The 143,702-nt window shown below is 41.8% G+C and overlaps 6 protein-coding genes across 8 annotated transcripts; 5 read left to right on the top strand and 1 right to left on the bottom strand.

Moving 5' to 3' along the window:
- Window positions 1-1,108: 1,108 nt before the first annotated feature.
- asb6 (ankyrin repeat and SOCS box containing 6) lies at window positions 1,109-7,224 on the top strand. Its single transcript, XM_051423184.1, has 7 exons — window positions 1,109-1,176; window positions 1,432-1,570; window positions 2,302-2,483; window positions 4,360-4,466; window positions 4,562-4,670; window positions 4,751-4,837; window positions 6,032-7,224. Exons 1-7 carry the CDS (start codon window positions 1,131-1,133, stop codon window positions 6,751-6,753), a joined length of 1,392 nt encoding a protein of 463 aa, XP_051279144.1. The 5' UTR covers window positions 1,109-1,130; the 3' UTR covers window positions 6,754-7,224.
- A 15,480-nt stretch (window positions 7,225-22,704) lies between these two features.
- On the top strand, window positions 22,705-23,811 carry LOC127376427 (immediate early response gene 5-like protein). The gene has a single exon (XM_051423336.1). It carries the CDS (start codon window positions 22,863-22,865, stop codon window positions 23,739-23,741), a length of 879 nt encoding a protein of 292 aa, XP_051279296.1. The 5' UTR covers window positions 22,705-22,862; the 3' UTR covers window positions 23,742-23,811.
- A 764-nt stretch (window positions 23,812-24,575) lies between these two features.
- LOC127376244 (carnitine O-acetyltransferase) lies at window positions 24,576-31,774 on the top strand. The gene is made up of 14 exons (XM_051422944.1): window positions 24,576-24,753; window positions 25,920-26,189; window positions 26,335-26,453; window positions 27,712-27,765; window positions 27,885-28,050; window positions 28,166-28,340; window positions 29,044-29,222; window positions 29,310-29,410; window positions 29,497-29,616; window positions 29,722-29,844; window positions 30,244-30,379; window positions 30,457-30,519; window positions 30,612-30,749; window positions 30,836-31,774. Exons 1-14 carry the CDS (start codon window positions 24,727-24,729, stop codon window positions 31,049-31,051), a joined length of 1,887 nt encoding a protein of 628 aa, XP_051278904.1. The 5' UTR covers window positions 24,576-24,726; the 3' UTR covers window positions 31,052-31,774.
- Window positions 31,423-44,659, bottom strand: adamts13 (ADAM metallopeptidase with thrombospondin type 1 motif, 13). Its single transcript, XM_051422943.1, has 29 exons — window positions 44,494-44,659; window positions 44,131-44,197; window positions 43,595-43,728; window positions 42,841-42,924; window positions 42,524-42,648; window positions 42,282-42,428; window positions 41,110-41,244; window positions 40,498-40,648; window positions 40,289-40,393; window positions 39,789-39,940; window positions 39,619-39,682; window positions 39,090-39,216; window positions 38,854-39,002; window positions 38,628-38,748; window positions 37,672-37,752; window positions 37,401-37,582; window positions 37,119-37,275; window positions 36,701-36,830; window positions 36,424-36,603; window positions 36,114-36,312; window positions 35,934-36,036; window positions 35,720-35,849; window positions 35,395-35,571; window positions 35,060-35,264; window positions 33,347-33,632; window positions 33,120-33,263; window positions 32,847-33,026; window positions 32,194-32,369; window positions 31,423-32,105 (listed from the first exon to the last, which is right to left on the bottom strand). Exons 1-29 carry the CDS (start codon window positions 44,569-44,571, stop codon window positions 31,950-31,952), a joined length of 4,125 nt encoding a protein of 1,374 aa, XP_051278903.1. The 5' UTR covers window positions 44,572-44,659; the 3' UTR covers window positions 31,423-31,949.
- Window positions 44,660-52,272: 7,613 nt separating this feature from the next.
- On the top strand, window positions 52,273-69,642 carry LOC127376255 (neuronal calcium sensor 1). 3 transcript variants are annotated; one of them, XM_051422970.1, is made up of 10 exons: window positions 52,273-52,554; window positions 53,201-53,314; window positions 54,329-54,471; window positions 58,470-58,494; window positions 63,177-63,315; window positions 65,729-65,807; window positions 66,296-66,384; window positions 66,461-66,538; window positions 67,776-67,883; window positions 68,316-69,642. In XM_051422970.1, the coding sequence occupies exons 3-9, from the start codon at window positions 54,408-54,410 to the stop codon at window positions 67,872-67,874; spliced, it is 573 nt and encodes a 190-aa protein (XP_051278930.1). In that variant the 5' UTR covers window positions 52,273-52,554; window positions 53,201-53,314; window positions 54,329-54,407; the 3' UTR covers window positions 67,875-67,883; window positions 68,316-69,642. The 3 variants fall into 3 exon arrangements, with proteins under 3 accessions (XP_051278930.1, XP_051278929.1, XP_051278931.1); XM_051422969.1 differs by having other exon boundaries at window positions 52,274-52,554; window positions 68,376-69,642; XM_051422971.1 differs by lacking the exons at window positions 52,273-52,554; window positions 53,201-53,314 and having other exon boundaries at window positions 53,915-54,471; window positions 68,376-69,642.
- A 1,206-nt stretch (window positions 69,643-70,848) lies between these two features.
- On the top strand, window positions 70,849-116,677 carry hmcn2 (hemicentin 2). Its single transcript, XM_051422013.1, has 81 exons — window positions 70,849-71,441; window positions 73,126-73,196; window positions 73,715-73,873; window positions 74,391-74,513; window positions 78,043-78,214; window positions 78,322-78,428; window positions 78,518-78,638; window positions 78,723-78,986; window positions 79,100-79,244; window positions 79,687-79,808; window positions 80,063-80,335; window positions 80,768-80,909; window positions 81,226-81,353; window positions 82,068-82,181; window positions 82,262-82,420; window positions 82,506-82,700; window positions 83,817-83,912; window positions 84,012-84,139; window positions 84,235-84,379; window positions 85,485-85,597; window positions 86,962-87,121; window positions 87,302-87,461; window positions 89,989-90,116; window positions 90,315-90,566; window positions 91,503-91,586; window positions 93,450-93,641; window positions 93,741-93,871; window positions 94,034-94,178; window positions 94,701-94,827; window positions 94,921-95,078; window positions 95,517-95,795; window positions 95,882-96,024; window positions 96,947-97,097; window positions 97,255-97,470; window positions 97,570-97,683; window positions 97,778-97,965; window positions 98,063-98,159; window positions 98,337-98,498; window positions 98,601-98,714; window positions 98,906-99,102; window positions 99,483-99,564; window positions 99,659-99,790; window positions 99,874-100,017; window positions 100,115-100,274; window positions 100,759-100,883; window positions 100,967-101,150; window positions 101,256-101,353; window positions 101,444-101,722; window positions 101,817-102,007; window positions 102,352-102,433; window positions 103,229-103,365; window positions 103,466-103,607; window positions 103,691-103,835; window positions 103,961-104,088; window positions 104,191-104,347; window positions 104,461-104,582; window positions 104,673-104,837; window positions 104,961-105,068; window positions 105,155-105,289; window positions 105,540-105,674; window positions 105,802-106,071; window positions 106,166-106,356; window positions 106,454-106,667; window positions 106,800-106,934; window positions 107,024-107,214; window positions 107,885-107,966; window positions 108,207-108,377; window positions 108,576-108,728; window positions 109,161-109,298; window positions 109,687-109,808; window positions 109,926-110,166; window positions 110,270-110,329; window positions 110,424-110,543; window positions 110,717-110,851; window positions 111,050-111,169; window positions 111,314-111,439; window positions 113,312-113,440; window positions 113,530-113,823; window positions 113,916-114,035; window positions 114,492-114,618; window positions 114,722-116,677. The coding sequence occupies exons 1-81, from the start codon at window positions 71,183-71,185 to the stop codon at window positions 115,098-115,100; spliced, it is 12,603 nt and encodes a 4,200-aa protein (XP_051277973.1). The 5' UTR covers window positions 70,849-71,182; the 3' UTR covers window positions 115,101-116,677.
- The last annotated feature ends 27,025 nt before the right edge of the window (window positions 116,678-143,702 follow it).

Below are 143,702 nucleotides of genomic sequence, written 5' to 3' on the forward strand. Positions count from 1 at the left end.
GGTTTCTTTGCTAAACAGGACAAAGGCGACTGTTAGCACAGATGCTGTCAGCATAATGGCATAGTTGTCAAAAAAAAAACATCTGAAAGCTGCTGTCTTAGACTGATGTGCCATATGGACAAAATATATTCTTTAGAACTGTGTGTTGGTGGTAAAACATTTAGCACATTTCTTCAGTAAGAACATCAAACTAAAAATTCCAAATGGTAATCATCAATGACTTCAGGAAGAAAGCCACATAATGAGAAATATTGTCAAAGGTTTGTCAAACACAAGGCTGAACATGTCAGATTTAAAAAAGAGAATTGTGAATTATGATCTGTGAAATTTGACATTTATAGCCATTTAACACATTATGTTGTACAAAAAAAAAAAACTGATAAAAACATGCTGATTGACTTGATTAATCGCTGACAGGGAACATTTATTTTGTCTAGCACATGTTCACAGTTGGGATGTCTAGAGGGGGATGTGTTTTAAAAGTCGGCTGTCTTCTGAGTAAACCTTTATCCAAGATGTATTACAGCACGAATAATAGCTGTAGCTGACAGTTTGCCTCAGGTCCAATATTTTCTGCTATCTGACAGATGCCGTTGAATTTTTCATGTCGCATATTGGTGTAAGCCACACAGGTGAACATCATCGTTTTACCCCACAGCCACTGAGTAAATATTCATATTATAATAAGTACAATTTAAAAGTAATTGTCACAATACTTTTCACTGTATATCAGAAAGTCGGTTTTCACATACAAGGAATTTGGTCAATTAGAATCAGAAAGAAACAAGAAACATAGAAACATTAATAACTGACCATTTCTACAATGTGACTGTTATTTAAATCAATGAATGAAGAGTTGTAGAGGAATGTGCAAAATACTATCTAGGGAAGTTAGCAGTGTAACACATAATGATATTTAATATTATAACATATGTTTACTTGGATACAACCAGTTTACACATTTTGAAAAATAAAAAAAAACTACAGACAAAGTTGAGCTTAAAGGTCAATATAAGAATATCAAAATAAGAACAATTATATACTGATTAGCCATTGTGGAAGGACAAAGCGTTAAGCGGAACCTTCGTTACGGTTGCGCGTTAAAGGGGAATGAAGACAGCGTCGGACGGATGTGGGCGTGGTGGACGCTTCCTGTGTTGAAGGCTAACGATCAGTGTGAGTGTCTGTCTGTCTGTCTGTCTGTCTGTCCTGTCCTGTCCTGATCATCTCCCTCAAACACTTACCAATATAACCATGTGTCTTTATAACGTGGATGCCTGACAGCTCACAGCTGGACAGATGTTGGTGAGGCGGCCGTCTGTCAGCTGGACGGAAGAGACACTCCCTCAGGCCATGACTTTTACTTTTTCTTCTTGTTGTCCTGTTGTCTTGTTGTCCTGTTGGTCTTGTTGTCCTGTGTGTGAGGTGCAGTGAGCAGCCGGGGGGAGCCGGGGGGAGCCATGCCTTTCCTCCACGGGTTCAGGAGGATCATTTATGAGTATCAGCCGCTGGTGGATGCTGTGATGTGTGTGGTTGGACTGGAGGAAGGAGACGGTGGTGACGAGGACAGGTAATACTAAAGCCAATGTATTGATTGATTGGTTGATTGTGTGCAGGATTTCATTTCCAGTATGTTCAACCTCAGTGTGCATAAAGCAGCTCAACAGTACACATATGTGAATATTCAGTATTGAGATGGAAAATGGATCAGTTTCACTCCAACAAAGGAGTTTTGTTCCCTACCTCAGAAATACATCTTTACACTTTGTTAAAAACAATTGTGAGAAATTGCGTTGAATCACCTGAATCAGAATCAGAATCAGAATCAGAATTTGTTTATTGCCAAGTAGGTTTTTATGCCTACGAGGAATGTGACCTGGTGCAGTTGGTGCATACAAATATATACATATACAAATACAAATATACAAATATACAATTATTCAAATTCAAATCACACAGAAATCCCACAGAAAGTTGTTATGTTACCGTAGAGTGAGCTGTCTTTATCTCCAGAGAGTCCAGAAACCAAACGCTGACTCCAGATAGGGCCTTTGGTCCAGTTTCGTAACCACTGCAGTTTTTCTCACACACAGTTTCAATCTGCAGCTTCTCTGCTATATGCATGTAAATCCTCCACTGGTCCTTTTTAAAGTTCACTGATCTGTAGCAGTTTGTTGTGTCCAAGTTATGGTATAATAACCGCTGGCAGCACAGAATGCATGTGACATTTGACAGAAACACTGGTGCTGTTTCATGCAGTTTAAATAAAACAGTGCGGCTCTCCTTTACTCTTGTGTCCAGAGTCCGAAGCCCTGAGGATAAGTCTGGTCTCTGTAGCTCTCTGGTGCAGCTTCTGGAGCGGGAGTCCCAGTCAGAAGTGTTTGTGGAGGGCATCAGCTATGCTCTGTTTAAGGTGGCAGAGCGGGGACTCGTGTACGCAGCTGAAATCCTTCTACGCTACGGAGCCGATCTCAACTTTGAAGGTGAGAAATAATCGTCAGTGAGTCGGTACAAACTTTGAGTTTTAAAGCACTTATAATAGGAGTAAACCAGTACTGGATGCTGCACTCAGTCCCACTTGTCCTATGCACACTGTCCATCATGCATAATGCAGCATTTCTGTTACTCAGAGTCTACATGGAATTGTTTGTTAATTCAGTTTTATGCTCATTTGAGTGATCAGTTTAGATTATTTTAAGTTCATTTTGTTCCCATGGCAAATGAAGTGCAGTACAATCACTAGAAATGTGTTCAGTGCCTCAGTTTGAATAAATGAATTAGTGGTTTTATTTGGTCACAGTTCCCCAGTGTGTAGGACTGGTTTCAGGAGGTTGTATTCACTCTCAAGATGATACAGAGAGAAATATATTTTTGCTGTGTTGACACGTAACTATCCCCCTAGCTTCCATCTTGCTCCATTTTTAATGTGTGATCGTGGGTTATATAAATTCATAAAGACAATTTAATGACAGAACGTACTTGGAAACATGAGTGGACCTGCCATTTTCACACTTCATGCCAGGAACTACATACATAAATTGAGCAAAGTGTCCACATAGACTTGAGAGAATGAGTCTCCCTTTAGCAAATTGCAGTGCAGCACGTCTGGCTGCTGTGATGAAACCTGCCAGGGCTCATCCTTACTCTGCTGTGGTGACCTCTGGCGGCAGCAGGAATGTTCTTCCCCAGGGACATAATTAGGGGATCCTGGCAGAGGCTGCTTCATTCATCTTTTTACATTCCTTGAATGCCTCTTTCCAAAAAGTTAACACTGACAAATGCTCCCATAGAGCACGCAAAAATGTCCAAGTTCCTCTAAATATTTGCAATCCTTTGCCTTTCCTCATCCTTCGCCTGTCTAAGAATATGCTAGCTCGTGCCAGCTATCAGACAGGCACTGTGCTGAAGCAGGAGCATATGTAGTTATGATAGTTATTAGTCCCATACATGCTGCTTACTAATCTGGACACTGATCATAAAATATACATCAAAGAGACTTTGGTCAGTAATGTATAGACACAGATAGGCAGTGAATAACGGCTCGGCTTAGGAACAACCTGCCTGAGGAGATCAGGCTTTCAGAATCAGTGACTTCTTTGAAATCACTCCTTAAAACCCATTTTTATAGACTCGGCTTCATGAGTTGTCGTCATTGTATTTATTTGTTTATTTTTGGTTTTATGGGTTTAATTTCTCTCTTAATCTTGTACATATTTATATTAATTACATTATAATGGCTTTCACCGTCCTAATCTTTCCTCATCGTCTTCCCTCCATCATGTTGTTTTCTTCTTTAATTCTGTCTTACTTTTGTTTGGCCTCATTGCTTGGATCTTTTTTTAAAAGGTGTTATGTTAAATAAAGTTATTTAAGTATGTGACTATTTTCTGTTTACTGGATTGCTGCCAGCCACAGAGAGACACCCAGCAGTTTGAGAAAACACCATCAAACATTCATTCAATTTATATTATTATGTGTTATTCCAATAATGAAATGATAGCCAATGAATGATCAGTGGAGAATAATAACAATTTATTTTGAATTCTTGCAGAAGGTTTGATAGGCTTTATGTTTTATGGAAGCCAAAGTATGTTTGTGAAGTAGTTTGCTAGAAAAAAAAGAATATTTGAAGAGTCCGAAGTATTAAATCATTCATCTTTGCTCACTAAGCCTTACCCTTTCATACCCTCAGGTGTGCACAAACTGCTGGTTTTCTCTCTTTAACTCTTTAAAATACAAAAATGTGAAATCATCGGTATTAGCCATTATAAGCAGGTATCATATTGGATCCATATTGCATCCCTAGAAAATGTAATGTTGTCATTTAGATTAACATAAATATATGTTTCTCCTCTTCAGACCCAGTGTCTTACTACAATCCTCTGCATATAGCAGTTCTGAGGAACAGGCCAGACATGGTGACGCTGCTGGTCGGGCATGGAGCAGACATTGAAAAGAGAGACAGGGTGAGGCAGCTTTCTAATATTCATGTCCTCTCTCATTCTTATCGTATCCCTCTTTCTTAGCCTTTTATGTCAATAATCTAAACGTTACTTGGTAGATCCATGAGAGCAGTCCTTTGGATCTGGCCAGCGAGGAGTCGGAGAGGCTCCCCTGCCTGCTGACCCTGCTGGATATGGGTGCCGATGTGAACGCAAGGGACAAACACGGTAAATTCACATTGCCCAGCCTAATTCTTACACTCATCCTCTGATTCTGAAAACTGATTGCTTTGGTCTCGCCTCCAAAGGAAAAACGCCTATGCTCCATGCCTTGGCAAGCAGCGACGGACTCACCGTGCACAACACAGAGAACATCCGGCTTCTGCTGCAGAGAGGTACTGACCGTAAAACTCCCTTCATCTTCACGTTGCCTGCTTGTCCACGTTGGGTCATTCAAATACTCTCTCTAACAGGATCAAGGTTAAACCAGTACATTCAGAAACTTGTGTTAGTATGCATACCTGTCCACTTGTATGCATTTTGAGATCAAAGTAAACTGTCAGTGCTTGTCAGGCTAAAATATGCACACACAGTTTTTAAATGCAACTGAAAATGGAGCAGAACCAATCCAGTGATCCAGGCATGAAGAAAGTGACTGACAAGATTTTTAACTGCTGGGTGTTGAAGAGTGTGTCTTCAGTCTCCTTCGTCTCCTTCATATACTTGTGGTTATGACTGCGGGGGGGCCTTATGCAGACTTTGCTTCATGGTATTGTCCACACAGAAACCTGAATATTTACTATTTCTATCTTTAGACATATTGCATATTTACTCATATTATTTAAAGGAAAAATTAAAAATGGAGAAAAAAATTACAAAAGAGAAAGAAAATCATCTTCTGTGCAATATGAAAACCATTGTGAAGACGTTTTTTTTTTTTGAGTTTGCCAGTTTTGATTAGTCAGTAGTGAGTGTGGAACTGAGAAGACAAGTTGGGATCTTACACAACTCAATGTGTTAATATTTACTTCTGTTGTCATGTAAACAAACCACGTACCTATCAGCTGTGTGCTGGAGATCAGACTGGAGACCAGTGTCACTCAGGTAATAGCTGGGTGACTGCTTGCTACGTTTGTACCTATTTAAACAGAAAACACACATTTGATATTGTAATATTCTTGGAAATGACAAAAAATCTAGTCAACAGCAGGCAGGTTTTACCAGCCAGGGAGGACATAATGAAATATGCTATTGAGTTGCATTATGGGAAATGTAGCATCCAGTGTTTTTAGAGCTTAAGGATATTTCATCTCTTTTTTTGATTTTTACTATTTTTTCTATTATTATTATTATTATTATTATTATTGTTTTAATCTGTCTCACAAGTCCCCCAACCTTAAGGATGTTCAATACTCAATTGCTGGAGCAACCCTTTAATGTAAGCAGCAAAGGTTCCTTTTAAAAGCTGTAACCAGTAAATGCTCAGTAGTTAAGTAGTAGTAGTAGTTAGTTTCATAAATGACCTCAATGATTACCCAGTAATAATTACTACCAGGAGTTAACTGTTCACTATGCTTTCTTCTCTGCAGGTGCCGACGTTAATGCTGCTACTGTAGACGGCGAGACGGTTGAGTCCTCGTTGGTGTTTCTGGTTAAGGAGGCCCTGGAGGCCAGCGCGGAGGACGCCGCTGAGATGGGTAACTTCTGCCTGAAAACCACACGGCTGCTGCTGGCTCACGGTGTGGACCCCAGCTGCTGTCTGAACGAGGATGGCGAGCCGTCCCTCACACAGACCAGCCTGGAGCACTTCGACCTGCTCTTCCCTCTGGCGGTGCTCTTAATCCAGAGCAGAGCCTCTTTGGTTTGCTCCTACCACGGCGGCTCCTGTTGGTCAGGTTACAGCCTCCTCTTCCAGCGGCTGCAGACGGCCCTGCAGCAGTGCTCCGATCAAAGTCACGCCTCCGAGCTCCTGGAGCAGGCCGAGGTGCTTCTCGACTTAGCCAGGGTAGACAGCCCCACGCTGCATCTTCTTCCCAGGCTGGAGCTCCCTGTGCCCGGTCAGGAACCTCACCCCTATGCCAAGGCTCTGGTAGACCTGCACAACCACGTAGTAGAGCACGAAGCAAGCCCCCCTGCTCTCCGATTCCTTTGTAGGGCATTCATAAGGAGCCACCTACAGCCTTTGCCCCTGGAAGACGGAGTCAAAGCCTTACCATTACCAGACAGACTGAAAGACTTTCTTCTTCCTGAGCAAACATATACCCCGAAGCCTGGTTGGGACTGCTTCAAGCCCCAACATAGCCAGCACTGATGATATAAGCTACTTTACTATATGAAAAAGCCCATAAATGAACATAAACCTAACAAACCACTGAGGTCTTTGTCGAATTCTTATTTTGTGACGTCTGTGCCAAATTTACAGACCAATGTGTGTATGTTTACTTTAAGGTGATGTCTGTACAAATTAGCCTTTGAGTTGTAACTAAGCTTTCACTGTTATGGTTACAGCTGCTGTACAGTTCAGTGAACCATATTAATGTGTAAAGGAAGTTGCAGTACAAATTAAAAGCCACCAGATGGCAGTGTTGCTCCTGTATATCAAATGCAGCTCAGATGTCAGGGTCAACGATTTAGTTATTCACAGTGCAGCCTATTACAGCTGTTCCAGCGCAGTAGGCTCCATCTATATTTTATCTCCTCAACGTGGTGATGGTGTATTGTGGAAGTTGTGTATCTTCTCGCTTAACATGAAGCTGGACCAATAAAACAGACGTGTACCTCATCAACAGCGTCCTCCGAGCCTGTTAATAGCTTAGTAACAGCAGTTTGGTATTATTTTCTGTTTGAGAGCATATTACTGCTTGCGACTGACCAGGCAGTGGCAGTGCAGCGCTGAATATGGTTGGTAAACTCACTGGCTACCTGTTATAGGGGAATAATTGCTGCTATATATATATATTTACCTCGTGGTTGTGTTACATACAGCAAACATCAGTGAGTGAATGCTAAAATAAAGACGCAGGAATAAAATGCTTCAGCGCGACAGGCTGAGTGTGCCTGTAGATGTTTGGATACGGTTTTATTGTGACATAGCTGCATTGGCTGCTGGCGTGGAAAGTTTTACCAAGCATTCTTAATGCTTATGTTTAAATTCAGATGAATTTAGGGCCCCTTTCCTCTTCATTCGCTCCCTCGCGTGCACAAAACCCATTCAGTGCACATCCCCGTCTTTGGTAATAAACAAACAGTGCCTTAAAGAAATGTGCTGTGATGGTACGGGAACACCATAGGGTACATACTGTATGTGTTTTGCGTCCATGTGTGTGTGACGAGCTAACTAAATAGGACATTGTGTTACACAACTAACCCCTTCCTGACATTGCTGAAGCTGGAGTGGCTCCAAGGCTTGCAAGCGCTCCAGCTCCTCTTGGTTATCTAGGTCACAGCCTCTGAGGAGAAGAGCCTCAGCAGCAGCAGCAGCAGCAGCAGCAGCAGCAGCCCTGCATGACACACGCTTCACTCTCCTGTCTGTCTGAATCTCTTGACAAACCTCAACGCTGGCCTTTGTCGAGGAGGGAGGGAGGGAGGGAGGGGGTTGCAGGAGGCAGAGCAGTGAGAGGAAAAAAAAAGTTACAGGGACTGTATAGGTGGAATGGTTGTGGGAGCACTCATGGAGGACACATGGAAATGGAAATGGCAACGTTGGATTAGATTTATACAAAGCAATAGCTGTAGGAACATAATCCACCCAACCAACAATCACAACGCTGGGAGAAAAAAAACAGCCTTCTTCCATAGAGTCCAATCGGTGCTTGTGGAAAGCGATAGAATAGAGATAGTGGGGGGAGGGCTAAGCCAGTACTCTCCATCCAGCCTTTATTGGAAAACTGTGCGAGTGAAGCTCGGTACTGAAATTAGTTATTGATCTATTCTCTCCCTGAAGCCCATGGGTCTTTCCCACCACACCTGCTCATTCTCTCACAGCCTTTTCTTTCACCGCTCACCCATTGTATCTCAACCGTTGCTTCGAGCTTCTGCTTGTTTTGGAGTTCTTTTATTTCCTTCAAATTGGCTTTTCCATGCGGAGAAGTTATTCCAAAATAAGACCCTGATAGAAATACGTGATTTCAAGCAGGAAGTTTGATATTTTAAAAAGTTAAAGGCAGCAAACAGCTCAAGACTTGACAAAACACTTTTAGATTATTTATAGTCCACAAAGTAAATACAATAATTAAAAAATGGGGCTTTTGCATTTTAAAATGAAAATCTTAAATGACATGCTTCATATGCTGCCCTCTTTCTTTAAAATTCTTTCTTTCAGTTTGTGGTTATTTCTTTAAATAATCATTTTCCATACCAAACAACCAGTGTTTGTCATTTCTGAATCATCAGTCTCTGATCTTTTCAGTTTTCAACTGCTCATCTTCAGTACTACAGACTAAAAGATATGAAAGCTTAATTCATGTCATACTTGAAAAGAGCAAAATGCAGTACAAGGACATTTAATAACACTCATTGAGTGGATGTTTTGAAGGATAAACCCACAGAAATTGGATTTCATTCTATAGACTCAAACTAGAACTCAATTTACTGATATGGATTCATGAAAGTAAGAGGTACTAGACTCTTGAGCAAGATAAAAAAGGAACTACTGCAGTGTCCATACATATGTTGCCTGCCTGTGAGCCATGTGCATAAAACCTGGAGAAGACATCTGATTTTTAGGGCTCGAGTAGCGACTGCTCTGAGGACCCTATTGAAATGCAAAGAATTATTGCGCCTTTCTGGTGGCTGCAGCATCAAAAGCTCAGAAACTTGAAAGAAAATTCAATGGTCACAAAATGGCTTAACCATGCCCCCCAAAATCAGCCCCCAAGACACACATTACCGACAAGTATGAAAATTAGTACACACATGTATCATGACTAGACAAGCAAAGAAGCCTCTTGGACCCATACCCCAACAGGAGGCCGGCCATGTTGAATTTTTCTCGTTGTATTTAAACAAACTCCTCCTAGAGAATTGATCTGATTCACTTTAAATTTGGTCTGTGCACTGTAAAGACCATCATGATTAAAAGTTATGCTCTTTGTGAGTGCACGTCGAACAGGGTGTGCGTGGTGTGGCCTCGAATTACAACACCGGATAGAAATACCATGAAACAGGAAGTTGTTGTACCTTAAGTGTACATTATCCCATCTGCACCAAACTTCACATGTTTGATAAGAGTCCTGCCCCGTACACATCTACATACCAAAATTCAGTCATACTCATAGCGCCACCTAATGGTAACAGGAAGTAAGCCTTGTAGGTCAAATTATTATTTCAAAATAATAGGGCTGTGTATTGGCAATAATCTGGCGATGCAATACATATCACAATACAGGGGTTACGATTACAGAGGATACAGGGGATTCAATATATGTGATATATTGCCACACTGTATTATATTGCAGCATAATAAAAAAAATCTAATTTTAGGAAAAGTGTCATAGAATCTGAGTTAAGAAAAGTTTCTTATTTTATGCAACCAATCAATACAATATCCCAAAATGAAATATCACAATACGATATTCTTTTTCTTTTTCATTCCCCCCTTCAAAATAATGCTGTTTTTTTCCCCTTCATGTTGGTGCTTGTTGGCTGAGTTCCTAGTCTGGCTCTAACCTTTTCATTTACCACCACATCACCAACTGAAAGACATTGTGGTCTATTCCAGGCCTTTTCTTCTATAGAGCGCAGCCTGAGCAGAATGTGCATCTCCTTGTCTTTCACTAGACATTGTCTAGACACGGGATAATTGCAGACATCACTGAACACTCAGCTGCTGCCTGAACCCTCATGGGAGTTGAGGTGGACTTGTCCAGCAGTCAGTGAGGGGCTCACACTCACACCCCTTTTTTTTGCGTGTCTTTGCCTATACGTCCGTGTTACTGTATGCGTTTGCTTTGCTGCTGTGAAGGCAAGCGTGGATTTGAATGTGTGTGGGGGGGTGGGGTGGGGTGGGGGGAGAGAAAGAAAGCACGAAAGAGTACACAGACATTGAAACACACAGTGTTCATAACCGCAGATGTGGTGACTTCATCAGAAAAAAATGTACCCCGTCCCACTGCTCTGCTCGTGTTGATGGAGCTCTCCAAAATTAATGGCTGTTAATGCTAAGACGAATAAAGCAAATTCTCTCCGGATATCAGCATGTTCTGCTCTCCTGCTGGATTCCATACGGCATATTTTATCTCTATAAGGTTATTGTTGTTTGGCTCAGACACTTTCAATGTGGAGCTTTGGCTGGGTGTGGGGATTGTTGGTTGTGTTTTTTTTTTGTGTGTGTGTGTGTGTGTGTGTGTGTGTGTGCAGTGCTGTGGGGGGTTTTGGTTGGTCTCTGAGAGATGGCCGCAGGTCGCAGGGTTCACCCAGGGCACAGGACTAATCTCAGTGGGAGTGGATTGGATGCAGGATAACTGAATCCTGTTGGGGCAGGCCACCTTCTCAGTCTGCTCCAGGTGTTGGTTCCTCCTTTTGGATTGACACATACTGACTGCTCACCAGGCTTTACAGTTTCATTTAACTTAATGCTGTAGGATTATACTGAAGAGTTTTTGTATGTTTTCTGCTTGCTAGATGTCCAGTGAGGGACAAATGTGTCAAGATTTAAATTCAGTACTTGTTGTAAAATGGAGAAAGATTGTGTTTTCCACATTTCCCCTACTTTTTCGCCCACTTTTATACTATTTTATACATTTCTTGGATGCTATTTTGCTTCGATGCTACTCCATAAAGTGTATAATACTACAAATAGGTGTCACTATTTTTCAGATCTCTTTGGTAAGGAAATAGCTCAGACAAGTAAGGTAACCATACTGCTGCATACTCGTGTTAACACAAATCTGCTCTTGTTCTTTGAGGGGGAATCATTTAAAAGTGCAGCACACCAGAAAGTTCCAGTTCTGAACTCCAACTCCTATTTTAGAAGCACACAAATCCACCACCCTCTACATTTCTACAACTGACGCCATTTCACAGAAATTCCAGACAACTGGCGCCTGAGCTCTGCCTCCAAGAAGGACATGATGAATAGGACACACCCTTGGTATGCTAGTGAATGGTAGAATATATGGCACACTGCAGTGTTACAGCCTAGATTCATTACAGCCTCTCGTCCTAGCTCTTTAGAGTGTCGTTTTCTCTGCTTTTCTCCCCCTGCGTTTCATGCCGCTCGCCTATTTTTAAAAGCTTGAATTTGAGTGAAATGCACTGAGGCACCAGTAAGGCGAGCTACAGCTCTTTCCAGCGCTGGTTCCTGATCCACCTCTTTGTTGTGGTCTATGCATGCCTGCTCTAGTCACATGACTGCGTTTCTATGGCAACTCGGGTTTGAGTAATCATTTGCGTTACGACCTTTATTCCCTTGAGGAAAGGGGAGGGGGAGGTTAGACTGAGCCTGTAGAAAGAGGGAGCAAGAGGAAAGAGAAAAGACAGGCAGAAGGGGAGCGGCGGAGAAGCACAGGGAAAGAAAATAGGCGAAAAACAACGGCAGTAGAAGGGAAATTTTGCCCTTTTTTGCCTTTATAGTTTGTGTTTTCTCTTTTTTCTCTTCATATTGCATGCTAACCTGTACCTCTTTTGTCTTCAATAGCTGGAAAAAGCAGACAAAAGCCTGCCACTAAACACTGGGTTGTGTGCTTGAGTTTCACCATAATGTCTTTTGTGCTGTGACTCACTCTGAATAGGACAGGCGAGTGAGTTGGTTGGAGAGGCAGCAGGCATGTATGTTTCATAAGGGCCTCACACACACACAGACACACACACACACACACACACACACACACACACACACACACACCTCCCCTTCATTTCTTCTTGGAGGAAAAGCAGTACTGTGCCACATGTGCAAGTCTCAGCAGAAACAGATTCTGTATGTTCCTGTTTCTTGCTCTCCCGGCTGCGTTGTCATGGTTACCGAGCTAGTCCACCAAGGCACGCAGCTCCTCTCTCTCTCTTTCTCCCTCCCTCTCCCTCTCTCTCTCTCTCTCTCTCTCGCCACCGTTGGGTGATTCAACCCATCAGTTGGGTTGTGTCATCTCCTAGATGGAGTTTCTAGCTCCTACATCTCCTAAATGGAGTTTTTCAGTCCGGGCTTGTATTCCAATTGGCTTCTAGTTTGAGAAAACTGAATAATTCTGTGTGTGTTTGTGGGTGGGATAAATGGGTGTGTTTGTGGGTATCTTTTACCAGCAGTGGGGGGATCCAGCATCGACAGGAGGTGGGTTCGACTGGGGGGCTGGTGATAGACACTATGGGGGTTGTGTGGTGGTGGTGGTGGTGGAGGTGGTGCTGGCTGCTTCCAGGTGCCTGCATGCGACTGGGGCTGAATATGAATGAGGGGCCCTGGTTCTCCAGAGATGGCGGCTGGGGAGAGAGCTGCTAAAACCAGAGACCAGTGGAGCCTGGCTGGTTGAGAGGCCCCCACAAGCTGCTGACAGGAGCTGGAGCTAGCCATCACGTTAATTAGCGTTTTTACTCTTGCAGCGGCGAATAGGGGGAGTGGGTTAGAGAGGGATGTGGGGGTGGTATATGACTCATAGACACAGTATGGTTTATTCATGATGGAGGAAGGGGATGTGTGTGAGTGTGTGTGTGTGTGTGTGTGTGTGTGTGTGTGTGTGTGAGAGAGAGAGAGAGAGAGAGAGGAAACAGACATTTGATTTGCACACAGTTCTGTGTGCGCGTGTGTGTGTGTGTGTGTGTGCGTACGTGTGTTGCCTTAGTAGATCACTGATTGGCACCAAGCCAAGATATTATTATGTCTTGAATATAATACCAGGCATTCATTGTTGCTGTCATTGAGTTTTTTTCTATAATTTTACAATGCACATCTGAAATGAATTCATTTTATTTGAAACCAGATCTTACCGGTGATTTTGTGATACATACATGTAGCAGGAAATCTTTACACATCACATGCGAAGATAAAGATATTACCAAGCGACCGACTACATTGTTCATTCATTTTGTTTCTACTGTTACAGAGACGTTATTGATCACAGGCTTTTGAGGCCTGTCTGGGACTGATGAAATGGGTTGAGGGTGCCTCTCTCATAGATGACCTGACCTTGTCTCCTCTGACTCCGCCCCTGACAGTGATCCCCACCCCTTGAGGGATGCATGGGATCAATAGATCAGTCTTTTACCCGCACCAATCAGCCGGGACTCCCCATCCTGGTCGAGCAGAGCTGAGGAGCAGAGCTGCTGCAACATACAGAACATTCCAGAAGAAGCATCTCCTCCTCAGTCTGTTTGCTTCATGCCAGAGCGAGGATACAAGGGCTTGTGCGTTTGTTTGTGTGCGTATAAGAGGGTGTATGGGGGGGTTACATTACAGCTATGCTATTGTCTAATTGTCTCCTCTTATCATTAGTGACAACCATGACCTCTGTTATTGGCATATCTGCATTCTGCCTGCACTGCAGAGCCTCCACCACACTACTCGCAGCGTTTTCTCTCCCAAGAGCGGCAGGGCCCATGCCTCATAAATACAAACACAATCTCTCCTACACCTCCTGACTGCAGGACAGGACTCCACACATATCTGCCCGTGGAGCGCAGCCCATTTGCATACATATTAAAGTGACGCCTCAGAAAAAAGGAAGAGAGAGAAAGAGGGGGAAGAGGGAAGGAGGGGAGGGGGAGAGAGAGAGAGCGGGTATATGCAAACAAGGCTTTCATCTAATATGCAAGAACCGGCATTGCTCTGGCATAAATCTGCATCTGAGCTCAGGCAAAGAGAGCGGAGCCCATTTGACAGTAAATGGGCTAGGGATGGCTGTCAGCTGCACAGGGGAACACTGTGTTACCCCACAGAGAACTGGGCCGATTGATCAGTACGGCATGTCACATATAGTAAGAACTACAAGCCACAATAGTGCATATTAAGTAAAAGCTATGGATGGTATTAGAGGAATAAATGAGGGATATATGATGGAGTATGTCAGGAAAATATTGAATGCTTAAAGGGAAAGTTCACCATTTTGCGCAATAGGATATGATTGTTATTTGGCTTTTGTACAAAATAATGAATAAAAATGTTATACTAGCATCCAGCATGTTAAACTAAAATGGCGAATATTTAAACATAATCACGTTAGTATTGTCACTGTGAGCATTTTAGCATGCTGACATTAGCATTTAGCTACTTAAAGGACCAGTCTGTAGGATTTAGTGGCATCTAGCTGTGAAGATACAGATTGCAACCAACTGTATACTGCTCGCCCTCCAAGCATGTAGAGGAAACTACGCAAAACTTGCAAAAGGTCTTCCAACGCGAGTGCTGCATACGGACAAAATAGAAACAGGGCGTCCAACAAAAGTTTAGTTCAAAACGGCAACAATGCAATTAGACAGATTTTGTCACTCAGTCGCGTTGCATGCACACAGTTACACACTGGATCACACAGAACCACGAGAACCACACAGAGCTGTAGACTCTGTAGCCTGTTTTTATATGTGGACACAGTAGCTCCTGTTTCAAGTCTTTATGCTAAGCTAAGCTAATCATCTGCTGGGTATAGCAATATATATAAATATATATATCACCCAGACATTAGAATTGTATAGAGCTTTACGTCTATTTTGACAAGAAAGCAAAAACAAAAACGTTTAAAAAGTTGAACTATTCCTTTAAAAGGACAACAGTATACTGTACTGTATCCCATGATCCCATTAACTTGTGTTAATCCTGAACAGCAACACTTCTAGAACATTTTTGCACAAGCAAAACTAGAGCGCATGATGGCAGTGCTAAAGCAAAACAAAAAGTGCACTAGTGAAACTTTACTTACGGTCTTCAGAAACTGGAGTGCTGCCATGAGCTCTGGGTTTCCCCTAACTGTGAGTATTTCATGTTGGACACCCTTGAACTCCCTTTCCTGTTTTCCTGCCTGAGCATGTCGCATTGAAGCACGCCATTCTGTCTGTACAGGTGATCTTACGCACAGGAAATGGAAACTCTGAATGTGCATGTGTCGTACACGCATGTATGTGTGTTTGTGCTGCGTTTGTGCGTGCGTGTGAGTGTTGGAGTAGGGGGTTGGAGGGGTGGGGGGGGGGTTGAAACAGGATATGTTGGGAATAACACAAAGCACAAAAAGTGTCACATGATCTGAAACACAGGGTTGATTTATTTGGCTTCAGAAAGAATCTGTTGCATGTGGTTTGGAGGAGAGAATGTTTTCCTTCTTTGCTCTCAGTGTGCTCAGACACAACACATGGAAACATTTTCTGAGAGGCCATGGGTCTGTGAAAAAAAAGCTCCAGACATTTTATTTCTTCTCCCTCTTTTCATAGCTTTTTCGGTTCTTTTTTTTTTTCTTTTTTCAAACTGATTGAATTACATACATCTGCTTGCCACATGTAGAAATATCTCCCTAATGAATATTGCGATGCACTCGGGGGTTGTGCCGTGCAATTAGTAGACATGTTAATAGTTTATTTTGGTAAGAATCGACTGTTGGTGGTGTACCAAGCAGTGGGCTTTTCACTGATTCCATGCAAGAGTGGAGGGGATATATCAATGAACATCCTATTTACAGCCTCTATTTCAGTCTGTAATAAATACACTTCCACTCACATGAGACAGTTGCAGGTCTGCTCTATTGTCTGCCATAAATATGCTGGAAGGGTTGGTTAAATATTGATAACACCAATTTTCTGCCCCCCCTTCTACCCCACACACCCTCTCTCTCCATCACCACCGCGCACACAAACACGTACACACACACACACACACACACACACACTGTCACACTCATACCAAACCCCTCCTTCTTTCCCTCCTTCTATCTCGCGGTTATTTCACCCTCACAGTAACCTTGCTTATGCATATTGCATATGTAAATAAAGCACCCCTCCTCTGAAGTAATTGTGTGCATCTTCTACAGAGCTGCATATCTCAGCTCTGTGTTTAAGAGGACGCACTATGGAAAAACTCAATTCTCTTTGTTTGGCGGTCTTTCCGTCCCGTTTGGACTCCGCCAAATTCAGGAACTATAGGTTTTTTGATAAGAAAAGTAATGAGAGTAAAATTTTACCTCTCTTTCTCTAATTTTTTTTAGAGTTAAGGAGTAGGTTATGGGCGGGGCTGAGTCCCTTGTCCTGGATTTCTGGCTGATACAATTGCACTTGAGAACCTTTATTAACACAAGCAGTGTGAAGTAACTATTTACCATGGATTATTGTTTTTGGATTGAATACTAATGTAGAAACACAGCTTAAGTGTAAAAAATATCATTCATCATTTAAGCTCATAACACATAGTTAAATTATTTACAATGTGTTATCAGTATTTATTTTCATGTGTTAATACATCTAACGAAAATTGGAAGGTCTTGTTTGTCTCAACTGAGAGAAATGAAAAATCTTCTGTGGCCAAAGCTGCCACACTGTTTCAGTGGAGCGGTTCAGTTTGTTGCCTAAAAACCGGAAATATTCCACTTTTGCACACGGGGTTTTCCATTTATGTCACAAAGCAAGGTTCACATCAGCCTAAAAGTGCTCCAGAACTATGAGAGGTTTTCTCTTCTCAACTGTATGTGTGGTTCATATGTGGTAAAAAAAAAAAAAAAAAAACTAATTTAAGTTGAGTTTTCTTAACATTTATTAAGTCTTCTTTCACAAAGCTTACTTTATTTTCATGATTTCAGGGTCGTCTACAAGATAAAGTTTACACATTCAGATAGTGATGATCTAGACAATATAATAAAACTATATACTATATATACTACAGCTTACTATAAAATACCCATATGATGTGATTCCGATGTACAGTAATGTCTACCATACGTTTTGTTGATATTTATACTTTAGTATAATTAGTTGTAACTCTGGGCTGTGTTTTGAGGCTGTAACTCATGATGCTGCTGCATGATATGGTAAAAATATCATATTGCAATTATTTTGACAGATATTGCGATTCATGATTATGTGGGATTTATCATTTTCTCACCAAAAAGAGCATCATGTTGTGAAGTGAGTACAGCTCTTGTGATTTGCATATTGCACTTGGCTATATTGCGATTTCAATAATATTTCAATTAATTGTGCAGCCCTTTTACTTTGTTCACATCATTCAGAAATCTATAATTTAAAACCCTCCCAAAAAACTAAAGCCTGAAAAATAACCATAAAGTAAAGTCAGTTGTACTGTATCTACACTTAATATAAAGAGAGAAGTGCTATCTGTGTATGTTCACAGGCTGTGAAAACAAATCCCCCTCTGGGGCAACAAAGTCTATCTACCTAGAAGTGGAAATCATCATCTTAGTTTCAGTTTCATTTGGCGTCATTGCTAACGGGATTGGAACGCAACAGTATGGAGAGCAAACAAATAAATAAGAACAAACCTGATAAATAAAAGAACACCATATTGTTTCATCGCCCTCAGTTTTTATGTGCAAACATCAGATTATATTCAGGACATTCAGTTTAACACTCATTTAACAACGATACTATAGATATACTGCACTATACTACCTGTACTATACTATACTATACAATACTACACTATATGAATAACATTAGTTAATATATTGTTTCATTGAAGATATCATACAGTTACTATGCCCCTGTTTGTTTTAGAGATTAAGAATCATACATTAGGTATTACTCAAATCAAATATTCAAGAACATTTAATGTTTAAAGATCAACACTGATTTAGTTCTGGAAATGTAGTTTGTCATTTATATGTTTATGCATTCTCAATTGAAGAGCTAACGGCATACATATTATGAAATACACAGTTGCAGTACTTTAAAAATGTCCACAAAGTAAACATGTATATTATTTTAATTGTGTTTATGATTTAACACTTAATTCAGTAACATTTTAACAATTTTCAACATTATTTAACCTTCAAATAAGAAGTTTATTCCTCTACAGTTCTTATTTATGCACACTGAGTCACTATCAATAACAATAAGACTGCTCATACGAATATCCTGTTGATTAATACTATATGTCTTTTATCATTTAACCAACAAAGCCTCCAGCGTCACACGAGCCAGGTAAGATTACTCAAGCTAATACGAGTGTGTCCACGTATAGCAGTGTCTTTAAAACTGATCCTCCAGTCGGTCCATTTGACATTTGGTCTGACCTTTGGGTTTGTCTCACAGATTGCAGGTTGTGGTTTCTCTCCAGTGATGCTCAATAAAATGTTCGTTACAGTTTGGTTTTTTTTCCAGTGTGACATTTTGGCACCTATACCCCCTCTTTTTTCACACCCACATCTCCCTAGTATTGCCATTTAGCCACCCATTATGATACACAAACCTCTATTAAGTGCACTTCCATACTTTTAACACACTAGCTCCCTCCTGTATTTAGGCTATTCTTATATTTAGGTTGCTCTAATAATCATAAGCTTGCTTTGTGATCATTAAAAACAATATATTTTATGTACTAAATGTGACTTTCACCCTATTACACTATACTATATACTGTACTCTACTCTCACTATATCCTCTACTGAACATATTACCAATACACATTGAATTGAGGCAGCATGACAGGTCATTAGAACTTCATTACATTAAGTTTCCATCAGCTTGAACTTTTCTTCCTTAACTATGAAATACACTTGAAATGAAACTAATTTGTTCAGTACTACTATATTAATACCACAAATTACTGAGCCTCACCATAAAATACAGCGCTGTGCCATACTGTATCACACTGTACCATAAAACACGATATCCATCTGCTGTCTGCCGCTGAAACTAAATTCCAGAGAGAGCACACATGTCAGACTCCAATTTACACTATTATCAGAGCATGATAACCATAATAGTGGCTGTCCTCCTGATTCACGTATTTGGCAGGAAATCAAAGTCACATCCAGGTGTTCAGTATGATGTCAGCCATCTGTGTGTGTACACACAAACAGATGTGGGGCACGGATGACAGATAATCTCTCTACAAAGAGCTTTTACCTCACACATCTGAGCGCAGTGGCAATATTTCTATTATCAGAGGCGGTCCTAATGACATCACTGTCAGGTTCAGACAGTACATTCATAATTTACTGTGTGCGCTGTATATGTGCATTAAACCTATGTAGCTCACTGTGTGTCTACATAGTATGGGAACTGTTTATTTAATTTGGCTTTTGAGGAAAGGTCTGTGTTGCATGTATATGTTGTAGTATAGTAGAGGCTCTTATAGTACATTTTAAAGCATTTTATGGAGGTGGATATCATTCTCCTTTCTCTGCTCTCTCTTTGCTGGTTAGTGTTAATGCTTCTGGGTGAGGCTGCACTCAGAAGCTGTGGCTCTGCTTCATGGAACAGTCCTCCAGAGGATCTGAGGAAAGTGGAAAATGTTGACTTTTTCAAATGTCGATGCCCAACACACATTTTTAGTTTTCTCGACTCTCCGTCGTTTGTACTCCAGTATCCGTCTAGTTTTCAGACTGTGTTGCTGACATGTTTTACGTCGTCTTTCTGTCGTTTATGGGAGCTTTTTATTAATAAGTTTGATGTCATATTCTATTCTATTACTCTGTTATATTACTCTCTATTCTATTCTACTTTATTCTATAACCAGATACTACATTATATTTGATTCTATTCCATTACTCTCTACTATATTCTGTTGCTCTCTATTACACTCTACAGCCTACTCTAATCTATTCTTCTGCTCTCTGTGTTCTGTTTTGTTCAATTACTCTCTCTATTGGGATATTCTATTCTCATCTATACTCTGTTGTGTTCTATTGTAACTACTAGCTTCTATTCTATTATATTCTGGTCTGTTCTATTCTATTCTATTCTATTCTATTCTCCATCTCTATTCTGTTTTATTCTGCACTATTCTGTTAAACTCTATTGTTCTCTACTATATAGTCAGTTTCTCTCTATTCTATTCTGTTTTATTCTACTATTCTTTATTCAGTTCTACTCTATTACCTTTTACTACTGTTTATTCTCTTCTTTATGTATTACTCTATGTTCAATTCTACTCTATAACTGTCTATTCCATTACTCTCTACTATATTCTGCCATCTTGCTCTCTACTACACTCTATAGTCTACTCTAATCTGTTCTATCACTCTATTATGTTCTATTCTCTTCTATTTGGTTACTTTTTACTATATCCTGTATATCGACTTGTTTATTGATTACTCTCCGGAATGTTCTATTCTATTTCTCTATTCAATTTTAACATTCTTTATTGGCATCAATGTCAGAAACAATATTGCCAAAGCATTAATCAAAACGTAAAAATACAATTCACAAAACACCTATTCTATTCTGTTCTGTTCTATTCTATCCCATTCTATTCTACTGCTCTCTAGGGTAGAGTGCTAATCTATTCTATTACTCTCTATGTTCTATTCTGTTCTATTCTATCCCATTCTATTCTACTGCTCTCTAGGGTAGAGTGCTAATCTATTCTATTACTCTCTATGTTCTATTCTGTTCTATTCAGTCCCTCTTTAGTGTACTCTATTAGTCTAGTACTCTCTGGAATGTTCTATTCTATTTATCTCTAGGATATTCTATTCTCATCTATTCTGTCACTCTCTACTCTATTGTGTTCTATTGTAACTACTAGCCTCTATTCTATTCTACTGCTCTGTAGGGTAGTCTGCTCTATTCTATTCTATTAATCTCTACGTATATATTCTATTCTGTTTTAATTCTAGTCTGTCTGTTACTCTTTACTGTACTCTATTCTTTTTCAATACTCTCTCAAATGTTCTGTTCTCTCTAGGATAGTACATTACTCTCTTTTCTATGCTATCCTATTCTATTCTATTACTCTCTAGGATATTCTATTCTAACCTATCCTGTCACTCTCTACTCTATTGTGTTCGAGTGTAACTACGAGCCTCTATTCTATTCTACCTCTCCCACTCTGTTTTATTCCACTGTTCTTCTCTATTGCTCTCTACTACACACAGGATGTTATATTCTGTTACTCTCTGTTCTGTTTAATTCGAGTTCTCTGTCTTCAGTTCTATTCTATTACTTTTTACTACTGTTTATTCTCTTCTTAATGTATTACTCTGTTACTTGCCTCTATTACTCTCTACTGTATTCTATTACTCTATATTCTGTTGATCTCCAGGGTTGGGAGCATTACTTTACAAATGTAATCCGATACAGTTACTAATTACCTGTTAAAAAGTGTAGTCGGTAACCTAATCCAAGTATCACAATATTAAAGTAACATAACCTGATTACTTTTCCTTACTTTTGGATTACCTCAACACTAAATATGTAAATACAGACAACAGAAAGGAAGTGTCAGTGGGAAGTATTGATGCGTATTCTTTAAGACAACAGAACAATGCCGCCGTAGAAAGAAAACGGAAAATGGAAAGATTTTGCTCTGATTATTTCTAAAGAAAAACTTTAATTGTACTCTTGCTAAATAATCCCCATTTTTACTAAATGTAACTGTAATCTGATCTTTTTTGTCTGTATACTCTATTTGGTTGCTCTTTACTATATTCTGTTTAATTGCTCTCTGAAATGTTCTATTCTATTTCTCTATTCAATTTCAGTTTCTCAGTTGAATATTCCTTATTGATTCAATGTCAGAAACAATATTACCAAAGCGTTAATTCTATTCCACTACTCTCTCAGATAGTCTAATCTATTCTATTACTCTCTGTGTTCTATTCATTTCTATTTGGTTTACTATACTCTGCTCTATTTCCATACTCTCTAGAATGTTCTATTTCTCTCTTTCTGTTTTGTTTTATTCCACACTATTCTGTTCTCTCTACTGCACTCTTTAGTCAGTTTAAATTTCTCTCTAGGATATTATATCCTATTACTCGCTATTCTATTCTATTCTGTTCTACTCTACTGCTCTCTTTCTGTCCTGTTTTATTCTACTATTCTGTTACTCTACTATTCTTTATTCAGTTCTGTGCTGTTACTTTCTACCACTGTATATTCTCTTCTCTTTTTAATGAATTACTCTATGTTCTATTCTATCCTATTACTCTCACTATATTATGTATTCCACTCCTCTCTCTCTGTTCTCTTCTCTTCTACTTTGGTACATGGGCAATGATTTTGATGATTTTTGTCCGCACTGAGATTTAAAAAGCTCAGAACACATTTAGTGAGATGCAGCATGCCAGCTCCTACGTGCATTCTGAATGAGGCTCGTAGTGATATTTGCGTATAACAGAAGCACCGCCTCCCTCCCATTGGACAATGTCTACGTGAGGGCGTGGCAAGGAAAGATGAGAGTTGCAAATCCATGCCCTTACTGGGAAGACATGGAGCGCTATGGACACAGTCTACACGAATCGAGAAGGAATCTCAACTAAAGGCATAAATATTTCTTCAGTGAGGAAACAAACGTTTTGAGAGGCTGAGAGGAAAGAAAGGGTGGCCCGGTTGAGGATGGAGTGTGCATTTGACGCACAGAATCTGATTTCCATTTCTTTGAGGAAAATCCAAAGCTCCAGGACGCAGAGAGGAGGCATCAAGCTCCACAAGAACTTACTGGTAACGTACGTACTGAGAAACGCCAGGCAGTTTTATATGAGCAAAAACTTGTCTCAAACGCAGAGGACGCATCACTATGAGGATGTAGCCGCAGTCCGTGAGAGGCATGAATACCTTGAATTGACTGGGAGCTTAACGGAGTTGGCCGATGACTTCTACTGCAACTTTGCTGGGGTTGAGTCGGACACTTGGCACTGCGGAGCGCACCAGCCCATCGGCCAGCCTGCAGAGGTGGCGCACCAAGACGCATCTGCCTGCGCAATGGTTTCTCCAAATGACTCTGATCTCATGGTTTCGGAAGCCTGTTGGAGTTGTGCAGACAAATCCACCTGGGACTTACCTATCCCGAACGCACAAGCCAACCAAAAGACTGTCCTGGACTTGGACACGCATGTGGTGACTACTGTCACGAATGGATACTTCCACTCAGACTGTTGCGCGCAGTCAAAACAGCCGCAGGGCGCGCAGTGCTACAGCAAGAAGCGAAAGATGGACACAAGTTATCATATTGTTGATCCAGAGTTTTATTTGCCAGACTTTGGGCCGGTGCCGTGTAAACGGATGAGGACTGATGATGATTCACATTCAGACTCGGACCAGTTGGACAGCACAAACATCTCCAACCTGATCTCAGTGTTGGGCTCAGGTGGACTATCTGAGTTTGTGAGTTGGCAGCAGACGGACCTTGAGCAAATATTCGCCACTCAAACAATTTGTTTAAAACATACACTGTTAACAGGCAGCGGTTGGACCAGAGCAATCGAAGCATTTTGATTTGTATGATTGTTTTTCTTTGTATCGTTTTTATTTTATTGCTTTCAAATAAACCATGACACGACTGCAATTCTCCCTCTCCTCTGTTATTGAAAAATGTTGATAAAATGTGGGTATAAAGAGCAACCATATCCATCTCTGATTACTTTTGAACATTAACATATCTCGTGCCAATTCATACTATCTCTTCACAAAGTATAAAATAAGTGTACCTTTCATTTAAAGCTTATTTTACTGGAGTGCTGGAGTCTGTTTCTGGTTCCTGAAGACATGAGTTAACGCTGTTTCTCTGGAAAGATGTTGGAAGAGCGCCATCATGTGGCAAGTAAAGATCTGTACAGCCTCATGCGCCACTTTAAAGCAGAGTATCAGTCTGTAAATGTATTATTAATACCAGAATCTGCTTTTATTAATCAATAAAACCAACATAATTTAAAAAAAAACACTGATGTATTGGCTTTAAATCACAACTTCTACTCATTATAAATGACATTAGAGGTTATAAACTTGTTTAGTGTGCGCTAGAGTAGTGTTATGATACATCTATGGGGTTTCATTGTGACCTTGTGTTTTTCTCCATTGCTATCATTTTACCAGTCTTTTGGGATATCATATCTATTATTTATGACTCTGCCAGGACTCAAACTAGAAAAACAACAGCTCATTAATGGCTCTTACGGATCACTGGAATCTATTATTTCTTCCAATAAAATAAATAAACAGGCTAAAGAAACGAGGCGCAGCTTATTGCTGCTGAAAGATGCCGCAGTGAGTATTTAGTAACACGCAGGCACGCATGTACCAAACTCCACTTGGAAAATCAGGACTTTTAGCGGAGAGCTCACAGTTGTCTTTCCCCGGTGGGTCCGAGGGGGGCGGACGGCTGAGAATAGACAGTGTGCATGTCCTTGAGACATGACTGCCCGAGGGTTTCCCATCCATATTCCCGGGACACTCAAATACTTTAGCGCGTCAGTCGGACAAGATGTTGGGTGTTTTTGTCAGAGCCGCGGTGAGTCCATTGTGTGCTGTATGCCAGACTGCATGTATTTTAAGTGCGTAATAACAAACGCAGTAAGGTTAGGGCGTCGGGCTGGGTGAAGGGGGTGGGGCGCTTTGTACAGGACTGCAACGATGTCGTACTATTAGCTTCATATAGGAACTCATGTTGCACCATTGTAAAGCTGTCAAAACGTCTGATAGGCCGTTCATTATGGTTATTATGTTCTTTTAGTGAGTTTTTTTATTAGCTGCCCTCCGTTGTGACATTTAGCATGGCGTTAGCTTAGCGATAGCATAACTTTAGCGTTAGCTTACTGCGCATGCTGCAAAGAGGACATCGGGGAATAAAAGCACTATAGTAGTAGTTTTATTCGCTACAGAGTCGTCCTTCAGTATTATTGTTGTGTTCATGTTCTGCATTTATTGCTTAAAATCACAACAACAACGCTGTGTTTTTATTTTGAAAACCCGTACCGGAAGTTGTTTTTTTATATTCCCATAGGCTTGGTTTATATTCCTAAATGTGAATGATTTATATCACTGCTTTTGAATACATTGGTTAATGAATTAGGTCTGAGGGGATTCTTTCCCAATATATTTATAAAAAAATATATATTATCATATATATACAATATATTCTCATGATTATATGAGAGTGAATATTGATAACCTCCACTGAGCATGAGGGCACAGATACATTTATTTCTTGTTTTCATGTGTGTTTGTTTTAGCTACCATTTCAACTGTGCTGACCTTCTATTTATAAGCTGGCAGAGCCTTCGCCAGCGGGTCCAAACAAATAGTATGACTGCTTTGCTCAGTTGTTTTGGTGTCAGTTTGCACAGACCAAGTCACTTTACTGTAAAGTATATGACTTTGTAAATAATTAGAAATGTTGTTCGCAGCACTCAATCCTAAACCATTTGCACTGAGTCATTTACTTTTCGAGGCTTCGATTGCAAACACTTCATCTTTGACAACATGTTGACACTTGGATTTGTGGATCTTCAATCCAGTTAATCCTCCGGGTTAACGAGTGAGATTATCAGTCAAATTAAATGTTACCCTTTAATATCTGAGCCTGCAGTATTGCTATATAGTCACTTAAAATATTCGCTCAAAGAGCTGTTGTGAGGGTAGAGGAGAGTTTGTGCTTATTAAGACTGTATCTTCCAGCTGCGGCCTGGTATGGTGAAGCCGTGTCGCCTGGTCAGACCAGTAACACAGATCCCAGAGAGGTCCCTGGTGCACCAGGAGGGTTTACCTAAGCTGCCTGTGCCACCCTTAAAGCAGACATGTGAGCAATATCTGGCTGCTCTGGAGCCCATTGTCAGCGAAGAAGAGCTGGAACACACCCGGCAGCTGGTGGAGGAGTTCCTCAAGGGCGGCGTGGGGGAGAGGCTGCAAAAAGGCCTGGAGCGACGGGCACGCAAGACAGACAACTGGGTAAATATGAGGGTGTATTTAGCTGATTACTTAGGCTTCATTAGACATCTATATGTTTGTAATCCTGCTTTGAACACTGTAATGAAAAACAGCATTGAGAAATAGACATATTTTGTGCTTTCTGACTACTGCTGCGTTCATGTAGCTGTCAGAATGGTGGATGCAGTCGGCCTACCTAGACTGCCGTATGCCAGTGGCGGTCTACACCAGCCCCGGGGTTGTCCTGCCTCGCATGCACTTCCAGGATCGACAAGGACAGATAAGGTGAGAAACCAGCCTCCACTGTAAAAGCAGCCACAGTGACTGTTTTATCTTAGCAAACAAATCTGTACGATCACAGAAAAGTAGAAGCAGTACTGCTAATGTTTGCTGTGAATATATTTCAGTTATAAACCTTAATTGTCTGACCACAAGCTCTCTTATAAAGTTGATTGAGTTTCATGATTTACACTGTGTTGAAGTGCAGTGTAAACAAGCTCATATGAGGCTGAGCCGACCTTTGTGCAGGCTTCCCTCCACATGCCGGCTATTTAAAGCCCTCTGGCTGCTCATAGCATTGCTCAGCTGTTTCTGACTGCTATGACCCATGGGATATGCAGTGAACACGGTGGCCCAATAGAGAAATACTCTAGTGAAGCCAGCTGGATTTTAAGGTGTGGGCTCACAACCAGTCAGTTAGTAGCAGTAATAGATAATATGGAATGACATTTGCTTGTATGTGTCTCAATTCAGAGTTGATTACTGATAACTGAATTTTGTGTTTCCCCATCATATGCACAGTGGCTTTAGAGCAGGGTACTCAAACTGAAATTGGCTGTTTGCTGCTGGCATTGTCATCTCTTATAAGGGCCACTTGAACGTTCATAAGGAATACTCTTAAATAAAATATTTCCATTACTAACATCATATTTAAAGGTCCAGTGTGTAACATTTGGGAGGATCTAATGGCAAAAATGGAGTATAATATTCAAAGGTACGTTTTCATTAGTGTTTAATTACCTGAAAATAATAATCATTGTGTTTTCGTTACCTTAAATTGAGCCTTTTATATCTACAGACACCGCAGGTTTCCTTTCCATGGTGTTCGCTATGTTGACCCGCCTTGCTTCTACAGTAGCCCAGAGCGGACAAACCAAATACTGGCTGTAAATAGGGTCTTTCGCGCTTTGTGAAAGTTTCACCATCCTACACACTTTACAGCACATTCTCATTCCCAGGTCATCAATTACACACAAGCAGTAGTTGCAATCTGCAACGTCACCGCTAGATGGCACTAAATCCTACACACGGGTCCTTTAAAGAATAATGCAACAGCAGTTTCTATACGTTTTTATATCATCATTTTATATAATCTTTGTTATTTCTCAGCCAGATAACAAATGAAGGCCTGTAAACTGCTCTCCTCTTTATCAACCGTTTGACCTCTGCCATTCATTTTCATAATTGCTTCAGAACATTAACACCAAACAAACCATAGACTCGTCATATGTCTCTTAATAACACAATGCTGTCTTCTGCACAGGTTTGCTGCCAAATTGATCGCAGGAGTTTTGGACTTTAAAAAATTGATTGACACGTGAGTTTGTCTGAAACTTATACAGATATCATGACAGAAAGTTCATTATCATCATGACTTGCATTTGCTTTACAAAACTGTAAAACTGCAAATGGATAATGTGAGATGCTGTGTCACAGTGACACCCTGCCTATAGAGTACCTGAGTGGGAAGCCGCTATGTATGGACCAGTATTACCAGATCCTGTCCTCCTGTCGCATCCCTGGGCCAAAGAGAGATACTGTTGTAAATCACGCCATCGGGATAACAGCTCCCACTCATATCACTGTGGTCCACAACTTCCAGGTACTCTACTGTAGATGGCACTGCAGTTCTTCTCCTTTCTGTAATTATCATTGGTGCAGTGGCTTAAGAAAGTGGATCTGTGGCTAAATCATCTTGTTTTGGCTTCTCCCCCCAGTTTTTTGTCTTGGATGTGTACAACAGCGATGGCACCCCGCTGACAGTAGACCAGCTGTACATGCAGTTGGAGAAGATCTGGAACTCCTCTTTGCAGACTAACAAGGAGCCTATTGGCATCCTTACATCGCAGCACCGCAACACATGGGGGAAAGCCTATAACAACCTGATTAAGGGTGAGCAGAGACTCTTTTTAAGTCTTTCCAACGATTACTAATGATGGATTGGTTAAAAGAAACTCTTAATTCACTGAGTTAGATGTGAAAATATTCATGAAAAGGCCTGCAATTGCCTCAGTGCAATGCAATGTAAGCTAACGTTAATCCTTGGGGACAAATGAGCCTGTCAAAGTGCGTCTACTAAAAGTGCTTGTTTTTGCCACTGACAGACTCACTAGTGTCTGACAACATTATGGGAAGGATCCCTACAGAGATAGGCCTTTTGTTTAACCAGAAACAGCCATAATATGGCTCACCACCAGACTCCATAGACAAAAAGAGTCATTTTACATATTATAACATCGTATCTTCGTTCAAAGTGGACAGAAAGACAATAATTGTTATGGACATATTGTAAGGCTTCTTCGTCAAAATAAATAATTTATTAATTTAGTTGCTCTACTCAGCTGCACACAGAGCAGACCAGCTGTGTAAACAAACCACAGACAAGCTCCGATAATAACACTGCAGAGAGAGTGTGAGTGTGATATATATATTATATATATATTATATATATTTATATATATATATATATATAAATAAAAGATCCTGTGCAGAAACGCTCTGTATCAACTAGATTTAATCTAATCTAACAGAAGAATCTAGAAGAGTATTTGAGAAAAAATGTGTTACAGATTTTTTTGGTGTTATTCTTCCTCAGATAAGACAAATAAGGAGTCAGTCCGTGCCATCCAGAAAAGCATCTTTACAGTTTGTTTGGACGCCCCGATGCCACGAGTGTCAGATGAGATGTATCCGAGCCGTGTGGCTGCCCAGATGCTGCACGGAGGAGGAGCTCGCTGGAACAGCGGCAACCGCTGGTTTGATAAGACATTACAGGTCAGCTTGACACATACGACTTTACATTCAAAAAACAGTTCTGTTGTAACGGTTGATAACTTGAATGTACTTTTAAATCGTCCTCAGTTCATTGTTGGAGAAGACGGTACGTGTGGACTGGTGTACGAACATGCACCCGCAGAGGGTCCGCCCATTGTATTTCTCATCGATTACGTCGTTAAATACATGTACGTGTCTTTCCATTATTAGATGAGTGCTTTCCCCATTTTCAAATGAACTCAAATTGATGAAGTGTTTTGTATTTTCTCGACAGACGGAGAACTGAAATGGTCCGTTCTCCCATGGTTCCCCTGGCTATGCCTCAGAAACTGCGTTTTAACATTTTACCTGAGGTCAAGAGAGACATAGAGAATGCCAAGCAGAATATGAACATGTATGTAACGTGTAGTGCTGTCATTATTGTTATTCTTGTTGTCTCAGTTTTGATGTCAGAGTCATCAGTTGTCAGTTTAACTCACTCTTTGCTGTGTTTCATCAGAATGGTGCACGACTTAGATGTGAAGGTGCTTATGTTCTCTCATTTTGGAAAAAACGTACCGAAGCAACATAAGCTGAGTCCAGACGCCTTTGTGCAAATGGCTTTGCAACTTGCCTACTTCAGGTAAGAACATGCATCTCAGACCAAAACAATGCTAACATTAATTCTTAATTCTTCCTGTCAAAATATGTCCACTAAAAAAGCTTGTTTTGGCCACACAGAGATAGACCTTTTGTTTAACCCGACAAAAATGACAAAATGTTAATTTTACCTCACATATCATTGTAGAATAGTAACTTAATTCAAACAAAATAAAATAAATAAAACTCACCAAAACAGTCTTTGTAGTCTTTCCACTGTTCCAACAATACCAGCTGTGGTTTGGTGGAAGTATATTCTTAATTTACAGACATAGATGAGTCATTCTCTGCTCTGGACACCATGACTCCACTATATCTTTACATAGCTATATTAATGTTTTAATTCATAGAACCTCCTCTGTGCTGTTTTTTTTAATTCCAGGATGTATAATATTTGCTGTGCTACTTATGAGAGTGCATCGTTACGAATGTTCAAATACGGGCGGACAGATGCAGTCCGTTCAACTACTCTAGACTCACTTACATTCGTCAAGGCGATGCAAGACCCAGCTAAACAGGTACTGTTACACCACCAGAGTTTCAAAATAAATGTAGAGTTTAAGCTGTCTGACCGAGCAGTACATACTGTTTACAGAACACAGAGAGGCTGGCACTGCTGCAGAAAGCCGTTCAGACGCATAAGGAAAAAACGTACAATGTGAGTGTGGCTGGTCTTCATCCATACAAGAAGTCGTACTTTTTACTGACACTATCTGATTGATCTCAGTTCTACACACTTTTCTCTTTTAGGCAATCCATGGACAAGCCATAGACAGACACTTCCTCGGGCTGAAGATGCTGAGTATTGAAGACCTGACCTCCATGCCTGAGATATTCATGGATACCTCTTTCGCTGTGGCTCATCATTATAATCTCTCCACCAGCCAGGTATATTTGTATCTAAAAAAAAGTCCTTTATCACTTAACAAATGATTATTTGTTGTCATGTTTGTTTGTTTGCCCTCATCTCTCAGGTTGGTTCCAAGACAGACTGTGTGATGTGCTTTGGTCCGATGGTGCCAGATGGCTACGGAGTGTGTTACAATCCCATGGATGAGCACATCAACATTGCCATCACGGCCTTCAACAGCTGCGAGGAGACGAACGCTGCCAAGTTTGCCCGGGCTGTAAAGGATGCTCTGTTGGACATGAGAGCTCTCCTGGAAGACACAGCTACAGCCAAGCAGTGATCCCACACGGGAGCCCGGCATGGTGTTTGTGTCTCACCGGGATAGATCGGAGAGCTGGAACTGAACCGGTGCTGGCAGAGTGCCACACTGACATAGACAAACAATGTACTGCGTGTGCTGGAGATCAGGGGAAAGCTGTTATTGAAGGGTTGTGGGAAGAATGTTTGACACACTGCCTTTGTAATGAGAAAAAGTCATCCATGATGGAAATTCTATATTTTAATATATTGTGTTATATATATAAACTTTAAATGGACATAATTTGAATGAACATAATCCATTTATTTCTAATATTATACATATTTCTTTTCTTTACTTATACTTTACAAGTTCCCGGTAAAGTCTTCAGAATGATACTGTCCTCGCTTCGCTTAAAGATTTTCAATGCTTTGGCTTGTTTATTATTTATTTCAGGGCAAAGTAATTAGCACACAGGCATGAAGACAAAAAGAGAGAATGTGGCTAAAGTCTGCTTTGGTCTTTCTACTCAACAGAGTAGAAGTTAATGACTGTTAGAAGCATCCATCAAAGTGGTTGCCGAACAGCTTCAGAGGAGGCTCAGTGAATAGAAGTGAAAACATATTACAAAAAAGGAGATCACATAGAGTTGCCTAAATATGTACGATTTGGTTAAAGAGATAGCTCACAGATAGTTTTCAGTAGAATTTTACTGATCTTCCGACTTTCTCTGATTCAGAAATGAATAAATGCCTTTGGACAGACTGTTTTTTATGTGTTTGGTGTAATCTAAAGTTATGTCAAACAGCAATATTAGACTATCTTGGCTCAACTGTTGAGTGGCAAGGCCTACAGTCTGAGTTTGAAAACCCTTGCTGTAAACTGAAGAAATGTTAAAACATACATTTCAAACCTCCTCAATAATAGTTAATATCTAGTATCAAAGACGCACAAAGGAATATTCAGCTCTGAAGCTCCCTTTGGAATGCAGGTAGTCTCCATGAAATTCAACCTCGGCCATATTTCCAGAGGAGTGCCACAGAAACAGCTGCTGGCCTTTAAACACGTTGGTCTTTAAGACGTCCATGTCCCGGATCTGAGCAAGACACACAAAATACAGCAGCAGTTATTACGCTTTCTTCCTATGAAGCTTGAAACATACTGAAACAACAGCGAGTCCGCACCATAATGTATGTAGACTGGGAGTTGGTGGAGTTGAATACTAATCCTATGTGCAGGGCCTGGATTCTGATCTTCACAGAGGGAGGGGCATTGATGAGGACTCGACAGGTGTGGTTAGTGTTGGACGTTGTTGGATTCTCAAAGACACCGCTTGGGGAAAACAGCTGAATGTCACAATCTGTGAGGCAGAGACACAGTGCGTTTAATCTTTGGTAAATGCATGAGATAAAACATCACGAACACTGGTACAGTCAAATGCAATCTAGTGCAATAGCCAGGCAATGAGCATTACATTGGTGAAGCTCAAAATGGTTCATATTTATTGAGACTGTGTAAGGAGCTGATGCTAGTCATTGTTTAGTAGGTTAAAATGCTAAAATGCCACCTCCAAACTCATTGGGGAAACAAAGGAGACCAAATAAAAGCACAGTATAACAACAGACATATACTAACAAGGAAAGATCATATTAGGCTTCACAATGTTTTCAGTTTCACTCTATATATTGCAGGTCTTTTGTATTGGATTGCATTAGCCTGGGAGTGTTTAGAATATTGCGTGCATCTCTCCGGATTTAGGTTTCAACCTTTATGCTGCAATAGGCTCAAATCATTGGGCTCAAAAAGCAAGTGAAGCCTCCCCTTTCACTAAACTTACCCTGACGGTGGCTCTTCTTTGTATTCTTCTGTGAACTGTAGGTGAACACAACCCCGTTCCCAGCAGTGAGCAGGTTTTGGCGCACCAGCAGGACGTTGGTTCTGGTGGTCAGTTCGCTCCCTGCTACCTGCTCGCACTTCCTCACAAAGGCCAGTCGGTCAAAAAATGCAACATACTCCTCTGTGGAGACACATGCAGAGAGTAGCAGACAGTTATTTAACTGCAACAGTTGTGACATAGTAAATATCATCCTTTATATCTGATAAAACATACTTTTTCTGCAGTTCAAGGAGCCGGATTCCACTTTAATATAAATGACCTCATCTAGGGGTCGACCTATGGATACTGTGCAGCGGCCGGTTACATTTTTCAGGTCCACCATGCCTGATTCTTCTAGGAGTAGCCGTCCACATGCACCTGGCAAAGAGCAGACACTGTAATTATAATGTTGTATCTGCCTTCTGAGAATGGGTAAGGATTTGGAGTGTATGTGTACTAACTGGGTTTAGGTGTTGGAATGACTGTCGTAGTGGTCTGTGGGATGGTGACTGCCTCTGTCGGACTCGGAGGGGGAAGGTGGCCCATGCGGAGCAGAGGTGTATCTCTGTAGCTCTGGGTGGCAGACAGGAGAGGTCCCTCCTCTTTGCAGCTGCCCATGTTGCAGCCCTGAATGGTGATGGGCTTGGGCATGTGCATACAGAGCAGAGGGCTGAGGGGCTCCGGATTGGTGGGGCCCATGCAGGACACAGTTCTGGACTGGATCCCGTATCCACATGGTACTGAGCACTGGAGAGCAAGACAACACAGGGGAGATATCCTGCTGTCATTTATATTGTAAACGGAGGCTCTTTAGTTTCCTTAACTTTGTGGACACGCACGTCTAGGGTTGGTGGAATTTGTGTCAGTGCAGCATGGTGCTCAGCACACAGTGTTTCATAAATATACATCAGAATAAGCAACCGCATAAACAGGAGATATGTTCAGGACACATAATATATAATTATAGGGTTGTATGTCTGAGCATAAGGAGAGGAGTTGTTCTAAAAGGAGCATATATACAGGTTTTGTATAGTATTAGCTACAATGTGAAAATAATTTGGCAGCCTCTTGAAACTTGCTTGAGTTGTGTGATCCATCACAGTGAACATGAAGTCTGCATTACATTTTGTCAGTGTTCCATTATCGTTGGACATGGTAATGCAGTTTAAGTGCAGACTTGTTCACTGTGATGATTACACACCTGGTGCAAGTTTCAAGACTCTGCTAATAAATGGAAACCACTTGACGCCTGGAATAGTGGAAAAAGTAAATTTCTATTTCAAAAACACAGTAAAAACAAAAAGGTTTGCTAAATGACCTGTCAGTGACTCCCCCACCACACGTCTGTGAGTAAGTACAGCAGATGTAATTTAAAGAAAATGTTCAAAAACATGAAAACCACTAGCATGGTTCTTTAAAGCCCCCTCCACTCAAACATCTGTTTTTCTTCTTGTTCCTACAGTGTGATGTTAGATCTTCACTGTGCAGAATGCTGTCTGTGCAGAGTTTGACGCTCGAAGGATGTTTTCACATTAATTTGCTGAAAGTAGAAAGTTTCTCTGTGCTCATGGAAAATCAGATTTTAAGGGGCGGAGCCTACAAGCATGATTTGTGACATCACAAAAAATTTGGAAGTCAATCCTGGTCCAGCATGCAATTTATACAAGTGAGATGAGTTTTCTGGCACATTGAGAATGGACTTGAAGTAGGTGTCATCTTGTGCCCGTCAGGAAAACTTTAGAAATGAACTAAATTTGCATATTCAGAGATTCTGGGATTTTTTTATGAGGTAGAAGAAAACATTGTTCCATTTTCATTTATCTGAGGCTGCAACTCAGAATTGTTTTCATTGTTGATTAATCTGATGATCATTTTCTTGATGAATCAATCGTTTGCTTTTTAAAATGCCCAATTTCCCAGATGTTGAGGTGACATCTTCACATCTTGTTTTGTTCAACAGTTCAGAACACAACGATTTTCATTTTAAAAAAGCATAAAATCCTTTCATTTTAGAAGCTGAAAGCAGATAAGGGTTTACATTTTTGCTTTTAAAATGATTAAATGATTAATGGATGTTCTATCAATTGACTCAACAATGAATCAACTAATGGTTCCATCTTGAATCTAAATCTAATCCTTATATTTCAGTCCCATTTGTCTCCTGTGAAATGTACCTGGCTCCATAGTTCCACCTCCCATCTCAATGTGCAGATCTGCACCAGGCAGGGCACTTTGGTGGCTGGTCTGACAGCTGCACGGCAGTTTTCCTCCGGCACCACACTGTCCTTGCCGTGGACGAACTGGACACAAGACACAGTCCTCTGAGCTACACCCAAATCACAGGACACCGAGCAGGGCGATGTCCTGAATACCTTCCAACTGGACAAATGACAGTGGTTTTTAAATCATTTTGCCTTTGTAGAAATTTATTTCATACTCTGTGTGTGTGTGTGTGTGTGTGTGTGTGTGTGTGTGTGTGTGTGTGTGTGTGTGTGTGTGTGTGTTTTACCTTGCCGGGCAGCTGTGGGTGTTACATGAAACCACTGCTGTGGGTTTGAGAAAGTCGCTGCACTCTGAATCCTCCACCACCTCCTCCTCCCCCTCTGTTTCTCTAGCACAGTACAGCACCCTGTTGGCCACCCCTCCTCCACACGTTACGCTGCAGACTCCTTGCTTAGAGTGCCACCTGGTTGTTATAAAAAATATTGTGCTGCTGTCATTTCCAAACCCTTATTTCTGGGTACACAGCAGACTCAAAGACAGATATGAGGTTTAGTGCATCATACTATACATAAATACTGTATGTTAAATGCATGTCAGGTATAGTGTCTCACATGGGAGGGCAGGGAGATGTGTTGCATGTCTCAGACTGCAGAGGAGGTTTAGTAGAAGCATCACAGTGGAAGTCAGGCACACCCAGTCTGGTCTGGTGGTCCACACAGGAAAACCACGCCTGCAGGGTTCCTACATAAGCATCAGGCTTTGGTTGACGTTATCCAATGAGGACAAGCTGTTTCTGTGTGAAGCAGGGCGCATTATTTCACTTACCGTTGCCACAGGTCTTGGAGCACTGGCTGATAACAGGACTCCATACATACACAGGAACCTGTCTAGAGCGTGGCAACAAACCAGGCTTCGGCACGGGCTGTTCCTGCTCAAGAAGGGTGATGTTTAGACATGCTTTGCATTTTGAAATAAGAGTGGGATTTCTGTAATTTTCTGCTTTACCTCTCCCTTAGATTCCCACCCAATGGGACAAACATCTACCACGCAGGGCACAGAATCAGGCGGTTTGATCTGCTTTGAGCAAAAGCTTTGATCCACTTCAACATCTTGGCCATCCTGGGGCTGCACACATGACACGACGCGCTTGGCTTCTCCTGGCCCGCACACCGCTGAACATTCCCCTGGCTCTGACACACGCCACCTGAAAACACACAGAAAACTCTGAAATCCTCCATATTCTGTGGTCATTGGATGTTATTTGTGTCATGCACTCTTGGCACCTAATGATCAACAGTACAGTGCAGTTTCATACCTGGCGGGACAGTGTTGCAGGTTACATTTCTCAACAGTATTTGGAGCTGTATCAGAAGGGCATTTAAAATCTGGAACCTTTACCACATCAGATCCATGTGTCTGAACACATCCTACAGGACGCACTCTCTCTCCTCCACCACAGGAGGCACTGCAAGGCCCAAACATCCCCGTATCCCACCTGTAAGACAGTAAATTATTCATGTGTACCCATTTGTGCTGAGCTCCGTGGGAATGTCAGTACATAGGGAAAGGAGGGAAAGGAGTATGGACCTAACCTGGGGGGACAGGGGGAGAGCTGACAGGTTGTGTGGAGTGGTGTAGGTGGAGGAGGTGTTTCACAATTGTGTTCCTCCAAATGGTTGTTGGTATCTTGTCCTACACAGACGTATACATGCTTCTGTACACCTGTAAATAAAAAAAAAGACTTAATTGCACTATTCTAAATGAAATCTATGGTTTTAAGTTTAAGTTATATTTCTACTGTGATCTGAGATCACAACAATAACAAAGTGATTTTGGCATATTCAACACTACAGTGTCCTTACAGATCCTGTAAGTATGTGATAAAATGCCTCCTCTTTGGGATTTGCTTCGTGCTACCAGTCTGTGAATTTATACTAATAGAATACAAGATATTACTCTGAGTATTCTTTTTGTGCTTTTCGATAAAACTTGTGATTAACAGTTTCTTGCCCGATCCACAGGAGACAGAGCAGGGTGTTGTTAAGACAGCCCATTTTCCTTTAGGTGTGATGTCTGTCAAGTCACTGTTTCTGTTAGGCAGGTAGAACTGGAAGCTAATGTTCGGATTTGTTTTCTCTCCATATTCTTTTCCATATTTACGATAGACCTAGAAAGAGAAAAATAAATGCAAATGTCAGATGTTGCACACATGCTGTAGTTTTCCCCATTTGAGTTGATATGTTGTAAAGGTGTGTGAAAGTTTTCAGTTGCTGAAGAAAGTCCACCTCTGACCTGTATGTTTATCTCCTCTTGCAGTGGTCCGGGCAACAGCAGCTCCTCCATCTCAGGCAAAAGGTCAGGGGTCAGGTGGAGGTGGTACTCTAGGCGGTTATCATCCAGTGGGGAGGGGTGGGTCATATTCAGCCCCATGCTGCCCCTCCCAGACACAATGTACCGATCCCCATCCGTTACAGCTGCGGACAGAAGTTTCAAAAATCAACTCCAGTTTTAGTCCCGTTGTCGAAAACGTAAATCTGTTGTAAAGTAAAGCGATGACACCCACCCATGTGAGTGAAGAGAGGAGCCCTGTTGACAATGTGGACCTGTGTGGCATTCACTGGCAGAGAGAGGAAGGTGGTGTACTCTGAAACAGGAAGCACTGAATTATACCTCATGGAAGACAGAACAGGAGCAAGGGCTATATCTATCATTACTAATTAATCGATTGATTTGCAGTTAACTGGTTCAGCGTTTTGTAAAAAAAAATATGAGAAAATAGCAAAAAGAGCTCCAAGATACAAATAAGAAATATTAAAGGACCAATGTGTAGTATTTAGTGGCCTCTAGTGGTGAAATTGCATATTGCAACCAAGTAAAACCAGCCTACAGTAATTCTTACATCCAGTTCTAAAACTGTGTTGCCATTACACACCAAATTAAAAAACTGATTTAGCATTTCGTCAGCTAAAATGTGCATCAATCCTAAAGTCCTGACCTGCCACCTTTTCCTATATATATTTTACTGAACCTCAATAGCATTGACTACCAGTCTTTTGTCTCCCTAGCTAGGCTCGCTGTGGATTCCATTCCTTACGAGAAATTACTATTATAAGTCTTAAATATGTTTTGCAGCTTCAGGCAGATTTTTATTTTTTTGGCCAAAAATAGCTCTTTTAATAGTAAAGGTTGCTGTTCTAAGGTAATGAAGACACAGCGATTCTTATCGCTGCAGGTGATTATACACAAATGAAAATATACCTATGAATATTAGATTCCATTTCTGCCAATAGATCCTCCTAAATGTCACACACTGGACCTTCAAAATTGCTTGTTTTGTCTGACAACCAATCTAAACCCCAAAGGAAATACATTTACAATCATATAAAACTTAGAAAAACCACAGATAATCACATTTGAGAAGCAGGAATCAGACAGCGTCTGATACTTCTGCTCAATAAATGATTAATCAATTATTAAAACATTGAATATTTTAAAAAATCTCATGCTGTTGTTTGCTACCTCTGGCTTGACCACCAGTGTAGGAGTCAGAGGTCAAACTGCAGGACGATCCATCTCCACCGCACACCCCACACACATCCCTCACTTTCCCAGAATGCAGTGCACCATCACAGCCAAACAGCTGAACAGAGACAAACAGTAAATTTAAAAAGGTTTAAGAGTGAGTGTTAAAAAAAAAGATGCCATCTGTTCTCTGTCATGCTCAGCCACACTCAGCCATCTCTACCTGACATTTCCCTCTTAGACAAGCAGCTGTGGAGCCAAAGGGAGGCGGGCTGCCTGACTGACAGCGAGTCCCGTCCACAAACTGAGAGCCACGGCTCACTATGAAGTTTTCCCCATCTGACTGGCACGTATATCTGCACTGCTCATCCCCTGGTTATGACGAGAAGAGTTCACAGAAAGATGTTCAGGTAAAAGTTTTGTCCCTTTACATATGGAAAAAGTTTTCTTTAGGCCCACCTTGTGCAAAGCCTACAGCGGGGATCCAGGTGTAGAAGGAGGCAGTGTTTGGGAGCAGGTAGAGGGGGTGGAGGTCTGTTTGGGAACACTGCTCTGCCATGAAATCCAGCTGAGTACGCTCACATGGCTGCAACAACATGTGTGGTAGAAATAACAGTTTATTTTTTTTTATTTTCTGGCCTGATGATGGTGTCTAAATCCACCACTGAGATATTTGCACCTTCAGCCCTGAACCACCACAGAGGCATTCAGGGCAGAACATTTTTCTTTATCTAAAATTGATTTTGAGAATAGCTCACTTTGCCCAAAGCTCATGGTCACACTTTTAAATGACTTTTTTGCCTCTAATTCTCTGAGTCGTCCCATCAACGCATCTATTTTTAGAGGCTTCTTCTGGGAGCACAGCCTGTGAGCTACTGACAAAAGATCATTAAAAAGTGGGCGACTCTGGGTACAATGATCCACTGAGTAAACAGTACTGACCTACTGTATGGAGGCCCACTGTAAACATAACCAGTAAGAAAATAACCTGCTGGTGACAAAGTTCAGCCTCAATATCCGGTCCCTCACAGTCATTCCCTCCAAAAGCAGGTCTGAAATGACACATCGTTTATTTTATTGTTCCAGCCTTTTCACATAAAGTACAGTCACAGGATCTCCTGCACTGACTATGACCGATGCTTGCATCACATTCGTTACCTCGGGTTATTGCATTTCCGTGTGCGATGAGTGACTCCCCCACCACACGTCCGTGAGCAAGTGGAGAACTCGGACCAGCTGGACCAGGAGCCATGCACCATGGCAGAGGAGCTGAGCTCATCTAAGGACACACAACGTCCCTTCAAACACCACTGAAAGAGAGGATGCACCTCATGAAAAACATGCTTGGGCCCAGGGGCGTTTCCAGACTTCTTTGACTGGGGTGGCACTTCACTACATGCTAGCATTACATTGTTGGTACCAATGGATGCATTAGGTCATCTAGTCTCACTCTAGCTTTAAAATGGAACCCTGTACAGCCTCTGAAAGACAGTGTGGAGTGGAAGAGGGAAGTATAATGGGGTGGCACTTGGGGTGGCCAATCAGATTCCAGGCTCCCCCTCTGGAAACGCCCCTACTTGGGCCTACTTTTAGTAAATAATTTCACTCTGGGAAAATGATTGCACCAAAATGATTCACTGATCACAGAGAGAGAGTACCTGATTAGGTGCACACTCTGTCCCGTCCAGCAGTGGAACCAGGAGACGTTTGCAGGAGCTGTCATCATCTGGGTTAACGTGACAGGACAGAGCACGGCAAGCTGGCTGATGGAAAAAGAGACCAATACTGTAAACATGACTACAAATGTGGTCATTTTTGATGTGAACTGCCATCTGGCGATATTAAGCTGCTATTACAGGTGACTCACCAGGTCGGGGTTGGTGAAAGAGCAGGCTCTTGCAGAGCTACCAAAAGCTATACGGCACTGGTCATCAACCCCATAATATAAACCAGGCTTCCAGTCTTGTAGGGAGCCTCCCAGTGCAGGAAGGTCTTTTACACATTCTGATTTGCCTTCACTGGGAACATGAACACATGTCTCTGTCAAGTCCAGAGTATAGCAAATAAGAGTTTTTATATACTTAAACCTACTACAAGGAGTTTTTAACTGATTATGAAACAGTCTCAATGTAATACTGAAGTACATAAGACCTTAAACAAGAAGAAATGCCTCCACTGGATTGGATTCAGTTGGATTCCCCTTGAAATCAATGAAACAAGATGTGGAAACACTAGCAGCCAGAAGTACCCGACTGCTGCTTTAAGTCGTAATAAAGTTTTAAAAAAGGTCAGATCAAAGCCAAATATTGCATCGCATCGGTCTATTCTCAGAATGTGAAAGGAGAAATCAGCGAGAACAGCCTTGAGGTAAAAACATTAAGATATGACTTATAGATGAAATGCCCTTTCAACAGCTCCAGGTCTGCATGATGAATAAGAGGCACTGTCATGCACAGCTGCTCTGAACAGGTTGGCCCACCTGAAGAATGTGAGCAGCTGCTGTCTGCTGCACGGCGACCAGGTCAGATCCACACTGTTGTAGCCTCCATCCGAGGCCATCATGAAGCCACTCCTGCTGCAGGTGTTACCCACTCCATCATGGTTGATTCCAAAACTGGGTGAACGCGAATGAAATATAACATGTTGAAATGTCTCTATTAAGGTGCTTATATCATGACGCACTCTCAATGAAGTTGTAAAAAGTAGATTTTGCATGACTGGTGACAGCATTTAAACTCCACTGTAAGGATTTTTCATTAAAACTGTCTGCTATATTCTTTTAACCGAGCTCTATTAAATTGCACAATGTAATTAAATCTTTTTACTGGCCTGTATTTTCCTAATTGTGTATAAGAACTTTCCTGGAAAGAGACACATTATTTGGTACTAATTATAAGGAAAATAGTTTGTTTTAAAGCCATTCACAGTTGCTCTATAAATTCTAGAAACTTCACACTTAATTAAGTTTAAAGTAATTCATAGACTACATTATCCCTGCAGCAAACAACACTGTTTCTATCCTCCTGTGTCCCCAATTTGCCTGAAATGTAAATCAGCAGCATTTAGTGTTGCCCCAAGCTAAGCAAGTTCTGGTCAGATATTTTTAAGTGCTTTTCTGAAAGAATCTATTAAATAGGGGTGTGAGAAAATATCAATACTGGACTGATACATAACTGTTATAAATACAAATGCAGATCCCACTGTTCTGCAGCCCTACTATTAAGTCTACCTAGTTTCCAATCAAACAAAGACAATATAATATGCTGTGGTTATTGCAAAAACAGTGTTATTCCTGAGTCATTTGTATTTGTTTTGCTTGTTTACAAAACTGAAAATTAACCATTTAAATACAAGTATATATTTTCAATATCCATAACTAGATACTTCATTCTCCATATGTATGTTTAATTTATGTTTGTCTGTGGTCAGATATGACACTTCTGCATGTTTAGCTGACTTCTTGTGAACTGACCAAAACAATCCAGATTACAGTAGCAACTCATTTGAATGGATACATTGAAAGTGTACCAGCTGTCTCTACTTTCCCTGTAATTAATGCCAAATTACATATTTCTTTCCAGGAAACGTAATTATTACAGGCTTGTAAAACAAAGTGTTTTCATATTGAAGATAATGTGGATTCACTGTTACCTGTGGCCAATTTCATGAGTGATGGTGATCCCCAGGTCAAAGCCTGTGTCCTCTGTGATCACACAGCTCCATTCACTGGAGCAAGCCCCACCCAGCTGCGCTACCCCCCTGACCTGCTTGTTCCCATCGGGCAACACCAGGTCATACCTGTTTGTGATAAACATATAGTAAAGCAATTATTCATTCATAAAATACGAAGAAAACATTGACTTATACATACAATACAGCTACACATGGCACACCTTGTAATGTACAACAGCAGATCAGCGTGTAGTGGGTTTGTATCGTTTGAGGGGTTTATCCTTCGGCCCCAGTCACACACACTTCTGAGAGAAGAGGTAATGTTGGTCGACATTTGGATCTCTGGCTAGAAGAGTGACACAGTGATAAAAGTAAGATACTAATCATACAACAGAAAGAAGGTTATTTTACTGCTCACATTCAAAGTCACCCTGGATAACAACATTGGCTTATGAATGCTCAAATTACAACAGCTCTAAGACTACTTCTCAAATTTGGCCAATTATGAACTTCTAGGTTGAGTGACTGAGCCGCTTACCTCTGGCTCTGACAGGATGATCATGCGGACCAGGTGCACCCTCATGTTGGCACCCAGGGTCATGTCTCTCAGCAGCTCGGAGGCCTGGGTGGAAATTGGAATATAAGTCAGGTTCATACATCTCAGGATGTTCAGAGTGTACCAGGACTGTAGCATTGCAGCAGAGTCTATACTTCTGGTTATGTATGTATAACATTTCAACATACTACATTTTTTTGCTCTAATTTGCTACCTCATTATTTATTCATTACTTACTGTGCTGTAAATAGTGTTTGTTTAAAGATCCCTTCCAGATATGCAAAAAAAAAGTATATTTTCCATAATCCTTAAAAAGGCACCTACTTTTACTACATCTGCTACATTCAAAATTCCATATTCCTATGTACCTATGTAACACTGCCTCCTTCTCAGTGTATGTGCACTGGTGGATCACACTGTATAAGTTGCATACTGGACCAGGATTTAGTATTTTTGATATCACAAATCATGCACGTAGGCCCCTAAAATCAGATTTCCAGTGAGCACAGAGAAACTTTCCACTTTCAGCAGATACATGTGAAAACTTCTTTCTAGTTTCAAACATCCAACTGTAGGAAGAAGAAGAAAAACTGATTTTCGAGTGAAGGGGGCTTTAAGTGTGCTCCACTGCCTTTTCCCATATATTGGCTTTGAAGGCACAGAAATGGGAATCAACAGAACAGAAAGCGTTCAGAAAACCATCATTTTTTTACTGTGTGTCTGTGCTCAGATTTACAATGTTGAGGTTGGTGAGGATGTATCGTTCAGTATCCTGCTTGTGGACCTGCTGGACATCAGGACCCACCACCACCAGCAGTTCCAGATGTGTGATGTCAGGCATCAGAGCCGATCGACGCAGCCGCCCGCTCGCTGGGAACGAGGAGAAGACACAGTATAGGCATACACCAGTAATCTGCTTACTTTATTATATTTACTTTATTTAATAAATACTTTTCTGTTGCTGCCACAACCAAGAGCAGTTACAGGTTTGGTACCTTGCTCAAGGCCACTTCAGCAGTGCCCAGGAGGTGAACTCCATACTCCATACCGTGGTTCATACTGGACTTGAAGCGTTCACAAAAACCAAGTTCCTACAGACTGAGCTACTGCCCCCCCTAATGTGCACAGTGGCTGTTTTTGTAGTTAAAGCACCACTATAAGATGGCGTTTTATATCACACATCATTACACTATGACAGAAAGAAGATAGATTTCATTGCATTATCTGTAAGTCCTCAAACTGTTTTTACACTTAAGCCATAGAAAGACGTACCTGAGGCATCAGGAGAAGAACCAGGAAAGGAAACTATGTCTCTCTGACTGGACGAGTGATGAAAAAGCTTAAAGAGGACACAGACAATAACACAATTTTTAGGTCCTGTGGAAACGGCAGCTTTAAACCTGTGTAACTATATTTAGATCTGTGGCCCAAATACAGAATGAAAACACTGAAACTATCTTGGAGCTTTTGTTTTTTAGTGGTTGCTGTGTAAATCCAGTAAAAACATGTCTCTCTGCAGGTTTTCACAGGATGATAAACAGTTTAAAGTTGAAGAGTTCAATGTACTTTGCAGAAGTCCCGAGCAGAAGAATCACTAACCACAGTGCTCCTGTTCACCCGCAGCTTTCCACCTACCTCGTCCAATGGAGAACTCATTAGAGCGGTGGAGCCAGGCTGCAGTAACAGCAGACACAGCAGAGTCATAAAAGCCATGTTTCCCCTTCTTCCTGTGCGTCTACCTGCTCTGCTTTAACACCAGGACAATATGTGATCCTCCTATTCAGCCAGTCAAGAGGGTACATGTGTTTATGTAAACAGTAGGGACAAAGTTTTTTTGAGTGACACACGTCATTCAGGGACAGCTCTCATTGGTTATCCTTTTTTGTGTGTGCTATGACTAATTTATGTAATTTCCTGCCTTTCGCCACTGAGCAATTAAAACTATTACAATCCATTCAGACTTTTTTGTATTTTGATGATGTGGGAGAATCAGTGACGGCAGCTGCATGCTATATTTAGGGACCAACATCCACCTTTGCATCCTACCCATATTTATCTTTAAGCCTTTCACAGTTGCAATCACTGCTGATGTAATCCTCATTATCATAAATAACCGTGTGTGTCGTTGCCTGTTGTGGCCATTAGAGGGCAGACATGATCCTGCAGATGGACTGAGAGAGACTGGGAGGGAACAGATGCACACACACTCCTCCACAAGAGTACAACAAAATAACATCCCTTATGTCCATGACAGTCATAAAACCTTATCTAATGCTAAATTGCTTATTTTGATGGCAGAAGATCCACAGTGGAAACAATAAAACAACAACATTAAAGCTACAATTGACAAGCTTTTTCCTCCAGGTCATTGCTATGATTATTTTTCTACTTAAACTGGGCCGGATGAGTGACTTTAATCTCTAGATTTGACTATAAGTAGTGATGTTTTTATAATCGGGGGCAGAGAAGTCTTTATATATAAATATATCTTTGTGCCTTTGATGATAAAAATGCTAAAAATCTAGGCCCTACAGATTGCATCCCGCTTTTAACACGATGCTGGTTTTCTCTATTGATTAATTTTCATTGCTTAAAGATCCCCTCCAGACATATACAAATAGTCTGTTGGAACAATTATATGTGTCTGATGTGTTTTTTTTCTGCAAAAGAAGTATAATTTCCACATTAGAATCCTTAAAAAGGCATCTACTCCTTCTACCTCATTAAAAAAAAATCCAGAATCAGAAGGGGGCTACATAATGCTGAAAAGTTAGGCTACACTTTGGTGATGGAAGAACTGGCGTGGTCCTTTTCAAACCTCCGACCTCTGACCCCCTACCTCAAGATATCTGAATGAAAATGCAGACATGCTAATCCCATACAGTTTTTAGGCAAATCCCATACAGTTTTTAGGCAAAAACCATGCAGTTTTTTTGCATGTGGTACATGTATTGGAATTTTTCTGTGTACTGCGGTCCCTAAACAGTATTGGAATTGTATAAATTGGGAATGACTGGAAAGCTGAGACGCATACTTGCCACCCCTGCATAAGTCAGTGCTCCGCTTGTGCCAGCCCAGTCAAAAAAGTCTGGAAATTCCCCAGGACTAGTTGTGATGTCACAAATCATGCTCGTAGGCCACGCCCCTTTAAAATCTGATTTTCAGTGAGAACAGAGAAACTTTCCACTTTCAGCAGATGAATGTTAAAACATCCTTCCAGTGTCAAACTCTGCACATACATCATTCTGCACAGCAAAGCTCAAACATTAAACTGGATAGGAAAACATGTTTTTGAGTGGAGGGGGGACTTTATTAGGCAACATTTCCCTCCTGCTGTGATAATGATACAAATATTCTGAAATAACCAGAATGTATTCTTCAAAATCAACTCTAAAACGTTGTTTCACTACACTGCAAAAAGTGTTTGACCCTCGCCTTTCCTCTCTTTCTCCTCCTCTGCATCCCCTTCCTTCCTTCCTGGTTTATCTCTGTAAAGCCAGGATTCAAGCCCCATCTTTCATTAGTCTGCCAGATATCTGCCTGTTGTCAGTCTGAATTAACAGCTGGATGTCGCAGGCATTACACCAGCATCGCTGCTCCACTAAAACCCCGATGCCCTGCTGGATTTACTGAGCACAACAGACCGTGATAAGTGTTGTTGGATCCTCATGTCTGTTCATGGGAAGGGAGGGATGGTATATTTATGATCCTAAATTATATATATCTAGCCATATGGGATACTCAAGTTGGCACAACAGATGATGCCTCAGGAAAATGTTGTTTGGTGGCAGTCAGCGAAGAAGGAGGAAGTTGTTCATGGAAGACTTAGGGATCTCTTTAGTCTGTTAGATAAATACAGTCACTCTTTCCTTGCAATTATACATTTTATTGTAAAAATCTGTAATTAATACCCCCCAGAAACCTTCCAAATGGTTTGCTACTTGTTACAGCCTTTTGGACTGAGATTTGGTTAACTCGATTTTGTATTGTGAGGCCCAACCTCTCAGTGTTTCATTTTGAGACGCATTTATCTAGAGTGGTTCTGGCTTGTACATAAAAGGATTCTCGTTCATCTGCTGCTCTTTGTCTTTCCCTCCATCTGTCACACTGTTGTAAAAGATTCATGTGTGCAAAAACTAGGAATGTTTACCTCTTCATGACAGCCCAGTACCTAAACTATTTGTTTGTTTGTATCTGTTTGAAAGAAAATTTATTTCATGATGTTAATTTCAGCAGCTGGCACGGACATCTTGCTTTCTAAGCACGGTCTGAGTCTGAGTCACAGACTGAATACTTAAATAATCAAATCTTTGTCTTGACAGTGCTTTTTTAATCTTCCAAGTTATCAATTGTTACTATAGCCACAGAGCCTTGGTTAAATCTAGCACATCTTTCATGTCTGACTCACTGAAGCTGCATTTCTGTTAGGTATATGTCACTATTTATAAAACTGCCAGAGTGATGAATCAGATGTTGAATCAAAGTTACAGCCATACATAAAAATATCACCACCAAATGGCCTCATAACATCAGTTTTTCAAATATACTCATGTTTCTCTCAACCGCTATGCGCTCTGTTTATGTATGAGCAACTCTGTCTTCAAGTTGTAATATACTAAAAATCTGTAAACTCCAGAATGTTTCCTGCTGCTGATGGAGCTTTTACTACCTTCTTGTGTTTTCACTGCTAATTAAGACAAATATTGTGTTGATGGAATATTGTCAGCCCTGAGATGATGACTTCCCAGCCTGTAATGCGCCACCGACGGTGCTATAACTCAGTGGCACTATACAAAATACACAGATATTTTCCAGGCAGTGGTTTTCCTCCAGTAGTCCCCCAGCTGTTTAAGCATATGTCAGCACATCATGGTGATGCAAAGACGCTGCAGGGGCATTTAATGATGCCGATGATGCTGATGATGATTTAATGATAATAGTGTGTGTGTGTGTGTGTGTGGTTTCTGATAAATGGACAAATATCTGCGAGTAATTACGCTGAATTGTTTTCAGGGGAAGTGCTCTTGTGATGTGTGTTTGAATGATAGGAAATGATTGAAATTAGTGCTTCTGTGTTTGATGCTGTGCTGTGGAAATTCCATATCCCCATTATGACTATCAGATAAGCAAATAAGAATGGGAATAAGTGGCAGCTTTAATATGTTTCAAAGTGGGTCTTTTGGTCTCTAGAAACAGTCAAATGTGTTGGATTTGCAGCTGTAATTTATGGCATTTCCTTGACAACACACACATTTTTTCGATGAGACTAAAACAGTCAAAATGTATGGAACTGAGATCTATATTGGACTTAATGGTTGGTAGTAAACTAATATAATGAGAAATCCCACAAAGCTGGAGTTGAAGCTAACTATATTTCTAAAAAGAACCAATCCTTTATTTCCACCTGCTCTCGGGTCTACTGCATAAAAAGATTAGAAATCTTCCATTAATTTACCCCATTTTGCCATGGCCTCTTTTTCCTGCTCAGCCTTGTTCCCTCTATTCCTACGAGACTACTGTAACTGCAGTTGACTGCAATAAGGGACTGCAGGGAAGGGCACAGAATACTAAGATGACCAAGCCACACAGCCCACATTTAGATCCAACCCTTCCAAATGAATCGGCTGAAAGCACTGTCTGTGCTATAGAATGATGGTGAGGCAGTTGTTAATGGGCCAATGCTATAACCGAACATCTGTTGACATGCAGCTGATGGGACCAGAATTTTAACAGGCTGCATGCACAAAGGTCTGACTGCAAAGTTTGGACTCACATGAGTAACAAGGATGAGTCACAAATGTGATAAATTGAGACTCGTGGGTAAAATGACTTGTCCTTGCATGCTTCATGTAGTTAAATAAGCAATCAATACACATGAAGACTGCAGAACATTAATCTTCTGCTTCTAACCGGTCTTCCTTCTCCTATCCTAGCAAATATAGTAGTATATCTGAAATCATTTTCTCAGCTCGGCCTTGTGCTCTCCAAATCAGTAATTATAGTAGACTATGTTTGGACAAACTTAACCTGAATTTTCCTGGTATGCTCTCGCAATTTTACATCCCACTCTCAAGCTTCTAGACTTCTAGTCTAGGACATTTTGTTATATAATGGCTATAGAAAGAAGTATTACAGCAAAACTTGGAACTTACTTAACACTCTTAAATCTTCTACATCAGTTTACTTGTCATGTAGAGTATTGATTAGTCTGTGAAAACAATTGTATCATGTCTTTTGCGACTCTGAAGGGAGATTTTTAAAGTCTGAGAAAACTGAGATAACCCGATGGTGTCATCGGGGTTATTTCAGACTCAGATTTTAAACAGTCAGTGTTAAGATCTTGTGGGTGGATGTTAAAAGTCCTGGGCTACATTCAGCCCAAACAAAACATAGCAAAACCTTTATTTAAACAAAAATTGTGGTGCCACACCCTCTATGCATGCCCACTGCCTGGTTATATACATGCAACGTTGCAGCTGATTGGTTATCACCTCTGACACACCCACCAAATGTACCTCAAAGCCCGAAGAAAACATGTCGCTCAACCCGGGAACCATAGTGAAACTGAACTTGCCCCAGGGCATTTGACAGACAAGGTCTAACCATCCACATAGTAGATAAAGATGGATGACATGACAGCTCACCAAAAGTGAAGCCAAAATATCTCCATCGCCCTCTGGTGGCTGACTGCAGTATAGGTCATAAAGCCTGCTTCCATATTAGCAGATGGGAGAAAATCAAGATGGTACATGATGGTTTCTGACAATTTAGGTAGTTTTCATCCCACTGATGTATGTTCAAGTGTACAGAGAGGAAGTGGAGACGCGCCGTCCACCGTTTATATGTTGATGGGTCTAGTGAAAGATTTTACATTTTGTTGCATTATGGGAACTGTAGTGTTTTTGAAGCTTGACCCAAGGACTAAGAGTCAGTATATTCCAGCTTCTGCTGGATTAGTTTTGACTATTCCAACCTCTTGTGAGTGCCCCAATTTAACGCTAAATAGTCCCTTTAATAGCTACTTCTAGACTATAAACACAGGCCTATAGCTTGAAATGGTATCATACACAATTTTACAGTAACCAAGCATTTTGATAATTGATTAATAATTTGAGTTTTTCACAGCAGCCATTTTGACATGAAATAGTAGGGTAATCATAGGTGTTACCAATGACATGGATTTTGAATTGAATTTTAATTTTTTTCATAAAACTACTGTCTACAGGTCAATAGTGCTAATTCTCTGCTATATCATATCTCATCTATTGTTCATAACAAAACAACTTTTAGAAAGCACATGAAGAAATATCTTCACATAACAGCATAAGAACACGTATACTGGTCTGTTTGGGTTTTTTCTTCTCGTTTTATTTTTACCTAAATCTCATTATGATCTGTTATCACTTTATTCTTGTCTTCCCTTATTAGTTGATTTGTCTAGTACTGTTATATTCTAACTTGATGTTTGTATTTTCTTTTATATTGTATGTTTGTACTGTATTTTTGGTGTCCAGGACCCCAGAGAGACTAGGGGCACATACATGTGCTTTTAATGGGGATCCTTAATAAACAATAAACACCAAGATAGATGTGTTTATCGCTGTGCATGATAATATCGTCCCATCCCTAACCTTGACTCTATTTGATCTGAATGGAACTGAACCTTAATTAGTATGATTGTAACCAGTGCCTCATTTGGACCAAAAAAGGAACCAGTACCCCAATTCACCTCAACCCTAAACACAACATAACCCTCATTCTTAACAAGGACATTTTCAGTGCTGTTTTTCTTTTAGGTATTAAGACTCCCTCTCCAGCATTGCTATATGCAGGGTTTTAGAAAAACCAAGGTTGAGAAACTGAACATGCTAGGGGGAGATTGGGGGGTACGCATCAAAGCATGAAAGGAAAGTTAGTTTGGGTCAATTATTTCCAGACTTTTATTGTATACCCCTTGGAAAAAATACAGAGGCCTGGACCTCGATGACCTCAGGGGTGGGTACAACCATAATCACCAGAGGTGCCGGCACCCAATAAAAAGTAAGAGTAGTCATGTGGACAAAAATCAGAAGTGCTGGTGCATTTTCAGGCACTGACAGTGCTTAACCTACTATATCAAAATAGCTGCTGTGAAAAAGGTCTGCTGTCAGAGTTTTGACATCTGACTCTTAAACCCACTCTGAATCTAATCAATGCACTTTCATTGTACACTCCAGATCTCATTATATGTAACATTGCTAACTTGTAGATTCTCTGGTAAACTTATTAACTTATTTCTGTAGCTTTTTGTAGCATATTGTACATTTTCTCTCTCTTTTTATATTTGTATATATTGGCTCCTATTATTGTCTCTATTTTTGTCTTTATTTATATTTCTTAATGTTATGCACCAATTTACCAAGGCAAATTCCTTGTATGTGAAAACCTACTTGGCAATAAACCACATTCTGATTAGTTGTATCATACAGTTCATTACACAATCTAATGCAGTGATTAGCTTATAATAATGTAAAGCACCTCCAGTCATAACATAATGAAAAACATTTGAACCACCATTGACAAGAATATCCTAGACTTTTTTTAAATTTTGAATTTCCTTTATTAACACCAATTTTAAACACTGGAACTGATTTGGCGCATTGACATTCATGTAGTATGTTATATACTGTTATAATTATAATATTATTAATAAGAAATACAATTTATTTATTTTTCAAAATTGCTCCAATTTGAATAGAATCACAAGAATAGAAATCTATATTCATGGATTTGGAGATTAGCCAATCATGCAAGGATTTCCATAGGCTTTGGATCGTATCACATGTATAAAAGTGCCTTTAAAACTGAGAATGTGGGTCAGAAAGTGAGTTTGGGTGGACTAACCAGTCACTGGTTCCCAACCTGGGGCTAGGGACCCCCCACTAGGGGTCAACAAAGCTTCACAGGGGGGTCGCAAAACCTTCTTAATTTTAAGGGGTGTAAAAAATATACATAGTAGGACTATATCTCAACAAGTCAAACATAGATTTAGTCAAAAAAGAAGCCTAGTAGGTATGTATGATTGTGAAAAAGTAAAAAACTGCTGACAAAGAATTGTGTAAAAAGTTACTAAAAATGTATTTCAAAAAAATATCTGATCAATATCAATATTCACATTGAAATAATCTGCTCAAAATTCATCCAAATCGCTCGTCTTATACAAACTTCCTGCAGTTAGTTAGTTCACTGTTTGGGTTCATTGTACAGTTTATCAGCTGTTACTCTCATGTAATATGAAGTATCCATAGAATATGTCACTCTGTCGGGGCTCATCGGTTTACTCAATGATAGAAAAAGGGGTCCCCTTAAGGAAAAAAAAAAGGGTGGGAACCGCAGTCTTAAAGCACACAAAGAGTCAGTGTATGAGCAACGGCACCGCGACGTCAGTGTCTCTGGCACCGAGCGGAGTTGGTCGGGGCCAGCAGCAACGTCACTCCCTGACGCCGGCATCAGAGCAGCACGGGCGGCCAACCGCGCAGCAGCGAGTCGCTCCGGAACTCGGCGGAGGAACACAACGTCGGACAGCGGCTCTCTCTCTCTCTCTCTCTCTCTCTCTCTCTCTCTCTCTCTTTGCTTCGGACGGCGACTTTCCGCGTCCGTGGCTCAGGCAGAAACCCCGAAGTCACTCAACGTGGAAACGCTTTTATTTATTTGGAGGTGAGTTCTTTTTGTTTTGTTTTTTGTTTTTATTTATTTTCCTGAAGTCACCCAGCTAACGGGAGGGGGGGAGCAGCGTGGGTACCAAAACGTTGCGTGTACAGTGCCTTTAAGCGAGCTTTCCCCGCACTGTGTCTGTTGTACTGGAGCCATAAAGTGTGTGTTGCTATGGTGCTGCCAGGCAACATCCCACCTGCTGCTGCCGAGCCTATATGCGTTTCCTGTCAACCAAAACAAACGTGGATATATATATGCAAACAACGCGCTCTTTCACGTGTGTGTTAATCCAGCCTTTCATTAGGTGTGTGTCTTAGTTTCTGAATCGATCACGTCTGAGACTTAAAGCTACAGTTCATTTGCTTGTCATTTAAAATTGTGCTAATTGAAATGCGTTCAGTTCATTAATAGCCCCCCTGCACTTAGATTGCAGCCACTCTTCTTGCCCCCACGTTGTGCCTCGCCAGCCTGTGGGCTGTACGGCAGCTTCGGCACACAGGAGAAAGGTCGTTGTTTGTTTTGAGTGATTTTCCAGTCCAGTGCTCATGTGTCTGTGGCTCTAGGTGACAACACAGTCCATTTCCATTAAAACACAGCAGATGCTTTCCGTTCTCACTGAAACTGCTGTCTGTCTGTGTTTATTTCATAGTGTCTAAGTAATACCCCGAGACCACAAGGAACACAAGATGGTGATTACCAGCCTGGCACCCCTGAGAAGGACATCACTGGCCATGGACACGGAGGACAGATGTTTGCAGTGAAGGTGCCTAGTGCATATTTTCTATTCTGGGGCTTAGACAGTTGCTGTGGATAGGCATCAGTGGCATGCCGACGCCAGGTCCGTGATACAGAGAAATTCCATTATCCCTCATCTCCTGTCTGCTGTGACAGAGAGGAGGAAATCACCATACCATGCTGTCGTGGGGCCAGGAAGGAGGGAGAATTATGAGTCAGAACGGAGAAGAAAAGAAAACTGTCACTCTTCAAATCCGCCTATAAGCTTCACACACTTATTTTAAGAGCAAGACCAGATCTCCTTTCAGCTGGCATCTAGAATCTAGGAACTATGTAGAGACCCCTTTTCTTTTCTTTTCTTTCTCTTTTTTTGCTTTCCATAAATTATTACTGAAAGCTTTTACTTTTTCTTAAACTCTCATGTCTGTATGAATTCCTGGGATTAGAGTCAACACTTTGAGTGAGTACAAAGTGCAGCGGGGGGGGTATCCAAGGCGAGCTCTGTTCATTGTATTTTAGTTTACACACCTCCTTATCTCAGCTGTCAAGAGGGAGGATTCTTCTCTACAGTAACTTACCCAGAGCAATAGAGATAGTGGTGGGAAAAAGGAGGGGTGGGAGGAGTGAGAAGAACAGAGAATGACTGTGAGGGAGTGAGCGTGCTTAACCCAGCCACTGAGTGACTCTTGTATCCAAGGACGAAGGTAGCAACGCATCCAAACGCCACTCTTCGCCCACGGACTGCTGTGAAGAAATGAGGCGGTCACATAGGCACTCAGCGGCGCTCAGATAGACTCAACAACCTGCCGGCCTGCGGGCCCCTGGGGTTTGACTCGCCTGTCTGGAGTGCCAGGGCTGATGACTGAGCAGATCATGACTGCAGCTAGAGTGACCTACACAGAACGATAGACTCATTTAGCTTGAATGGAAGTTGCTTTTTCTTTTTTTCTTTTCTCCAAACCAAAACAAAAGTGTGTTACTCTTGTTTCACCGGTGTCACTGAACCTGAACTGGCCCCTGCGTTTGTGTATGTTTTTGGCAGAGGAGCAGACTGGAGAGGAGGTAGTAACAGGTGCCGCGTGCCAAGGTGGATTTGGGGGTGTGGAGGAGAGCTGAAGATCATGGGTAAATCAAACAGCAAGCTCAAGCAAGAGGTGGTGGAGGAGTTGACAAGGAAAACCTACTGTGAGTACCGCCAGGTCTTTTTCTCTTTGTTTGTCTTTGGAAAGAAAATCCTGCACAAACTAGCCTGTATGAGATTGAAGGTTAAAAAAAAAACAATACAGTATGTGAAAGAAATATATTACTTTAATTTTATTGCTGCAGTTTTAAATCACATTTTCCGCCCACAGTGTTCCATACAGGCTGTACAGTAAATAGCCCTGCCTGCTGGGATATATTGGGATTCTACGCCAGTTTCTTGTTATCAACAGAACGGAGCTACAACTAAATGTCAGCTGGGAATAAGCACCCCCCCCCCATTTGATATAAATTTACATTTGAATGTTGTGATTGGTTAAGGTCTGGCAAAAGTTGTAATCAGCATCTTTAAATCACGCTGAAGGGATTTATGAATATGGAGATGCATCAGCGAGATGTTTGTATCAGCGATCAAGCTGGGGGTTTTAGAGATGAGGATGTGGTTTTATATGCAGATCACAGAGATAGATAGATATAGAATATAAACAAAGTCTAAATGAATTAAAGCTATGCTGGACGTGACATAAAATAAACATGGCACTCCTGCAGGCTGACAGGAATGGTGGCATTGGTGGGAATGACCAGGGCCAAAAGCTGGAGTGAGTCTGCACATTGCACATACGTGGATTTGTGTTGTTCCTGACGACTCATCAGGACATTGCAGGTCGACCGCATTCGCTTTCCTCGCCTTCATAGCGCTAACTTACTTATTGATGATCTCCCGCTGAACAAAAAAAGATGTTTCCTCCACAGTTTTCAGTCCAGTTTAAGCTGAGATTACATTTATAATTACCACAAAGACGTCTGCTCGGAAGACACTATATTAATCGTTTGTGTGTTATTTCTGGAGCTCGGCGTTATTATTATTATTTGAGTAGTACAGTGTGCAGGTGTGGGTGGGAGTTGACATCCATTGGCTGCTTAATGACAGTGTTATTTGTGTGGTGGGTCTCTCCACAGCAGAACCACGGAAGGCTGTTGTGGCAGGAAATTGCTGTGGAGGAAGATTGGGCTTCGTGCTGGGCTGGGCTGCTTGCTGCTGTCCTTTACTCTCTCTCTCTCTCTCTCTCTCTCTTCTGCTCTTACCCTTTCGCCCTGTCTCTCTCGCTTTATCCCCTAATTGCCCTCTTTGAGCAGGGAATGGAATAGTATAATTAGGATCTTATCTGGTTAGCATCGTTGAGAGGGGCACCAAGCTTTCTCTCCCAGCGTGATCATTCTCCCTCGTTCTGTCGTTGCCTCGCTCGAGTCTCTATCACTTCTGCTTTCCTTCATCGTGTTGCCTCTTTCTCTTGCTCTCCCATGAGAAGCTTTGTCTGCCATTTTAGCCTGCGCTTTCCTTTGGTTCTTGACAGATTGGGGACTAAATTTCTCCGTGCCTATGTGTCTTTTTGTTTCAGTGGTAGAAGAAGTAGGGTGTTTTCTCCCAGCAAATTACGCCCTCTGCGTTCACAGGCAACCAACAAGGCCAGGCCAGAACTGCGGCCTGTTTACTCCAAAAGAATATCGATAGAAGTCTTCCGCTTTGTTTTTAGTTCATAAAACATCTTCATAAAAAATATTATGACCTTGTATTTTAAATAAACCAATTTCTGGCCAGAGATAACATTAAGCTGTGGAAAGGCTCTGGCTAGCCGGTGTTTTTTCTTGTTCTTAGTGAAAGGGTTGCAGCATCACCTGTTCTTTAAGAGAGCTTAATTAACCCCAGAAATGCTTTTCCAAGTGACTCTTCTGGCATCACACAGAGAGACAAACAGTCCTATTAAAATGTCTGCAGGATGTAGGCTTGGCCCATTTAATAGCATGATGATTTTCTAAGTTGTCAAAGCCATGAAGAGGCTCACAGTGACAGTGCAAGCTGGATGTGTTCTAGTAGACCCTGGAGGGCCAACCGGCTGAGTGGGCCCTGCACTCTTCTGCAGGGGGCTGATTGCATTATTGCTCGTTGCCTCTGACTGAGCTATATAAGAATTATTTTTATTTTTTATGAAATGGTAGCCATGGTAAATTGCCTCAATTTTGGACTACATTGACTTTTGAGGCCAATTTAATGGTAGCTTGGCTTGGCTGACAGTCGTGGGATTGACCCTGACATTTATTGCCCGGGAAAGGGTCACATGATGGGTTTCTTGGTGAAATGCTGAGCAGAACAAATTGAGGCTGAGAGAAATGCAACCGACGGCTACCTGACCTGGCCCTCTTATCGATAGCCTCTGTATGATTCTGTTCCAAGGCTGCAGTAGTCACACTATGAATACATGAGTAAATCTTACGGTGAAGTGTTTACAGAAAATCCTTTTTAACCTTGTCATGAATATATTTCTATTATCTGACCAGTCCAGATAATTTAAAGATCCCTTCCAGACATGTATTAAGACATATATATATATATATATATATATAATAGTCTTCTTGGAATAATAGTGTCATGTCAAGTATAATTTCCACATTAAATAGGCATCAGCTTCTACCTCATAGATAGAATAAAATATGCAAATTTTGTTCATTTCTTTCTGGGCACGAGATGTCTCCTACTTCACTGCACACAGCCCCTCCAGGGTTTTGCAGGCTGGCTTTGTTTTGGCAGTTGTTGATTTCACACTGAAGCTTATCTAAAGAAATGACATTGCACGTTTCAATGTTTTTATGCATTTTCTTGCAATGAAATTTGCGCGAGGAAGTGGAAATTGCAAAAGTCGTTGTTATTTTTATGATATTTGTTATAATTCATCAAAAATAAGGTAACTTGCTTGTCACAGTTTGGTGACGTATTGCTTAAATATTTTGCATGGGGGACTGCTATGTGAAATTGATAATCACTTCTGTTATGATCTGGCACTATACCAATAAAATGTAATTGAAACTGGCAAGAAACTACCGTGATGGGGCAGATTTTGGAGAAAAGTGGTGATTGGACAAAATTGCAAACTTCCTTGCGGGGCTGCCTTTTTGATGTGACTTGTGATGTCACAAATCATGCTCATAGGCCCCTTAAAATCTGATTTCCAGTGAGCACAGAGAAACTTTCCCCTTCCAGCAGATGAATGTGAAAACATCCTTCTAGTGTCCACCTCTGCACATACATCGTTCTGCACAGTGAAGCTCAAACATCCAAATGTAGAAACAACATATTTTTAAGTATTTAATTCAAGTATCTTATTTGTAGAAGGTGACTGTCTGGGCGGGAAACCCACAGCTTGCTCAGTTTCCGTGGTCGCATACCTTTGTAGTAACCATGACTATGACTTGCTCAAGGTTAAACATTACAGTAAGAGAAATTATCGATTAACTAACGAGCTGTTTGTTGTATTTATAAGGCTCTTGCTTCGCCCGAGGCCCAACAATAGTGACAGCATCTATCCTCACACTTTGAGCAGCATGAATTCAGAAAGTCTCTCTCAATGGACCACCTGGTTAAACTAATGCTATTGATTTTCAGCCCTTGTTTTCATTAGCAACCCCAGGGGCCGAGAGACCGAAAATTGCTTTGGTTACTTGAGAGAAAGTAAAGAGACATGGAAAAGCCATGAGGGATTGGTTGATTAGATACTGGCAGATAATGGTGTTTGTGTGGGCACGATAGCACATCCTGCCTCCTAAACAGTTCTCTTGCTTAAATCTGCGACTGACCTTCATTCCCTCAGCCTTGTGTGTCTTTTTGTGGCTCCCTTGGGTTTACTCCCACTTGTCCTCTACTATACTGGCCACGAGAAATTATTATTCATCTCTTCTGATAGTATGCTAGAATCAATGAACTATGCTACACTCAACCAAACGTGGCTATTTTCCAATAACTGCATGTAGACACTGTTGCATATTTTTTTTGGTAAAGTCAGAAGATGCGTGTTTGAAAGGATTGGGCCAAGATGATTAATGCTGCTACTACTTGGCTCCTCTGTTGTATCTAACAGCAAACAACTTTTTTTTGTAGGACAACCAAAGTTTTCTTCTGAGCTAATGTCACTTTTTGTTTTCTCTTACAGTTACAGAGAAAGAGGTGCAGCAGTGGTAAGTGTGTGCTTCCATTTTTAATGACAATGTTTCCATTCCTGATGTGAGGCTGGTCATATATTAGCAATTGTGTCTTTACTGAGCTCACAGGAGTCTTATCTTGACCCACTTGCAGAACCCTTCTTTGATATATTCTGCCCAGGATCTGGTTTCTTGAGTCCATGGATAGTGTATTTACTATTTGTTTGATAGTTGATTTGAGGCCGTCTCCCTCACTCTACCCTGAAGACGGATGAGTTCTGAAAATAGAATGACTTTGAAGCCTTACTGAGGCTGAATGACTTTGAAGGCTGATAACACTGATACAAACATTTCCATGATGCATTCCTCCACAACCTTTTTGCTCTGCTTGCAAAAAGGGATGTCTGATAACAGAAGAATGGCGGGGGCATAGGGTTGCTTCACTTTCAGACATTTAATGACTACATGAGCCGATTAGTAATCCTTCCTGTCCTGACCTGTTAGTCAGCGTGACCCGCACCAGCCTCTGATCATCGTGCAGAGGTCTCGCCTTTGTCTCGTCCCAGCCTGTAGTCACAGTCTTGTAATATGTACTTACACATATCAAAATAAAACATATTCATGAAACAAGCACGGCTCAGGTCAGGATAAGGCACAGAGAGTGATCCTTACTGTTAAGGTGTGAATGTCTGAGTGTTTTTCTGAAGGCACAATTTGACAGCCGCTGGCACACGGATAAGCGTCAATGCATCTTTATTTACAGAGATGATTCGGGCAGGAGAATAGTCATTGCTTTTGTTTGCTGCACGCTGCTCTTGTTTCTTTGAAAATGAAGGACAAAGAATATCAGGAGAGGGAGCACTGTAATAAAATGATCACACTTCAGCTCTCCTGCCTTGGTTTTGCATTTCACGACCTAATTTTGCATGCATGAAGAGAGCGCTGCCTTGAGAGCTAGCTGCATGTCCCGTGTTCGGGGGTTTACAGAGAGAAAGGAGCCAGGGCACATTCACCACCACACAGCAGCGGCAGCAACATTAGATATCAGTGGGCATTGGCAGGTCCAGAGCCTCCGAGCTGGCCCGTCTCTGGGGCTGCCTGAGTGCACTGGGGCGGAATACCCCCCACCCCTTAAACCTCCACCCCCCTCCGGCAGTGCAGCTAGCTAGCTCACCATCACTCTTGCTGTCTTTCACAGGAAAGTTTGCATGAGTCCTCACTTGAAGATCAGCAGCAATCAACACGGCTGAGTGTGAGGGATGAGAGGGAATTTTACCAGGGGAAATGCCAGATGGCGTGTAATTAGAGCACAGGCACAGACACAGAAGAATTAGCAGGGTTAGATAAATGCCTGTGTTGTGCATTAAATTTGTTCCCCTTTCTAATTCTCCTCTAAGGGAACATCATTAGTATGCTCGAGGCTCACCTGAAATCAATAACAAAATGCCATAGCGCAGTAATGTTCCTGCCAGCTAAGCAGGAGCAAGAGAAACATCGTGCACAACTCTTTAGCGAACCACCATGGTAGATGCCAAGGAGCTGGAGCCAGTGCCAGTAATAAATACTTTATCTTCATGCTGGCTCCTCAGTGTGGTCGGATACACAATGTCACGTCTGCTATGTCCCTGCTAATACAGTGCGTAGTTGCATTATTGCACTCCTTCAAGTACAGTATGACTGTGTATGTGTCTTAGCACCAGTGTCACAAGTCAGATTTCTTGCACTTGATGTGTTCTTGGCAAATGAAGGTGATTCTGATTATGACTCTGATGACTCTGACAGTAGGCAAACATGTTTACACTGGTACAGTGTGTACTGTATATGTGTCTTCTGCTTATGTAACTCCACTGGTGGTGTGACTATCTAATCTGGTCAGCATTACATGTGTATTATTTATGCCTAATGAAGCAAATGAATGTGAATATAGACTGGCTGAAGGGGGAAAATAACATTACACTGTTAGGAATTCTTTGGTAAATCAAAGTGCATATTGAGGAATCGGACTCGATCCCAACCAGTGCTGATTTATTTTTAAGAGTTGAAAAATTAAAAAACTGTATATTGGATTAGAATCCCTTAAATTTGATTATTTAGGAGTTCTGATCAAGATATTGGGGGGAGATTTTACAGCTGAAAAATAAAGAAACGTGTTAAATGGAAAATTGAATTGCTATCATTCGTCACTATAAAAAAAACAACACGAATCAACAAAAATAAAAAAAACAAAAAAAAAACATTTGGATTTAAGTCAATTATATGAATATGTAGCCTCTCCTTAATTAAACTATAATAACCATCGGATAAAGTACAGTAGTGTATGACGTGGGTAACCCTTTACTTGAACATTAAATTCATTTTTAATGGTTGAAATTGCTTATCGCCAATAACTTATTAAAGAGGAACTGCACCAATTTTACATACATCCTTATATTGGCTAAAAGCTAGCAGCTCATGGCTACATTAGCCGCAACTAGCATAACACATCCGAATTTCCAACCAAACTGTCGGTAGTCGAGTTGCATTGTGGGTAATGTAGGCACCAGGTTTTGACAAAGAAGAGGACGACGTGGAATAAAAAAGACGAGGTTCTTCTGAATCTCTTTTGATACATTTTTTAAAAACTGTATTGTGAGTCTGACTGTGCTGCAGGAGAGCAACAATAAAACAATTACCATACTACCATTTTCACATGAGCTCTGAAGCTCTTGAAATTGGAAACCTTCAGGCATTTCAGGCAGGGAAGTACTTCACTGATTTAGAATTGTACTTTCATATAGTTGAGTGACTCATAAGAAACAGATTAAAAAAGTGGTCAGACATCCTTTCATCCTACACGTATACCGTGACGTCTTTCATTATCGGTCTCCGGCCTCCTAAATGCCCACTTCTTTCAAACAGCATACCGCTCTCGGTTAAAAGAAAGACCTTTGGAAGCTCCTCCAGTGCCACAGATGGCATGTTTCGCACAGTGAGTCGTACTCCTCATGACAAGTAAACTTAAACTTACACGTGTAAAATCACTGGTGCCCTTTTAAAGGCCATTATTTAATCAGCCGTAATGGTTTAAAATGCAGACCTGTTTCGACCTCAATCAGGGCACCCGGACCACATTATTCATGTGGCGTGTGATGATAATTCATTCCTATGTCTTCATTTTTCCTCTCTCCGCTTTTTGCAGCCATTATTTGCGTCAACAAGACGAGCTCCAATCAAAACACATTTCTGCTCTGCAATTTCTTGTTACCTACCAGCGAGCATGAACTCAAATAACAATATATCTGTGATAAGTAGATACATCAGTTTTATTTAGTCTGCGATAAACTAAAATTGGCTGATATTCGACCAGCCTGAAATGATGAATAAGAGGAGCACAACCACTCCTTATAAAGCTCCTGATTTTATAATGATGTTCACTATGGCTTCACTTGTAAAAGAATCTATCTTTAATACAAATACTTAATAGATACACCATTCTTTAGCAGTAAACAATCCCTACTGTATGCACTTTATATACTATCTACTAAAACATGTATACTATATATACAGTTCATGCACTTTGCAATACAACATGTTACAATATCATTCAGCCTTTTATACTGGTTGCCTGATATGATATTCCATATTCACATTAAAAATGAAAGAATCCAGGTGAAATGGGTCGCCTTTGGATTATGATATGCATTATGTGTTCTGCACTTTGAATAGCAATTAGGTTGTATTTTACATACCGCATTATAGTGAGCCAGGCTTTCATTTTCCCACATATCTCCAGATAATTCAAAAAGGAGAATTACATGGTTCTGCTCTTTTCTCGCTTCTCCTCTTGCTGAACTTTCTTCCCGGCTGCTGCTCAAAGCGTCTCTCCATCTCTTTGACTATATGGAGCTGCTTCATTATCTCCAGGGCAGATTAAAAGTAAAGAGTTTAAGAGGAGTGAGGAGCCAGAGTGCAAAAGATCTGTCCTGGCTTTCATTCTTCATCAGAACACTCTCTCTCCGGCCGTAATTACAGCCCTGCCTTAACCGAATCGCAGACGAACATGCAGTGCTCCCTTGTGTGAACTTGCGTCATTTTTTCTGTTGATCAAGAGCAAAAGCTTTTTGCAATGCTTTTTATAACAAGAGAGTGTTATTATTTCCCTGCCATTTCCTCTTTCTCCAACTTTTCATCCAGCATTTATTTTTGTAAAGGCTACCGCTCTCTCCTCTGCTCCCTGACCTGTTACAGTCTAGTTAGACTTTGAGGCTGCTGTGTTCCTTTATGCAGACATACAAGGAAACTGCCTACCTTTGAGTGACTGCGCTTGAAATTGCTTATGAGATGCTTCTATTTTTAGGCTAATAGAGATGTTAAGTCGCTCTCTAGATATGTCATTTCCAGGGGCGAGAGGAAGCTCTCAGACTTATCTATCAGCCACGCATATTATCAAAAGAGGACTACGGAGTAATTTGATTAGCGTTAACCACTCTGGGCTTGCTATTGGATTAAGGCGATCTTCTTATCTGTGAATGAGACAAATAGTTTTGCACTTTACCTTTTTGATCTAGCACACTTTTTCAAACTGAATCAGTGATACCTACTGTAGAAGTGAGGAGGTGACCTCGGTCTTTCATCATTTTTGTACAGTATGTATTCTCAATACATTAAAAATGTAAAAACATTTTTTTCCCTTTTTTTAAAACTATTTAAATAATCTGTCTCTGTGCTTTATCTTTCAGGTACAAAGGCTTCATTAAAGATTGTCCAAGCGGGCAGCTGGATGCTGTGGGCTTTCAGAAGATTTATAAGCAGTTCTTTCCTTTTGGAGATCCCACAAAGTTTGCCTCCTTTGTCTTCAATGTATTTGACGAAAATAAGGTTTGTAATCGAATTCATGTGCTTTATTGTTCTGTTACGAGGCAGAAAAAATATTCAGATATCTTTGTTATAAGAAATTTTTTGACAGTGGCTGTTTGTCCGTGGTTGCTGTTAGATAAGGACAGTGTCTGAGAATGGAGCTAATCTAAAGGTCCTCCTTTCAGCCAGAGGTTGCACAGAATAAAAGGGCAGTATGGTATAGAAACCTTTTTCATTTTGTTGCTTCTTTGGCCCTTTCTGCTTCTTTTTTGGGGGGGTGGGGGGGGTCTGCAGGCTATCAGGTTTGTGAACAGAAAAAGGATTGTTATTTAGACCCCTTTTGAATGAAAGCAGTTTTGGACTCAGTGGAATTCTAGTTAAATCAAAATGTCCAGTGTTAGGGCATGTGGGAAATTTCATTTCTAGCGTACTCAGTGTACTTTGCAAATTATTTTATGTGTATTGATTGCTATATTTTTCAGGGTGTCTGTGGGGTCTTAAAAAGTCTAACATCCAATAATCTGAATGTTAGGCATTAAAAATCTTCAATATGATCTTTACAGTCTTAAAAATGTTAAAACTTGACTGGATGAATGTGAATTTACACATTACTTGTGTAAAGTTTGTGGCAATATGATCATGCTGTATCAACTATAAAACAAAAACAACGTGGAACAAATACCAATCTTCCGCCATATGGTCCACACCTTTTTTGTGCCAGTAAGGTTGTAAAACAGGTCTTAGATTGCATTCATAATTGTCTTAAAAAGTCTTAAATTTAACCTGTCAAAAACTGCAGTAATCCAGTTGGTTTTTTTTGTGAGAGAGTTTGGTACAAACAGAATCCTGCCATATTTTGCGTGTATTGGAGGTCATTCATTTAAAAAAAAAAAAAACATTCTTTGATTCAGAAATCATTCTCTGCCTGAAAATCAAGTCAAGTGTTTCACCAGCACAGATGATTCTTTCCTTTAAAAAATGGGTAAACAGAGAACTGCAGATGAGTCATAGCATCAATAGTAACACAGAATCGTAAGTCTTAGTTTTGTGCCAGAAATATTTTTCTAAAAGTGGATGCCAATATATTTTTTCAAATGGTGTATATGTACTTTCTTTTTAATGAATCTCTTATCTCAGTTATGTGGGTGCATTCTCTAAGGATTTGAGGATATTATGATAAAGCATGTTTTAACAAGTTGTTATGAGCTACATTTGTCTGAAGTAATCCACCTAATTGCAGCTGTACAAGATTATTCAAATTGTGTTTTGGAAGACAAACTGTAGATGAACAGCTCCTGGGATGCTGGTGAGCCCCTGGAGATTTATTGACTTCAGTTAAGAGGCTTTGTGTCAGGAAGATCAGACAAACCCTCCGTCTGATGTTTATCTATGACCTTCATTAGCGTTAGGCACCCCATAGTTAGAGAATGCATTGATCTTAACAGTTTTTATGACTTATGTAATCAGCAATGCATGACTTCAGCATTGTCTGGCTGGTCAGATGTCTGGTAGAGATAAAGTTAGCCGACCCCAAGGCCATGACGAGCACTTGGCTTTTCTTCTTCAGCTGTGGCAGGACTCAGAGAGGTTACAGGTAGGGCAGCTGTTGCAGCAGAATGTTTTTGTGATGGAACACAAACCTTTAGTATCTGGTAAGAATATAAACTGACCACAGCCTGAAAGCTTCACTACCAGAAAGTCGATTTTATATGCGTTGTTGTCCACAGGGTTTTCGCTTAGAATGTGGATGGCATTTCTTTTTTGCAGCGGCTCACTTTGACTTGAGTCTCCTGCAGTTGCTTGAGGCTCGAGGTCATAACATGATGAGTTGGTCTGAATTAGCGGCGTTTGTGCCATTTTGAGCGTTCATTTTATATTTGATTATTCTATCTGTGTTAGCAGACGTTTCTCTGTGCTGCACAATGTGTGGCCTTGCAGAAGAACACTGAAGGCCAACATTTTTAGAGGGCAATTGGAAATGTTGTGCTTCTGTGTAAATATTCAGTGCATGGGATTCTAACAAAGCTGCGAGGAAATAAGTGTCAGAGGGGGATATTTCCTTCCTTGTCGGACAGGATTATGTGACATGCCCATTCATGATGTAGAATCACTGGAATCACTTCGCCCCAAATATATAGTGGTTGTTTGTGTGCTGTAAGTTTCAGACTATGAGCCAGTAGCATCCATCTTACTAATGACCAGAGGTGACATATTTCTGCCTCAGGAGAGAGCCAGGTGCAGGGCAAAAATAGCAGCTGACTTGGAGCAAACGTCTGGCCCCGTTTTCAGCAGAATACAGCAAGGACACCATGAAAGAACTGCAAGGAGCTCATGAAAGTACAGCAAGTGTGAAGTAAGATGCTCATCTTGTCTCTGGGCGATTTCCTCTCTCACATTCTCTCTCTCTCTCTCTCCCCCTTCTGTCACTCTGTAGGATGGACGCATCGAGTTCTCTGAGTTCATCCAGGCCTTGTCTGTGACTTCCCGGGGGACTCTAGATGAGAAGTTGAGATGTAAGAAGATGCACCCTCCTCCCCTATTTTTTGACATTTAAATGACAGGATTTAGCTCTGACTGCCGAGCGTTACATATGAAAGAGGACCCGACGGGTTCCTAGAGAGCAAATAGGAGATTATTAGCAAGATACAGCAGGCTTTTGCAACCCGGGGGTCATGACCCAATATGTTGACAACCTCTTTTGAAACTATAACACCCTAGAAAAACATTCAAAACTTTAAATCTGAAGCCAAGCGGGGTCATTATTTATACCCAGAATGACTACTTTTGAACTGGGAAGCAACCATGAAAGGCTGCTAGCTGTCTGTGCTCCGTTTTCAACACTTCCAAACACATGAAACACTGTGTGCTTTGTAATCCATGAAAATATATAGTTCATATAATCTTTTGTTTTACATTTTGAAGTCAGAGTGGCTTTCTGATCTCAGCATGGCCTTCCTCGCTGCAGTAAAAGCCACATGTCTTAATATCTTTCCCTATACAGGGGCTTTTAAACTATATGACCTTGATAATGATGGCTACATCACCCGAGATGAGATGTTGAACATCGTAGATGCCATATATCAGATGGTGGTAAGTTAAAAGATAAATCTGACATATAAATCTGAATTGTTTGAATGGTACAAAGTGTAATGATTTGATATCTTAGGGGAACACTGTGGAGCTGCCAGAAGAAGAAAACACACCAGAAAAGCGAGTTGACCGTATTTTTGCAATGATGGACAAGGTTAGTATTTTAATACTGAAATGATATCGAAAGACAGAAGTGATGAAGACAGTAACTGCACACTATAATTTTGATTGAAATCATTTAGATCAAAGATTTTGGGTCAAATGTTCACATGGGATGTGATCTGCTGGGGTGTGACATGTGCAAAGTGCATTCATTAGTCCATGCTTTGGTGTGGTCTGATCCACTTTTGTTTTGGGATTTAGCCTTGTAATAGGCGTTCTTCAAAGTTTTCCAGCGGATTTTAATTTGTTCAGCACTTTGGTCTTCATTCATTCTTTTGTGGACTTTTTTAAATAGGCCATTATTTCTTATTTTCCTACTGTCAAGGCGCCCAATAACGTTCAGTTCTTCAAGAGTTTGTATCAAAAACAAGCTCTCTGCAGGGGTCCAGACATTTTTTGGGGAGTAGAGAACAGTACCTCCCCACACATTTGCACTGAATGCACTGAAAGAACACAGCCAGAGAGTAATTACATTGTTTACATGGCACAGTTTGTCCTTTGATCGGTTTATGATTACCCCTCTGTAACTGCTTGAAATTTCCTGCCTGTTTAATTCTGATTGAGGTGTTTATATGGAGCATTTTTAACATATTTATTTTATGTTTAAAGGATTAAAATCAGAATATTAGGCTCCATATAAACATAGCTAATGATAATGCACTAGATGATGTACCATTTGATCTTTCTTTCTACAGTTTAACTTCAAACTTTGCCTGACCCTGATACAAATGCAGTAATGATTATTAGTTTACCATTAAACGGACCGAATCTGCCCTCGTTGCCACCCTCGGGGCTTTGACATGGACACTGTTATGTTTAGAGCTGTTTGCTGTAGCCATCACAGCGTCACTAACACCGGCTGCAGTCTATAAACATCATATATAGTCCGTTCCACCACTAGCCCTTGGTGCTAATGCCCACTCCCTCAGCCCCAAGAATCCACTCAGCTTTAGTGAAAGATGAGACGCAGCCTGCATGGGTGTGTTCGTCAGGCCGCTACTGCCAAGATCAGCCCAATGGACTAGCTGTGCAGCACAGCAGCACTTTAGTGATTTGTATTGGTGGAGAGTGGCTACCATCCAAGTGCACTGAACCAAAGATCCAGTCCACCAGCATAGAACAGGAGTAACACGATTTAGCTTAAGAGCCTCTTTTGCCCCCTGCTGGAAACTCTATGTTAAAGCCTTAAAGGGGTTTCATGTTCATTTTGTCTCCTGTTGTTCCTCCAGAATGCAGATGGGAAGCTGACTCTGCAGGAGTTTCAGGAGGGCTCAAAGGCAGACCCTTCTATCGTTCAGGCACTGTCACTCTATGATGGACTTGTGTAAGAATGTAAGGTGAGTGGGGGTATTAATGAGCTAGTACCTGCATACTTCTCTGCTTGGGTGATTTTCAATCCCAGGTCATGCTTCAGCTCCAAGATAATACAGTGTAATTCTTATTTCATCAGAGCAAAGAATGAAAGAAAGGAAACTCAGTCCGTGTGCTGAAAACCAAAGTGAAGAAGCCACTTTCTGCTCTCAGTTTGTTCTCATGAATTATTCAGTATGGCCCACTTGTTTGCTGGCAATCAAATCGTCTTGCAGTGCTGAGTGAAGAGCGAGACAGGCCTCTCCTCTCACTGCCTAATGTTATTCACTCACCGCTGCCAATTGTTGCTGACATTCTGCTCGGTGTTTTGTCAACTGTGAAGTGAGCTTGTGAAGACATATTTTAGTAATGCAGTAGCTCTGTTTAGTGATTATCTTGCATGCTCTGAACACACCCAGATTTCAGGACACCGCTTTACTGTCGTCTGTTCACTGCTGATCATTCTCACAACTTCTCAGATGGATCCAACTCAGCATCCGTTACACGCCAATCCAGCACCATCACACCTGTAACGGGGGGAGGCCACATTTAACTTGCTCACCCAGAAGTGGACTGCAAACTTTAGTCGCACGGCCGTACGGCATCTGTGTCAAGTAGCTGTTCGTCTACATTTCCAGTAAGGATTGTAAACAAATGTATCCTCTGACGTGACGGAGAATTCCAAACATGTCAGCAAAAAGCCCTCAGTCATTTATCCGTGCTTCTACAGCTGTGTGGCACCGCGTACACACTTCAGTGTTGTGGACTGTGTACGAGCATTTCTGCAAGCGCAGTGTTGTGATTTCCCCATGGACAGTCCAAGGAACTGAATTCCCTCCGAGATGTTAGTGTGCGTCTTGTTCACATACTGTAAAGCAGGGGATGCACGTGAGCCGCTCAGAGGAACTGTGCTGCTGCTTCACCAGCACATGGAGAGACTCTTAACCCGGGAGAATCTGGAAAAATGTGCTATTTAACGTGAACACTAACTTAAAATTACAACGCAGTATAGTGTATATTGTATAATGTAAATATAATGGTAATTTATTTTCTGCTTTGCTGCGTTTATGGGAATTTTACTCATAAGTATGGAATGAAGTTTTATTTTTTATCAAAGGTGTTGAAATGTATTGCACTGTATTTTTCATTATTATTGTGGGATTGTTTTTTTTCTCACATTCTGAAGTTTCCTTTTCCTGAGAGAACGGAGTTTTTATTTGAAGAAGAGTGTTTAAGGAGCGGGGAGTTTTCTATGGATTATTTTACTATGTTTGCAGTCTGTGCATCCTATTGTGTTTTCACTTCCCTGTTAGCAAGAGCATCTAGTGTCTGCAGTGTTGCACAGCCACATCCTGAACGACGTGCACCGAGCGACGCAGCGAATTCTCACAGCTTACATCTGAACCGAGGCTCATTATGCCTTTTGAGGGGATCGTGCTCCACCCTCAGCACACACAAAGCCCTGGTCATTGAGAGGCACAAATAGACATCAATTCTGGTTGTAAAGCTTTTGCGAGCTCTGTGGTTGCAATTGTCTACTTAGTATTTGTCCTGTGCAAGGCCAGAGCATGTGATGATGCCTTTTTTTTCTCCATTCTTGGACTGTTTTAGTTACAGCATTAAGATGTTTTATCAGCTTCACTGATTTTATGCCTTATGCAAATGATAATTTACTAAATGATAAATGTCATTTACCTGTTGATTAACAGTATAAGAGCACAGAATAAAATGCATTTAAGTGGCAAACCTTTCTATTACTGTATTCTTAAGTCTATTTATGTATTTGAAATGAATGGAAAATATGTGCTTTTCTTTACATATGCAGGTTCTTGGATAAGTTTAAGGAGCTGTTTTGTTTATTGCATCATGGAATGTAAAATTTTCATAGCTCAGTACTTCACACAGCCAATTGCATTCAAAATTTCAAAACCTTATCTATCCAGTATAACACTGAGCTACTTCACTATTAGAAAATAATGTCATGATCGGCTTGTGTCATGCATTTTAAACACAGAATTTTATATGCAAACTCCCTCTGCAGATGGTTTTATAATGAACAATGAACTGCATAAAAGTGTGAAGTCTTGCCATTGATGGGTGGGTTAATGAGGTGGCTCAGTGGCTTTTGTGTGGAAGCTGCTGGGTCTGTCTGCTCACTGGGCCTGTTCAGACCTGCTTCCTGTTTTCTTCTCATCAAGGACAGATGCAAGTCATATCAAGAAGAGAAGGTCAGGAGGGTCCATGTCTTTAACCGGGTACATATTTGATTCACTTTGTGTTTTATAGGGGTTTCAAGTGTAGCAGCTGTAACAAAGTGCAGCAAAAGACAAGTTGGTTTTGAAGTGAACAAGAATATTCTGGCTGCCTACCACTTACTTTTGAAGAAGACACTGAATTATTTACATTCATAAGATCCGGGCTGGCTTCCTCTCGAGGTCTCCTCAGACAAGATACCCTATCAAGGGCGTGAGAATAATATTTAATAATCATATTTATTTAAGACATATTTCTGATCAGCAACAAAGTAAAACAGGACAGTGACATTTCTGTGTGGCACGTCGCGGTATTCCACCCATTCATATGCCATTTCTCAGGGTGGGCTGTGTATAAAATTAGATTGGTGTCAGCTGAATATAAACGATGGCTATTTATATAAACTAGGCTGTTACTGAGACAATGTTCTCGACATGTCTAAAATACGGACTCCAGACCCCGCTGGTAATGTGCGTAAAAGCTGCTAAACCCCGCGTCTCCAGGGGCCCACCTCGATTGCGGAGAAAAATCGTGAAGTGAAGGGGGGGGATTGTTGGATAGGGTTAAACGGCTGAAAGCCACAGTGGGGTCGAGGCACTCTCTCTCTCTCTCTCTCTCTCTCTCTCTCTCTCTCTCTCCACACACACACACACACACACACACACACACACAAATCAGGTTGGGTCTCGGGAACCTTTTAATACCCATCTCCGCCCCCGTTTGAAGCGTCAGAGCACCAGCTCTCCAGGGGCTCTCCAACACAGAGCCAGTCCGCACGCTCCTCCAAACTTTACGCACGGATGTACTCCTGTGGAAGTATTTTACTCCGGATTTTTGATGTGTTTCAGCTGAGCCGTGTTGTTCCAAATATCTTTTCTCCCGATTGGAAGCAGTCCCAGACTTTGCACTGCTTTGAAATCTAAACTTTTTTTTTTTTTTTTTTTAAACTTTCAGTAACTTCTTTTACTTTTTGTTTATGTGATTCGCCTCATTCCAGCAGACAGATGCAGTAAATCTAAAAAAAAAATAAAAAATGACCGGCGTTTTATTAAAGTGCCTAGTCTTGGCGCTCTGTATCAGCGCGCACAGGCTCTTGGCAGTCCCCCGGGCTGAGGAGGATGATGGATCCGGTGACAGTGCCTCGACCCTGGCCTTTGTGTTCGATGTTACCGGCTCCATGTACGACGATCTGAAACAGGTGATAGAGGGCGCCTCACGGATCCTGGAGAAGACCCTCAACCGGAGGACAAGACCCATCAAAAACTTTGTCTTGGTCCCCTTCCATGACCCAGGTACTTTTTGACCAAACACACTTAATTAACAGCTACACAATAGGCACCTTTTTGTGACCATAGTAGTATTTAACTCTTCATATGTTTTAATGAATGCACATAATTAAGATTTATTGCAGCATTTGACAAATCTGCCAGAATTATGAGATTGTCCACCCATGTCCAAACAACACAGCAGCTTATAGCCTTCCTTTTTTACATGTTCAAGATCACTGTAGGTTGCATTCCCCCTGATTTGATAAGTTTGCTGTTGTTTACAGTTTAGTAAATGTAGTTTTACTTGAAAGGGTCACAGAAACAGCAAACTGCAGCCCATCTCAGAACCTGTAGCACATGGAGCAGCACATTGAACTCAAACTGATCCAAGACATCAAGCAGGAATATGTAAGCTTTTAGAGTAAGGAGTTTGTGGGGCAGACAGGTAAGGGTCCCCCCCCCCGGCATGTCCCCCTATATGGGAAAGCTGCAGCTTGAAAATAAGAGTGCTGTAATGGGGGAGGGTGTTTGAGCGCTGATGAGAAGCATATGCTGTCTGCTTGTGTGTAATTACCCCAATCACCCCCCCCCCACTCACCCCACCCTCTCCTGCATCCAAGCCTCCGGAAAACCCTCATAGCCCCCAGTTTAGCCAGTGGAGGGCGGGGGGGATGGTGGGCTGCACTAACACCACACATTTTGTCTGTGTTTAATGTGCCCTGCCCTTGGGGACCTTGTAAACCTCCAAGATTGCAAAGAAGCCGGCGGTGGCTGACAAAGAGGCGTGACAGGGCTGTCAGTGTTTTACAGTCACTCATGAGGGGCAGACGAGGACTTGAAAGCCTCGACTGTTGGAAAATAGATTTTAGAATGAGTTACAAATGTCATCAGCTTGACACACGTCTACAAGCCCTGTATCATTAGTCTCACCATGATACTTCAGAATGGTATTTGACCGTCGCAATAACAAGCACAGACACACAGACATCATGAAGCTCCACCCTACCTGATTAGGATCTCTTCTGTAGTAATTATAATGATAGGCTTGTGTTTATGGACAACAGAGTTCTATACCTAAAACAATGCATTCCCTGTGTATTGGTTCATGTTTACCGTTCCATCGATTGGCCCCAGAAGGCGTCCAAGTAAGTGTCAGGCCCTGACAGGCTCTTATCCATCATTCTGGGGTCTGCTCCTGGAGAAGTCGCCTGGTACAAAATGCTGACCACAGCTGCAGAAAAGGATTATTGTGAAGTCATTTGAACTTCGGCCAGATTGTAGCGATTTGTGTAAAAGAAAACCTGAACATTGTATTTTTTTCAGCGCACCAATCTCTTGTGCTGTGTGGTGTGATTGTGATTGATATTCATGTCTTGCACAAAAGCTACAGGGCATCACTCTGGTCCTGATAAATTAGGCTCTGTGGCTTAGTAGGAATTTTGATGCTGCAGATGCTTTTTCTCTGTTTACAGACGTTGAACTGCTGAGAGGGAACAACTAAATCCTTTGTTCCGATATAGTTGTTTTGCTGAGTTCAAAGAAAAATCCAGACATGTTACACTTAAGCCCTTATTCGGTTGGGATGAATATTGTTATGCATTAAAACGCATATGCTCTTGTATAGCAACCAGAACATCTCTTATTAAGCTGACCTGATTTTGTTCACTCCATTTGGGGTCTTTGATGATATACATCTCCAACCTTGCAGATATCGGCCCTGTGTCCATCACCACCGACCCAAAGAAGTTCCAGCAGGATCTGCAAGAGCTGTTTGTCCAGGTGGGAACCAGAACATTATTCTATTATTCTATAGGACCGGGAACACTGTATAGTTCCACACGAATCTGAGCTATAGGTGTGTGCACTGCCGTTGCTTAAAGCGGGCCTAAGCAGCAGCAGCTACTGTGGCCACAAGGTACATTAATGTGGTAGCATAGTGTAACTTAAGCACAATTGGAGAAGAAACATAAGGTCAGCAGACTGACTCAGGAATATCAGTTACACAGTAATATGTATCTAAAGTTTGCCACAATAAGCCTCAGGTCACACCAGACCACAAAACCCCTGAACGGAGGAAAGGTGTTTTTTTTGCAATTCTACTTTGCATTTCTAAAAGACATATGCTCTTATTTCTACTTTCAAAAGTATGCTTAGGGTTGCTTTAACGAGAATTATGTTTTAAATCTATATAACGTTTTTTTTAACCCATATCCCTGACACAGCTGAACTATGATAGTTGTTCAGTTAGACTTTATTTCCTCCAGGAGTATTTGATCATGTGTGATTCTGTCACCTAGGGTGGGGGCGACTGCCCTGAGATGAGCATAGGAGCCATAAAGAAAGCCTTAGAGGTTTCCCTGCCTGGATCCTTCATCTACGTCTTCACTGATGCCAGAGCCAAAGACTACCGCCTGAAAAGAGATGTTCTGCAGCTGGTGCAGCTCCGTCAATCACAGGTACAGTGTTGTGAGGACATCACAGATCAGAGCTGGAGACATACACACTGTATCAAATGTCAAATATTAATGCCATCGCACAAATAATGCAGCTACCTCCCTGACCACAGCTACAGTATATAAGAATGGCACAAAAACATACCTGCAGGCATTTCATTTGTCTTGTTTAACTCTCCCACAGTGGTTTAATGCTGTTTAGGTGATGTTGGCAGGAAAATGGCTAAATATAAAGCTTTAAATACATGGCCCACATAGTTCTGAGTTTCTTTACATTTATCACATGCTGTAACAAAAGGAATACAACAGCATGCTGTGACATATCTACATTTTAATGAAGTCCCCCCGATGCTCAGTTGAGCAGGGGAAAGTTTCTTCAAAGGCACCCGTTCTTAGCCTCTACTTGAAGCTTGACAATGGGCATTAGCGTCACTTTGGAGCCAACTGAAAGCGAGTCTGTCGAAAGCAAACACTGAACAGTAGTAATCCTCTTAACTTGCCTGCCCCCTTCGTTTCCCAGGTGGTATTTGTGTTGACCGGGGACTGTGGGGACCGCTCTCAGCCCGGCTACAGGGCTTATGAGGAGATCGCTGCCACCTCCTCTGGACAGATCTTTCACCTGGACAAGCAGCAGGTCAACGAGGTGAGAGCATGACAGAGTACAAGGCACCAAATTCTTATTAAACCTGTATATACATAATACATTATTTCTAAAGTAAAATTCATAGGAGAAAATGAATATGAAAGGGGTTATATCGCCTAATAATGGAAACAAACCGTATTTGACCCACTGATGTAATAATAACGATTTCATTTAGAGTAATCAAATGATTCCAAAGCTGATATTAAACTTCCTGGTTATTTGATATGGGTGAGTAACTCTTTTATATCGGAAGCAACATGTAACAGAAGCTCTGGCTGAGAAGCCAAAGACAGCAGGGCTCACTTCCCAGGCAGACGTAAAAGAAGCCAGAGTTTCCTCTGGAAGAGACACTGGTATCCTGCATGTCAGCACAGGAGACTGGGCAGCGCTGAGCCGGGGCCAACAGCTCCGTACACTGGTGGCCCACTGAACCCCTGAACTCCGATGTGTTTGTGTGTATGTGCGGGTCTGTTTCCTGTCAAGTCGTGCTTGCATGTAGCTGAACATACAATGCCTGTGTGTGGGGCAGCTCAGTTCATTATCACTCCATAATCCTGCCAGCTGTTTAAAGAGTGTTTGAATGTCATTTTTGTGTTGCAGTATTAGGGGAATAGGAGACCTAATTCACTCTAGCCCTCACACCTCTGCCCCAGATGGCTTTGTGCTAAAGTAGCCTAAAGTAGTTTGACATGTTTGTGGTGTACTGTAACATGTAAACATGTGCATACTTAAGAACAAATTCTTCTTGGATCCACACTGAATTACTGTATGTCAGTCCTTTTTAGACCTGTGTGATTATAGCTCTTGGGTGGCATGCTTTTACCAAATTAATGCAAATCCTTTAATCCTTAAAAACCTCAGAAGTACTAAAAATCTAACCAAAATATACCCTCTTAATAGCAGTTTAATAAAGTGCGGCCAAATCAAATATACAAAATCTTTTTGTGGTCTCCAGGGGGGTAGAGTGGAGGGAAAACAGACTGCTTATTTTACTCTCTAATCCCAGGATATGATCTGTCATGGCTTCCCTCCTTCCAACACAGCTGCCCAGTGGAGTTGGCTCCAAGTCCTCACACAACAGCTCATTGTCAGCTCTACGTATCGCACTCTTTCCGCTCTTTAAATTTGACCGGTTATGATCAACAAGAGGATAAGCTAACAAGAGTGTGGACAAGAAAGCCCCGCTAATGTGCTGTCAAACTTGGAGCGCGATCTGTGCTCCTCATGGTAATGATGCCATCCTTAGTCATCAGTAGCCTGAAGCGCTGATCAGAAATTGAGGGCTGTAATGCTTTAGCTTCCAGATAATGTGTGCTGTGATGTCTTCTTGGAGACAGAAACAGAAAAAAGCATGTAATGAACATGCAGTTGCGCAGTGTAGGATATGGCCGGTTGTTTGTTTTCTTCCCAGCAAGCTGCACATACACTCAACTCAAGTGCCTTGAAGAGTCATTTATAACGTTGCCCTTATGTTTTCCTCATTACAGTAGTGAGTTAAGGGTCTGGTAGTGGTTGTCAGACATAAAATGAAACCCAGGTAACATTTATCATCTTCCTGAGTGCGCTAAACAAAGGCTATCTATGTTGTAGCTGCCTCTCTCAAATACAGGCCACTTGTGACAGGCAAAGCCTCGGCAGGTGCGTCTAAACTCCCACTGTGAGGGAGCAGGGGTCCATCTGGGACTGATTCGCTCTAATAACCTTGATTTGTAGCTGGGCATCATCCTGCAAATGTCGGCAGTTGTGCTTTTTAAACCTGGGTAAGGGCTGTGCTGACCCCTGCCCACTGGGAGGTCCGGACTCAAGCTGTCGTGCTCAACCACAGCGCAGCCACGTGTTTCTTTCACAGGTAATGTACCTGGACGAGTGAGGGGGAATACTGCATCCCCCCAGCCTTAGCTAACCCTTTTTTCTGGCCCATCTGTCATGCTTCTATGAATAGCAGAGGGGGGTCCTTCCTGTAACAGCCCTGTAAGCCCGTTCATCTGAGACACGCCGGATGAGGTTTCACAGGACTTAAGATCCTCTGCATTCCCAGTGGTTGAGACAGGGTGTGGCTGCAGAACTCAGCGTGCTCCTCCAGACCCACCGTGACCCGGACAGCAAGTCATCCCATCTCTGCTCTCTATTTCCTTTTATCTCAGGTCTGAGGGCAGAGCAATGCCCACTCCTCCCTGCTCTCTTGCATAAGAAATAGACTCTATCCTGGGGCAGATATAGGTCATTTCTTAGCAGTTTCCTGCTCTGCTGGTGATGGCTGCACATGTGGCAGACATTACAGCTGTTTCCAGTTGTAAAACGGCGAGAGGAACCAGCTGCTGTCAGCACCCGGTGGACCTGATAGACAAAAAGCGGAGGCCTGATAATTGAATTATCAAAGGCTTTCCTTGTTTCAGTTTTTGCACGTTTTCGTAAACGTCTTAAAATGTGTTGCCGTTGGCTCTGTCTCCACGAGCCCGGTGAAGAAATGTTTTTAGTTTGTTTCATTACAGGCACAGCTCAGCCATAATGCCTCTCCGTATGAGGTCAAAACAAATACTAGACAGCAGTTGCTTGTTAAGCATTTGGAGGACGGAACCCTTTTGGTCCATTGTGGCCAGTGAAATGAGTCTGTGAAATATCAATGGGGTTTTCTGCTTCTGTTTTCATTTCAGAGAAAACAAAAGGAAAACTGTGTTCTTACTCCGATAATGATTATACCTATAAGCTTAAGCACCTGTCAAAACTGAAATTCTATACAGCTTCGGAGAAGAGCCACTGAGGGACATTATCATCTAAGTAATGATTGTTTTTGCCATTAAACATAATCAAACTGTCAACCATTATGTCAGACTTGGGGTAATCTTTGCTCTGAGTGGTGGAATAACTCATTTAAGAAGTGAGCCTCCTGCAATCCTAATGTGTCACTGTCTGACCTCATCTGGCTTTCTAAGCTTAACCAATTTCAACAGAAAAATGGAAAAGCAAACCAGCTGTTTCTGTCCATAAATGATCCTGCATATTAGTCAGGCTGATACTGTGGAGTTAAATTGTATTTCTAAAACAAAGGCGCCCCCCACACACACACACATCACCACCACTGCTTTCTATTCTGAGGAACAAGCCTTATGATTCATGAAAGCTGTGCTGCGGGAGGGGGACTGCTGCCTGACAGTCTTCTACTGTGAGAGACGCTCTTCTGGGAATACATGCTTGAGAGTGCAGAAAACTGTATGTTATCAGTTTGACAGTCGAGCTGTTTCACTTTTCCTTTGTTTAGGCAAAATCCCTCCGAGGAATACTTTTGCGATGAAAGAATAGTCCGAAGACAAAGAGCAGCCTGCTTCTAGGGCAGGGAAGGGGTTGCTGGGGGCTTTCAGGAAAAAGTCCACAATCGTGTCCTTCCTGTCCCCGTCCTGTCTTTCTAAGTTGAGAGGTGATCCCTGACAGCTGACGGGTCCCAGCCTCATCCACCCACGAATGCGTCTCCTCCAGCGTGACATGTAGCTCTCTTACGGTTGTGTGATGACATTTTTTCTCCTTCTGCCAGGTTTTAAAGTGGGTAGAGGAGACAGTTCAGGCCATGAAGGTCCACCTGCTGTCCTCCAACCATGACAGCGCCCAGGAGAATAAGTGGGAAGTACCCTTTGACCCCAGCCTTCGAGAGGTCACCGTGTCACTCAGTGGACCAGCACCACAAATCGAGCTCAGAGATCCCTTCGGTAGACAACACATTAATGCTGTTTTATTTCCTGTCATATTAGTTAACAATACTTCCTGTCAAGACATTTTGCATTGGAAATGAACTGTTCTTGTGTTCTTTCGCTAGGTCGTATAGTTGGTGAAGAGCAGGGCCTTAAAGAGCTGCTGAACATTCCCAACTCCGCTCGTGTTGTCAACCTGAAGTTTCCCAGACCTGGAGCTTGGAATCTAAAGGTGCTGGGCGGGTGAATTATCTATAAATATGTCTGTCTGACTACTTTATTACAATAAGCTAATTGAATACCATTGCTTTCCTTGTAAAGGTGAGCTGCAACGGGCGCCATACTCTGAGGGTAACAGGAGTCAGTGATCTAGACTTCCGGGCCGGCTTTTCCAGCGTACCTGTTTCAGAGTTCAACCACACCAGAGAGAGGCCAATAAAAGGTGCGTTTCTGTTAGCTTCTTGGGTCTTGTGTGACTGAAAACACGTGCATGATGACCTCATGGTGATCTTTCTTTGTCTCTCAGGACTTCCAGCCCACGTTCTGCTGAAATGCACAGGCCTCACGCCTCCAGGTCAGCTGAGCCATGCGGAGCTCGTGTCAGGCTCAGGCCGCTCCTTACGCACCATTCCCGTGCCTCTGCCCTCTGACCTCGGCCAACAAGGACTGTGGAGTCTCCCGGAGTTCCGCACCCCCTCCCAGAGCTTCTTCATCAAGGTAACGGGCAAAGACGAGGAGGGCTACCGCTTCCAGAGGCTGTCCAGTGTCTCTTACACCAACATCGTTCCAGGCAAGACAACCCCCTTCCTGCAGACACATCTCACCAAAGCCACTCCACAGTGTCTCTCACACCTCATCAATCTCTCTAGTGACCTCTAACCTTTTGTTTCCTCCCTTGTGTAGATCCCCCAGTTGTGAGCATGCCGGATGTGGTGAAGGGCTTCTACATGCAGCCCGCTGTGATTGGCTGCTCGGTGGAGAGTGACATTCCCTACAGGCTGAGATTCACCAGAAATGGGATTATGCTGGGAGAGGAGAAGCTCTACCAGTGAGTCTTTTCTTTATTTGCTCAGCACTCTCTAACATTTGGCTGGCCCTCCTTCAGATGCTGAAGCTTTATGCGCCCATTAACCGCTGTAAAAAACACTAATTAGGTCACTCACTACTCTTACCAGTGAGCACGTCTGTAAAGCATTAGTACTGCTTGACTCTTATGTTTTATTGGCTCATCTGTCAGGAAACTGGTATACACAGTCAATTTTGTGAACATTACATATTCGATTGTGTCATCTTGAAAAATTAACAAAGCGCCTATTCTTTCTTGGTGTCGACGCTCTGCTTTGAATTACATTCATGAAGCGAAGCTGACTTGTGGTGAAAACTATTCCCAGTGTGTGTGTGCCAGAGATACTAATTGAATGTGGCGGAAAATAGGATCTTGTTGCTATTGTCGTACTCCAGCCAACGAACCAAGCGTGTCTTTGTATTAGGAATTCTGCCATAGCATCATGGGAGATTGCCCATGCATCAGCTGAGGATGAAGGCCTGTATGAGTGCATTGCACAGAGCAGCGCTGGACAGGGACGTGCCTTAACGCAGTTAACTGTTAGAGGTATGTCACACACCCACACACTGACACAACAATGCAAGCACACACACCTTCTCAGTTTCTCCTCCATGCATCACAGTCACAGCAAGACTTTGAAATAAGTTCCAGCCATTTTTTAATCTCAGATTCATGGCTTAAACATCATGATACAAAGCTTGCCAGCACAAACATTTGTATTAAAGTAAACTATTTCTGCACTGTTTGTCCACCGCTGATAACACCAGTTTGATGTTTTGGTTGTGTTTCCTCTAAAACAGAGCCTCCTCCGGTGCTGAAGCCGGCGGTGAATGTGACTTCCTCTGTGGGCGGCGTGGCTGTGCTGTCCTGCCAGGTGGAAGGCTCCATGCGCCACAACTTGACCTGGTACCGAGCGGGGCGAGCCATCCGGGCCCGCGCTGGGAGGGTGAAGCTGCTGTCCGACTCCTCTCTGCAGATAAGCGGGGTGCGGACTCAGGATGCTGGGGAGTACCACTGTGTGGCCACCAACACCCACGGAGACAGCAGAATCGCTGTGTGGCTTCTGGTCCCAGGTACAGTAGGACGATACCCTGCAGGTCATCTGCTTAAACACTTAACACACCGGGGGCCTTGTGGCTCCTCTCTGGCCCCCGTCATCTGTTTTCCATTATTGGCTTAGCCTCCTCGTAGTCAGATTGAGGCACTTCCTTGTCAGTAAATATTTCTCATCAGCCAGAATTGATGCGTGTTGAAAAGTGTGGCGTCTATTGTGGGCATTCGCTCAGATGTTTGTAATGAATTTCAAAATAAATGAGAAACGTTGCCTCACTACATTCCCCAAGTCATGAAGTCAGACATGGCACTGGTAATTGCATTGTAGCCCACATCATCAGGAGTTCACTGTTGTTAAACGTCTGATTGGGAAGTTATAAATGACATCATTCAGCGGTGAAAAGTCCCTGAGTCATCGTCAGCAATTTGCCTCTGTTTGACTCCAATTGCAGAGGCTCCTTCTGTGGTAGTTCACCCCCAGAGCCAGGCCTTCTCCCGAGGGGACGAGATCCGCTTCGTCTGCTCAGCGTCCGGCTCACCCCCTCCCCAGCTTTTCTGGAGCCATGGAAACATGTTCCTCACTAATCGGCCGAGGTAAGGGAACTCTCAGCCCACTCAACACCTCCGGCACTGAGGACTCCGAGAGTCATTACATTCCGCTTTAACGACATGTGCGGTTGCCACATCTTGTTTGTATCATTGCATAGATTTTACATCAACTGATGCAAAATGTAGTTTCAAAACCACAAGTACTTTATATGTCTGTATAAAATACATATTTAAAGAAAAATTTCTCTCATGATACCCAAGAATAGCAGGAAGGTTTAGAGTTGAATTAGATGAGTTTTCCATCTGCACATGTAATCAGAAACAGTCAACAAACATGAATGCTGTCGATTGCGTGATACAGGTTGAGTCTAAACCAATATGGAGTTCTGACCATAAGAGGGGCCCTCCCAGAGGATGCTGGGAACTACACATGTTTGGCAACCAATGAGGGTGGGACTGCCTCTCAGTCCGTGTCACTTACTTTTGCAGGTAAGTCAAGATAACGCTACAGATGTCAGGTTGAGGATGCCAATGTGAAGACACGCTGTCTTTAAATTTCTGCTCTGAGTAATCATTTCTGTTGGCATACATTTTTAGACTTCAAATACGGCAGCATTTTTTTGTCTGTGTTGACTATTCTTCAGCAGCATTCGTTTTGAATCAGTCTGTGAGTGACAGATATCCAGCGTGAGTTGTGCACCAGCTCTGAGTAGAACACAAGCGAGTGTGGCCACATGCTGCCCCGTCTCACACAATAGGATATTTCTCTCACTGTGAGCGCTGACAGTTGCAGGCCTGAAGTTTCCGTCATGGCATGTCAGTTAGTGGTTGACAGGAACCTCAACACTGATGGGCTGTGGCAGCCTCTTCCTGGGGCATGCTGGTATTATACACACTTTTGTCTCTGAATGTCATTTTTAACAACATTGATCTGTCAAGGCAGCAAGAGCCTTGTAAGATAGATCATCTCATCCTTTCAGCTCAGCTGTCTGCCTGCTCAATAAGCATCTTTCCCTGCTCTGTTGGCACAGAATGTGTGTGAAATGTAGGCTTAGTTTTTTTAGATTTACCTCAGGTCTATTCTGCAGCCTTTACTGGTTTAATCCAACCGTATTTTCTATTAATTCCATTTATAGTAGCACTACATGCAAATCTGGTAAATGGCTATAAAATAAATAAATAAACATTCTCTCTCTGCTGCAGAGATGCCGAGAATAACAGTGGCACAGCAGGCTGTAGTTGTATCTGTTGGTGGTGATGCAACACTGGAGTGTCAAGCAACAGGCATTCCCCCTCCTCTTGTCCACTGGTTCAAAGGTAAGTTAAGGTCAAAAACATAAAAGCGTGAACCTAAAAATGTCCAGTAAGAGACCAATGGGCCTTTTCTGCGTTTCCAGGTGAGCTCGAGGTGGGCTCCGCTCCTTTCGTTGAGCAGGATGTACACCGCGGAACCCTGCACATTCGAGGCGTGCAGGAGGTCGATGCCGGTCAGTACAGCTGTGTGGCTAGCAGCTCTGCTGGAACCTCCACTGGCACTGTCAGTCTGGAGGTTGGAGGTGAGACCACACTCAAGTGTTCCACATGAAATGTGTTTTTCTTTCAAAATTGTACACAAAGGAAGATTTGCTCTTCCCTCCACAGCGGGCCCATTGTTCTCAGAGGCACCGTTTGACGTGACAGCCAGCGTAGGGGAGAACATCACCCTCCCCTGCATTGCCCGAGGTTTCCCGCAACCGACAGTGACCTGGCACAGACAGGACGGCAGGCAGATTCTTACAAGGACAGACAGCCACAGTAGAACAATGCAGCTGGAGAACGGACATCTTCTAATCCAGAGTGAGTTTTCCATGAAACACTATCACAGCAAAGAGCTTTGGTCTGCAGTGCAGGCTAATACAGCTTTGTGGTTGCCTTGCACTGACTGGCATGACTGAAATTTTCTGAGTGATTATATATAGAAGAGGTGCAGCCTTTCATATTAAATTCAGCTAACATTTTCTTAAGAGAGGGGGGCAACAGTATGTCATTGCCATCTGTAGAGTTACAGTCTATAGATGGCTCTCAAAACATTAAATATCCATCCTGCTAAAAGCACTTCCTCTGCTTTGTGAAAGACATTTCTTAAGAAGTGACACATCACTTAAATGCTATTAATCATTCTGCAAGACTAGGTGTTCCTCTGTCCAATTACTTCTCCTTCATTGTGAGACTTTATTCTCATGAGAGCAATTTAAATTGTGAACTGTGGAGGCCTCTATATCTGCAATATGACTAATCTTGGCCACTGATGGTGAACCCTTGAGCTCCTGAGACTAAATGTTTATAGTGTGCATAATATTATATTGGAGAGGACCGGACATATTTGCATGCTCTGCTTCCGTCACTGTTTCCATTTGTGGCTGCAGTCTGACCTAATTATCTCAATCTGTTGCAGATGGCTTTATTTTTTACCTGCCATTGTTTTAGAAAATGTCTCCATTCATACTGCGTCACACACAAACTCCACCGTCTCTCTCACCTCTGCTCCTCAATTTTTATCATTTATTTATAATTTTATTTTAATACTTAACATCTTGTTATCACCTTTTCAAACATCGGCCTGAATATTTAAACACCAGAAGTGAATCATATGTTGATCTTCCAACATGTTATCTCTGGAGAATTTACAGAGTGGGACATGTGTGTCAGCAGCCTGGCAGCTGAGCCAAACCCATTAATCCCATTATTTTCTATTTTTAACTCATAATTACAGCCCAGTCAAACCAATAATACCACTTGTTATTGAGTTGAGGACTAAACTGCGGTTAGCATCGACTTATTTTTCTAGATCAATTGTTTTTTCCTCTGTAAGTGTTAAGATGCTGCTTATCTCCGATGTGCAGATTGTGCTGTGTTTCTAAAGATTTTGATTGAAGTTTCCTCAGTGCTGGTTTACTCTGTATCTGACTGCAGGTGTCTGGCTGGATGATGAAGGGCTGTACATCTGCGAAGCCAAGAACCCGTTTGGAACCATCAAAACCGAGGCCAGAGTTAGCGTCACTGGACTGGGTAGGCTTGTCTAAACTCTCTGCACTACCATATATTTCAGAGACAATGGCAGAAACTCCAAAGCTGACTGTGACCTTAAAATACTTCCTTTTCCTGCAGAGCCCCCTCTCTTGGCCCAGGGTGCCCCAGTCATCACCACTGGCATCGGTCAGTCCCTGAGTATTCCCTGCATGCTGTTGGATGGAATACCTCTTCCAGACAGACACTGGTCCCAAAATGGAAAAGCTGTAAGACTGATTATTTAACCCTCAAATTCATTCAGTGCGTCACACAGATCATGTCTATGTTCCCGTGTGACAGCAGTCATTTTGCTCCCGCACAGGTTCAGCTGAATGGGAGGATGTTCCTGAGGAGCGATGGCAGTTTGTACATTGAAAGAGCCACCCCAGAGGATGCTGGGACATACGTCTGCACTGCGGTGAACGTAGCAGGCTCCATGAACATCACAGTGAGCTTGGAGGTCCACGGTAAGAGCGTGTGTTAGACATTTTGAAAGCTCATTCGCTTTCATGCCAAGGGTTAGATGAGCACCTCACCCACGCCAACTATGACGCTAGAGCCAGCAGATGATTAGCTTAGCTTGGCATAAAGACTCGAAGCAAGGGGAAATGGCTAGCCAGGGTCTGACCAAATTTAACTTGAGGATACTCCAGGAAGTCACTGGCCCGGCCAAGAAACAGTTCCAGTACATAACCCCAAGAAAAGCACTCATTTTTACATTTAAGTTGTTTAACAAATGAACTATGTGTAAATTTGGGAGCTTTAGAGGCGCTGATAGGTGGATTGTTTGGCTATACTAGTGTGGCCTGGCTCTATGAATGCCAGTTTTTTTTCTTTATTAGATTAGATAAGATTTTTATTCTGAACAAAAATAAAAAAGCAAGAAAAACAAACAAAAACAAAACAGACAAAAGTAACTAATAACATTAAGACTAAAATTACAGAAAATGATCATTGTGAGCATTCTTAGTGTGCTAAAGTTTAGATAAAAAGCACTAATTTCCCAAAGTGCTGTGAGCGTAAGCTGTCGATGATCTTGTTTTATCTTCCGACCAACCAGGCTAGCTGTTTCCCCCTGCTTTCAGTCTCTATGCTAAGCTAAGCTAACCATTTCCTGGCTCCAGCTTCATCTCTGGCATTCCGTACCAACATGAAAGTGGTATCAATCTTCTCATCCAACTCTCTGCCAGAAAACAAATTAGACAATTTCCCAAAATGACAAACTGTGTCTTTAGCTCTCAGTGCTGAGACACTGGCTGGTTTGGACCATATTGTGTGGTTAAGGTCAACAATGTGCTGACTCAGCATGGAAAACAACAATATGTCAATGACTTGACCACCTGCTGTCATCATAGTGAGAGGATTCATTTACTACATGCTTTGATGAAAGGGTCATTTTGTTCATAGGGGCGTAATGACAGACAGGCCAGATTACGGTTCATCATCGGTTTGTAATGAAGAAATGCCTCGAGCGCTGATACTGCTGGCTGGCTAAGGCCAGTGATAATGCTGTGTGCCTGCTTCTTTACAGCCAGTCAGACAGCTGTGTTTTGTGACCTACTTCTTCCACAGTGCCCCCTGAGATCAACGCTGGTCCGTACCACTACATAGCCAACGAGGGGGCAGCCATCACACTATCATGCGAGGCCAGCGGAGTTCCCAAGCCAAATGTTGCCTGGTCCAAGGTAGGATGTCACACTCGCAGTCGAAATCTACTTTTCTTAATGATTCCTTTGGCTGCATCCCATAAACCCATCATGCATCTTCTACATGACTAATTGGGTAGTTCTTATTCCCACATTATCTAGTGAGGATCATACTTGGCATTCACATGTCTTAAAATGAATCATCATTAAGACTTTGTAAATAACTGTTGAAGTAATAGCTACATCAAGCAGGTTACAATCAAACAGTGAGATCCAGATTTTCTTTCAAGCGTTTTTGAATTTTGAGAAAGATCATCAGTAGACTATTAATGTAATCAGTACCAGCATTATAATAGTGATGATAATAGTAGTCATCTTCATCAAATTATAGGATTTACTACTTTAATTTAAATTGTGTTGAGGCTCTTATTAATTGCTTAAGATTTAAATCTAATTTTGCACTTGACACTACCCTTATTATTTATTTTATTTTATTTTCCTATCTGCCTATTTTTCTGTAATTTTTTCTGTGATTTGTCAGAACACTCTAAAAACACCACAGGCAATAAGACTTTGCTTTGCAATCAAGATTTGATTAACCTGATCAGGAAAGATGTAACCATGGCAACTTTACCATATTGCTGCTTGAGAGTGAGAAATCACTCAGGATTTTATTGTACCTTAGGAATCTATTTAAAGCCGTTCTTGCGGCACCTTCTGGTACAACAGTTGAGTAAAAAAAAAGAATCATATCATGAGAAGAAACCCTCAAAGGTTATGTGCAACCAGGCTGAACCGGTGCAAAGCCAGCGTGCTTTACCCAGCATGCTTTACCCACGTGGAATGCAAAACATGAACCACTTTCACCTGGTATTCTCACTGCATGTGTCATACTGTGACACTCACTGTAATACAATCATATAAGGCACAATCTAATGACTTTTCTACAAGCAGATGCTCCATCAAATGGTCAGTTATAGAAGAGTATGAAAGGGATTTATCTGAAAATCATGCCAGAGTAAACACTGAAACCATTACATAGTCAGCACTACTGAGTGAGGTCAACATGCTGTTGTTTCCTACATATTGTTCAACTGAGCAAGATTTTTCTTCCTTGCTTCCCCCCCCTAAAAAAAATACTCTAGTCAAGTAAATTTCTTTTCTTGTCAGATAAAAGTGAATCTGTAAAAGCAATTTTATGTTCAAAGCAAGTGCGTGTGCAGCAGGCTGCAGTCTTGTGTGCGTGAGGGTAGAGAGTGAGTTAAAGGGGTGCTCTGTAATTACATTAGACATCAAAGGTTGGGCTGTAAACTTTAAACCAAGCTTAGTGTCTCTGCGCTGTTGTGCAGACAGCTTTTATCTACAGTATATTCTGTCTGGTCTTATGCCTGCTGTTCCTCCAGGGGAGGCAGCCTCTGCCCAGGGACCGCTTCTCTCTTCAGTCTGAGGCCGATGGCTACCTCCACATCCCCCACCCCACCACTGACGATGCAGGCATCTACATCTGCACTGCCACGAGTCCTGTGGGCTACGCTAGCCGAGAGATCCAGCTCAGCGTCAACAGTAAGCAAATAAATGTTGGACCACAGTCACCCAAACATAGCGGTGTTTGATTTAAAAAGGGCTGACTTCTGTCTACAGACTGCATGATGTTTGACAGTGTCACTTCCTCTTTGGAGATTCAAAGCAGGTTGAACATGGAGCCTACATGGTGTTCTTACAAGTTCTCTCCCTCTTCTCCAGCCATGCCTAAGATAATGGGTGTGACTGGCCATGACAACACAGTGAAGATGGCTGCAGAAGTGGGAACAGAGGTTGTTCTCCCATGTGAGGCCCAGGGGAGTCCCTCTCCGCTTGTCACATGGAGCCGAAATGGGCACCCCATCCCCCCCGTCACAGCTGGGTAAGAAGAAGTCTTACCTCACTCTCGTAATGATGCAGTTAAATTAGTTAAACATCATGTAACAAAAGACACCATACCTCACCTCTGACTTAGCTAACATCTGACTCAGCTTTTACAAGGGACTGAGCTGGCTGCCATTCAAAGCTGCTGCAAATGTTTGGAGATCATTTGGTGATGCCTTTTGAAGGGCAGCTAGGCAGAGGCAGCAACAGCCTGCCGGAGAGCTGTGTGGGGGCTTCACTCGTTGGCTAAACTGAGGAAGAACATCTGGTCCCACATGGTTCGCTGATTCCCGGCTTTCATGTGTGGTCACTCTGGGTGCAGACAGGCTGGCTGACTCGGGACAGAGACTGGAGAGATGACAGACGGACTCTACGGGCCAGACACCAGACCGAATGGTTTTGGGTAGATAGAAGAATGACGGAGTGGGCTGAAAGCTGTGATGACTCAGATACAGTATGACTTGCGTGGGGCCAGGAAGAAGGAAAAGGTGGGGGTGGAGTGGGGGGTGCCAGGAAGAGGGGAGGAAAACGAACTGACAGAGGAAGAGATACAAGCCCTGTCTGCCTGATGTTCGGATCCCCTGGGGTGCTTTAGCAGTAAAACAACATGCTGAATCTTTACTAGTCCTGTCTGATGAGAATAACACATCTCTGTGAACAACCCCCACATCAGCCAATGCTTTGCATATGCAGGACCTGCGGAAACAAGCACGCTGTGAAGGAGGGAGATTCATGCTCTCCAGCTACACTCTGTGGGTCAGAGGAAGTGACCAGGGGGTGCTGATTGTTGAAATAACTTAAATCAGTGGGCGGTAAGAATTCTGCCATAGCCATGTAATACTGTAGGCTAGTGCTAGCAAAAAAACAGAAGGGGGATGGTGAAGACACAGAGTTATTGAACTCTGAGTCAGTGGATTTGTTCACTCTAGGCATAATCCTGATGAGGCCAAATTGTCCCAGTTAGTCTTTGTGTCAGACTGTGTACACAGATGACCTGACACCAGTGTGGGGAGTGATGGGTGGGCGCGAGGGGTGGTCCATGTCTTATGTGTTGGAGCTTGTGTCAGTCTTCACTGTGGCACTGCCGAGTTGCAGTGCTGCAGTCTGAGCTCAGATTGACCAGTGCAGAGGCAGTCATTTGGTTCCAATGTTAGATTTTGCTGCCTCTCTGAGATCTGCTTGAGGAGGTGGGAGAGCGACGTTACACCATATGTGCTGCTGATATAGAGAGCTCTTTGTGCTTCAATTTCCACTTACATGAACATGTTATTGTTATAATTCAGTTGCTTAGCAGACACACTTATCTAAGATAAATCTCAGAGGTATGTTTACACTTGTGCATATTATGCATTTATACAGCTGGATAGCTTCTGGTGCAGTTCAGGTTACCACACACCCCTTTAAAATCACTGACCTACATTAAAGTACTTTTAACCTACATTTAACTGCTGCATGTTTTTGCTACAAATCATGTTTTTGGACCGGAGGATGGTGTATGTGATCGCCTCCATCTGTCCACTTGTTTGTGTGTGACAAACATCTATAAAAAGGAATGGCTGGTTTGGCATAAACTTTGCTTTCCATATGGTTATTCTCAGAAGCATTCTGATAACAGAAACCCTCCATCTAGCACCACCGTCAAGCTAACCATTTTACTTTCAAACTATCTGCATTTTCTGACTCCTTGGTGATAAACGCACAGTAGTTGCTGCACATATTGTCTTTCGTGAGCTTATGACCTTTCCCATGGCGACGTTATCAGGTCAAACTCTGGCTACCCTTTTACTCTGTAATTACCCTGGACAATGGTAATTGTGAAAGTAACAACTCTCTAGGGAGATTACTAGGCCCTGGCTAACGTCCAGAGTCTACTTAGTGCTTTTTTGTTCATAACTTCCATCAATCACAGATCCATTTATTGCACCCAAACAACACAAATGCAAAGACTCCATCAACAGCTTTACAATGTATTTAACTCTGTATTGCTGCCACGTCTGCTCATGCTTTGTTTTGTATTTAGAGCTTACAATGGACAATGTTGCATTACGCTCCATTCTTTTGACAAATTGCTCAAAATTTGTACATATTATCTAATTATTTTACACACTAATGAACTGCTTCATCAATGAGCCTCTGGCAGTAGCTGTCTAGGGAATTCACTGTCTGAATCTGTTTACAGGAACTCATCTTCAACTAAAAATAGTAACAGAAGCAAAACTGCATCTTCAAATCTGTGCTCACAGACACACAACTGTTAAGGTTGATATCAAAATATAGATTAGTGACCTAGTAGGATTGGCTGCCTACCACTATAAATGCAGCCTGTATAAATACAGTGTGTGATTATTTATGTGCTCATATAGATGTTTCTAGGCTGTATAATGTAAATAGGACACTAGAGGAAAATATTGCTTCAAAACAGGAAAACCTCTTTTGGCCAAACACAGCGGCTGTAGATCTTCAGTGACTCATAAAGTGTTTTGTTTTCTCCATCTCTTTGCCCTTGACCCCTAACCACTCCCCAGGTTCACGGTTTTGCCTTCAGGCTCTCTGAGGATCTCTGATGTGCGCCTGATTGATAGTAAACTTTACACCTGCACTGCAGAAAACCCAGCAGGCAACGTGTCCCTAAGCTACAATTTACACATTCAAGGTAACTCCATGGGGCTTCATTAGAAAGTTGGACTTCTAGAAACCTTAAAACTTAACGTTTATAAAATGCTGTCTAGTTGATAGATTCAGTGTGAATACATCACTTCAAGCATACGTAAAATATGTGAGATATGTAAATAAATAGGTGTGTAACAGATGGTGTGAGAGATGAATTCAGGCTATTTGTTTTTGTCCTCAGCTAAGCCCAGAATTCAGCCAGCACCTTCCCTCCTGAAAGCCCTGATTGGCCAAAGAGTGACTCTGCCATGTGTGGTCCAGGGAGAGCCAAGCCCAGAGGTCAGTTGGTTTCACAATGGACTTCCTGTTGGGGTCAAGAACACTACACCCCTCAAGATCCAGCAGGTCAGAATCAATGACCAGGGCACTTACCAGTGTGTGGCCAGGAACAGCGCTGGACAGGAGACCCTGGAGATCAAGCTGGAAATTCTTGGTGAATATCTGTATACGGTTATATATAGAGTTCAGTTCTTCAAACCCTGTTAAGAATGAGCAATTAAATAACCACTTCCTTGCATGGGCAATATGAACATTGATATAGACTGACAGCGTCACAATTTTAGGCTCTCCCAAACTTTGGGTTGTCCAAAACTTTTTGACCATCCGACTAACTCTTCAGACGCTGGATACTGTCCCCTTAAGCAGTCCTTTAAACTTCTATCAACTTTTGTAAGTCGGTGACTTAGATTGTTGTGGCGAGTGAGTCAAACCTTCATGTCATCGGTAAAGGGGTGGCTCAGGGGTCTATTCTTGGTTTGTGACTACTTACATTATACATATATGATATTATTATCCTAATCAGTACTTCAACAACCACTTTATGCAAATGATAGTCGTATATGCCACTGGTTCCACTCCAACCCATGCTTATGCACCTTTTAAATGGAATGAACTGAAAACTGGCCTCAAGGTGGATTTTTTCAAGAGATTTTAAAGCTTTATTGTCTCATGTTTGTTTCATGACTGTTGTAATTACTTTTATTAACTCTTTTTTCCACTTCATTCTTGGTTGTCTGACTTCAGGCATAATTGCTGGTTGTGTGTTTGTCTGTAAATTAATGTTTTTTATTTCTAAGTCTCTCCTGAAAAAGAGATCTTGATCTCAATGAAACTACTTGATTAAACACAGCCACCAATAAGAGGTCAGCCTGGCTGTGGGTGTTAGAGGTTGATGTAGTTCCATGATGGCCAGAGAGTACCTGCGAGATGTCTCAAATCTTACACCCACAACAGTCCCTCGGATGCCCTGAAGGCTTTTGGAACCTTTATGAATAACTCAAATACTCACTACACTTTTGATTTAATGTTCACTGCATCAACTGTCCTTGCACTTTGAACCTGCAGTAAATATGTTTTTCTGTCCTCACAGAGGCCCCGTCCTTCGCAGAACCTGGGGATGCCATCATGGAGAAAGTAGCGAATAGCAAGGTCATCATCCCTTGTCCTGCAGAAGGTACGAAATGATTCATCAATGGCTCAGCCTTAGACAGACTGAAAAGAATAGGGAAATCAAAGGTTTGGCGTTTAGAAAAGACACAGTTTACAGGGTGTGACCAAAGTTTTCAGAGCATAAAATGGATGTGTCTTTTTATAGTGTGTTTTTATGAAACAAGAGAATATTCCACTTTAAATGTAGGGCAGATATGTGCATTTGTGCACCATCAAAGGAATGTTTTGCTGTCACCACAGACTTTTAGTTGTCAAACTTTAAAAAAAAGATCCTTGCCATCTTAAAAGGCGCAGTTTCTTTTTATCGCAGCACCCAGAGACACGCTGTTGTCTATATATTTTAACATCCCTGACTGAACAAGGTAGCATCCTGGAGGGTTGTGGAGAGCTTGCCGTTTTATCAAAACATAGTGAGTGTCTGTGTATGTCTGCAGATGCACTGATAGATACCTCTGACAGCCAGCGCAAACAGGTATTGTTTGTGTGGAGCTGTGCCATGGTAACCACCACGGTGAGAGAAGGTGAGGACTGTGTCTAATGTGGAGCAACAGCTGGAACATCAGTCTGCCTGCTGCCTCAGTGAGCCACATCTGCTTTCCTCTGCGTCGGGGCCTGCTGGGAGAGGAATCCTAATTACAGGCTGCTGCTGGCAGATGAAGGACAGAGATGTCTGAGGTGCACCATGAAGCACAGGAAGAGGAAGATAAAGCCACACTAGCCCTCCTTCCATCCAGTCATACCGGCAGGCAGGCAGGCAGGCAGGCAGGCAGACTGTACCAGGTCTCAAAGGGCTCACACAGAAATGCTTGAAGCTCTTGACACTCTAGAGAGGCAGCCGGCAGCAGGAAACAAGGATCCCCTCATTGGTCTCTTGAGATCTATCTGTATGTGGAAGATAAAGCGCGGCCTCTGCCAGAAGGATGCTATTAATTCAGCAACAAGCACATTGCATTTGATAGAGGTAATTATTTGAGAAACACATGGAAGAGATAATCTCCGACTTCGTCAGCCCGAGCAAATCATTTCAAAGTCCACTAATGAGATCTGTTAACATCTAAAATAGAACATCTGTATGCATTTCCTCCCTGCAATGAGATAATGAATTTGCCTCAGAGCTCCTTAACTGTAAACATGTGCACAGAGAGGCAACAGATGAAAACATCACCTTCACTTCTGCTGCGTCTCCTGTGGTAAGGATTTTTTTTGGATTGAGGAAGGGCGCTGTGTGATTTCCCTTCCTCGTCTGTGGTGTTTGTATATGTAACACCTCTGTAAATAGACAGAGCCATGGCATTTGGATCACTCCACTGCACTGCTCTCTCATTGCGACTCATTGCTGGTTTGTCCATGTCCCGGGGGTGGTATTGGGTACAAAATCCTCCACCTTTTCCCCCATTCCACCTTTCTCCTCTTGACCATTTCCAGCTCGTCTCCACCCAGTAATCCATTGAACACACATCTGTTTCAGGCTTTAGTGCCTTTGAACTGCTTGTTCAACCACTCCTATCCTTACTGCTCAAGACTCTCACCTCAGTGTTTGGTAATAAATCTTGATGCTAGTATTTTAAATCGTACGTCTTACATCTCTCCGGCTTACTGTGTCTTAGCTTTTTTTGTGACTCTGACCTTGAAATCTTAAGCTTGCAGTGCTACAAGGACTCTAACCATTTTGGCATGGTCTCCCCTGCTGTTCTGCTGTCCAACAGATAAATGTAGAGCTGGCTTTTTCTAGTCTGGGCTGCTTGCCCATTAAGTTCTCCTGTAGAGAAGCAGAGAGATGGAAGTAACTTTTCTTTCTGTCAAACGCGATCAATAAAGTCCAGTTTATGCTCATTCAGTATCCTTTTCTTGTCCCCCGCACCTGCAGGTTCACCTCGTCCCAAGGTCCGCTGGTTCAAGAATGGCCTGGAGATACACCCCGAACAATCAGAGTTTTCTGTGGCGAGGGATGGAGCTCTCGTAATTAGCACAGCGTCTGCCAGCCACAGCGGGGACTTCAAGTGTGTGGCAACCAATGAGGCAGGCTCTGTGGAGAGAAAGACTAGGCTGAAAGTAAATGGTGAGATTTCAGTTTATCTTCCTCCTGACAAAACAGCTTAAATTGCACTGACACATAGTTTAAACACCAATCTTCTCCTTCTCTTTTGCATTTCATTAGTTCCCCCAGAGATCCAAGAGGGTGGCCAGCCACTGAACCTCACTGTCACCTTGAAGCAGCCTCTCACTCTGGGCTGCGATGCCTTTGGGATCCCCTCTCCGACAATCACCTGGACTAAAGATGGTCATTCTGTGAGTTTTTTCACCCTGAATGCCAATTTACAGTAAATCTAAAACTTGGGCTGCATGTTAATATAGCTTGCTGATATCTAGCTGTACAATGCCACCAAGTGGCCATTGTATTAATTGCAATTTAACACCAAGGATGCACTAAACTGATTTCTGTACATGCAGGCGGACAGTCCTGGGGTATACCTGCAGAATGGGAATAGGCTGCTGAGAATCTACAGAGTTCAGCCAGAACATGCAGGGACATTTTCCTGCAAGGCTCAAAACTCAGCTGGAGAGGCCCGGAAGGAGTATAACATTGTGGTGCAAGGTGAGCTCATAAACCAGCTGTCACACAGGTATTTAGTATGAATAAGAACAGAGCAGGGAATAAGACAAATTTAAGGATGCCTAGTACATTAAGTAGAGAATTCAAAGGGTTTTTTTTCTTGCCATAAGTGGACTTAAAATCTCCTAGAACAGCAGTCTTAAAGAGCAGTCTTAAAGAGCTTAAACCGTTTAATTAAACTTGAATACTTCAGTTAATATAGCATACATCCTGAAAGTTGTAATTCCGGTCACACCTACAAAGACTAACCATTATCCATGCCAATGCTAACGACCTCATTAATAACTAAACTGATGTCCCTCTGTAATCTGCATGATTCAGTCATGTCAGTTTTTTTCTCAACAACAGTGAATTTGAAGCGAGCATTATCTCATTTAGCATTTAGATTGATCTCATACATACTTTATTTACTAAGCAGTATGTTTCTGGTGTGTGTGTGTGTGTGTGTGTGTGTGTGTGTGTGTGTGTGTGTGTGTGTGTGTGTGTGTATGTACACTGTTGCAGCTCCGCCAGTGATCTCAGGAACATCCCGACTGCAGGAGTTAACCGTGGTACTGGGCCAAGAGGTGGAGTTTCAGTGTCGGGTTAGTGGCCGACCAGCACCCAGAGTGGAATGGAGCCGCGATGGAGAGTAAGCATCAGTTTATTGATGTGACATTCAGCCCCACACACCGGATGCAGCACCCATAGTATTGATTTGATCCACCGTTCTTCCTCTTTCCAGGGTTCTGTCCCGCGACGGAGACCCCCATGTGGAGTTTCTGGAAGAGGGCCAGGTGCTGAAGGTGAAATCAGTGAGACTGAGGGACCAGGGGCTTTACCAGTGTCTGGCCAGTAACAACGCAGGAACTCAGATGCGCCAGTTCAGACTCACAGTGCAAGGTTTCTACTTTATCCAAGACACATACCACACACTCACAACCACATTGGCCTGATTTCAGCTTACATCTCATTTATTTTCTTACATTAAAGGCAAAGGAAAACTAAAGGGATATTGAGTCAATTTCTTTTCCAAAAGTGCTGTGGTAGCCATGTTTTGTAAGAAAGAACATTACAGAACATTATATTTATTTCATTTGTAGCCTCTACTGATTATTTGACTTACACCACACTGCCTGGTCTATGAGCACATAATGAATTCTCGTTATGCGGAGCTCTCGGGATTGCATGTGCTGCAATTGCAAAAGTATTACACACTGCAATTCTGTTTTAAAGGGTCTCCTGCTCAAACCAGGTCAATCCCCTGAGGATCTATTCATTCTGTGCAATAAAATCTTACTGGCTGTTGAACATTAGTGTATTGTCGGCCTTTCTCTCCAGCTCCCCCCACCATCAAGGGCCCCAATGAGACCTCTGAGGTGTCAGTGGTGCTGGGTTTCCCCACAGTCCTCCCCTGCGACATCGAGGGGTCACCCACACCCAGCATCACCTGGCTGAAGGATAACCAGCCGATAGTGTCCAGTCCCCAGCTGACATACACCCGTGGTGGACAGGCGCTGCGGCTGGGCTCAGCGCAGGGAGACAGCACTGGCCTCTACACCTGCAGGGCCACGAATCCGGCCGGCACCGCCACCAAACATTATTCTCTGAGTGTTCTGGGTAAGAGACAACTACACCACTTATAAATTAAAGTGGCTGAGACAGAACTTTTAATGATACATCTGTTTTTTCCCCTCCATCTTCAGTCCCTCCACAGATAGAAGGCGACTCTACATCCTTAACGTTTGGTGGTCAGGAAGAGAAAGTACGCATCAACGGGAGTTTGACTCTCTCCTGCCTGACCAAAGGTTTCCCTGAGCCCAAGGTTAACTGGTTCAAAGATGGACAGGTTGGTGTGCGCTTAGAACATGTACTTCTGAGGTGATTGTATGGAACACGTTCAGCCTCTACTGGCAACCAGTAAAAATTGCAACAACCTCAACAGAATCAACACCCTCTTGCACAAGCCACCTCCACTCTCCAGATTTTGTGCGATGAGTAAGCTAGTTAATTATAGCAAAGATGGAGAAGAAGAATGCAGTGACTAAATATGACGTTAAAAATGCTGTAATTAGATTGCTTTTGCCTGTGTGTTTTCTCACTGACCTACAGTGTTTTCATATGGTTTTTTTTGCAACATCTACCATCTACCATTCAGTATGTGTGTGAGCTAGTGCTCTGCAGGGCCTCCAATAGGGAGCAGCAGAATAATGCATGAGGATTAAGCGAATTTGAATCCTTTTTTATTATTATTATTATTATTTTATCGTTTAGATTTTTAGTAAAAACACACTACAGGCTGAAAATCGTGTGACATTTAAACATCTGCCAAATGTTTTGTTGACTCACTCCTAACACTTCAAACCCACTACTGATACTGATACCTGTACTCATTTTTATACATTAGAATTGTAGAAAAGCACTCCACAAATTTCAATTTCAACTCCTATAACATTGTTGGACAGTTTAAAAACAAAAGGGTCAAAATGCAGCAAAATGCAGATGCAGCAGAATCAGAGATATTGTCTCTTTTATTTCCTGCATTCTTATTCCTTGTCAAAACCGGATGCCTACATTACCCATAATGCACCTTGACTGCCAGTTCAGGTGTGTTATGCAAGTAGCAGCTAATGTCTGACGTCACTCGAGGCAGTTTATCAGATTTTGTCTAGATTCTTTTGGAGCCACAAAAGGCTTAATACGACTTTTTTCCCATCTGCAGCAATACAACACCTGGACTGTATCATCTGAGACATTTTCTTTGTCTTTAGTTGCTGACTGGAAACATCCATGCTGGCATTCAGGAGAGTGGCCACCTGCTCCACATAGAGAACGCCATGATGTCCCATGAGGGGCAGTACACCTGTGTGGTCACCAACTCTGCAGGAGAGGACAAGAGAGACTTTCGTGTCACCATTCAGGGTGTGTTTGCTTACATCTTAGTTTTTCTCCTCAGTATCATGTTTGTTATGAAGTGTTTTGGTAACTTTTAGGTTTGATATATATTACAATTAAGATACATTTTTAGAACAGATTTAATCGAAAGCAATCTGACACAAACATGTTCTTGTCTTGTTAGTACCTCCGATCTTTCACCGGGTGACTAACAGAGAGGCGGCCTGGGGTTTGGGGCACGAGGGTGATGATAAAGAAGACATGGTAGACAAGCGAGAGGTGGTCCTGGGCCATTCAATCACTCTGTCCTGTGAGAGTAATGCCATCCCCCCACCCAAGCTCAGCTGGTACAAAGATGGACGAAAACTGACCTCTGCAGATGGAGTGGTACTACTTCCAGGTCAGAGGGAACTGCTTCATGTGTGATCTCAGTTGAAACCAGTAGTGTGGTTGTTATGTGTGGCTTCATATTTATGGATAAATGGGTTTGTATTTTCAGGTGGACAGGTGTTACAAATCGCCCGTGTGCAGAAAGAAGATGCTGGAAAGTACACATGTCAGGCTGTTAATGAAGCTGGAGAGGACCGCATGCACTTTGAGCTGGAGATCCTGGGTAAGCAAGTGCATGTACATAATTATGTTATGATCAGAACGTACGCAATAAAATGTCTTTATCTGAAGGGGATGTCTTTTTGTTACCTCTCCAGTCCCTCCTGTGATCATGGGAGCGTCTGAGGAGTTTATGGAGGAAATGGGAGCGGTGGTCAACAGCACTGTGGTCCTCCACTGTGATGTGACTGGACACCCTGCTCCTGTCATCTCCTGGCTGAGAGATCGGCAGCCGGTGCACACAGACTCACAGCACCACATCAGCGAGGATGGGACTCAGCTTCAGGTGAGTCATTGTTGACTTTTAGATAGATACCAGCGTGTAAACATATCCCACGGTGACATGTTCTATTGAGGAATAACACTTCAATCCCATCTTTCAGCTCCTCAGTGTCCAGGTTTCAGACATGGCTGGGTATTCATGTGTAGCAGAAAACAAGGTTGGCACAGTCGAGAAGCTCTTCAGCCTGACAGTGCAAGGTAAGAAAAGACCATAACTCAAAGGGCTTTACCACTACCATGGGTATATTCAATTTCCTGTGTTATCAGAGGGACCACTACATGCCTTTCGGGTGTTTTATAATGGACGTTATTGGATGTTCTTTTGCTGACTCATGCCTTCTACATGTACAACACAGCTGTGGTTTTCTCTTTCAGTGCCTCCTAGAATAATTGGCAGTAAAGAGGAGGAGGTCAGTGTGATTGAGGGCCACATGGTGTCATTGCTGTGTGATGTCCAAGCGTACCCTCCTCCAGAGATCACCTGGACCAGAGACGGGCAGGTGCTCCACTTCAGCACCGGCATCCACATTCTGCCAGGTCAGACCTCGGCCACTCGCAATACACAAATCATTCTTATGTCAAGGGTAGTTTAAATCTAATAATGGTGTAGATATTATATTTCATATCATTTTATTATAGGCGGCCAGATGCTGCAGTTGCCCCGGGCCAGACTGGAGGATGCAGGGCAGTACGTATGCACAGCCACCAACTCAGCAGGCCAGGACCAGAAGAGTATTCTCCTCAGTGTTTATGGTGAGCAAACACACGGGTGACCCATCTGCACAATTTAGCTACATATACAGATGATCAAATCTCAAAACATTGTCTAGGCAAGAAAAAAAAAAAATCTGTTTACCGCAAGCCAGCTGTGAGGATAGTTCAGGAGTGAATCATACCAATTCTGAAACTGAGATCATGCCCTCTCTGTATGTGCAACCCATCAGTCCTGCCCACCCTGAAGCCTCGTCTAGATGCTGAGTCAGACTTGGTCACACCACAAGTTGGCTCCTCTGTCACCTTAAGATGCAAAGCCCATGGTGTTCCTGAGCCTGAGGTCACATGGTACAAAAATGGGCTGCAACTGGCTGCAGGGAACGGACTAAAGATGGATCGTCACCAGCTGGAGATCATTGGAGTTCAGGTCAGGAGAAAATGTTCTTACGTCATACATGTTTGAAGCTTCAAACAACTCATAAAGAAAGTCTTTTAAGAACTGAAAGTGGCTTTTGACAGGTCTTAAACTGATCCAGTCTTGTCTAAATTATACAGCTTTAACTTTCACACATTCATTCCATGAAATACAAAGACTGGAAAAGACGAGGGAAACTGGAGACATGGCTGCATATGTGACAAGATGCAGCACCCTTTCTTTGTCCGGTTCTATTTTAATTGTATTATAAGTTATTTTCCTTGATTCAGAGCGCACACACCAGCTACTGTAGCTGAGTTCTCTCTTTGCTTACAGCCTGTGCTCAAAATAAACCCTCCCTCACCACAATGACCTTCTTTTTTGGTTCCTAGTTGGCAGATGGTGGCACATACACCTGCAAAGTATCCAATGTGGCAGGACAGGTGGACAGGACATTCAGACTGACAGTGCATGGTGAGAATACCTCTGCTATGCTCAAAGTAACAACTATTTTCAAAAGGGAATGGTTTTGAAATTGCAATATATATATATTTATATATTTCTGCAGTTCCACCTGTCCTGGATGGGCCTCTCCACGAGTCCCTAAATTACACCCTTGGCTCCCATGTGGCCCTGCTGTGTGAGGCATCAGGGGTCCCTGTGCCTAGCATCACCTGGCTCAAGGACGGAACTCCTATCGGTAAGAGGCAGGCAGTGATAGGGGAACTGGAATGTGTTTGTCATGTGGGAAAGCTTGTGTAAGTGAATGTGTTTGCTGTCCAGAGAGCAGTCTGCAGTGGCAGTGGTCCGTTCGAGGGAACAGGCTGGAGCTGGGGCCTCTCACTCTGTCTCATGCTGGAACATACACCTGTGTGGCCAAGAACAGTGAGGGCCGAACCCAGAAAGACTACACACTTACAGTGCAGGGTAAAGAGAAACAAGAAATCTGTGCAAAATGAGCTAGAAAATTATACAAATTACTTGTAAAAGAGCAGCATTTAGCAGTAATCTTTGTCCAACTCAGTATCGCCTACCATCCTGGACTCCGAGCATCCATCTGATGTGAGTGCACCCATGGGAGAGGAGCTCACCCTGGAGTGCAGAGCAACTGGAATCCCCACACCACGACTCAGCTGGCTGAAAGACGGAGTGACTTTAGACGGAACAGACACCCGTCACATTGCGTAAGTCATTCACATTCCCTGTTTACTGCCGGGGCTTGAATTGCACACAGAATGAAGTAATGATACATTTTATGCAGCACATTCTGCTCATTCAAAGCTGCTGCAAGCAGCTCAAGAATCGATCCACACCGTTCCCTTAAGGTTTGGAGAATAAAATATTAATCATCATCGTCAAAGATAATGTGCGTGACAGAGCGATGTGTGGACAGACAAATGGAGTCGTTTATAGTCCATCGTCTAATTTCATCATGGGGAACAGAAAGAGCAGCTGTTTTACAGCTGTTCGGCAGCTTATGTGGTCATTGCTACTGGGCCAGAGAAAGCAAATGTCAGTGTGTGTATGTGTGAGTGTGAGAAAATCGTGGGACGATGATAGTGATGATGGGAAAGTAATACTGATGTTCAGAGGTGGGGTCAAAAATAATAGATGCTGGGTCAGACAGGAAAATGGATAAAGTGATACATTGTGTTTGTAACCCCGCAGTATGACCCCTGATGGCAGCACGCTCACATTACTGCAGCTGAGTCCCGAGGATTCTGGGACATACACCTGTTTGGCTGTCAGCCCGGCAGGACAGGAGAGCAAAATCTACACCCTCTTTGTTCTCGGTCAGTTTGAACATTTCATTGAACATTCATCCATGTTAGTGCTGAGGTTTCTGGCTGATCTGATTTGATTTGACTTGTCACAGTTCCGCCGTCTATCTCTGGCGAGACCACCGTTCCCAGAGAGGTGCAGGTCACACAGGACAGTGTTGTGACTCTGGAGTGTCAGGCAGCAGGAAGCCCTCCGCCTCAGATCAGCTGGCTGAAGAACGGACGTCCTCTGCTGCTCACTCCTCGCACTCGCCTCCTGTCTAGTGACTCTGTGCTGAGGTCAGTTTAGAGAAAGAAAGCTGAACAAACATGATCATTTGTAAAAAAGGATTGCGTGTTTATAGGTGAGGTAACGCTCAAGTGTTCCCTTTCTTTATGAAAAAGGATTTCTCCTGTGCAGCTGTCCGACTCTGGAACTTACACATGCGTGGCACGCAGTCGAGCTGGTCTCGCCGAGCTCAGCTATGATGTCCAGGTCCAAGGTACAATCATAACATACTCATTTTCCCTAAATCTGATATGTGGCATTTTGGCTCTGAGTGTTTCATACTGTGTGTGTGTGTCCTCCGCAGTGCCTCCAGGTGTGGATCATGTTGAACCAGTGGAGCCAGTGACAGTAGTCCAGGGATCCTTGGTGACATTAACCTGTGAAGCGCGTGGTGTCCCCCCTCCGACTTTGACTTGGATGAAGGACAGCCAGCCGCTGTCCCTTCACCGCAACCTGCTGCTGGATGGACAGGAGACTCGGCTGCAGCTGCCTGACGTAGCACCTTCAGACGCAGGCCTCTACAGCTGTGTGGCCAGTAACCAGGCTGGAAGCAGCACAAAGAGCTTTAACCTCACCGTGCTCGGTAAATCCCAAAACTGTTGTCTGTTTATTTAATTTATCTCTGACTTAAAGTTTATGAACTACCGAGCCAAAAAATGTTCTGCTTTCTAATCCAGAGCCTCCGAAGATCTCCAGCTCCAGTTCTCCAGAAGAGCTGACCATCGCAGTAAACAGTCCACTGGAACTGCAGTGCTCCGCTGTCGGGGTCCCACCTCCCACCCTCAGCTGGCTCAAAGATGGCCGCCCCTTGGAAGGAACTGACATTGTTCAGCAGGATGGACACATTGTCAGGATTAGCAAAGTTCAGGTAAATTTCAATTGGACAATATCTGACAATATTGCACAGCAGCAATAATCAAGGTTTTATTGTAAAAACATAGTAGATGTGAGCACATGTGCTTAAGTCTTTAACTTTGTGCAAAAAAAGGATGCAATGAGAATTTTGGAAAGAAGTCCATCTCAATATGTCTTATGCAGCTTTAATGTGTCCAGTCTTTTCATACAAATTATGGTTCGAAGCAAAAACAAAGCATGAACATTTATCTGTACATGGCCAAACAACTGGGAGACTGAAGCTTTAGCATCAGTCCAGGCCATTACAGCACTCTCATGAAAGAGCCACTCAAGCTGATTAATGTCGTCTCTTCAAAGGTGGAGGATGCAGGTCTGTACACCTGCTTGGCCAGCAGCCTGGCTGGAGAGGATGGAAAAAACTACTGGGTCCGAGTCCAAGGTGACACAAGCTCTTCTTGCGCTTTTTTTAAACTTGGAAGAAATATATCATGTCCACGGTCTCTCTCTCTCTCTCTAACTTCCTCTCTTGCTTGCACCTGGAACTTGATGAATAAAGCTCTGTGTGCACTCAGGAGTAAAGATCGGTGTTTGCGCAAAAGTAGAACCAGATTTGGTCTGGCATTAGCATTTTCTGGCTGCAGTCATGCACAGAATTACATTGTGTGTGCAGTTCTGCACGCAATATGACGTACATAGGGTATAAGGGCATTTTCATACATGTGTTTTGATTTCATTTACGATACACTGTGCAGCATGCTTACACCTCTTTACATTTGTTCTACCTATTTCTTCATGCTAGAATAAAATGCTTCTATAAATTTTATTATTTGCAACGTTGCTGAGACCTATTAAACTGTTGAGATTAATGCTCTGAGCAAAGTTCCCAAATTCTTGATGTTATATTCCGTCTTTGCATTATTATGACATACCCAGCTCAGCTGCATCATAAAACTGTGAATCATGATCATCAGCTAAACACACATCCTTCTTTATAAACGCTGCGCTCTGTATGGAAAGCTAAGCATGTCATTTTTTAGTGCCAACACATGATTTTTACATCTTGCCCCTGAGTTTATCTGTTCCACATGGCCACATGTGTTTACCTAGCTCGTCTTTGTTTAAAGAAGCATTTTAGGCATATACTGTGTGTGCGTATGTGTATTTTGCCATTACAAACTTTTTTTAATACACATCAGTGAGGTCCACTTTTTAAGAATCAGTGCTTGTGTTTCAGTCCCTCCAACCCTCGTCGGCTCTGGTGATGTGAGGACACTGACAGTGCCAGTTAATGGACATCTGACCTTGGAGTGCCTGGCTGACAGTGACCCCGCTCCCAACATAGAGTGGTTTAAGGATGAGGCCAAACTTCAGGTAGAGCTGGAAAAAAAAACCAAAACAGGTATTTTATCTAAAAGCCACCTCTTCTGACTCACATGCCTCTGTTTTCCCCACTCTCCTCCTGTTATATCAGCTGGGTGGTCGTATCCAGCGGCTGGCAGGGGGTCAGTACCTGGAGATACAGGAAGTCAGGCCTGAGGACAGCGGCCAGTACAGCTGTGTGGTCACCAACATGGCTGGAAGCACTAGTCTGTTTTTCACTGTGGAGATTCTCTGTAAGTCAGCCTGTCGATAAAAAGCTTATTTAAATACATGTTGGAAATAGTTCTATATACAATATGTCACTGTATTCCTCCAGTACCACCGGTAATAAAGGAGGGCAGCTCAGTGGTGACCGCACATATCAGCCAGGATGCAGTTCTACCTTGTGAAGTTGAAGGTGACACTTCAACTACGGTCATGTGGAGGAAAGATGGCTTCCCCATAACTCAAGATAACAATAAGTAAACATCCTTCTTATATTTACATTTTGTTTTTTTTTACATGTGATACCAAAAACAACAAACACACATACACACTGTGGTGCATCCATCCATCCATTCATCTTTTTACTGTGTATTTGTTTCAGGTACACTATGTTATCAGAGGGCTCCTTGCGTGTACACGGGGTTCAGTTGAGTGATGCTGGTCGCTACTACTGCACTGTGTCCAACCAGGCTGGCTCAGATCACCGGGGAGTGGATCTGCGGGTGTTTGGTAAATATAGTAGAGAAAAACTATTACTTCCATATTGACTCTGGTGGTGCTTTTTTCTCCCATTTCATATCTCACATGTGAATCTGTTCTATCTCCCATCAGTGGGTCCTTCAATCAATCCTGGTCCCTTCAATGTGACAGTAACCACGGGGATTAGAGCTGTGCTGAGCTGTGAGGCTACAGGCATACCCCCACCTAAAGTATCCTGGAAGAGGAACGGCACTCCGTTCGATAGCAGCCAGCAGCCTGCCGCATACAGGTAAAGACAAAGCTATGGCCGGACTCCCTTTCAATACACAATGTGTATACACTGCAAAAAAATAAAAAGCCATAAAAACTTAAAAGCTGACGCAGTCGTGCTGTTCTGTCCAGGTTACTGTCCTCTGGGTCCCTGGTTCTTCTGTCACCGTCCAGTGAGGATGAAGGTTACTTTGAGTGCACGGCTGTCAATGATGTGGGCGAGGAGCGCAGGGTCATTGAGGTCACCCTGCAAGGTATTGATTTTGACTTCTGTACAATAAGCAGACAGTAGAGAGAGCCCTCTGAGATGACTGAATTGATGAATTTGCTATTTGCTCTTTCAGTCCCTCCATCTATTGAGGACGATGTCACGACGGTCACAGCTGTGAAGATGTCTCCTGTGGTGTTGCCTTGTCAAGTACAAGGACGCCCTCAGCCCACTGTCACCTGGACTAAGGGTGGAGCCAAACTGGGATCCAGAGGTGGAAGTTATCGTGTCCTTCCCACTGGTAAGACACTAAAAGACACTGTAGACAGCTCTTGCTCTACTAGAACAATAATGCCACAGGGCAAGGTTTATGTTTCTGCTTATTAAATATGACATTAAACTTTCTTTGCACTAACTAATTCAGGAGTGTTGGAGATAACCGCTGCTGTGCCAAGCCATGCCGGCAGGTACACATGCTCAGCCCGCAACCCAGCCGGAGTGGCTCACAAACACATCTCCCTCACTGTGCAAGGTAGGCTGTCACAGACTAGCTGTTGGAACGCATGTGATAAAACATGTAAATACACATAACAAGTGATTGTTCTCCCGTGTACTTAGAGCCCCCAGAGATCAGGCCAATGGCAGAGGAAGTGCAAGTGGTGTTACATCATGGGACTGTTCTTCCCTGTGAGGTTCAAGGCTTCCCCAGGCCGTCCATCACCTGGCAAAGAGAGGGAGTTCCCATAGCAACAGGTAATGATTAAAAAAAATCACAACTTTGAACACTAATTTTTTTAAACACACTGTTACTGTACGGGGGATGCTGCCACTGGTGCTTACTTTAACATTTGGTATCTGTAACATTCATGGAAAAATACTTACCTGCTTTTACAGACTGGACAGCATTATTGGCATTCAGTCTGCTCTATCAAACTACTACTCTCACTGGAATTCATGCATTATGATCTGATTTCCATGCTCATGTGATGTGACTTTGTTGCAGGTCACAGGCTTGCTGTGCTCTCAAATGGAGCTCTGAAGTTTTCCCGTGTCACACTTGGTGATGCTGGGACCTACCAGTGCCTGGCAAAGAATGACGCTGGCGTAGCTGTGGGCAGGACCAAACTAGTCCTTCAAGGTACTGTGGATCTCACGGATGAGAATAAAAATGTGGTTTCTCCGTGTATATCCTCCTTAATCAGATTATGTGTCACATATGCATCTGCTAACTCCAGTAACAACTTGTTCATTTAATGTTTCTCCAGTTCCACCTGTGCTGAGTGTGCCTCGTGTGGAGCACACTGCAGTGTTAGGCCAGCCCATCAGCCTGGAGTGTGTGGCTGATGGGCAGCCCCAACCTGAAGTAGCTTGGCTTAAGGACAGGAGGCCTGTGGTTGACGGCGCTCATATACGTGTCTTTGCCAACGGAACCTTGGCAATTACTTCTACCCAGCGCAGTGATGCAGGCCTGTACACGTGTACAGCCAAAAACCTTGCTGGCAGAGCCAGCCACGACATGAGGCTGGTTATTCAAGGTGAGTTAAGCCATTTGATTTTATGTAAAGACATAAAATAGCAGGTTAATGTTAAAGAAGTTTAATTGATAAAACGGATGTGGTTGCATTTCAGTCCCGCCCATGATTCCTCCAGCGCAGACAGAACTGTCAGTCATTCAAGGATTTCAGGCGCTGCTGCCCTGTGCTGCTCAGGGTTCACCAGAGCCCAGAGTATCATGGGAGAAGGATGGTACCACTGTGCCCAACCTTCCCGGCAAATTCACCGTCCTGCGATCAGGAGAGCTGATCATCGAGAGGGCTGAGGTTAGCAGTACAACCCACATTCTTCTATACATCATGAACTACATCTGTGTCTAGTTTTGGGGCATATAAATCAGTTCTGACTGCTTTCTTCACACAGCCAGGGGATGCTGGTGTGTTTACATGTGTGGCTACCAATGCAGCAGGCTCCGTGAGACAAGACATCCGCCTGTCCATCAACATGAGGCCTGCCTTCAAGGAGCTGCCAGGTGATGTAACCCTGAACAAAGGGCAGAGTCTGGCCTTGTCCTGCCACGCTCAGGGAACACCTTCTCCTGTCATCTCCTGGACCGTCAACAACAGCCCTTACCCAGGTATTATCTTCCTTTACATGGTGAGCTGCACAGCGCTTCTGTACTAGGACAGTATTACAGATCACAAAAACATGGCTTAATCAGTCTTGCTGTTGTAATCTTTAACCTAATACAGTATTGTGATCTATTCAGGTGCCACTGTTGATGAGGCTGGCAGGAGCTCCATCATTATTGAGAATGTGACTGTGAGTGACGCCGGGACCTACGTGTGCATAGCAGAAAACAGCGTGGGCTCCATCCGAGCGCTCTCGTTTGTCCGTATCAGAGGTGAGCTTTTTGGTCAGGGTTATTCATTTAACTTTCTGCACACACTGATATCACCCTGTTGATCTTAAATATGTGCTGTGTGTCTCCAGAGCCTCCGGTGTTGAAGGGTGAAGCCCACATGTCTCAGACAGTCATCCAGGGTGGCTCTGCTGTGCTTGACTGTCCAGTCCATGGAGACCCCAGCCCCGTCCTCCGCTGGCTCCGGGATGGAAAAGCGTTGCTCCGCTCCCTCCGAATGCAAGCGCTTCACAACGGATCCTTGATCATTTACAGCATCACTGTAAATACAGCATTCCCTTTCTTTTTTTGTGCTTTATTTCTGACATTTTAGAGCAGTGACCCTCTCTCTAGACAAGTTTTGCTCAAGTTTGAATGATTAAGCCCCCTTGAGCAAACTACTTACATCAATAATTGCTTCATGTCTTGGAGAACAATGAAGCTGTATTCATCCCGTCCAGGCTTCATCTGCAGTCCCCTTGGGTGGAGTAACAGTGTGTGACTGTCCTGCAGCGTCCTGCTCCCATCTAAATCAGATTCAGTTCAGTCAGAAAGGCTAACAGCATTAGCAGCAGAGGGTGGAGACAAACAAAGAGCTGGATGTTCCCAGACGCTGCCCCTCTTTCCTTAGCCTGTAACCTTGTTAGTTCTCTAACTGCTGCTGTAATTGCACAGCCTGCAGTTGAGACTTTCTCACAGATAGATGACTGTCCTTCCCACAGAGCACTCTAATGTGAAATTTCCTCTCTCTGGCCCAATAATATCTATTATAACAAAGAATTCAATGGAATATAATCTCAACTGCCCAGTAGAAAAAGCTTTCTTTTAAAATAAAACTATATGTGATCTAAGGCACAGTTTTGTCCTGGAGGTTTGTGGTCCTATCAGAGGAAAATTATTCCTCAGAGTGCCAATTAAGCCAAACTCTCCTCCTCTACCTGTTTGATCTATAGGCTGCAGATGAAGGGGAGTACCAGTGTGTGGCTGAGAGTGAAGCTGGAACGGCTGAGAGGACCATTACTCTCAAGGTTCAGAGTGAGTGCTTATAATTACACACATCCAAGGTTACGTCCTACTTCCTCTTATTTATTTTGTCTCATTCTTCTCTTTGTCAGAAGTTGGTTTCATCTGATATGATTCACTGTGTGTTTATATATTTCTGTCATTATTTTCCTCTCTCCAGGAAAGCTTTCTGTGAGCTCCTTGTTTGTTTTGTTTGTACAGAATCTAGACTCAAAACTCTGCTCATTTTCTCCTCTTCTATCTCTCCAACAGTCAATGGAGGCTACTCTAACTGGGAGGAATGGGCTCCATGTAGTAGCACCTGTGGTCAAGGCTTCCAAGAACGAATCAGAATATGCAACAACCCAAAACCAGCCAATGGTGGCCGGTCGTGCAGCGGTCCCAGTACCGACTCTAGGAAATGTCAAACTGGTCTCTGTCCAGGTAAAAAATATCTCTTCTTTCACGTGGGACTGTAGCTTATATTTTAATGTCATTGCTTTAGTGTTTCGAAACATATTGCACAGATATAATGTCATATCCTGGTCAATGTCGTAAGTTATGCATAGTCAGAGCTAGATGGGACATTTAATTTAAAGTGCCTGTAAACTCACCACATTTCTGTCTGTTTGGTGGTGAAAGGAGAGACTCCTCGTAAGACCAGAGGCAGCCTGATAGGCATGGTGAACGAGAGGGAGTTTGGTGTGTCCTTCCTGGAGGCCAACATTACAGACAATGAGGAAGAGGGAAGCAGCACTCTTCATGCCCGCCTGGACAACATCCCCCCCAGTGTGGGTGAGTGACTGCACATTATATCCGCTATTCATTCTGCGGTACTGCAGTCTAGTATGAAGACTACAGTACACGTCCAGAGAGATCTCCAAGTAATTTCAGTGCTGAAGGTTGAGCAAGTTTTTACAGACAGACACAAACAATCTAACTCTAATATATATTTTCCCCAAAAGAAACCTATATTCTTTATTTTTTTATATTTAAAATAAATCAATTAAAATTTTAAATTTTAATATTTTTTTACAGTTGGTAGACTAGTCACTAGATAGTTGATAGACGTGAATTCGGGGAAACACTGGAGTACGTTCTGTTCTGTTTTCACTTTCAAGAAGTGAAAACAGCAGAGCTCATTTTTGGGATACGGTCCTAATCTCATGTAGACTGCATTTATTGTATTCTAGCTCACAGCCAAGAGCTGATGCTGTTTCCTTGTAGGTCCCTTGTTGCGGGTTCTGGTGTCTGTTTTTGCTCCCATCTACTGGACCACTGTGCTGCAGAGCGGGGAAGCTAGAAACGGCTACTCCCTCACTCAGGGCCAGTTCAGACAGGAGTCTCAGCTGGAGTTTGAGACTGGTAAGTTTCAGCCAGGATCGCTTTTGTTACATGTATCAGTAATAAGTGTTAGCCAATGGATAATTCAAACTTTTCACTCATTATGTATAAAGGTTTTGGGAGCTTGGCCAGTTCTCCTCTGTTACATTATTCAGATAGTGCACTTACAACCATGCAGGCTTTGCAGATATATCACTCATGTATTCATGCTAAGTTTGCATAAATTATGTGTTTGCAGCACAAACTACACACAGACACATGCTAACTTTTTTGTAGTTTACAAAACAACCAGCAGATGGCACCACTCACATCAGTTTAGACATGCAGACTATTACTTCTAAACAGTTTCAGCATGCTCCCTTGAGCTTGTAAATAAGTGGTGATTTTACTGTTTTATCTCTTTTAACAGGGGAGGTCCTTCGTTTGACGCACGTTGCCAGAGGTCTGGATTCTGAGGGAGTTTTGCTAATTGACATTGTAATTAACGGATTTGTGCCTCCTTCATTATCATCAGCTCATCTGAGCCTTCAGGTGCGTTCGCCGCTGTCACTACAATCTGTGATTAAAGACCTCAAACGGATCTCACTACATAATGTGTCGGCACGGCTTCAGCTCCTCTCTGACCCGCTTTCTTTTTGTGTCCCGCAGGAGTTTGATGAGTCATATGTGCAGACAGGCCAAGGGCAGCTGTACTCGTGGTCATCGCAGACCCACCAGAGAGGAGGAAACCCCATGGTTCTGCGCTGCAATCACACCATTATTTATGAGGGCCAGGAGGAGCGCCAGGGCCCTCTGCTCCAGCTGCTCAAGGTCTCCGGGATGAACAGCGTCTATAACATGTTTACTCTCTCTTTGGACTTCCATATCACTGCCAGCCTTCTCATACCAGGTCTGGGGGAAAAATTACAATGATTTAAAACTTAACATACCACACATGAAATACTGTTGCTGAACATTGCAGCAGCTATGAACTGAACTTCTTCTGTTTGCAGATGGTTATGGAGACACGTGCCCTAAAGGTTTCACTCTTGACACAGCCTCCTACTGTGCTGGTATGCTGCTTTCATTTTTTTATGCCTCATTTGTCTTTCAACATTTGTCACCATACCAGTTTTTTTTATTATGATTCAATGTGGTCCTCATTAGATGAAGATGAGTGTGCGCTCCAGTCTCCCTGCTCTCATTCCTGCAACAACATCATGGGAGGCTTTTCCTGCGCATGTCCCTCTGGCTTCACCATCTCCTCTGAGACCAACACATGCCAAGGTGAGACGGGAAACAACATGCCTGCTGGAGTTTTTGTGATTAATCACCAAATAGCCAATGCCAATGTCCTAGTTTAGTAAAGGAGAAATCATCTGTGTAAGCCTGCATTATCTTCACTTCCAGTTAATCCCATGCCTCAGCCTTATACTTGTGTTTCACTTGATGCCATGCAGATATAGATGAGTGTTCCCAGGGCTCGCACATGTGCCACTACAACCAGCAGTGTGTCAACACGGTGGGCACATATCGCTGCCAGGCCAAGTGTGGACCAGGATTTAAGCCCAGCATCACAGGAACCAGCTGTGAAGGCAAGTCACTGTTAATCACTGTTCAACTGCACAACATTTCGTACGGAGGCATAACAGTTTACTCATACTGGGGTTGTTGTTTTTTGTTGAATCCTGTTGTTCCTGCAATAATCAATAAAGAATAATCTCATGTTTTACCATACATTATGTCATAATGGATGTCCGCGGTAGGTTGATTGAGCCAGATGTGTGTTTCAGATGTGGATGAGTGCCAAGAGTCTGCTCTCTCCCCATGTCAGCATCAGTGTCTCAATACCCTGGGCTCCTACCGCTGTATCTGCCACCAAGGGTACCAGCTGTCAGGACACCGCTGCATCGGTCAGTCACATAACTTGTTAAGAGATTTGTAGTTTACGAGTCAAGGCATTTTAGGTTTAAGAGATTATTTTTCAACTGAATTTTTGAGCCAGTGGATAACTGACAATCCATAACAGCTCTGTTGTAATGGTTGCCCTTTTACAGACATCAATGAGTGCATGAGAAACGTCTGCCCGGCTCACAAGGAGTGTCGTAACACAGAGGGAGGATACCAGTGTTTCGACAGCTGCCCAGCTGGCATGACCAAAGCAGAGAATGGAGCCTGTGTGGGTTAGTGGCAGTTATACTTTATTTAGAAGGTGCTAAATGTAGCATTTGCCCATCCATAAATCATTTGTTAATTCATTTACAGACCTCAACTCAGTTATGCCTTGAAGGACTCATAGATTTGGTTCCAACCTCCAAAACAACACTGATTCACTGATTCATTCATCCTTCGACAGTGAACTTTTATTTATAAAAATATTCTTAAATTTATACTTGAACTTAGCCTTAAGATAATTTCTGACAGCGTGCTTACGTTCCATTTATAAATATACTGAGCATAAAAAACCTTGCTTATGCAGGTTTTAAGAAGCCCATTTGTAACATACGCACTTGTGATGTATAAATCTTAAATTCACAGCACCTGACTTAGCCATTTTCCCTTACATAATGCTTGTACAAATGAATTTAGTCAGGAAAAGCCATAGACTGACATACAAGACATACACACGATAGACTGTGAATCAATTGTGCTTTAAGACAGTGTTTAACTCGGTATAAATCTGATCCACCAACCGGCCCTTATTTTATTTATTCCCATGGTCTTCTCCCACTCAGCACAGCTATAACGGACGCTGGTGAGCTGAGGCGACGAAATGTAAAGCTTGTACAGAAACAAAGTTTATCTTTATGGATTATATTGATGCTGAATTTTCAAGACTGTCAACAAATGACACACTCCATCTTGTGTTTCTAGAGTTACAGGTTTTTATGGCGTCGTAAGAAATTGTTAATACGTCGTTTTTTTAAAGGGAGTTTGGTGTACTATTTTCCCCAGATAGTACAGGGAACTTTTCAAACTGCTATGCGTATTTCTTTAAGGTTTTGTCACCACTACAGAAACATGATGATAAAGTTGTCTGCTGATAGTCATTGGCTTGATTAATGGTTTAATGTGTGTGTATTGATTACTGACGGTGGCTGATCAGGCTAATTATCATCTAATTGTTATGTTCTCACAGCAGTATGCAGTAAATGGTTGCCCTTGGTCACTTACTGCTGAAAGTACAGAACACCATGAAAAACTTATGTATGTTTTTATATATAGGCCTAATAGTGCAATAAACTGAGCTTTATAGTGAAAGAGCAGCTTTACTGGTCATTGTTAAAGGCTCTATATTTCAGGAAATGGCACTTTCAGGTGTTAATTCAGTGAAAATGTTCCTACCATAATCCTGAACCCCCACCCTAAACTGTAAATACTAGGCATCCATAATTCCTATCACATTGTTAATAAAGCCACTGCAAAGCTCACCACAGGCACACTGAAATATCACTACATAACCAGCAGGAAAATCACTTAAAGCAAGTCTAGTTTTGATTGGAGATAAGATCAATTCCACGGCAAAGTAAGGTCTTTATAAATAACTACTTATACGTGGTTTTCTGCGCATGTCATGCTTTTTTATAAACGAAGTCCCCGGCTCTTGTCTGCGTCTGTATAATCATTGGGAGCCAACTGGACTGTTGGTGATAATATTGGCAGCCTTGACAGACCCCTACACTGCACTGTGTGAACACCCGGTCAGATTTCACAGGATTGTTTTAGGGCACAAAACAGCAAGAGGTTACGGCTCGTCCTTCACAAATACTTTTTGAAATCTCCATTAATTGCTACTCAGAGAAAACCTCTGACCGAAGATCCTCTTTATAACAGGGTGTGCTAGAGTTTATGGTAGTGTGGTCTTCATTTTAAGAAACCCTATAGTCCCAATAGCACCACTGGCACGAGATTGAGGCTGCTAGTCGTCACAATCACAGTCTTTTGTTATTATACTTAAAGTATCACAGTTATGTCTTGATTTTTCAAAACACTTTTTGGAATTGCAAATGTAATGCTGTGTTTTCTGCAATTCTGATATACTGTATATTTTTCAGATATTGACGAGTGCCAGGATGGAAGTCACATGTGTCGCTACACTCAGATCTGTCAGAACACAATTGGAGGTTACGGCTGTGTGTGTCCCAGAGGTTACAGATCCCAGGGAGTAGGCCTCCCGTGTCTGGGTACGGTATCAGCTGTGTAGGTGTCGTAATTTAACACACAGATAATGCTCTCGCACGAGAATTCACTTGAGCCTTGTTCTACCTTTCAGACATCGATGAGTGTCTGCAGACATCGAACCCTTGTGCCTACCAGTGCCGCAATGTGCCCGGCAGCTTCAGGTGCCTGTGCCCTCCTGGTACTGTGCTGCTTGGCGACGGGCGCTCCTGTGCGGGGCTGGAGAGAGGTCAGACCTTCACCAATGGCACCAGAGTCAGGGCAAGACTCCGCCCACAGCTGGTGTCGTCTCTAGGCCGTCCAATCCTGTCCCGTTCTCATGGGGTATCTCGCATTACCAGACAGAGCTGTCCTGTGGGGTACACCAACAGGGACGGCACATGTGTTGGTGAGTGTGCTTCAATGAAACCAGCCCACATAAGACTGTCTTGTCGACCTCGTCACTCTCACACTCGTCCCTTTACGTTATTCTCTCTACAGACGTAGATGAGTGTGCGCTCAGGAAGCCGTGTCAACACGAGTGCCGAAACACCGTTGGCAGTTTCCAGTGTCTGTGCCCTCCAGGTTACCAGCTCTTACCCAACGGCAGGAGCTGTAAAGGTGAGAGGTTCAATTAAACTGTAATAGATCTTTTTCCCAGCAGCCATTTTGACATGAAATAGTGGGGTACACACAGATGTTATCAATGATACTGATTAAGGTTCTGTTCCATTTAGTGTAGCAGAACCTTTCCAGTGAGCCAACATGCACAATAGCAGCACACTGACTCTGTTTGACCTGAAAGAAACAAAACCTTAATTAGTGTCACTACTTTAATGTCAAAATGGCTGCTGTGAAAAAGGTCTATTGCATACGGTCAGTTCTTTCCTTTTAAATAAGTCATATTGTTTGTTGTTGTTATTGTTAATTTTCTATTTTTTATTTATACTTCTAGACTTGCAGTACTTGCTTTCATCTTTTTAGATTTACTGTTACGCACCAAGATACCAAATTCCTTAAAAACCGACTTGATTCTCTCTTTAAATTATTAGAGCTAACCCCTTTCTCTACTTCTAGACATCGATGAATGTGTAGAACAAGGCATCCAATGTGGGCACAATCAGATGTGTTTTAATACCCGAGGGGGATACCAGTGCCTGGACACACCCTGCCCTGCATCCTATCAGAGTGGAAGAAGCCCGGGGTAATTTCATGAATAATAATTTTAAAAAAGTACAATAATTAGGCCCTGGGCATGTACGTATATTGTGTCTGTTCACCTCACACTTTCCTGTTGACCTTTACAGGACCTGCTACAGACCCTGCTCTCTGGACTGCGCCGCAGGAGGCTCCCCTCTGCTCCTGCAGTACAAGCTGCTCACTCTCCCCTCCGGCATTCCAGCCAATCACAATGTGGTACGTCTGTCTGCTTTCTCAGAGTCAGGCATCCTGCAAGAGCGTACGTCTTTTACCATACTTGAGCAAGAATCGGAGTCGGGCACGATGGGCCGGGTGTTTGGCATCAGAGACGAGGCGGGCAGGGGGATCATCTTCACCCTGCGCGCTCTGGACAGACCGGGACTGGTGCGCCTCAAGGTGCAGGCCACCACCATCTCGCTGCAGGGACGCATTACCTACCAGAGCATCTTCATCATCTACATCTCCGTCTCGACATACCCCTACTGAGCCTCTGTGCTGCTTTACAGATGACTCTGCCTCCCAGTGGCCTCTGGATGCCTCTTACCCACAAGGCAATTCCCCAAAACCCTGTGCCTTGGACACATTAGGCCATGGAAAGACGCTCCAATATACAAGACTAGTTGGACATGGTTAGTAAGTGGATCTGTGCCCCCGTCCCATCTGTGACTAAAATGTCATAGAAGAAAAAGTCTTCTAAGAGAAGACTTTTTAAAAATGTTAACTAGGTTCTGTTGAAATCTGTTGTAATGAGAGCAGAACCTACTCTATAGAGGAACTGACAAACATCACCAAATGCCCTATAAGTGCATTGTTCTAATCAATATCTGAAAATGCAGAATGTAAAAAAGTGTAATGTCAACCAAGCACTGAAGTTATTAACTACCAGACTGTTTGTTTTGCTATCTATCACTGTGTATGTTAGTTTCAAATGTTATCGAACTGTGGGACAGATTTCTTCTGATATGAAAATATCTGCAGCCCGCACTTGGAAGTCTTTCAACAGTTTTGCCCTATTATTTTAATTTATTTAAGTCATTTGAATCATCACTGGTTCAAACAACCTCCTGTCCCAGAAGGTTTGAGTTAATGAGGATCTAGTGCATTGTAATGACAAATCTTCAATGGCACATTGTAACAGTGGCTTATAGCTATCTAGCTAGCGAGTTTCATCTATCGTACGTGTTTTTGTACTCTTTTATAACGTTTTTTATCATGTGAGAAAGTTTAAAGGTGCTATTCTGAATGTCCTCGAGTGTTTTGAGTCGTTACAGTTGACGTCACTGTTGCAGCGATGCGAGTGTTTATGAAATACTCACCACACAGTTGGACTGCACTTACAGTTTCTGCAGTGTAGCATTTGCTACCAAACGGCACGGCTTTCCTGCATTCATGGTGCTATACACAACATATTAGTATTCTCATTTCATTTGGAATAGTTGGTCTTCAGTGATCAAACGTGCCAATCAATCAATGTACAAATCTGAGAATGGAAGTTATCTGAAAACCATAAAGTGCCCACAATTGCAGTAACAATCTTTGCTGTGCTCTTGCTGTTGCTGTTAATTGAGTGTCATATATTTGTAGAAATAAAATGGACAACACTTTTTTATTGTCTATGTCACTGGTTCTCGCACCACATGCTCCGCTGGTGGTACGCAAGCTGCTTCTAGTGGTTTTTAAATGAAATAAATTAATTTCAAAACATAATATTAACAAAATGTTAAAACAATTTAAATAAAATAATTAAACTATGAGATCACTGAAATGTAATTTAAAGTAAGTTTTGCATTTTCTGTTTTGTTTCAATATCAGCCTGCTATGTAGTCACGTTCATGCACGTAGCACACACATGCATCCGTGATTAGGTAGAAGTAGTTGTGATGGACCGATGGTAAACTGAGGTGAAAGTAATGGTTGCAGTGTGTACACACAGCCTTTACAGGCAATGCTTTTTGGACAGAACATTAATGAATGGCATATTAAACCTGAGAACAGATGCCAGTCTGACTCACTTTGACCCAAACCTTCAATAAAGCTCAAATAATCTCTCTCCTACTCAGTTATGACTTGTTTTGTTGTTTTCTAGGCTATTTACAGAGAATGCAGTAAAGTAAATCTCTCCGTCAATCAGTGTGTTTTGCTCGCTCAAGAGTGCCTTGTATTTTGTTAAAGAGAAGTAATTACCTGTCATTGCATTCCATGACACAGTTATTAAATAATTAGTAAAAAGCTATTTCCATTCATTTTATTTAAATATAGTCTTTAAACATGAGGATTTCTCACCCCCTTCAGTCTGGTTCACAGGCTGTTTTAGCTCATGGCTCATATCCCAATACAATGACCAGACGTGTGTATTCAAACTGGGGTGGAAAAAGAGATTATGATTGGCCAGCACTTGAGACGTGGTTTCTGGTAAACCGGTAAGAATGAGTCATAGGTCCAAACAACAACAAACTATGACCTCAGTTATGACCACTGGTTTACTGCTCTGCTTGATTATGAAGTGAAAATATGCTACTACAGTAAAATATATTACACAACAGTCCTACAGTAGATATCGGCAGTGGGAGAACGCAGTTAATTAATGAAAATAAATGTTGTCTTTAAGGATGTAATCGGTCTAAAAACATTTGATAAGCTTGTGTGGAGGATTTCCAGTTCAAGAGTAAAAACACGTGAAACCAGCTGTCCCTTTAGAGTCCGGGAGCCTCTCTCCCACAGACGTAGCCTTAACTACTGTTTATTTAATGCTTCAAAGCCAAAAGCAGCTTTGTATTTGAGGAGGGTAACTAAGAGGTAAAGATGTATCGCAAAATCTATGGAAGCTGGCAGATTTCTGCCGTCTCACATAGGTCAGTATTAGTCTGTCACAGACATATTGGTATTGTATTGGTATTGGCGTATATATCATCCGATATTTAACAAATTTACCCCCGAGATCATGTGTGCTATCGGGTATATAATGCAGAAAAAGTAGTTATATATTGGTGTCAAGTTTTTCCAGCAGAGTAGAGTGCGATTAACAATACTGTGGCAAGCAGCACAGAGAAAGAGGGCAGAAGCTCTCAGCAATGTCAGCTAGCATTGGAAATAGTTATACTCACATTACTCAGGTACAAAGCTTTCAGAAAAGGGCAACATGAATAAATGCTAAAAAAGCCTGCATGCTGACACGGGGGACAATCACACCGAGACGCAGCGCTACAGCCGGATGTTTTGATCCTAGATGGATCTTCATCAGGTCAAAATGTTTGGAAAACTTGGAGCCTAAAATCTCTAACAGCCTCAAATATCCCAGCTCAGTTGGGCTCTGATTTCACGTTATATATCATAGGTGTACATCATACTATTGCCAAACCTTCACAGGTACAGTAGCATCTGAATTCTGATCTCATCATGTGCCTTAAATCAAGATTTTTTCACATTGATTGACATACCGTATGTCACCTCTCTCCATACACACACACACACTTTCCTGTCTATCTTCGCCTGACCTATCAAAAATAAGGGCATAGTAAGCCCAAAAATATCTCTAAAAAAGGCCCACTTCACTGTGGTAATACCTCAGCTGCTCAGTAGATGGAGCAGGGTTCAGGTTGTTCTCAAACTGAAGCTGACTGGAAGTGTGTAAGGACAGCCCTCAGTGCCGGGTATGGTTGGTTGGCCTCTTAGCTGTCATCACTGTCATATGTTGAGCTGCTGGCTGTAATAACTGCCTTAAGGAGAAAAACACTGAGTAGATCAGTCTCTACAGGAGGGAATTTCAACATTACTACACTTACAGATGCACATGTGGCTGTTGGCTCGCGGCAAACTGATGAATCAGTGTTACCTGACTATTCATCTACAAAAACATGGTAACATGGAATTTGGTTATTTTTGAGAAGAGCTCCATGTAACTGACAACAGCTTGTACTGTTTGGCATCTGTAATACAGGACTCATTTTTTGCTGTTCATTTCCCTGAAATGAGTAATAGAAGGTCAAGGAAAGCTGACCTGAGCTGTGCTGAGGGAGTGTGTTTGTTGATGTTCCAGGTGTGTGTGTGTGTGTGTGTGTGTGTGTGTGTGTGTGTGTGTGTGTGTGGAAAGCTGCCTCTAGTTGTTTTGCTTTTTGCTGTTTTTGTGATGTGGTCATCAGCTTACCCTGGATACCCTGGTAACATACTAACAAGTATTGAACCCACACACAGTATACAAACTATTTACTTTCACAATTCTTAAGTTGTCAGAAGCCTCAGTTAACCTTGATTTCACTTGTTTTCCTAAATAAAACATCCATCATACAACAATACCACGACAAAATGATCATAATCATGAAAACAAATATTTATAATATAAATCCGTATAAAGCATATCAAATCATTTTTGCTGTGGTCTTCCAACAGAGCCTTTAAAGTCAATGTGTGTTCCATATTTTCCATGTTTGTAACAAACACAGAAAGGAGCTACTTCCTGATAACTATGTTTCTAAACAAACAGCCAATAAACTTAACTCTTTTTGAATATGGTACATGTGAAGCTAATTAAAACAATCTGTGCTGCGTTTTTAATATCTCTGAACCATGGGCAATAACTAACGCAGTAAAGCAGCATCATTAGGACTTAGATACATGTAAATAGAACAAGCAGTGGTTGCAAATAAGCAAAAAATAGCATAAAAAAAAAAAAAGCATTACTTTCTGAGAAAAACAGCAGGACTGTAAACCAAACTGTAAGCTAGTCTTTCATTAAGGTTTCATACAGCTTCACAAATTCCCTGTAACACATGTAATATAATATGAGACTGCAGGCCTTTCCCCCTTTTCTATAAAACACAAAGTATTAGTGGAAATGAATGCTTAAGGCTGAGCAATGGCTACCAGTAACATCTCCCCTACTGCTTTACACAGTCAGGATGTCAGGAGAAATGGGGACTCACTGTGCTCCACTCACTAATGAGCACAACACTGCTGCCTATTAGTAGGTATAAGCAATGGAGCTCAGAGCGTACGCATCATTACCAAATTAAACGTGCAAACAAAAGAATTCTTCAAGTTAAAGTCTTGTCAAACATGTCCTAGATTCTGCCTGAGATCTAATGCCTCTTAATGTGCCAATTCAGTCGTTGTTGGAGAGAAAAGTTTTCTGTCACAGCATCACAAAACATTTAAAACTCTGAAACTTGATATTCTTTATATGAACAATGGGTCAAAGGATGATGTGTAATATAAAACGTGTCGCCAATGGTGATAAACCCATAGAGAATGAACTCTGTGGAGTGTTTTAGCATCTTTCAGCTTATTGTTTTGGTTGCATAGCAACTTTACTGTTTTGGTTTTGGTCTCACAGGTCTCATCAGCATTGTTTCCACATGCAGGGGGCTGTTTTCAGCAGAAATAGCTCTGATAAACACAATCTAAGCTACCTGTCCAGCACCAAACAGCAGAGAGACAAAGTTAGTGACTAGCTGGTGAACACAGTGAAGCATTTAGCTTCGAGGCATCTAGCGGTGTTGTTCTGCTAACAGATTTATGACACACTGGACCTTAAATGTAGCTTTTTATTCGCTGTATTAAAAGAAAAGCCAATCAATTTGTAACTGGTAGCATGTTGCAGTTGAATTTGGACTTGCAGATTCACAGATATGCCAAGTTACAATGCTAACATGACAAAAAGTTATTTTAAAAAAACTGAACCTGAGGTCAGTTTTTGTTCACCCAAGAAGACTTCTTTGATACTGCACAAAGGGGTGATACTGAAAAAGACACAAACTCTGTTTCAACTGAAATCCAAAGCAGTAATGAACATGAGTAATGCCCCAGCGTCAGACTGTCATAACTCTACTGTCTGTAACTAAGTATGGGGAGATTGAGTAATACTATGATGTGGTGACTGAGAACTAATGGTAAAAGTGTAGTGGAGGATGTGGAGAGCCAGATGTCAAGACTCCATGACCAAGGCCAAAAGTATAGTTTTGGACACTGTGCTGCACAGAATAGTGATTACACTGGTGTCTGAGATTGTCAGTGTTTTACCTCATTGCCAGATTGTTAAAAATGTCCATGTCGAGTTTGGAATTGATTCTTTGAAGTCAAAGTGAGCTTTGAGTACTTGTTAGACTGGCTGTCCCATTAAGGGACAATCACAGATCTAATTCCTTCAGCAGTCCTCCATCCCTAAGCCTTGCCTCAATATTAATTCACAGCGGATGAGCGTCGCCTAACGCCAAAAATGCAAATGTAATCAGACTGCACACTGCACTGACTGTGTATGAATATAAAGATGTTGGCAACATGTTTAAAAACCATTAATGGAATTTGCTCGCACACACTTTGTCAACATAACACTGAAGTGTGGAGACAAATTTATGAAACTGAAGTATATTTTCCAGATGACATATTAAGTTTCTCGCTTCATATGGTTGTGCTGCCAATAAACGTGATAATCAACATACGTTCTTACCCAGAGCATTACCCTATGCCCCGCTGGAAATTACTTGTTCACAGATGAAAAGGATGCGATGGTAATATTTACTTGTCGCCATAGCAGCAGCAAATGTACATATATAAAAATCTTTAAAAAGTAGGCCAGTGAAAAAAAACGTAAGTGGGGAATAATGCAGACATGGCATACAAGTGATAATTTGTGTTTTAAAAAGCTGGGAGGTTATTTATAATTCATGTGCACTGACTTTTTACCTTTGGCTGCTGCCAGGGTTGTGACAAAGGCCCAAAAAGTGAAGCATATAACTCCGCTTCTCATATCACTTCATTGGTTACCAGTTTCTGACAATATTAACCTCAAAATTATATGGCTTGTCTATAAGTGTCTGCATGATTTAGGTCCAATATACTTATCTCCTGATCCAGTATGAACCTTGCAGACCTCTGAGGTTGGCTGGTTCTGGATTACTGGCTTTTCCCAGAGTTAAAACTAAGTATAGAGAAGCTGCCTTTAGTTTCTGTGCTGCTCAAATGTTGAACTAACAGCCAGAAGAACTAAGATTTAAAACAATGCTGACTGCTTTCAAATTGAAGCTAAAGACCTATCTGTTTACAATTGCTTTTAATTAATTAATTGAATCAGTTTTATTGTTTGTCTGCTTGATTTTGTTGTTTTTACCCTATATGCTTTTGCTTGCTTGCTTTTATCATTTGTTTCTTGTTTTGTTTGTGCTTTTGCTTGTGAACTCTGTGAAGCTCTTTGGGTTGCCTTGGGTAATTAATTTACCTTGCCTTCTTCGCTTTGCTTTGTGTCCACTGTTGCAATATTCTATTGGTATTATTAAACCTTCTGTTAAAGGAGAAACGTTGATCATTTCAATAGCAGAAAGGAGTTGAAAGAGGCTGATATCTGGGGCCGAGGTGTCAGAGTGTGCATGAGATCATGGAGATATGTGCTACAAACATGAAATACAGCCTAAATGAAGCACTGCCCTCAATGCTATCACCCCTCTCAGTGGGGCAATAAAAAACAAGCACACTGTGTGGTATATGTGTTGACATCATTCTTTTCAGCCAGCTTGACAATATTTCCTGCACACGTAAGGGAACAGCTTGCCAAGAACATCAATGAGTTTTGGAGCAGTGTTTACCTTTTACAGCCCCGTATAAGACTTCATATGGCTGTCTGTAGAATATGTAGCCAGTGATATCATCACCAACTGTTGCTGGGACTGTCATGCTCTGCCAACCACCCTCAGTGCTCCCTCATTCCAGTATTTGCCCTCAGGAAACACAAAAAAGACACCAGCTTGTCGATCTCTAGAACACTTTTGTGTGCTCTAAACATGCATGCGCCTGGTTGACTTTTAATGTGGGCCAGACGCTGACTTCATCACCGCAATGCTTACCACAGTAGTTCCATCCATCCTGCTTCCCAATCCACCAGCCAAGCCCTGCTTCCTACTATTACTCCCCAGGACTGCAGATGGGAGGAAAAAGAGACTTGTATCAAATCCTAATATTTTGTAGCTACAGATGGAAAGAGGTAAAAAGACCACCACATTTGGGAAGAAAAGAAAGAACCCACACAGTACGCTGGTTGCATTCCATACAAAGTCTCAAAGCTACTGTTTTGGGTTCGGTTCTACGGTTAATATCTTTCACATCAGCCTGGGCATTACAGCAGAACTACAGACGCCAGATTTTCTTGTTCCTCGCACTCTCATTTTTCCAAGCAGAATGACTTTCCAGGCTTAAATAAATAAACTATTATATAAGGATTTACAGAGGAGGTCCAAGCAAATTAAAATGAGACAGTCATGGCATACTGGTTGCTGCAGTTGAGTGCAAATAGGGAAATATATATTAAATAAAGCATGCATAATTCATTAACTACTATGCAAAATGAGAATTAAACGAAGGCTAAATAGAAGGATAAACACATTTATAGCTTCTGTGATCAGTATTTTTACATTAAAGGTCCAGTGTGTAACATTTAAAAGGATCTACTGGCAGAAATGGTATTTAATATTCATAAGTATATTTTCATTAGTGTATAATCACCTGGAAATAAGAATTGTTGTGTTTACTTTAGAATGAGCCATTTTAACTACAGAGGGAGTAGGTCCTCTTCTAAGGGCTCCATCATGTTTCTACAGAAGCCCAGAGTGGACAAAACAAATCCTGACTATAGGGCCTTTCCTGTCTTTCACAGGTTTTGCGGCCACCATAGTTTCTTCTACATGTTTGGAAGGCTGAGCTGTATTAAAATGTTTATAATCTGCAACTTCACCACTAGATGCCGCTAAATCCTACACACTGATCCTTGAAATAATGTATCATATTTCAACAACTTTACTGTTTTCATTATTTCTCACCGCTGCTGTTTTCAGCCAAAAAGCTGACTGTAAGCTACCTGCAAAGCACCAACCGGAACATTTAGTGGAGAATTTAGCAGCCACATATATCCCCTAGGAGGTGGTGTAGAGCAAAAAAAGCTAAAAGGAATGTGAATATTGGACTTGGCCAGAAACACGACACCAAATGAATGCTAATGAATGAATGCTCATTCACGGAATTTGACTTTCAAAAACTGTTTGTTAGCGTGTTCTTGAAAACCTACATTATTAACTAACATTATAGCCCTTTTTTGCAATATACATAATGGCTGTAGGGCAGTCTTGTAAGTGTTGCCCCACACAATAATTAAGATATAGCAGTATCAGTGAACAGTGAAGAAGGTGCAGCACTTTGTGGTTAGGAATGAGCCTCATTCTTCCAGGACTGCAGTGCTCCTTAATAGCTTTGCGCGCATATTTTTTATGTGAGGTTTCCAGCAGATTTTGTGGTTCATTATCACACCTTGAAATGGATTTTCATACTCTGCCAATCTCAACACCATCTATCCTCACTTGTACTTTTACAATTTCCAAGCATAATCTTTGTTTTGTTGTCAATTTCTAAGCAGCCTTATTAGCTTAGTGAAAGATTGTGTGGTTACAGATTTGTAATTTCTCTAAGATATCTAGTTTTTAGCACTGGGTGTTAGGAAGCTGCAGTTTAGCCAGTACAGAGAAATAACATGAGTGGTAACCATGGCAACACTATTTCCATGTTGCCACATCTATCAATCTCTTTGTAGCAACACACTGTAGCCTAGTAACAGTACTGTTTTATTTCTAATTATATGTTTGTTATGTTTAGGGCCAGACATTTTAATTTCCAGTTAATCTGGTATATGCACACTTTTATTTTACTTTCTTTTGATTTTTGATTTTATCAAAGTTTACCAAACTGCATTATCATACTTAGCTTTCATCTAATTATAGAGGAGAAATTTCACAGTGAATAATGTAAAGTTTCAAGAAAGTGTTGGTCAATATTAACAATCTTTAGCCTTCTGTTCTTTTGTTTTACAGGTTGAATCTGTTATCACTATTCACTGATATTTATAGGTCATTTCAAATTGAAGTTGCATTTTTATTTTATATGGGGAGATAATATAGCCTATATAATACTATTTATATATATATATTGTGTGCATTGAATGTTTGGTTGACTGTAATATTTATATTTTGTAATGTAGCCTACGATTTATATTGTGTATAGTCATGTTTTTATATGGTGCAACTACTTTTTGATGATCAATACAGTGATTTTGAAATATGAAACCACCTCTTTCTCTTATTTTAACAAACAGCTTCCTGTATGTTGTTTAACATTTAATTATAATCATAATTTAATTATTATAGATTATTTGTTATTTTATTTAAATTGTAGAAGTTAAATTACATATAATCATATAATGGTATTTTTAGCTAATCAAGGCAAGAAGGCAATAAAGTAATTGGGATATGGACTGAACCTTTAAAATGTTCAATATAGAACATTTTTATTTAGCACCAAAGAACCACAAGAGTTCTTTTAAATAAACCCTCTTAAATGGTTTTCTTTAGAACTTTTTAAAGGTGCCAAATACATACCATAACCTTTAACTCTCAATTCAACACCACCACCCTGACACCATACCTTTCCAGTTTATAAAGTAATGTATTATAATCCATGTATCAAAAGCTTTTTTCAGATCTATACAAGTTTGGTCCCACACTTTGGGATTCTTGAAGCCGCTAACCACATAATCCAGAGTATTTATAGTTTTATTGTTATCAATGAAATACTGAGGGTAACTTGGAGTTCTAGATTCATTTCTAATGATACTATTTACCAGATCCCACAAACGGTTAATATTGTTTTTATTCTTTTCTAATATTTCATTATAGTATTCTTTCTTGCATATCCTCATAATATTACTTATTTTCATATGTGTTGAATTTCTTTTCTGCCTCTTTAGTTTTATACCTAATAAATTCTCTATATAAAGTGTTTTGCAGGCATTTTGTAATCCCTCTGTAATCCATTGTCTATTGAGTCCTATTGAGTTTCCAGTATATAGACTGAGCAGTTGTTCATTATTATTGATACTGATACCATTTCCGAGACTGTATGTTTGTGCATCCGTGATTTGATTTAAATGACATGACTCTCGTCTCTTGAGACTTGGGCTGAAGTAAGCGACTAATTGAGTAATCGAGTATTCTACTGATTATTCCATCGATTAATCGAGTAATCGGAAAAGAAGTAGTTTTTCTTTTTAAACAATAGTAGAAAAAGAGCAATAGTAAATCTGCAGGAGAGATAATAAGACAGGTCTTTTTAATTGGTTTCAGTTTCCTCTAGGATTATTTTCAACAGCGGAAAGTCTTCTGTTGTACTCCCACTGTACTGGTAGTGGAGTATTTTCAAACTGTGGTATTAGTACTTTTACTTCAGTGAAGGATCTGATTATTCTTCCACCCACAGCCTAACTGCACCTGTGTGTTACCTGAGCCTTCCCCTTTAAGGAAGGTGGGCTTGTGGGTAACCTGTGCCAATTTGTTGTGGGAAGTTAGTCTTTCCCGGTGCGTGAGGGATAGTAACGTTATTTTAGTCAGCCATACAGTGTGTAGATAAATTCAGTTGCAGTATAATAGTAACTGAAAGGCTGTGTTGTGTTTGCTGTGTGAAGAATCTACCAGCTGCTACATGCACAGCCATGGTGTAATGAAGTTAAAAAGAAAGATTTTAAAAAACAGAAATATAATTTATGTATTTTTATTTGTTTTTAATCTTATTATAATTATTTAAAATGTGGGAGGAAACCGAAGGCTCTCAGAGTAAACCCACGCCAACACAGTGACCACTCTGTACCCTCGACAGCAAAGAGATCAAGGCCCAGAATTGAACCCTCTCCTTATTGCTGCAAGGCCACAGTGTAACACACTGAGGCACCTGTGTGGCCCTATTTAAATTAAATTAAATTAAATTTTATTTGTATAAGACCAAGTAGACAGTTCCCACCATGAGCAAATACTTGGTGACGGCGGCAAGGAAAAACGTCCTTTTAAGAGGCAGAAACCTCAAGCAGACCCTGGCTCTAGGTGGGCGGCCGTCTGCCTCGACTGGTTGGGGTTAGAGAGAGAGAGACAGGAAGGGTAGAGGGGTAGAGGGGTAGTGAGATAGTGGGGTGAGGGGGTGGGTGGTAACGAGATAAGGACAAAGATGCACAGTAACAACAATAGCAACAACTATACTAGTAGAATTGATTAATAATAATGACGGCAATAGCAACAACAATGGCAAATGATGAATAATAGTGATGATGATGATAATATGACTAATGCCGCATTCAGGTGGAACACTTTATGCTACTAGCCAAACTGAGGCTAGCAGCATAAAGTGTTCTGCATTTTCTTGTGAATTTAGCAGTAGATTTTTTATTTTTTTAGATCGTTTAAAAGGTGGGTGAACCGAAGCCTCTCGGAGAAAACCCCATGTCTACACAGCTGTGGAAAAAGGTCTGTCCTATTTACCCGCCCCGAGACAGCCCAAGATTACTCTTTGCAGCCACGTCTGAAACAGGCATTGAATGGTTTGGCCATGGTCTTGGCGAGACGTGAAAATAATCCGCCAGACTTTTTTGGTGTCACCAGATGCCTTTTCAGAGTCTCAATTATGTGGTTGTAAATTAATGCATCCCGGGACAGAAGGCACATTTGCAGGATCTTTGCGTCGCCTGCCTTCTTGCACAACTCCTTGTGCACCGCCTTGGCTATTTTCTTCATGTGATGTCCATTTAGCTTGACAGCAACATCACGGTTGGCAATCTCTACCCAGAGCCTGTCTCTCAGTGACCTGCTGATGGTTTCCATGTCATTGCAGGTCAGAGTAATCTGCAGATCCTTCCACAGATTTTTTTTAATCTGGAGAATCAGTGCACTCATCATTATGCAACAGGTGGTTTCATCCCACTGAACAGCTGGGTGTTCTGTGGACTCAGCTTCAGCTTCACCACTCATTGGTAAGTCCATGATCAGAACAGTAGTAGTAGCTGGTGATGCTTCACCCACACATGTCGAAGCGTCATTATCTGCTTCGCTGATCAGTGAATGGACGGACTCAATAGTGACTGAAAGTGGTGCTGGTTCATCAGCTTTCTCACTGATCAGTGGATGGAAGGGTTTAACAGTGATGCAAAGAGGTGTTGCTTTACCACTGAGGGCTGTTACCAGACTGAGTGAAGCTGGTTCTGGTTCCAGCACAGGTGTCAGAGTGTCACTTACCTTAATTGAGGGGCTCTCTGTGAGTGCTGGCAGACTTATGACACGCTTAATCTGCTTTACAGCAATGCTAGCGCGGTCCCTCTTTTTTTTATTCAGCTGCACCTGCTGGCTGACCCAGTTCCACATCAGCTTCATAAAGCGGTCTACTTCACCCTTAATCTCAACGCAAAAGTTGACCTTGCCCTCCTGTTTCAGATGCCGCGATACAATAACACCCAGCTGTGTGGCGGCCATTGTGTGCTGGCCGTTGGAAATGGTATTTACCATTTGTTTGTATGGGCACTCGTCATCGGTCTCCTGGTCTTCCTTTCGTGAGATCAGTGTCCTAACCACCTCACCGGCCTCTGTAATTAACTCCCCCAGTGATGATTTTTCATCAGCTTGTAAGCAGCAGTTATATTTACACCGTAGTTTTCTTACAAGGCTAAGAATTGACTCCTTGGCAAATCTTTGTACAAGAAATGCCTTAATTTTAGTTCCCACCCTTTTCCAGCAGGATATTTTAGGAGAGGGAGAGTTTGCCTCTAATTTGGACGGTGTGCTAGTTGTTTCAGATGACAGGACTTCAATTATCTCTCTGATAATCTCAGAAGCCATATCATCTGTTTCTGTGGAGGTGCTGGACGTGAGCACTTCGAATTCTGCTGATGAAGTGTCAATATTGTACTCTGCAGGAGTGATATTACTCACCTGTTCTTGCAGGATCTCCTTGATAGCTTCAGTGGTTCTCTCCAAGAAGCTTCCAACAGAAATTGTTTCTCTATCACGTACAGGGGTTTGCCTTGACTCCCTGGTTTCATCCGCTCCCACAACTGAACTTTGCCGACCTTTACTCGACCTGCAGTTCATCTTAGCCGTGCAGTTGTGAAGAATTTTCACCACGTGCTTGACTATGATTTTTAGTCTACGGGTGAAAGAGCTTGAGGAGGTCAGTTCACTCCCCTCACTGGTAATCTCACTGCTGCAGCTTTTTGAGAGCACAGAGTTGACCCTCTCTGTCACCTCTCTGGCTACAATGTCTGTTACTTTTTCGCTACTTCTGCAACTAATGCTTTCTTTAACACCAGTTGCCCCTGCAAATGTGAGTGCAATAGTGTCACCCAGACACTCACGTACCTTTTCCTCTGATATGATGATGTTCTGTGATCCTCTAGATTCAGATCTTTTGGAGGATTTAAGATGAGGTTTACTCCTCTTTGTTCTCTCCTTGAATTCATCATAAACATGTATAGATATAGCCTTAACTATATCCACACACATGTTAGAGAGGATGCCTTCAGTTGATTTGTCAGTAGACCCGCATTCCAGCAATGTCCACTGTATGGCTGTCAACTGTTCTAAGAACCGTTGGACAACTGAGTGAAGACAAACTGTCGTGGACGGAGGAGATGCCTGATCTATCTTGTCTCTGTTTTTGGAAGTCATGGCTGATTGTAGTTCGTTTCGTCGAATTCGAAGTAAATCTGTCCTGAAGAATCGGTACTTACTGTGTTTGTCTCCTTGGATGCGAAGTGAAGGTGTTCTGTAAAATCTAACCTAAACTAGTTTGGATTTAGAAACTATATCTAAATTCTCAAAAAGAATGTTAATCTTTGTATAGAGGAACATTCTTTTGGCTTTGATCTTTGAATGACATCATGACATCAACACAAAAGATAAAAAGGAATTAAAAATAAAAAAAACATTCTGTTAAAGTTATTTAAAAATAAACAACTAAACTTTTCTCGTCGTCCATTCTGTTGAAAATGTAATTTGCCTTCTTTTTGCTGTATAATCGCCTACAAATTCGAAAACCTAAATACAAGTTATGTAGTGCTGTTCAGCTCAAATATAATCTAGGTGTTAAAGAATAAGAATTTCATACACACAACCCTAATACACTGTAAACCCGAATAAGTAAGCAGAAAATAGTTTTCGAAAGAAAACAATTTATTCTTCTTTCTTAGTTTCTAAACTCAAAAGTCTGAGGTAATCAGAGCTTAAATATTTGGAGTTAGTACTACATGTACTTTTTAACTACAATTAAATTAGGTATTAAGCCAACTCAAATATTCAAATGACTGACCACAACTCAGAAACAATGACTTAATAAAACTCAAAATCATTCACCTTTGTGGCAACTTATTGCCTTATTTACATTGAGTACTGCTAACATAAAAGTACAAGTCAATGTTCTTTTCTATTTAAAAGTAGAAACTCACTCATTCTTCCCTTTTAGCAGACTAAAACATTTGAAAGAAAGAAAAAAAAGTATTTACAATTTTTTAAAAGGCACACTAGTGGGACATCTGGTTGTACTAAAATGTCAAAATTGTACATTAAGTCAGTGTGTTTTGGCCATCTGGTTTAAACCATAAAGATTCACAAATGTATTTGGGGATTTATATGAATAAAATATTTACAAATATATTTATTTAAACGATTCATTTCTTAAATGTAGCAATTAGATTTTGTCAATCTATGACAGTAACATAAAGATTTAATAATTGTTATCTTATATATTACACATGCTATTGATTTATTGTCAAAACAGTACATAAATGACAATCTGCATAAACGTTCAGATTAATCAAAAATTATCAGTTTAATTACATAAAACAAAGATAATGTTACTGGCACTCAAAATGTTTAAGTTAGTAGAATTTTAAACAAATTTTAAGTTTTCATTACTTATTCCATTCAACTAATTTGAGCATTTGGGTTTACATCGTGTCAATAAGTGACAAGTTCATCCTATCAACTGAATAGTAGGGATGGGAATTTATCAGATTTTATTAATACGAATGCAATTATTGATTCTGCTTATCGGCCCAATTCTTTATCAATTACCTAATTGACACCTTGAACCAATTTTCTGTGTGGAAAAAAGTAGGCCTAGACAGGTCTTTGGCGTCAACTGTGTTATTATCTCTATGTCTGGTGTTAAACCCTTTCATTTAGGTTCTTACTCAACAAAAAAATCTGCTAAGCCTGCCTGCGTGGTGCTAATGTTATTACTCTCAGTAGCGGACATGCTGCTCAGTTAGGAAGCAGTGTCAAATACATGGAATTCCTGGAATTTAAGCCCATGTTGCGTCGAAAGACCTTTCAGCATAGTGCTGGTGTTGCCACCCTTACCTGAAATCATCATTCTACAGTCATTACAACTAGCACTGTGCTCTTGAAATTCATCAAATGAGGCCACAGTTTGGACTGTTTCTTCCTCTCTGCCATGACTTTTTCTTGTTGCAAGTTTCCAGCAGATGCATTAGTTTGACGTCATTGTTTTGCAATGTACAACTGTCAGAAAAACATCCTGGCATCGATAAAGGGAATTGATAAGATCAGAAGTGATGGATCAGACAATTTGGAACCAGTTCTCGATTTCCATCCCTTCTTAAGGGATGATAATATGGCACTGTTCTCATTTTTCTGTTGTATTCTTTCCACTGTTCCCACATGGCCCAAAAATATTTGAATGTAGATTTCAGTAAATAAATTATCTCCTGATAATATGACTATTGCATCAGCACTGCCCCTCCACCACCATGCTTAACATTTCACAGAGCAAGCGAGTTTGCTGCCCCCTCAGGATATTTTGTCTCTGCTTCATTAGCGAGGCCAAAGCCTCCATTTTCCAGACCCACAGTTGTTCACTAATCACTCTGCTGAGATTTACTGCCCTGTTGGACAGGTAATTGTCAATCCTGCTCCGGTGATTACTCTCAGACACAACCCACGCTGTGTAAGACCGGTGGTAAAGAAGTACTTTCTCACGCCAAAGCTACAGCACCTTAGGCTACCTACAAAAATACCACCGAGGCAAATAGTTCATGTTCTGTAGCAGGTAAGCTGTTGCTTCTGTATGTTCTTTTTCTCCCCAATTAAACATATCTGGCATGTAGAAATGTATAAGAGAATAAACGACACACATCAAGAATCACTAGCTCGGCAACAGAGCAAACACACTTTTTGTGAATACTTAATAAATAAATATATTTCAGGTTCTCATATAGCTACTTTGAATGAAGGAACATACACCATGTGTGAGACCATGCTCGAAACTTGAAAACAGGGACACCAAAACCACACTTGGATTCCCTGTTTTCAACCAGATGCCCTGCGAGTCCCCGTCTGTAATCACACGGTTGTAAAATGACTTTTTAAAGTTCAAGTTGTTCGGTTTGAGTGCTTTCGACAGCTGTTCTCCAATCTGCAGACGTTTGCGAGACCAGTGTTTCTCAACTTCAAGATAAGCTTTGATACGCTTATCTTGAAGTTTGATAACACCTTCAATACATTAATACCAGCAAGTCGCAACTGGCAGAGGACAGCACTCATTTCACTCACTTCATTCACAGGCCTGGAATGGGATGAGATGGAAATATCATAGTCATAAATAGCTTTGCAGTGCAGAGGTAAAGAGAAAGCCAAAAAGAGCCCTGCATCTGTCTAGAGCCTCCCGCACAGCAACTGGGGAGTAACTGTGGTCATGACTTTGAATGACCTGTTGTGTAATGAGGAAAAATCAAACCTCATCAACAGAAGGCTACATTTTAGGACTATTTCAGCAACTCTTATAAATCATTCATGGCAGGTACTTCCAAAAGTAACAACTGATAAAAATGTAGCAGCAAAGGCTCGGAAAACAGATCCAAGAAATGTTCAAAAACTCTACTTAAGCAGCAGCAACAGTTGTAGCTGTAACTACTTATTTTCTACCTCTGATAAGAAGGCAGACACTACACAGATCATTAACCAATGTGTGAAGTGAACATAGAGTAAACTGCAGGGTGACATCACTGGAAACACCCCCCCCTATATAATTGCAAACACAGAATTACCTCACAAGAAAAGAATGGGCCTTTATAGTGAAAATAAAACGAGTCCAATAAAGGCATGTTCAACCACTTCTAAGAGACAGTTAGTGCTGTATAGTTTTTAGCAGGAGACTTTTGGTTTCCTAACAGACAGCATCCCACGCTACGAGCAATGTTTGTCTTGGCAAAATCATCATTTAGTTATCGCCAGTCCAACATTCACATTTTCTGATTTGGCTCCGTTTGACAGTTTATGAGTGTCTAGGATGCATTAGATCAGAGTTTTTCTTCCTGGAACTGAGAGTGCTGGTGGCTGACTTCCAGAGAGACGTGACCTCCAGCGGTGTGACCCCAGGAAACGGGGTGGTGCTGGAGGGGCTGACAGCCATCCATCACAGCCGGTGCCCTGGGACACGCTGTGGAGCACGGCTACAGTGTGCTCTCTGGCTTTCCTCTCAGCGCTGACCATTTCATGCTTCTTGAAATCCAATACACACTTATATTTAGCTTGTCCTCTCAACATTTTACAACACGGACAGAGCCAACAAATGCCCGTGACTTTATTATGAGACATAACAGTTTGGGTGTTGTATGAAATACTACAGTCCATGGCAACTGTAACTCATTTGCCGTTTCTTTGTTGTTGCAAATAACATGTAGTGGCACACTTAGTGACCACAGAGATGAACAAATAAAAAAGAATGATAAATGGAAGTCAGCTGTGGATAATAAATCAACACACTCGAGTAATGTTGGACTTTTATACTTTAAAGAACCAGTTAATATAGATCGTGTCTAGAACCTTTCGTCAACTCTATCATTTATCAACGTCAGCTCACCAGTTGTAAGCCCCAGAATATCTTTTGAAAACGGAGAAGCTCTCTGTGCAATGTGTGCATGCATGCTTTTTTAAGCTACATATCATGTATTTATCGTCTTACACATATCAAGACTTTGGACCTTCCCAGTATAACCATTTCTTTTCTCACCGAGCAGCCCCTGGAGCAGCTGAGGATCAAGCACTTGAGTGCAATACACTTTAACAACAGTGGAACATTTGGCACAAACAGTGTTTGATCTACCAGTCTGTTCACGTCTACTGATAAAATCTGAACTTTAATATTTGCCTCAGCAGCATTTCCCCAAAACAACAATTATTACAAATGAGCTGCAGTGTTGATTTAGGCATTACAGTGAATCGTTGAGCCTGATACGATGAAAGGTTTAGGGAAACATTAAACCAGTAAGGTGGAAGTGGCAGCACATTGAGACTTGGGTAAGCTTGGTTCAGTAAAGAAAATTTTAAGATGGAAACTGAAATCCTTGACTATCTGTGCATGAATGGCAACGGACCACTTTCATAGTTCCGGTTGTTCCTTACTTGAGAAAGTCAGTGAGACGTATGAAACCTTTCAGAGAGTTGGCCCACAGCCAATTCAGGTGCTGTGACACAAAATGTGGCTTGATATATCAATTCCACATATAGTAGACGTACAGTGTAGCCTGCATATGACAGTTGACAGAGGTAGTTGTGTGTGTGGGGCGGTGTGCAGTATTACCGCCATTTCTGTTGTTTTTGCTAATTACTTTGTAAGGGCTACAGCTGGATAAGGTTTCATCTCAGTACTTGTTTGTATTAATCACCTACACTCTCCCTCCTGCCTGCCTCCTGTGACCCTGTTAACTGGCGACTTTCAGCTAAAAAAAAAGTTGCCAGTCTAAAACCCAAAGATATTCCATTTATTGTTGTTAAAGACAAAATAAACCAGCAAATATTCAGTAAATCTTTGGGCATTTTTGCTTTAAAAAATTAATTAATCAATAATCAAAATCATTGCTGATGTATTTTCTGTTGATTGACTAACTGATTTATTATTGTTTCAGCTCTGTTGCTCTAGTTAAGCCCCACCACAGCAAAGCTCAATTTGTTCAGCCAATTCAGCAAAAAGGGCCCTCACGTCTTGTGAGAACCCTTTAAAAGTCCCAGGTTTCTCATTTTCCTCATTACTGAGAACAAAACACAATTGTAAACTGAATGACATTACAGCCAGGTAGATTAGCACAAAGCAAAACTGCTATAGTTCACAAAGAATCATGAAAACTGGCAGAGTTGGATAAGTCTGTAAAACCTGATACAGAACTGTTTTAGCCAAGGCTCACTGTACCATCCCCTACAAGTCCATGACTCAATTTTACTACACTGATTGCTTTTCACTTTTGCAATGGAGGCTTCCTCGAAGCTAGTCTCCTAGAGTCATTTAATATACACCACGGGTGCTTGCACAAGCCCCGTTCTTTTACAAGCTCCATGCTGGTTAGCACTGAGTCTCAGCTCCAGTGAGGCTTAGAGAGAAATTCAAGCTGCTTTTCTGTATGTTTAAAGAAATGGAAAGTTTTAGGTGTAAGACTCAAAACTAACAGGTCAAGTACTCTGACCTGACTTTTACTTTACTCTCTGGGACATTCCTCCAAAATGACCTCATAGGGGACAGCAGGCCTGGAAAGCAATAAAATCTGTCTCAGAGGAGATGGCTTTTCCATCAGTTCTCCGGCTGCATTGTTCGGAGCCGTGGTTCAAACCTGCAGTCTGGGACCCCCTGTGTCAGCTTCAAGGACAGGGGGAATAGGTTGTAGCAACTTATACTACACAGGTATAAACTCTCACATCTTAAACCCCCTACAGTCACTTTATAGCCATTAGCTAAACGGTTAGCTACTGCAGGCTAACTCTAGGCCACAGCAAAAGTGAGCAGAAAACACTGAGGCTCTATCTGCATGTGTCAAAAGAATAGGGAGAACACCGGAATCACTCTGAACAACGATTTAGACAAAGTGCAATATGTCTTTTTTTGTTCAATTTTGTCAGAAAAAAGAATTAAAGCAAAAACAAAACCCATAAAGTCCAGGGCACAGAACAATATTTCTGGGAGAAGCCTTTGATAAATGCTATCTTAAACATTCTGTTTTTGAGCATCTTAAGCATTTAAACATTAAAATGTCTGTATACCTTTGCAACCTACTGCAAAAATTCAACTACAAGGGTGAAATGACAAAATAACTTGGAACAGCCATTTTAAAAGAGCTCTCTCAGCGACTTCCTCAGACTCCAACTCAACATGCTGGATTGGTTAAAGAGCCACTGATAGCAGCCCTAAGCAACTGCAAAAGCTACAAGTGATCGCTAAACGGAGTGTCAGCTTGATATTCCTGGGTCCTTACCTTAAAGGAAAAAGTTTAAGAACATTTAATAAATCAGGTTGCTGCAGAAAACTGGCAATAACAAGTTATTTAAGTGGCTGTAAATAAACTGACAGTGGTTTTGTGAGGCAGCCATAATACATACGGTAGATAATAATTCACTTGTGTCACAATGGGGATATTCAGTCAGCATAGGATCTCCCCGCAAGGTTTAATGGCATATGTCCAACATTACCTGTGTAATATATAGACATAAGCAGAGAGGATGCAGACTATGGATTTCTTCCAGAGTCAGTACATTAGCAAAACTAGCCTCGAGGCTAATCGCACTGATGAACTGTAAACATTCCAGGCTATATGTTGACATAGCACTCAACATTGCAACACAGAGTTTACATCATCTGGGAATAGAGACTGGACAGACAGACTAGTGTAATAATGTCTGTCTGGGCCTTTTAATGGCAATGCTTAGCCTGGCCAGTGGAAATAGCTGACTACTAAATATTGGCTCAAAGTACATGGAAGCTATGACTGACAAGCATTAGGTAACAGTGGTTCCTCTCTTTCAATTTAAGGTATTTAGACAGAGAAGTAACACTATACAGACATAACACTCAGCTTTTTAAATAGTCTTTAAGGCAACAAGTCACCAGCTACCTTTTTCTGTAATTGAGTAACCCAGTCATTTTTACGCCATTCTTTGCTTTTTTTCCCTACAAATAGGGCTGTAATCAAGTATGGAATCTACCATAAATAGCCGTGCAAATAAGAGCTTAGGTTCGATTAAGTGTCTGACTAGAGTCAATGCGCTGAACCTGCACGGAACAATAAAGCTTTTGAGTGAATACTTTGCAAATTGCTACCTTAAGATCATCCAGGCAGGGGTACAAGAACAGGGCTCTTGGAAAAGAAATCTGCCACACTGCTCTGGAGGAACAGCTAATGTTATAAAGTTTTACTTATGAGACAATTCAATCGACAGGCACCCTATTGTTCCAAAGCGAAACTGCCTGCCAGCTTTGTGAAGGGAAACTCATAAAATGTTTCATTTGATTGCTGTTGCCGGATGAATGTAACTTTTGAGTAGTTTCAGCAGGCATTTTATGTACCAGTGTCAAGTCCTCAGCAATGACATGTGACACTTCCAACGATCTGTCAAATGGACAATAATCACAACTACGTGCTCTGCCCCTTTTTAAATTAAACACTTGACACTCTAAAGTGTGCACTGCACATATTTATCTGCTGGGAGCCAGCGGCACAAGGGAAGTAGCTCAGAAATGACCCCGATTTCACTTTGTGCCTCTCTCTGATGAATGTGCATTTGCCTCGGGCTTGCAAAGGGAGGGTGGGGGACAATCAGGATACATTTCCCAGGCCTTGATTCAAGTGGTTCCCAATGATCAATTTCTGTTGTAGTAAATTACAGTAATGACGCAAGGTTTTGTCCATGCATCGCGTCTGCTCAGTTCAAATGCTCTAACCACAGCAAAGTCTGAGGGTCATCTCTTTCATAGCTGCAACCGAAGAAGTGGAAGAAGTAAAGACTGGGCTTACATGTTCAGAAATGTTTCCAAGGTAAATTTCCAAACTAAACATACAAAGATTGCCGCCGTCCAAGGCAGGAGTGCAGGACTGGTCGTCTGTTGTAGTCTGACCGTACAGTACAAAGAGCCTGCAGACACTCAGCCAAAATATGAGCTCAGCACTGGCCTCTGGAAGCAGCCTGGAGGATACTAAGTGTATACATGTGTTTGTTCAGAAGTGTGGGGTTATTAAGCTTGTCTCGTTTTCTGATGTGGTCCAGGAAATGCCTCACTGCTCCACTTAAGCCATGTTTAGGTTATACCAGTAAACATTTTGTAGCCAGATTTCTCCACGCTATAAGACTCATGGTATAAGACGCTATAAAGAGTCTGAAGGCATGTACTCAACTATAAAACTCGAAATAATATTATGTCACTGCAAGCTGCTGAATACAATAAGATATCGGAGGATATAACCATTTCTCCGTCAGTAGCTAATTTCTGAGAGCTTGTTAATATGAAACTGTTATTTAGTCTCAAGTAGACACTGGTTCTCCTAATAAATGACCTGAGAAAAATGGAAATAATGCTCCAGCTTGGCAGCTGAACCCAGGCACAACACGACTGGCAACACATTATCTCATGTGCAGTGGAAAAAGCAATTCCCGTTCTGTGGTTCCTTTGGTTTTCTCCTGTGAAATTGGGGTCTGTCTTTGGAGTAAGGGCAAGGAGCATGCTTTAATCTGGAAAATATTACTGGGGGTGGAAGAACATGGGAAACAATAACACTAGGAGGATTCCTCTTCCATCCTCTGGGCTCTGTGATTTGGAGATATGCTTTAGTCTGCAATTTTGGCTCACCACAACTACCCGCTTGGCCCCCCATCCAACACTACTCTTTTTCCACCTCCCCCTAAAGTGGGCTTTTGTCTTGGCTTTTGCCCATGAAGTAGAATAGCTGGAGAGCAGATCAGGAAGAGCAGAAATCCATCAGGCAACAGTTTAGGTAGGTTAGTCAGCACTACAGTACGTTGGCCTTGCTCCAGATCATTTAAAAGATAAATGTTCATTCTGCTTTGAGCTTTAAAGGTGACTCCATCCTCCACCATCCTCCTGCCAGTGAAGTTGTAATAGATGACACTGGTGTATTATGAGGTCTTGCTGCTCTGCATGGAAAGCTTCCCGTGTTCAGTCAAGGACTTCCTCTTCACACATGGAGAAGTAATCAAAACATGGAGGCAAATGGAGCAAGTAGGTCTTCCTTCAAAGCAGAATGATTCCCTTCTGTTTTTGACATTGAGACAGCCAAAGCCTTCCGGCAACTGATTAACTACTGTTTTCACAGAGGAAACCATAACAAATGATTTGTAAGCTGTTGTCTCACAAAAATCACCACAGAGACGGTGAATGGAAAATCTAATCTACATTTGCTTCCTGCTGGGACAAATTGTGGAGAGCCTCATAAAAGGTAAGGCTACTGAGAGAAAATAAGATGTGGCAGCTGAACACAAAAACAGTTGTCTTTTTGATTTCTTCAGGTACATTATTGACTGTCCATCAATAGTTTTGCTGTCTGTTGATGTGGCACATTCCTGACGGTCCACACATTATTTAACGGAGGGGATTTGTGCTGCAGATCTGCATGTGAGGTGAGTGCTAATGCTCATGGCAGGCTGCTTTTGGCGGGCATATTTTGAGAAGCTACTGTACACTGAAAAGGTGGAAGAAAAGTCCTCAAACAACTTCGGCTGCTTATTTGACCTGGAATGATCCAAGACAAACAGTCTGCAGCTTCAAAGTATGCTGACTGTGTGGTCCGTTTCCATGTACGGACCATATTGTACCCGTAAAAACCTACGCATACAAGCTCCTAATGTATACTGAACGCAAATGTCAAACATGCCTATTATTACTGGTACAACTATACTGATCATACTTTCTTTCCAGGGGGCTGCTCTTTTGAACAGGAACACTATGGTAATCACAATTTAAACAGGGCTACTCACTCACAGGAGCATATTATATTACATATTCATATATTACAACTTAATCTGAGTAAGACTTAACTGCAGTATGGCCAACTGCCAGGTTACACAGACAAAAGCCATGGAAATTCAGGGATCTTATCAAAGGAATTTGAGCCATTTTCCCTTACAGTAAATTTAATCTGGAAGGGTATTTGTTATTGCTCTTAATTGTACTGTGCAACAGTCCGATATTTTGGAAAATACACTTATTTAGTTTCTGGCAGAGAGTTAGATGAGAAAACAGATACCACTCTCATTTCTGTACGGCAGCAATACGCAATTTAAGGCCCATATAATGAAAATACATTTTGTTTGCTTATACTATTAATAAATGTGAAATAATATCCCATGGTGATTATTTGTGAAGTTGCATATCAGCATATCAGGGAAATGTGCAGTGCACAGAAGTGGTCACACTTCTGTAAAACATTCATGTACACCTGACCTGCATAGGGCTGCCGTTCCTGCATGGTAACATCACAAGAAAAGAGAAGAAACTGCAACTGGAAACAGGGAAAAAAGCCCAAAAGCTCTGTCTAACATCAACAAAATCTACCTACCAGCACCTCTAAAGCTGAGCAGTTGTCATTAATAACCACTGATGAACTGGCTGGCCACAGAACAGCCAACAACAGTGTAACTTCACATAATAGAGTAGTTATAACAACTGCTTCAACTGTTTAAAAAACCTGCCACGAAACACGAGTCCTTGGAATAAAGGAGTATTATTTTAGCACTGCTGTACTTCCCTTCAGTTTCCTCACACAGGAAATTATCTCACAGAACTTCCCTGACAGGCCGGGGAGTCTAGATAAAGAACAAAGATACATACACAGCTAAAGGACACACCTTGTTTTCCACAGTCCAGCGGCTAATTAGCATGTTATATGTCATTTAATTCTTACAAAAACCAAGAAGTCAGATTACAGTCGGTCTTCCAGGAATTTAGAGGCAGGCAGCCTAGAAAATGTGGCTTTCTGTTGCTCAAACTGTGCAGACATGGCCCCTGTGTCCTGTGCGTCCCCTACTAATGCAAAATCCACAGCTTGCCAGTCACTTTTTAATGGTGTGTTTATGTGATTACATCAACCTGTTAAATCTGGAAACATCACGTGTCCATGTTATATTTGCCAGGTGCTTGTATTCAGGTGGTCAGCAATCACTGGTAAATAGATGAGAGGAAATAGACCAATAAAACACAGCTAGGTGTAAATGATGGAGACCAGGCATAAAATCCACTGTTAAAACAATCATAGAAATGTAAGTTTTATTTATAGTTTATTTTAGTTATATAAATTTACAATATTTTCATCCTACTGTATAATGGATCATGTTTCATATATATTTATTATTATAGTATTATATTAAGTTGGGTATCATGGAATTTGCCCACATTTACCACTGTATTTAGCATTTTGCCAGCTGTTCGAGGTCAACTTTCCAGTTGCTAACGTGGAAATTTCTGATTTCACGAGTTGTCAAGGCCAACCAAAAACAACATTAGTCATGCCACATTGATGGCAAATTCACTGAAGACCATCTTATTTGGGAATGAGGCACTGCCTTCACTCACATATTCATTCGTCATCTGAAGGCACAGTTATAGTTTGTGAAATGGAACAGCTGTTGTAACTTTTCATTTCAAGTGGTTTAGAGCTCATTAGTAGAGTTACTGATAAGCCTAATAAATTCAAATTCTTGGCAAAACTGGTTCAGTATTAATGGTGGGGTCAAGCAAACACACAGGCTTTGTTGAAACATGGGTATGGAAAAGGCCACACTTGACTGAATATGGTCACATAAACGTGAGCGAGTACTCCCTGGGAGTTTCAGGTCAATGGCTTTCACTTGGAAAGCTGCTCATTAAGTGAGAATTGTTTTAATAAAATGCAAATATGGAGAAAATTGAGAACAAATGACTATGTTCATGGCTCAGATTTTGGGTGTTTCTCGTTCGTTTCATAAAATGACTCTAAGAAATCAGATTTTGATGAAGGCAAAACAACAGACGAACCCCACCATGCTGTTCATTAAGAATCATACTGATGGTATGCTGGTGCTCATCTGTACTACGTGGTGCTTATTGGTGCAGACAATGATTCAATTAGATGCTTACAACTGCCTTTGATTTATGAAATATTAAATAAAGTATGTATTATTAGTATGAAAAGTATCTATCTACAGCCAGTGTTTGGTTCGTCCATTCTGGGCTACTTTAAAAACATTGGTTGGACTCGTGGTTCAAAAAACAAAAAACACAACATTTTGGGTGATTATACTATTATAATCCATTCCTGCCAATAGATCCTCATAAATGTTACACACTGGACCTTTAAGAACTTCCTACATGTAAATACTTACCTCTGCTTTTGTGGATTCAGTTCTAAGCTTCCACACTTATTTTTAAAAGCTCATTCACAGAGCACAAGGTAACTAAAGTATGTAGATTTTGAGAGACGTGGCTGAACTGACTTTCAATATTTACATTCATGCCTAGTGTGAACAGACATTATAATAACACTTCCAGCTCTGTGGGTACTTTCTTCTGGTGCTGGAGCTCTAAAAGACTTCGAATCAACCTACACTTAAGCATCGGTGTACAAGGATTGTTCTGTGCCCAGCAAACCACAATGACAACCCACCTCGAGATCAGGGTCAGAACTGTGGGTGTAATTCTGGAAAAGAAAGAAAGAGAAAGGATGACAAAGGAAAGGAAATGAAGTGGCCTGCCACAGAACGGACATCATAAAATTCTGCCTGACCCGAGTATCACTGGCCAAAGCGAAACGTGCCGGTGTGTGTCGGCCACAAATTTGGAAAAACTGGGGATTTGTAAAGAATTGTGCTTTTCAATTCAGCTTCTGTTCCTGAAAGCAGTGTTTGGACTACTGCGCTTACGTTTAAGTGTGTCAGTGCACACAAGCATGTAATTGTGTATGTGTAATTTCACAGATAGCAAAATGTATAGCAAAATGTAATTTAGCAAACCAAACAGGCCCAAGACTATATAAAAATAATAAGACATACTCTTTGATGAGGTTCCCCCCCCAAATTTCAGTTCCTCATAAACTTCATTCAAATTTTGCAGACTGATCATGATTTCTTCCACTTAATGCCTCTCTAATGTAACATAGAATAGTGTGAGGCAGTGCAGTAACAGTGTTTAAAGTCGGGCTGAGTTGGGGGTTTAGGGGTGTCCCTGCTGCCATCAATAATTCCATAAACAGTAGGGAAATGAGCTGTGGTGTGGTCTACCTTGAGCCAGGGTGCCGTTCCAATAGTTCCCCAGACCATCCTTTCCCCAGGACCTCTGTCATTAAAGCTAGCAGACCTGAACCTAAATACACAGCTACAGAATACACTTTGTTCTCAACAGTCCTGAGGCTGCAACCAGAGAGAAACGGGCTTCAATCCCTGTGTTAACATGGTTTTACTCCGAGTCACACCTGGCTTGTTCGAAAATGATATTGTTGCCTAATAAATGTCCAATAAGATCCAAGAAGCCAAGAAGATGACATTTAAAGAGTGATCACTGCTGCTGTAAAACAAACCTGTCACATAAACATGTGGGATGACCATATTAACATAACTGGGATCCAAGATTCGTGATTTGCTCCAAGTGTGACTTGAGGATGCTGCTAAACAGGCCCTGTCTACTTTCTATGTATGCCTGTTACAACTGCAAAACACCGTGCATTTAGGGCTAGATGATACAGCGGAAAAATGTATCACAATAATGCTTCATTTCAGTCCATATTGATAATTATTTATCATTTTAATTACCTTTTTTTCACAAAGACTAGGTTAGAAAAGGGCTGAATTTAAGCACTTTATTCATCAAGGCACACAGGTAATAATTCTAATGTTTCAGTATTGTTGCTGAGTATACCTCTCCATCGTGGACTGCCTGTGGATTGTTTCCTGAGATGTAACAGATGGAGGTTGTGGCTGAAGACATGCCGTATACTCCAAAGGGTGGAACAAGGATTCACTCATTGCACATGCTCCATTATCGAGGGATATGACAGGCTGTTTATGAGTCAGGATGTATTCGTTATGTGCTTTCATGGCGCTTTGCAGTTAATGCATTTAAGTGCAAATATCAATTTTCTCATTGCTATTGTTGAAGCGTCTATTGTGAAATATTTTGCTATTGTTTATTGCCCAGGCCTAAGAACGTTAGACACTAGACACAATAGATGACGTAGTATTTTCTACACTATTTTTGCAAGGAATTCTGTTTGAACAAACGATGGTCACTGGGCTGAAAAAGTAGGTCAAATATGCTGCTGACATAATCCACACAAACTTCACTGAGAGCTGAGAGGAGCTTTCTGAAACCTGAACTCTACTACTGTCGGCCTCTCCCGATGGCAGAACTATACGCGTTTACCATGAAAACTGCAGGACTCTCCTAAATTACAACTCTGTCCTTGTGAGTCTGTGTCAGGCCATC

The sequence above is a fragment of the Dicentrarchus labrax genome, unplaced genomic scaffold (genome assembly GCF_905237075.1).
Source record: "Dicentrarchus labrax unplaced genomic scaffold, dlabrax2021, whole genome shotgun sequence".
In the NCBI taxonomy this organism is placed as follows: domain Eukaryota; kingdom Metazoa; phylum Chordata; class Actinopteri; family Moronidae; genus Dicentrarchus; species Dicentrarchus labrax.

Excerpts from the sequence above, each read along its gene's own strand:
- asb6 (XM_051423184.1), top strand. The coding sequence starts at position 1,131 with ATGTGGGCGTGGTGGACGCTTCCTGTGTTGAAGGCTAACGATCAGT. Across the intron at positions 1,571-2,301 it reads GACGGTGGTGACGAGGACAG|AGTCCGAAGCCCTGAGGATA; the intron begins GTAATACTAAAG and ends TCTTGTGTCCAG. Across the intron at positions 4,671-4,750 it reads GAACGCAAGGGACAAACACG|GAAAAACGCCTATGCTCCAT; the intron begins GTAAATTCACAT and ends TCGCCTCCAAAG.
- LOC127376427 (XM_051423336.1), top strand. The coding sequence starts at position 22,863 with ATGGAGTGTGCATTTGACGCACAGAATCTGATTTCCATTTCTTTGAGG.
- LOC127376244 (XM_051422944.1), top strand. The coding sequence starts at position 24,727 with ATGTTGGGTGTTTTTGTCAGAGCCGCG. Across the intron at positions 29,411-29,496 it reads GATTACGTCGTTAAATACAT|ACGGAGAACTGAAATGGTCC; the intron begins GTACGTGTCTTT and ends TTTTCTCGACAG. Across the intron at positions 29,617-29,721 it reads GCCAAGCAGAATATGAACAT|AATGGTGCACGACTTAGATG; the intron begins GTATGTAACGTG and ends GTGTTTCATCAG.
- adamts13 (XM_051422943.1), bottom strand. The coding sequence starts at position 44,571 with ATGGCTTTTATGACTCTGCTGTGTCTGCTGTTACTGCAGCCTGGCTCC. Across the intron at positions 40,649-41,109 it reads CAGCTGCTCACATTCTTCAG|TGAAGGCAAATCAGAATGTG; the intron begins GTGGGCCAACCT and ends TCATGTTCCCAG. Across the intron at positions 33,264-33,346 it reads CATTCCAACACCTAAACCCA|GTGCATGTGGACGGCTACTC; the intron begins GTTAGTACACAT and ends GCTCTTTGCCAG.
- LOC127376255 (XM_051422970.1), top strand. The coding sequence starts at position 54,408 with ATGGGTAAATCAAACAGCAAGCTCAAGCAAGAGGTGGTGGAGGAGTTG. Across the intron at positions 66,385-66,460 it reads ATGCCATATATCAGATGGTG|GGGAACACTGTGGAGCTGCC; the intron begins GTAAGTTAAAAG and ends TTGATATCTTAG. Across the intron at positions 66,539-67,775 it reads TTTTTGCAATGATGGACAAG|AATGCAGATGGGAAGCTGAC; the intron begins GTTAGTATTTTA and ends TTGTTCCTCCAG.
- hmcn2 (XM_051422013.1), top strand. The coding sequence starts at position 71,183 with ATGACCGGCGTTTTATTAAAGTGCCTAGTCTTGGCGCTCTGTATCAGC. Across the intron at positions 96,025-96,946 it reads ACTGGTTCAAAGATGGACAG|TTGCTGACTGGAAACATCCA; the intron begins GTTGGTGTGCGC and ends CTTTGTCTTTAG. Across the intron at positions 113,824-113,915 it reads CAGGGACGGCACATGTGTTG|ACGTAGATGAGTGTGCGCTC; the intron begins GTGAGTGTGCTT and ends TTCTCTCTACAG.